The sequence below is a fragment of the Drosophila busckii genome, chromosome X (assembly GCF_011750605.1).
Source record: "Drosophila busckii strain San Diego stock center, stock number 13000-0081.31 chromosome X, ASM1175060v1, whole genome shotgun sequence".
NCBI classification, from domain to species: Eukaryota; Metazoa; Arthropoda; class Insecta; order Diptera; family Drosophilidae; genus Drosophila; species Drosophila busckii.
The window spans coordinates 483032-625667 of NC_046608.1; the positions used below are offsets into that span (position 1 = coordinate 483032).

The following is a 142636-nucleotide window of genomic DNA, read 5'->3' on the forward strand; positions in this document are numbered from 1 at the left end:
CTCTCTCTCTCTCTCTCTCTCTTCTCTATTCCCAGCTACACATACTTGGCTCTGTTTATGGCTTGTAATATACATAAGCAAGCAAAAGATTGCGAAAATTAAATCTTATTGTTTATTAAAGTGGCGCGAAATTGTTTTCTTTTTCTCGTTGGAGGGTGCCATTCCATATGTCGTCTGACTGTCACTTCCCAGCGGAACACACACACACATGCACACATAAAATATGTGTGTAATATTTAGCTTAATATGTAACTGGCCATTTGTGTGCAATAATACCATGTTATGGCAATATATGTAAATGAAATGTGCCAAAGCTGGAGCCAGACAGAGAGCGAGAGCGAGCGAGAGATTTGCATATTAAAAATTTAGCACATGCACTTTGCCACTTGTGTATGTTGGGCGGAGGAAGCGAATGCGGGTGAGGTGGGGGTGGGGACCATAAGCGCGTGTAGTCAATGCTAATGTGGCCATTACCATCCCGTGTGAAATTCATGATCTCATGCAAATCCACAAAACAATCGCGCCCGCACATCCGCAGTAATAAAATTCGCAACTTTTGGTGACAAGCCGATGCCAGGTTGCCACAGCATTGCCATTGAGAGTGTGCTGTGTGATGGTGGGTGGAAGGTGGGGTGGGGGTGTTAGTCAAAATGCCAGCTCTTCTAACAGTCGCAAGGTGTCATAAAAATCCTATTATGCACATTACAATATCAAAGGCGCCTGCTGCTCCACGCTCAATGCTCGATGCTCTACGCTTCTGGCAAATCCCCATGAGGATGTGTTTGCCGTTACATGCGAAATGTGACGAGCACGCTCCAGCCACAAGGGGAAAACAGTAAACGGCAAACGCCTAACGCCAAACGGTAAATGGCAATGGATATGACACTGACAAAAAGTAGCACGGATGGGGCATGCAACAAAGCCAACAGCAGCTCACGGGCAACAGCAAGAAAAAAGAAAATTTGAAACGCCAAAGGTGCTCGCAATACCAACGAGGGTGATTTAAAGAATTAGCCAAAGTTCACAGTATTATTTTACATTGTTGAACGTGAGAAAACATTTCTAGTAACATTTTATTAAGTTTACTAACTCTTGTCAATAATTGAATTTTAAATCTTCGCGAGAAAGATTTCAGAGGGAAACTACTACTACTACTAATTCTGTTTTAGGCTGCTCCATAAACTTTCTCTGAGTGCAATGGTTTTAAAACAACCCTCGCTAACTGAATGCGCTTACAGTGGTGTCGGACTGACGAATATGCCATAATAAAATGAAGCAGCCCAAAGATTTTTAATAAATTTGCAAGCAAATCAACCACTGCCAACTGGCAAGGTGTCCTTGCCAGGCCGACTGGCATCCTGGCGAGGCCAACTGAAGCAGAAGCCAAAACAGAAGCTAAAAACTCAAACTCAGAAGCCAATAACAACAACAAGAACAAGAACAACAGCAACACCCAAAGCGACATAAATTATGACAAAATATGAACCATTAAAGTAGATGCCTGGAAGGTGGCAGCAAAGACTTCCGCTTGACGTGCAGCGTCTTCTCTGCCAGTGGGTGGTAAATGTAGCAACAAAAAAAGTGGCAAATCATAAAAGGCAAGCAACGGAGCAGCATGAGGCGCATAATAAGCAAATTATAGAACGTTTAGAAAGGACAAAAGTGGCGGCACACAGAGTTCAGAGGCCAGGACCACTGCCACTGCCACTGCCACTGCCACTGCCACTGCCACTGCCTTCGTTTCGTCATTATGGCCAGAAGGTAATTTCTGTTTCTGGTTCGAGCTCGGGCAATGCAAATTTACATTTATTTAAGCAACAGACAGGGCTACCTCCAGACACCCGTTTGGGATGGTACTGGCTGCTGCTGGTGGTGGGGTGGCATTCAATAAATTGTTTCTATTACTTTCATATACAGCGCATTGAAGCGATAAACACACAGCATTTTATAACCCAACGCAATTCACAAATTAATTTTTGGTATGCCAAAAAAGTAAGAACAAGCAGAAGAAGAACCCTGAAATGTGAAATAAAATAAAAAGATCAAAGTTGTGTCAAATGGCAAAATCTCTGGAGAATGCCAAGTAAATTGTCTTTTAAGCTCAACAAACAAAATTCAAATTTCTTTTTTTAATGATTCGACAGGACTAAGATTCAGCATACACAGCCATATCTACCACAAAAAGAAGACATGAATAATGTATCGAATTGCTGCCATAAATAGCAGTTTAATGTCGTTAAGTCCGTGGCTGCCAGCAGTGACCACTAACTGAACTATGATATATAGATTAACGCACATGCATAGATGATATATTTATGATAATTTCGGCCATAACAAAAACAATAACACATACATACGTGCAAATGGCATGTAAATGTGATTTTCTGAGAAGCTCCAAGAACAAGAAAAAAGGATGCTGATTAACTGACTGACTGACCAAATCAAATTTCTCAGAGCAGTCAGCTTTTTTATGTGCTTTACAATGGGCTTAAATCATAGAATAGGCTATACCCTTTTAACATTCATTGGTTTTCAGTCATAGGGTATGCCAAAGTTTCCTTTTTAATATTACTTTCTCTATATAGTACACAAATATATTTAATTTATTTTAAGTGCGCATAAATTCATAAAGTCATTTTAATGGCAGCTACCTTTGCCAAAACCAGTTGCAATAAATTTAAAAAAAATGCCCCAAAAATTGTATAAAATTTTATATTTTGCTTAGGCAGCCCCTCAGTCCTTCAGTTACCAATAACGCCAAGCAACGTATGTGCAATGCATATTAAACACGTTGCTGTTCTTGGCTAGATTTATACTTAGCTGTGGAAAGTGGCAACTGGCAAGTGACCAGCAAGGATGTGTGGTGTGAGTGGTGGGTCAGTCGCTAGTCAAGTGACCAGAACGGCCCACAAGCGTTTACCCTAGGGTGTCGTAATTTATGCGAGATATGAATGTAAAACAATTTTTACGTTTCGAAACTGTCGATTGTGAGTTATTTTTAATTTGTGAGTCTCTCGATATTTGCTGCAAATTGTTGACCAAAAATTGAAAAGAAAATCAAACATGATATCGAGACAGTTAGAATCGAAGAACTTCACAAGACCAAGGCGCAGTAGAATAGAAAAAACTGTGCAGACCAAAACAAAGTACGTAGGTATAAACAACTTCATTGAAATGTTAAATAAATTATGTATGTATGCACTTATAGTTTGAACCCAATTGGTTAAAAACAGACAAGTTTATGTTGCTTTCTGAGCAGCCCGCAAATTAATAGTAAGCAGTAAATAGAATTGACATTTGTGACATTTTAAAGCGCTTGGACTATGGAAACTTTTACAATTTATTAAGAACAGCTCGCAGCGGCGTCTTGCCAGAATAATTAATTTTTATTTAAAAATAACGTTGAAATTTAGGTTGGACCAACTGTTGGAAACTATCTATTCTTTACTACTGAATATTTTTTTTTGCTTTAAGCAAGGTTCTGGCTATAGATACTATAACTATACCTAGAGGCACCAAATTTGCTGGGTAATAGTACCATTTTTTGTTCTTGAAAACGATAAATAAAGTTAGGATTTTTTATTAACTTCAAGGTCAGTTATACACACATGTATATTGTTTTTTATAGGATCTTGAAATTATATCTATTACTGTGTTTATGGAGTAGTACCCTAGTTTCTGGAAGTCGGAGTCTTTGTTCCTACAAAATGAAAAGCAAGATTTTGTCTTCAATTTATTATTCTGTTCTTTACGGAATTGATTGCATTTGGTCTTAAATATATTGATGGTGTCCTGTATTTAGTAGGCGTGAACAATATTATGATATTCGTCCGTAAAACGCAATTAAAGTTTTACCTTACACTTGAAATACACAACATATTGAGAAAATTTTAAAAACCGATGGTGCCTAGTAAGAAGTACAGCAGCAGCTGAAACTAGGGCACTATATACTATAAAGAATTCGACACCAAAACGTGGCCAAAACATAAACCGTTATTAAAGCCAACAAAATACAGAAATTATCAAATTTAAAACAATTTTAACAGTGAAAACGTCTTGTTTTTGTAGAGTTAAGTTGATCAAATTTATCGTGTTGTCCTCGTAGAAAGCAAACATTTCTTTTTGTTTCTTAGCGGCTTTTACTGGCAAATCGAATGCATTTCAACAAACAACGGTAACACTCAAAAATAGAAAAAGCGTAAGTCCGATTTAAAACTATTCAAAGCAACTTATAAACATAGGCTAGATGGAAAGACATATGTTCATAAAAGCATTTTAAGAGTTGGAAAATATCTGTAAAATTTCGTTTTCAAATGTCTGAATAATGTGAACATTAGTCTTACAGGTGGTGCCTCACAGTTCGTTGCTATATGTCCAGATTGATCTGATGATCGTCTTATATTTGAGCAACTTTTATGACGTCGGCAGCATCGAACTTCTACCGATCAGCCAGTATAATGCTTTGGCGAAGTCTTCTGCCAGGCGGGCGTTTCTTCAACAGATGCTGGAACGTTGTTAAGGCTAACCAGATGGCAGTTGCCGCAGTGGATGGAGAAGGTGGTGCTGGTGGACTTATTCCACTTCTTGTGCCACGAGCTAATCAGGTACAGTAGTTCTTGCATCACCTGGGGTGTCTGCTACGATGGACGGACAGACGGGCATGGCTTTATCGACTCTTGCTGTTCAAGAATATATATACTTTGTGGGGTCTGCCACGCCTCCTTTTCTCCAAAAATGTCAAAGTGTATAAAAATATGAAGTTTGTTTAATAACTCTTCATCGACTTCTAATATAGAGGCTAATAATGGAACATTTAAACAAGTGGACAAATTTAAGTTGGGCGCCACCAACTTTTAAATACACTTTGACTAGGGCAACGCAGCAAAACACATGCATGCACTCACAAACACATACATACAAAACAGCGTCACAACGTCACAGCTCGTTTTCGCTGTGCGTCAGCTGCGACGCCTTGTATGGGGCGTCAGCACGTGCACCCCGCTGTCTATATTGAATTGAAATGTAAATAATTCTAAGTTATTTATCCGATCGGTTCTGAATTTTTTTAACAATCGGTCAAAACATGACTAGCAATTATGTTTTTATTTCAGATTTTTTTCCTGCCTTGTATAATCGTTTTTTCGATTTGCCGGGGGAGGGGGGAGGAAATAAAAAAAATAAATAAAAGCGTAGTGTCCTGGATATAGGAGCACCTACATACCAATTTGGTTGCTCTAGCTCTTATAGTTGCTGAGAACACGCACTCATACAGACGGGCGGACACAGACATTGCTATATCGACTCAGCTCGTCGAGCTGAATTCAAGAATATATATCATTATGGGGGTCCTGCCCGGCGCTTCCTTCTACCTGTTACTATTTGCATAACTTAATGATACCCTTTTTACCCCTTTTACAAAAATGTCAAAGTGTATAAAAAAAGCCCTTCGCGTAGTATTGCCATCGCACTATGGTCCCAAAGTCGATTTTTTTTGGCATAAAGTCGAAATTTCCATGTAAGAATTTTGACTTTTTGCTGATGCAATCTTAAAGTAAATACATGGCACACAAACAATATAATTTTGAAAAAATTTATAATATTCTGTTAGGTTTTTTGTAAGCTCTTAAAAGTCAGCAATCAATTAGACGCTTAAAACAAACAAAAAAAAATTTTTTTTAACATGATTTTAAGTTTTGGCACAATTGAATATTTTCGCGTCAATTAAAAATAATTTAACAATGTAAAATGAAGATAAAGGTATGTATTATCTATTTTGAATAGTATTTTAATGGGAAGTTCTAGTTTTTTAGTTGTGTATGCGTGTATTGCTTATGTGGATTTGTGTAAAAATTTAAATTTGTTCTCAACTTTTCGTAGAGTGTAACTAACAAGCTGAAAGCTTACTGAGAAAATGTAATAACGTACTTTTGTTCTTATACGTTTCGTCATTGACCGTGCAGTAATGGCTGTCCCGTTTTCCCCCCTTTTTCGAGAAAAAACTCACAATGTTGCAGGTGAATTTTAACCGAAAATTGTTGAAAATTAGTACTATGTGAGCGGTGACTTGGCCTTTTCCAACAAAAAAAATTATAAAAATTGAAATTTGAAAAAAAAAAAATACAAAATTCTAAAATATTTTAAAAAAAAGTTCATGCAAAATTGCAAGTCTCTAGCTTTATTAGTAGACTTTATGCCAAATAAAATCGACTTTGTGACCATAGTGCATCGTTAGAGTTTCCAGAACCATTCTGGCTTGGTTTGTTTATATGTAGCCCCATTTCATACCTTTTTGCGTATCAGCATCATTTCTTTGTCAGACTCCGTACTGATTCGCTATTTATGAAGACCAACGTGATATGAAATATTCAACACGAACTCCAGAAACCTAATCCATGCGTGCAGAGGACTTATTCCATACTGAATAGAATTTGGTTTCGGCTTGCATTGTGTTTATCGTCTTTTAAAATGTCCCTTGACTTAGCACCGCAAATTGGACCACCTTGTTCAACACTTTTCCATCGATCAGAGTCATGTGTAAGTCAAACATCAACTTTCCGCTGGTTTCCGCTAATAAATATATGGTTCTAAATGTCGTATTTAAACATGCTTTTGAATCCAAAATGTGTTTTGGACTTTCTTTAGTGAACTATATTTTAAGCGGACTGCAATATTTTATCGATTATGGGTACCGGTTCCTCCAAAAAATTTGTCCAAGTTGATCACCATTTGGAGTGGAATAATTGTAGTAACAAACAAAGATTGGTCCAGGCTACTTGGTTCCGATTTATTAAATATTTGCTTATATACGTTCTGGCCGGTTGAACCGTCAAAACCATAGTTTACTGTTAGCTTCAATTTTTGTATATCAGTAAATTGTTCCAGTACTGGCTTTTAGTAGAACATTATCCGAGAAGCAGTATGGTCAAGTAAATTCTGTAGCGGCACTTTCGCAACAGTTTCTGAGACCATTATATTTAAAGGTCGGTACTATTTCTTGATATTGGTTCTCTCAATGAAAGCTGTTCCTTTAATTTAAAATTTTTAGAGAATTTAATGTTGTGCAATATCTCTGTCATTTATAAGAATGTGAGTTGAGTTTTCCATCGAAAGTTCGGAAGCCAGTTTTCTTCCTTTGTCATAAGATAGAGATGGCCTTCCACCTTTATTGCCACTATTATCATTTTTTTAATAAAATGATATATCTGATTGGATCAGAAACTGATGATGTGTTAAAAACATTAAAAGCATAACGAAACTAAAGCACATACATTCTGTCACATACATTTTTGAAAAATCTATGGTTAAGGATTTGTCAAAAAATGTTCAGGGCTAATTTGGTACAATTGTTACTTATGGTAAGTTTGAGCTCAATAGAAAAAATTTTAATGTTTTTAATAGGTTTTTGCCTAAAAACAGCTTTTTCCGCCCAAAGTACATTGCTGCTATAAGCTCGGCGGTCTCTCTCTTTCGGAATCTTCGAGAGGTTCAGTCAGGAGCCTGGCTGTTTACGTTGTGTAATAGCGAGAACATTGACTAATTGGTTTGAAGACTCCCTCCAGTTGCAAATGCGTTAGCTCTCTCCGCCTCTGTTCTGCACCATGAGTTGTCTGCATTCTACATGGGCGAAATCTTCTTTAGTGGCCGCTTTTTGTGCTTTGTGAAATTCCACAGGTTGTGATGAGGGTCACCCGGCGCAGCTGTCTTACAAAGCTGGCAAGGGCCTCCTTACTCAGGCTTTCCAAAGTCTCCATGAGCTCCTTTATGACATTATCGAGATCAGTCTTGTTGGAGGCTCCGTTTCTCGGTCTTAAGCTAACCTGCAGATTCCAAAAGCGGACGTCCCTGGCCGCCTCGATGTCTTCGGGAGAGTCCAGTGATGGGTTGGGGGACTCGTGGAGGTGTTCGGCCATTGATAGTATCTTATGTCGGATGTTTTGTAGATCAGTTTTTTCGGACGGATCGCATAGCGCTGGGGTCCGAGGAGAGATCCTCGACCTCTCTGTCTTAAATCCTTGCAGGATCTAATCCGAAGATGGCTATGTCCAAGAAGGATGGAATTTTTGTAGGATCGTGGGCTAGTGGGTCGGTCCGCTAGTCTCGTGGCAACTGAGAGTGCGGGACAGAACCTGCCTGCACAGCATTTGGCCTTTTGATTGCAAGCCCTGCAGAGTAGTTGGCAGAAGTCCTCGCCTATAAAGAACGTGTATAGCCGGTAGCGTCTCGAACTTGTTGCTGTTGCGGATAAGTATGAACGTTACATCATTTGCCTCATCACTTTGTCCATGATTCTCTCGAACATTGATTTCATCCTGGATAAGGGGGGTGTGAGTCCCACCGGTTGCCTGTTTGATTATGCTCTTGGCTTTTTTATATGCAGGACAACCTTTGTATGCTCTTCATGTAGAGTATTCTTCTTGCGTAGTAAAATTTTCAAAGCTAAGAATGCAATGTTACTAATTGTATATTGATATAAAAAAAAACTTTGATATTCATTTTTTTTTATACTTGTGCACTGCAGATGCTTAACTCTAAATACATTTTCAATTAAATTGTAGCTTTGAACATATGCTAATGTTTATTTGACATTTGAGCGCTATCTATCGTCTGCATCAACATCTAGACAAACCGAAAAAAAAACAATTACAAAAACAAAGTGGAGAGTGAGTGAAACGAATTGGCGTGGTTAGTTGGCTTAAGGAATGTTAAAACATTTGGCAGTCACGTGACCTAAAAATCATAATAAATCCGTTAAAGCCCAACAACAACAGCAACAAATTTCAATAAAACAAAAAAAAAAAGAAGAACGCAAAACGGAAACAACGATATAAATGTTGTAGCTCAAGCCACAACCCACCACTCGTCCACCACCCACACCACTTGCTGGAACGTCAACTCAACGCAGCACGCACTAAGGTCCATGACGGCGCCTGGCCTGGCACATTATTAACTTGTCATACAAAGATAAAAATTTATCAGCATAGATGCGTGTGCGCCGTGTTATTTCACAGCAGGCAAGCCACCACCCCCACCACCACACCAATGTCTTCCTCCAGAATGTTGGTTCCTTAACCACGCAAAGCCCACAAACGAAAGCAACAGCAAAAATAAAGGTATGTATATACCCAGCTCAACTCGTTTATTTTTTATAACGATCGCACGTCCTTTGGCAGCCGCTGAAAAATGATGAAAAATTACTATAAAACGTTTTGTGGCATTTTAATGTCCAAAGCCATATTGTTGTTTGTTTCCTTTAAAGAAAAAAAGGAGATTGAAGTAACAAAAGTAAACAACGTGATATTAAAATTGTTAAACAACTCAATTAGTACATGGTTAACCCAAAGAATATTTATCAATGTTATTATGTTTTGTAATGTGGAATAAATAATAACGTAATTAATTTTGCTATCATAAAAATATAGTAAAAACCCTTTTGTTCTTAGCATCTATTTAATTTTATAGATTTTTTTCTAATCTAATCACAGCGCTGCTCATGTCGTCTCAATAAATCACAACACTACCCTGCTAAAGAATTGAAATAATTATGCGTTTTATGCTTTATGGCAATTAACGAGCTTCGACTATAGTTTAGTGTACTGGTTGAAAGCTGGTGAAAATACAATTTCATCTGCTTTTGTTCACTTCCTTGCCAATTCATTTGTATGGACGACAGCAACTCGAGAACTACTCAGCATGTGCCTGTGGGGCCAATAAGGATGTGAGTAAAAATCAGGCATTATTCATTAGTTGCTGCGTTTCGATGGAATGCCAATAATTTCATAAACAAACAAACAAGCTGTAGCCATGGATAAAGAGAATTTGCAAGCGTTTACACTGTGAGAAAGAAAAGACCTCAAAGCATTTTACTCAACTTTGTATAAAAATGTTTTGTTGTTTTGTTTAATGCAGCTGTGCAAATGTATATATAACAGGGATATGAGGCGTGACGGATTCCACAAAAGTTTATATATTCCTGATCAACAAGACAAACTAAGTTGATTGAGCCATGTCGATGTGAATGAGCAACATGAATGTAGGAGGACAGGATGCAGGTTAACAAAAGTAAGTAAGCTGAACAGTAATTTTGAAGAGCCCTTGAATTCCATTTAAAATAATTTTATCATATATAGTAGCTAAGCCCTACATTAAGAAACACTGAAATGTAAACTTCATCAAATTTAAATCTCTCCTGTACATATTCAAACATATGTTTTATTTTTATTGCTGTGTACCCGTGAATGTATAGGTCTGCTGGTCTGTGTTTGTGTGTGCGTATGTGAGTGCGTATGTGTGTGGCATTTGAGAAGCAAAAACGCCAGCTACATTTTGATTGAACCCATTGGCATGGCTAGTTTGCCGAAATTTCTAGTTCTCGGTTGGCAGTTTGTCTATATTTTGCTGGGCTTAATTGACACCCACAGTTTTATCTGTGGGAAAACTAATTTCATGGGCGTATTGTTGGGCGTGATACACACACACACACACAGACAGATACTTGGCCTGTAACTGTGTGTGCTGTTAAAAGTGCGCGTTTGATTGTAAGCGCCTGTATTGTTGCCTGTGCCAGCTGATAAGCATTTCATGTCACATCCTTAAGGGTTTCGGCTTCACTACACAGACAACACAATTCACAACCCCACTCCAACTCTCTCTCTCACTCTCTCTCTCTCTCTCTCTCTCTCTCACTCTGTTACACATACGTATGCTAAAGCAGCTCCTGCCACTGTCATCGTTACTGTCACCGTCAGCCAGCGCTTAAGATTGCTTTCAACGTTCTTAATTGCTTTTTTTCCTGGCCTGCTCTCTTGCTCTTTGATGTGCCTGTGTGCGTAGGCGCGTCAAGCTTTTGTCATGTGCGTGTGTGCGCGAGTATGTGAGAGTGTGTGTGTGATTGTGTGTAGCCTGGACATTGAACGTGTTTCATGGTGCGTTGCTGTTGTTGTTCTTGTTGTTGTTGCCCTCGCTTTCGCTACGATTTTTGCGCAGGAAGCGTTATTTCAATTTCCGCCTTTCCGTTTTCCTTTTCGCCAAACATCCCAGACACGCCATTATTGTTTGACGTGTCAGTGTTAATGAGTCATTGTCCATTAAGTTTGCTCATTTCAAACGGGCAATTAAATTCGACTTTATTGCACTTCAACCCAACAGCAGCTAAATTCGAAAACAAAAACGAAAATGAAACCGAGAAAGCGAAACGAAACGAAACAACACGTTACGACAAACAGACACAACATTGAAGCTGGCGGAGATGGACACTAAAGCCGACATTGAAACCGCATCGAATCTTTTGGGTCACTCGCCAGCGTATTGAACACCTCTCCCGCTATTTTCAGCTGTGTGGTTCTGTCGAGAGGGGGTGGTTCAGCTTGACATGGCTGGGTTGGAGTTGGGGTTGGGGTTAGGGTTGGCCATAAATCAGCAAACGATGTACAACCAAATTATCAGCCAGCTTAAACTACTATAAGATTGCTGCAGTTGCGACAAATGACTAAATGATCAATATTTCCAGTAATAATTCAACAGATATGTCATATATGTACCTATACATATGATAGAAAGCTTATATTTTACCAAAATTTTGACATCCTCTCTCAGACTTGACCAAAATCCAACTATTTATTTTTTTTTTAAGTTTTGTAAGCAACACAAGCTTATGGTGTATTGTACATTTTTACAAAACATTATCCTTACATAATTTCAGTAAACAAATATTAAAAGAATATAAAATTGCTAAGAATCAAATTGGACTAAAATTGGCCTTTGTGTAATTTTAAATTATTTTGAGTAATTTGAACTCCTAAACAAATCTGAACTGCTTTAAGTTTGTAATAACAAACTAAGCCTCATACTTTGGTGTACATACTCATGTATGCGTGTATATGTCACATGTCACATGTGTCTGTGTGTGTGTGTGTGTGTGTGTGTGTGTGTGTGTGTGTGTGTGTGCATATACATACTGTATATCGCATGATCCAGCCATAAATCAGTTGCAACATTCAAGTAAAATATGAAAAATGGCAGCATAAATAATTAAGAAACTCTCGTAGAGAGCAAATGATAAATTTTTTCGCAAACAAAGACGAAAAAGAGATAAGTTCGTTTAATATTTATGACAAAAACAAGCGCAGCTACAGATAGAGAAAATGAGAGAAAGAGAGAGAGGGGCACAAGAAGTGAGCTTCATACATATTCAGAATGCCCTTGGCACTTGACACCAATGTGAACTGAGGTAGGGGAGGAGCAGTAACTTGGCTTGTAGTGTTCTAATCAGCGCTAAAGGGGACCACGCATGTGTGTGTTGGCCTATTGTCAGTGATTTACGAGCTACCCAATCATATGGGACAAGCAGGACACAAGGACAACACATACACACACGCACTCACTCACAAATACCATCATAATTCGTCATTGCATTTGATTTTATTTCAGCGTTATTTATTTGAATTATTTATTTATCCTATTATGCGGCCAACATATAGACACACACGCCCTGTGCCTGTCTCGTCCACCCGAGCTTCTCATACATATTCCGTAATATGTTTGTCCATATGTCCATTTGCGTGTCCGTGTCCCATGCCAATGTCCATGTCCTGCCTTGTGATATGCCCATTGCCAATCAATAATTCTGTGGGCAGCACCAAGATTTATAGGCTTTGCATTTGCCCACACACTTACACCACACTCCCCTTGCCCTTACACTACACACGCACAACCAGCATTAGCAGAGGGCGGGGCAGCACAAGCTGAACGCACTGAACCACTGAGGCAACTTTTGGCAAGTGAAGCAACTGCAACTGCTTTGGGACTGTCAACTTTATAATTATGAGTGCTTCCAGCAATAGGCGGCGAAACACACGCACAGGACACAGGACATACACAAATTACAATTCAGTAAATAAAATTCATAAACATACAAAATGTCAAAGCAGCACTCAGCTTATTATGTTGTAAATAAAATTATCTCAGATAAATGTTTGCCAAATTGCTTGAATATATATTATTAAATTAAATATTTAAAATTAAAGTGTATATATTGGAAACATGCAAAAATAGAATTTTGGCAATAGTTATTATTAGTTAAATAGGATAAATACTATCAAAATGCTAAAACTGTTGAGTTCTAGTTACCCAACAAATAAATGAATTATCAAATTAAAATAGCTCACAGTTGCAAATGCCATGCTAAGCTCTGTGCAATCAATGCAAATTTTAAATTCAAATATTTCATTGGTATGCCCATGTGGGTGTAGTGCGCTTTAACACAAGCAAATTGAATTTGGATAATTTGTTGAGATGTGCACATATGTATGGCACAATGGGTTTGTAACCACAATTACAACTGCACTCCCATATAGAATGTAGCATATCAATGTTCGACACAAAGCAAATACATATGTATGTATGCATATGCATGTGTATACGATCGTATAGATACAATATGTGCATAGGTATGTCCACAATATTTGGTAATTGCCTTGCTTTATGGATTGCCCTGACTACATATGTGAAGATTATGTATATAAAACACAACTTACAGACAATTGGCATAAGCTATTATTACATTTTTTCTGACTTTATTGCTTAAGTAGCTTAATAGCTATTAGGCTTTAATTACTTTTAATAATCAATTGAATAATTTTTGGAAAATAAGTGATATAATAATGATTAAAAGATTTAAAGCCCAGGTGATCAGATAATCCCGCATTAATTTCTTATTATTTATTAATTGTAATTCACTCATTAGCTCACCTTTAAAATAAAAAATATTCATATGAGTAATGATTACAATAACGAATCCATATTTAGCCGGCCGTTTATATTATTATAATTAATAAAAATAATTAATTATGTCTAATTTCTTCTAAAACGCACAAATGATAAAAATATTTGTTTGTAATCTGTGGATAAGCCCATCATTAAGATTAATACAGTATTTTTGCTTGCTGTTAGAAACTCTTAGTTTCAACCAATAATGTCTATGTGGTAACGGAAGCGGCTGCTGATGTGGCCTCTAAGTAGTGTGTGTGTGTGTGCCCAAACACAGTTTGCCACACGCAGACACATAAAAAAGAAAAGTAAGCAAATAAACAAGTAACAAAGTGCAACCAAAAAAAACTTCAATTATTGGCAAAGAAATAAATCTTTTAATACACATCGGAGAGTCGTTATGGGGGCATTGTTTTCTCATTTGCTACAACACCTACAAGCACACTTACTCACACACACGCACACATAGTTCATAGCTATAATGTCGTGCTTGACGGCCATCGGTATTTGTGGGTCGTTCACCACCCTCAAGGACAATTTGCTTGCTGCGAGCTGCTGCTACTGCATAAAATGAACTGTAAATGTGCCGCTGCCTTTTCTACACGTATTCCAATGATTCTAATTATGTAGGTCCAGCCTACTCGATACAGCCTTCAACCAAAAAGTTTCTTAAGTATCGCGTGCATCATTGTTATTGTTTTTCTTATTATTGTTTTTTTTTCTCTGCTTTCGTCGCCAGCAAATTGCTTTGTTGTATGTCCTGGCATCATATAGACTGTGCCCATGTCCTGCGAGCATATCAGCTTGTGTGGGCGGGCACGCTCATTAGGCTGCCTCCCCCACATAGCTACACCTCGTATTGCGCTAAGAATTCATGGGCCCATGCAAAATGTCCCAAAAGGACAAGCGCACAGGGTCAGCAGTTGTCGCATTATTTCAGCTACTACAACTTTATGTTTATGTGTTCCTCTGCCTGTGTGTGTGTGTGTGTGCATTTGCCCTGCGAAATTGCGTGTGTCAAGTTGTGAGTAATAATGCGGAAATGCCAAAGCGCAAAAGGACAAACAAAATCGGCTCGTAAATAGCAATAACAATTTTTTCAACAAGTAGACATTTAAATGCTCTAACATTTTATTTACCTACTTTATTTATACAATTTTTTATTTAAGGCATTTAATAAATATTAATTCGCCTCTTAGTATCAAATGCGCTCAAAAGCATGCAATATTTTTCTTAAGTATGCCAATAAGGCTAACTTTAAACCAAACCATGATAACACTAATACTAGTAGACATATTAATTTGTTGTCACAAGCTGCATGACACTTGCGCTTATATCACTATCGCCAATGTCGCAATGACAAATGTCCTGCCGAACAAAGGCACATTAATTAGCAGTACGTGTCCATGCATTTCCCAAGTATAGTATATAGCTGTTTTTTCTTACTGCTTATTGCTTATTGCTCTTGTTGTTATGCATGTCTGTCTGTGTTTGTTGCTTAATAGCTCTTGTGATGCCGCAGATGAATGTGCACATGGATCACGTACACAAGCACATAATTACATATGCTAACATACATATACATATACATATACACATACATATGCGGGTGCTCCTTGTTCTAGTGCCTTTTGTTGTGCTATTTCAGGTCTTGTGCTTGTACTTTTCGCTTTTGCAGCGGCAGCGGTAAACTTAAATTGCAGAAATCGCAAAGTTCACTAACACATGGACAAGCGAAAGTAATGGCATGGTGTAATTAACGAGACTCTTGGGCCCTGAGACTTGATGAACAACTGCAACAACAGTTAAATGGCTACACTGCCATATTTTTTCGGAACTGTCTGCTACCTAAATTTGTCGCCTTGACGCTTTTACGTGCTAAAGAGAGAGTGAATAAGGTAACATACATATACATTGGGGTCTGCTTAATAAGAAATTGTGTGCCAGAGATACTTTTGATAATTATTGACTACTAATGTACGATGTTGGAAATTAAATATAAAATATTCATTAAGCATTTTTTAAACATGCCTAACAGAGTTGAGATAGATTTCAATAATCTAAAAGTACAGCTTAAAATAATATAGAACGCCTAATGTCTAGAAAAGAAAATTTACGATTTGTGTTACAAATTAAATTTCTTTCGGCATAAAATCGGAATATTTGTTATGTTTACCGTATGTATTTTTGAAAATTGTAATGCCAAATGGAATGTGTTTCAATATACTAAATAATATAATGTTTAATATTAAAGGTTAAATTATATTGGTAAAAAAAAAAAACAAAAAAAATGTATGCAACTAGAAAATAATTTTTTGTTAGTTGCTTAGTTAAAGCTAAGTTATGAAAAAAAGGTGAAAACATTCGAGTTAAAAACTAAGAAGAGCACGCGTTGTATAAATTGAGTATACGTAAGGGTTGCAAGTTCAGTAAGAGGGTTCAATCGGTGATGCTGCAAATGAGTTAAAAGGCAGGCTTGTAGCTGGTGGAGTTATCAGCATTGACTCTGGGCGCACTCTTGATTTTCTTTTTGCTTAGTTTGTAGGGCGCCTGGGCAGTGAGAGCAGCAGCAGCGGCATTGCGATCCTTGCGTGTCAGACTGAGATCGTAGGGCGTACGCACAATTTCCGGCAGGTGGGCGTAGTAGACAACGCGCTCATTGCGTGTAGCCAGGGGATGCGCGGGCAGCTTGGTGGGCGCATATTTGTTGCTGTATGAGTCAAGCATGGGCTCGTCCTGATAGCCACGACGCGATTTGATATAATCTCTTACAGGCGGAGTGTCCAGCTGGCGGTCGGGATACATGAGGTAGGGATCGGGATATTGCGGCACGCGTGGACTGTAACTATCGTAGGGATCAAAGCGCTGGCGATGCACGTACATGTCCTCAAAGTATTGCGGATAGGCGCGATGGTATTGCTCATCAAAGCTACATACAGTGGGTGGGTTAGTAAAGACTTCCCTTGAGAGCTTGACTTAACTTACCGATCATACCGTCTGATATAGGGATCATACGATCGGGAGGGATACATGGCCAAGGGCTTGTTGGCATACGGTCCATACCAGCTGGACGACTTGGCTGGCAGCTCATCAGGTCGACGATAGCGATGAGGACTGGACTCGCGATTGGGAACACGCATAGGCGAGGAAGCGCTCAGCTCATTATCGCCAGCATTGGCTTCCTGCAGTCGTCTGGCATTCATATAGTAATCATAGTCGGCATAACCAGCTGCATGTGGCTGTTTGTGCTGTCCCAGCGCTGGCTCCAGCGCATCCGCAGAGTCCACATCAATGATGTCATCCACCTGCTTCAGATTCAGATCAAAGCTGCCATCCGCCTGCACAGTACTCGCCAGGATTAGCAACGAGGCGGTAAGTAACAAGGATTTGCCGTTAATCATTATGCTGCCAACTCCAACCGCTTGCAGTGTGCAACCAAAGCAGACTAATCCAATGATCTACACTGCACTGGCTATCGATAGCTAGAGTCACAATGATGCGGCGACATGGTAAGTTAAACTTCAATAGCGAATTGTTCCATTCTGCGAAGCCACTGAAACGCAAGACTGCACAATTCTAGTCAAGCAGCAAACCATGGATCTATCAATTATCAGATGCGAAGGGGTATATCAACTATAGAGCGACTTACAGTCAGTGCAGCCAACTATTCAAATGAATACTCGCTGTTTTCACTAGGAAAATACCGGAGTTTTCATATATAGTCGCTTGGAAGTAGCTATTAACCAAATTGAAAAATAAGAAACAGCTAGAATTGGCTTTAAAAAGAGCCAAATGTGTAACATTCAGCGGCTTAAATTTAGGTGTGGCATTTTGATGACATTCAACAACGCTTGCGACGGATGCATTTGTTTGTCACACAATAGCAACTTTTACATGCCACGCTTCGTTGCACGCTGTGCACAATACACTTACTATAATGCTCCATTAAATAAAATGCATTTGTAATTTGCATAGATTATTATCATAGTTGGAAATTTTATACATTATGTTAGCGTTGAAATTTTTTGGGATTTTGTGTGTGTTTTTAATTCACTTTTATGAAGACTTACAGACTAATAGTTATATAAATTAGTTTCAATAACAAATTAAACGTATTATTTAAATCATTTGTAATGCTGGACACTTTACAACTAAATACTCGTTGCCTTTTTTAGTTTGTTTGCTCCTCTCCGCTTCTATTCTTTTCATTAAAAAATTATTATATTTTGTAGCTGTGACAGCGTCGAGCCAAAATGTACGCTCTCGGGCAGACTTTTAATTAGCAGCAGCCATCGCTGGCAATGCGCACACTTCCTTTGGCGATCCTCGCGCGTTACATCAACGCCCAGCCCATTGGCAGCCCAAGAGTCCAGATTCTCCTGTATGGTTGGCAAGAAGCTTGATAAAATGATACGCAATGTATCACAGGCTCTGGTAAAGTGACTAAAAAAAAAAACAGAAATTAGACGTATATTTAACATTTAATATAGAGCTACGTACAACTTGTGTTGGCTTTGCAAAAGTTCATAGATCTCTGGTAAGACAAATGTGCAAAAATCCAAATTCCATGAGGAGCTGTAAGTTTTTTTTTTTAAGTAAATAAGCATTAAAGTTCTTAGAGCTCACGTTAAGGCTTCTTACGGTTTTTCTATTATTGCACCCAGCAAATCTACAAAAGTTGTTTGCCCGCTAGCCTTGGCCAATCTCAGCGCACCCAGCACATCATTTGATCTATGAATATAATTATATAATTAGCCCAAATATCTTTTTTTTTATTTTAATTTTTTTGTTGTAATGATAATCTTACCGCGTTGAGTGCCTTACAAGATCGAGACTGGCTTGACGATTGCTCAATTCCTGTAGAACCGCTTCATGTGATCTTGAGAGCATATCAAACTCACTGTGATCATCTATAAAATTTCGATTCATATTCTTGCCTGATGCTGGTATCAAATCCGGACGATAGTTCATAGCCTAAAGCACAATATAATAGTAAGCAATTAATAACTTACTTTGACTATAAATAAATATTAAGTTTACATGTGTTTGCTGTTTTTCCTGAGCTTTGGCCTGCTGCGTTGAACGCATGTCTAAAGTGGTGCGCGATCTCATGGGCGGTTTGGTTATAATCTCCACATTTATATTCTTTTGCTGTGTATTCTCTTTGTAGAATTGACTTTGCGTAGCCATGGGTCGCTTGTTTTTGTTTACCACATTTGAGGAGGATGATTTCTTGAGTACCATGTTGTCATCAAGCTTGTGCAATTCCATTGAACTAACCGAGGACGCTTGACCAAGCTTGTTGCTGCCAAATATTGCCGTCGATGTCTGTTTGGTATTGCTAATCGCTGTACTTCGCTTGTGCACATTTGTGGTTGTCTTTTTGATGGACTTTGAGGTGGCGTTAATGGTGGGTGCTGGTGTTGCCTTGTAGTTGGACACGAAATAGTTTAAATTCTGATTTACGGGAAAATCTTCAGCCATTTCATCGTTATCATAATTGGTTAGAATCGGCGGATTGCTCTCATTTGGATTATATTCGACATCAGGTACAGCGCCTAAGATATCATCCTTTTCAATTGAGTATATGTTGCTATAATCATCTGGCACATGCAGTGAACTTGGTCCATTAATGTGTAACAAACGGCTGGAGCCCACATCCATGCCATAGCTATAATTAGCATCTATACTATATGTTATATTATGCTTGAGTGCAGGATCAATGGCAGCATTGTATACGTTCGGCTCAAATGCGACACTAATTGGTCGCTGCAGCTGATTTAGGGAGGACAGGGGTAAAGTTTCAATTTGCTCTGATTCATTGACAACTTCAAGGCTTAAGCTGGGCGATGATAGCTCGTCAAAGTGTTGACTCTTATTTTCCTCGTGCTCCTCATCCACCTTGGCTGGCTTGGAGCCGCCAAGTGATAAGCGAAACTTTTGATTGCCACGCGAAAAACTTTTCCGATTTGTTGAGTTGTGTTTGAAGCTTGCCTGAGTATTGGGCGGATTGTAGACCGGCGATGTGCAATCGAGGCTTATTGCATTTATAGACACAGTATCAATCTCATGGCAGCCACAAATCTTAAAAAATATAATTAAATTAGCATTTTTGACATATACATATATATAATCTTACTAGCTTATTTTTAACAACTTTCATATCAACTAGTGAGGCCCAAGTACTCTTGATATGATTTAGTTCTCGATCTGGCTCCCAGCCAATAACAGATATACCCGCAGCGCTGCCTACAAACAGACAATCTCCTTCCTCACTGCAAATAGAGACCAATTAATTATAGACGATATGCTTCATGGCTTAAAGCTTACCTAAATGTAATGCATCTAATTGCCTGCCCGTAAAAGTGTGTTGTCTGCGACACTAGCTGCTGATGTTCCAGATCATAGATAGAGACGGTACCATCCACACGACCAGCCGCGAGTAAAAACTCAAATGGATGAAATTGTATGCAAGTGATGGCTGTCACAGGTGGTTCGTCAATAAATTCCATAATTTGTTTGCTTTTCCGTATATCCCATATCAATATAGAGCCCTCCAGGCCAGCGGAGGCAATCCAGAGTCCATCTGGTGAGAATTTCACTGAGTTCACATGAGATATATGACCCTTGCAAACTTTAATGCATTTATTTTCATTCTGCACATCCCATAGTCTGCAAGTAATATTAAAAAAAATAATAATGCGTTTAAATCTATTTAAACATAGTAATACGTTTGGGCTTGTAATTGGCCTGCCTCCACATTCTATAGTTAACGCTTTAATTAACATGCCTCCACTGTTGTAGCTAACAGTCTGGTAGCATTAAATCATCGATATATCACTATTTCTTGTTATGGTTGTTGCCAACTGCAGGACAGTAGTTATTGTTTTCATTGGCTTTTTATTCGGTTATCAATTGCTGCGGGTTCTGTGCGCACTTTGTACCGGTGATACAAAAGTAATCTTTTCGTTAAAGAGTAAATTCAACTGGTAAATTTATTCGTCTAATAAGTGTAACAGGTGTAAGTTGTTTGCAATATAAGCAGAGAGCAATTTTTAAAATATTTCTAACATACTTAGTTGTAGTTGCTTAAGTGCATGAATGTACATACATACATATGTATTTATGAAAATGTTTTTATTTTAAGTAAAGTTGAGTTGCATTACCCATTGGACTGGGTACAAACGTACACACGCGCATACATGCAAACACATGCATACATTTATATGTAAATAAAGTTTATAATTAACTGAAGAGTGCAGATAAGATTTGAGATTATGGCAAAGTTAATCAACCTCTATAAGGAATTTGCTTTATGCCCAGTTAAGTAACACATTGCACACTATTTTTTTGTAGCACGTCGAACCGGTACAACAAGTAAAGAAGAAAAATGTCTGCTGCTAAACTGCGTTTCGATGGACGAGTGGCAGTTGTTACAGGTGCTGGAGCTGGCTTAGGACGTGAATACGCGCTGCTGCTGGCCTCGCGTGGTGCAAAGGTGGTGGTCAATGATCTGGGTGGCAGTCATGTGGGCGAGGGGGCATCTACACGCGCAGCGGATGTTGTGGTCGAGGAAATACGCAAAATGGGCGGCGAGGCGGTGGCCGACTATAATTCAGTTATCGATGGTGCAAAGGTCATTGCGACCGCGATACAGGCATTTGGACGCGTTGATATACTAATTAACAATGCTGGCATTTTGAGAGATCGCAGCATTATTAAGACCAGCGAACAGGATTGGAATTTGGTTCATGATGTGCATCTTAAGGGCAGCTTCAAGTGCACGCAAGCCGCCTTTGAGCATATGAAGAAACAGAACTTTGGTCGTATCATTATGACCTCATCCAACTCAGGCATCTATGGAAACTTTGGACAAGCCAACTATTCGGCAGCCAAAATGGGTTTAGTGGGATTGGCCAACACGGTGGCCATCGAGGGCGCCAAGAACAACATTTACTGTAATGTCATCATTCCCACAGCGGCCAGCCGCATGACCGAGGGTATTCTGCCCGACATGCTCTTCAATGAGCTCAAGCCCAGCCTCATAGCACCTGTTGTGGTTTACCTCTGTCACGAATCTTGCGAAGATAACGGTAAGCATGCCCCCAATAATCGTAACTATGTTTTACTATGTTACCTTGTTTACAGGCAGTTATATTGAAAGCGCCGCTGGCTGGGCCACCAAGGTGCACACAGTGCGCGGCAAAGGCGCTGTGCTGCGTCCAGCACTTGAGGAGCCAGTTACTCTTGAATACGTGCAGAATGTGTGGAGCAAGGTGACGGACATGTCAGAGGCAACACATTTAAATGCCATTGCCGAGGCATCGGGCTCGCTGCTGGAGGTGCTGGAGAACCTTAAGTCTAACGACAAAGATGCCGTTGAAGACAGTTTTAGTTTTGGTAATCGTGAGCTCATACTCTATGCCTTAGGCATTGGTGCTACTACCACCAACAGCAAGGACATGCGCTTCTTGTATGAGAACGATGCTGATTTCTCTGCGCTGCCCACATTCTTTGTGCTGCCTGGACTAATGATGACCATGTCCAGCAGTCTGGTGGCCAATGCTTTGCCACAAGGCGGCGTAGATCTCTCCAACATTCTGCATGGCGAGCAGTATTTGGAAATTATGGATGATCTGCCCACCAGTGGCAAACTGCTGACACGCGGCAAGGTGTTTGATGTCATGGACAAAGGCTCTGGTGCTGTGGTAGTCACCAGCTGTGACTCTTATGATGAGAACGGTCGCTTGCTGGTGAAGAACCAGAGCTCAATTTTCGCAGTGGGCGCTGGCCGCTTTGGTGGCAAGAAGAATCCGATTGCCGGCGTTGTGCCACTCGCCGTGGCGCCCAGCCGTACTCCCGATAGCTCCGTGCAGTACAGAACTAGCGAAGATCAGGCCGCACTTTACCGTCTATCTGGCGATTTGAACCCATTGCACATTGATCCCAGCTTTGCACTCATGGCAGGCTTCAAGACCCCGATCCTGCATGGACTCTGCTCCCTGGGCTACTCAATGCGTGCCGTGCTAAGCCAATATGCAGATAACAATACAGCGCTTTTCAAAGCCATTAAGGTGCGCTTTTCCGGTCCCGTGCTACCGGGCCAGACACTCAAGATTGACATGTGGCGTGAGGGCAAGCGAGTGCACTTCCGTACACTGATTGTCGAGACTGGCAAGGAGGTTATATCGGGTGCCTATGTCGACTTGAAGGAAGTCAAGGCAAAGTTGTAATTCTTAAGCAACCCATTGACAATTCCATAATAGGAAGCATAAATGCAATTGGGTATATCTGGTGGTAGTTATAATTGGCTTTTCTGTTTTAATGTACATATATATTTACTATTTTATAAACTGCTTTGTTTATATATTTTCTTTGTTAAATGTGAGCTAAATCAAAAACTAACAAGCAATAAAACACCCGACTTCAAGCTAATAACGTCTGTTACTTATCACATTAAATACATAAACATATCTGATTAAGTAGACGCCTAGTGACACATACATACAGCTAGTATTGTCTTTGATAAAAACGCCTGTGTATGACGAGTGTGAGCGAGAGAGCGCATTCTTTTCGAGTATTGGCATCTCAGCCTAAACTGTGTTTGTGACTCAATACGAAAAAGGTTGCATTACCATCTTATATGATGACTTGGTATTTTATATCAATTCACAGACAATATCTAGGGCGCTTACTACATAGTATTTTTTCCAATTAGGTTATTCTTTCTTTGTGAGCAAAGAAAATTGATGGCATGGATCTTTCGAAATTTTAGTTTCCCATTAATTTCATATTTCACTTTCACACTTGTTCTTAATTCCGTCTTAAATTCACTTACCTGACTGTTGTATCATTACTCCCAGACACCACGTACTCTCCTGATGGATTAAAGTCTAATGTACGCACACTTTTCATGTGCCCATTTAATGTTGAATATACTTTCTGAGCATTCAAATCCCATCTTCGTATGATGCCAATATCATCGGCTGAATAGACGAAATTATCCTTATAAGCAAAGCGCACACATTCAATGGAACGATTGTGTCCAGTTAATGACTGTAAATACAAATATATCAACATATATCCATAGGTTTTAACGGTAAAGGTACTCACCATAAAGCATTCATCTTGGCCAATTGCCCAGAGGTTGACATTCCGATCTTCACCACCAGTGACCAAAACGCGTCCCGTCTCACCCAGATCGAGGCTAGTGACCTTGCCATCGTGCGCTTTTATATCGTCTATGGATAGAAGTTAGAGACTTTGAGTTAGACAAATTTGTTTGCGTTTGTGTGAATATAACACTTGAGATATTCTAATCTTGAGTCTACCACTTCAAAATATCTTCAAACAAAACATTTGAGTACCAATTTGATGTTTTGATCTTAGCGCATATCTAGAGTTCTTCCGTTTGTTATTGTTGTCATGATCTCATCTGTTTGCCAAGATAAGCGTTTAATACAGTTAGTTTTTCAAAGGTGCCTTACAAGGGCTGCAATTAGCCGCCCACATGCATTGACTTGCATGCTTATAGGCAATAAGCATACGCATATGTATAGCACAAAAACACACACACGCATACTTGGACGGGTATTCATACAGTTGAGAACTACTTTCATAGAAGGTAAAAATTCTATTTTACTTACAAATCTTTGCAACTAAGCTTCTCGGCATGGCCATATCCAAACAAATTGTAATTATTGTTGTATGTTTATGCTGATACTAATTGTATTTGCATAAATTAGTGATTATGTGAATAATTTATTTCAATTTGTCGCAGGTGTGATAAATTTGAGTGAGTCTAATGTTGGATCAGCTGTCCGCTGTCTTTTTATTATGACAAACTTTGCTGGTGCTTGGCAGATGCAGTTAACTAGAAACTTATTCAAATAAACACTATAACACTAGTTCACATGTTTAACAAAGTATTGATATTGTTAAATTAGCCACAGAATAACGCGAAATCGAACAATTATTGTAGACAAAACAAATGCATATTATATATAGTGACGACCAGGGCTGGCATTGCACTACGTGGTTGCCACCCAGGGATAAGAGGTACGTAATGTACAACAGTCAAGACTTATCGATATATCCCACCTATAGCTTGTAGGCAGGTGGCATCACTGTCAACAAAAAAGCATCATCATTGCCTAGCACAATTGCCGACTTACTGCATTAAGAATTGTGATACCAAACGGTTAAGCTTCAGGAAATATTTTCATCAATTAAATAAACCACCATGTCTTCACGTTACGATCGAGCTGTTACCATATTTTCGCCAGATGGTCATCTACTGCAAGTGGAATATGCTCAAGAAGCGGTGCGCAAAGGCTCCACAGCGGTAAGAAAGAAGAAGCTCGATTGATTGTCATTGTGTGAATTTTGAGTTTTATGTTTATTTTGAACGCAAAGGTTGGTGTAAGAGGCGGGGGCTGTGTTGTTCTGGGCGTCGAGAAAAAGTCTGTAGCCAAGCTTCAAGAGGATCGCACAGTACGCAAAATCTGTGTGCTGGATCATCACGTTGCCATGGCCTTTGCTGGCCTGACTGCAGATGCTCGCATTTTGATAAATCGTGCTCAGGTTGAATGCCAGAGCCATCGCCTTAACGTTGAAGATCCAGTGACCCTGGAGTACATTACCAGGTAAGTTTCATTTCCAATTGAAGTTTAGATTTTGCTTTTATCAAATCTTGTTTTAGATATATCGCACAACTCAAACAGAAGTATACGCAAAGCAATGGTCGTCGTCCATTTGGTATTTCGTGCTTGATTGGTGGCTTTGATGCTGATGGCTCACCTCATTTATTCCAAACGGAACCCTCCGGTATTTTCTACGAGTACAAAGCGAATGCAACCGGCCGCTCAGCCAAAACAGTGCGCGAGTTCTTTGAGAAAACCTATCGTGAGGATGAGGTTAGCACTGAACGCGGTGCTGTGAAGCTGGCAATTCGTGCGCTCCTCGAAGTTGCACAATCAGGTCAAAATAATTTGGAAGTGGCTGTTTTGGAGAACGGCAAGCCTTTGAGAATGCTGGATCGAAATGTCATATTGGAGTACGTTAACATTATTGAAAAGGAGAAGGAAGAAGAAATCGAAAAGAAGAAACAAAAGAAGTAACATGTAGTTCTGGGTAACCGAGATAAATATTATTAATTTCATATTTTTATAAAATCTGGAATGTTATCAAATGGAATAAATAAATGTATAGAATACATGGTCAACTTCACACAACGAATTTGATATGCAAATATAAAAAATTAAAAGACCTCACCATAGCATTATTTTAAATTCCCAAGATGTCAATAACTTTTTCTAATTTAAACAAAAGTATTGCCTAAGCAAAGACATAAACCAGCCCCAATTTCTATCGCTATCGAGCATCGAGCAATCGAAATTGTGGATTTTTGCATATAGGACCGTATTTCTTTGGTAAAACATAGGACGTTTTTAGCTACCGGCACGACGGCCACTTTAATTCAGACGCGAATAAAATGTCCCTGTTCTTTTTTTGACATTTGCGGTACAACGTAAATATAAGTTAGTAGTTTAAATCGTATTTGCTAATCAAATATTAGTGCACTTGTGTGATAATACAGCCTGAGAGCCGCCGCAGCGAGTGCAAGGTATGAACTTGTAAAACACAAAAACCGCAAATTAATTAAATGTTGCCAAAAAAAATTTCACAAGCCGAAATGCCGGATACAAAGAATATGAGTCTGGGTCTGCAAGACAAAATTACGCATTTGCTTGAATGTCTAGTTTGTACATATGTGCGTATGTAAATATGTGAAGTATATATGTATATAAACTAGTTGCAGCATTAAGTCGCTGTGCTTCTTTTTTTTTCGGGTGCGTGAGAGCCAACTTTCAAAATCGCAAGAATTATTCACACATACACACATGTACATGTATGCATATGCATGCAGTTGCCTGTTGTCTGCCTGCGTGTGTGTAAGCTGGTGAAATAACTAGTTTTTATTCGCGAAGCTTAAACGAGAATCCTCCACCTTTCGCCAGACGAGTGTACGCTCCCGTTGCCTCATTTGAATTGCTCTCAATTTCGACACAGAAGAGTATGTGAGTGTGCTTAGCTTAAACGCTGTTGCCAAGTCGCACTCTCTGACTGTGGCGCTGGCTGCCTGTGCCTGGGTCAATCCACCATTGCCTAGACGGGCATATGCATATATGTATGTGTACATACGACTGTGTGAATGTAAGTGCAGCATACGAAGCTCAAACGCGAAGCTTGGCCAACGAGTGATGCGACTCTATGGTTGTTTCTGATTCGGCGCATACCTGCCACACGTACACACACACATGCACATACACCAGTTGATGGCAGTGTCGGGGTAATAGTAGTTGCAGTTTTCACAGTCGGCTTTTTGTGTGTCTACACGCAGCTAGAAAAATTTGCAAGTTCAGTTGGTTGACTGGTTCCTAATTTTTTCAGTGTGTTGTGTGTTTAACGCCGAAAAAAACGCTTTTAATTCGAGCCTCAAATGGTGACCATGGAGAATAGCGAGGAGATCCTACAGATTTTGGAGCGTTTCACGCGTCTGAAGCAAAAGGAGATACCCAAAGAGCTGGAGGACTATTTGCTCTTTGTGGCTAAGACCGGCGACACCATCTTCAAATGGTCCAGCGTCAAGTATTTGTTTCGCGAAAAGTTGCTCAGTGTTATTAAGCACTTCAACGAGGACTCCCAGCGTCTCGAAGGTAAGCGACTGCACATTGCCTATTGTTGCTCATGCCGATAAAATTGGTTTTATTCCCTAGAAATCCCCAACTATCCCAATGTTGATCCATTTAACTATGAAACCATGAAGTCTGCTCTACTCGAGCGTCTCGATATGTTCAACGCGGCACCCTTTACTGTGCAGCGTCTCTGCGAGTTGCTCATCGATCCGCGCAAGCAATACTCACGCATTGACAAGTTTATGCGCGCTCTCGAGAAGAATATTCTGGGTAAGCAGAAGGCAACACTTGTTAGGTTAACATAACTAAATTCTTTTTTTAACAGTAGTAAGTACCATTGACCCGGGACGCAAGCGCACGGAGAGCGAGAATGGCGACTCTTTGGACTCGGTGGGTAATGGTGATCTTTCGCTGGAGGTGAACATTGACATTGAAATGGAGAATGAGAACATGTTCAATGGTGATGAGCGCAACGGCAATGGCACTAGCCATGGTAACGGTAACCCCAACTCGCCGGAGAGCAGCGGCGGCACACTTAAAGCGAGCTGCCCACGCTCCGAAGATGCAGGCTTGCTGCCCAAGGCCAAAAAGGTTAAGTTAGACTACAGTCCTGATGAAGAAGATTCCATCGAGTTTAAGTCCAGCAAGGAGCGAAGGATGGCTGCAGAGGCTGAAGCAAATGAAGCGGCGGAGAACCAAAAGATTGATGAAACTGATGCTGAAGCAGAACCAGCCGAGACTGCTGACGCCGAATTGGCCGAGAGAGAGCCACAAAAGGACAAGCAGGATAAAAGCGACGAGCTTAAAGCAGATGCTCCAGCGGCTGATGCTACTGCTGCTGCAACTGAAACTAAAGAGGATGATGCTTCTGCCACTGTTGCCAAGCCTGCTGATCAGAAGGATAAGGCAGCTGAGGAGGAAACTAAGGCTGAAAAGAATGTTGCTGCTGACAGTGCAGATAAAGAGAAGTCCACTGAAGTAGGGGATGCAAAGCAGAAGAAAAACGTGGAAAAGCAAGATGTTGAAAAAGCTGAGAAGAAGGAAGCCAAGCCATCGACAGAGAAACCAGCAGAGAAAGAGAAGGCAGTAGAGACTGAAGATAAAAAAGAGCTGGCAGCTGCTGAGCCAGCAAAGCAGCCAGTAGTTGAGAAACCAGAGGAGACTGACAAGCCTGATCCAAAGCCCGAGGCTGAAAAACCGGCAGATGAAACTCCCGCCGCTGAAGCCGAGAAGCCAGTGGAGAAAAAAAAAGAGTCTGAAGATCTGCAAGCCAAAGAGGAAAGCAGTGAAAACAAAACTGAAAAGACTGAAACCAAACCGGCTGAGGAGCCTGTTGCTGCAGCAGAGCCCGCTTCTGAAGCTGCCGCCGCCGATGTTGCCAAGGAATTAAAAGAGGCAAAAACTAAAGCTGAAGAGGCAGACGAACCAGCCAAGGTAGCTGAGGCTGCTGACAAAGAAGCATCACTTGCAGTTGACACGGATGAGCCGAAAGCTGAAGCAGCAGTTGTAGATAAACCCACTGATAAACCCAGCGTTGCTGTAAGTGGTACTCCTGTTCTCTCGCTTAATGATCAGCCCATGGAGGATACACCCGATGAGGAGGAGAAGGAGGAGGAGAATGAAAAGAAGAAACCGGAGGAGGTTGCTACCACAGCCGTTGAGGAGGTGGTTATGGCTGACAATGCCTCTGTCACTGCTGCTGCCGGCGAAATGGCCACCGATGAGGTGCCTAAAGATGAGCCCGCCGCCATGGAGGTGGACGACACCAGCCAGGAGGTAATGGACCAGTGAACACCCACCAGACCCCTATCCAAGCAAACGCTACTCAACTCAATTTGAAACTCCATGCAATTCCAGCATGCTGAGCAGCAGCAACTAACACACACATATAATAAATATACTTTATAGGATACTTATGTCTAGACTATAGCCGACATACATTTTGTAATCCGAAAACGGTGGCAACTCGTGAGCCCATTTCCAGCGCAATTAGTTTTAAGTCCCCCCCTCATAGCAGATCCCAACAAAGGTCATGTTTACGATTATGTTTTAAGCTGAAGATTTTAAGTCTCCATTATATTATTTAAATACAGAGCAGCAGCACAAGTTTAGTGAACTAAGCCCAAGCTCCAAGCTCATGAATGTGACTTGTGACTCGTCCTCTCGTCTCATTCGAATTTCCATTTATGTATTGTTTTTATTATAGTCTTGAACCCGCACATAAACTACATACATATTATTTAAAGTTTTATTTTCCATAATATTTAAAGTAACATAAACTATCTATGCGAATAAAAACGAAATTGAAATTAACGCACTTGTCCATCATATCAACGCATATATTTGAAAAAAAAAAACAAAAAAAAATATTAACAATAACAACAGCGCGCAGTATTGGGCATAAACTTGTTTAAGTGTAGATTAAAGCCAATGGTTGCCAGAGTGCGGCGCTGCCGCGACAACAACACTACCACAGCCAGAAAGAGGAGCAGTACGAGAAAGCAACAGCAGCGGAAGAACTTGGGGTAAAGCCTGGTGTTAGCCGAGCAGCACCTTGCGCATCATGAAGCCGCTGCTGGCACTGCTGCTGGCGTTGTTGCTGGTGGGGCGCGCTGCGTGCTCAGGCTCGATGCACTTGGAGGAGCAGAGATATTGCAGTAGTGGCACGCGATACTTTCCGCAAAAGTCCACAAACTTGATATGCTCCACGCGATTATCGAAGAAGACGCCCCTGCAATTGGGATTCACGCAGCAGTTGGCGCTGTTCAGATAATCGCAGAGCGTGCGCGGTAGATCATTAGGTCCTGGACGCAGCCCGCTCGACTTGACAATGCGACCCGCAAGCTCAAGCAGTGTAGGTGGCTTCAAGGCCATATCCTGGACAAAGCGCACCACCAAAGGATTGTCACGCAAGCTCAACTAGGGTAAGGAAGCAACGTGTAATTAAATAAGCGAAACATGAATTGAAATTTAATTTGATTTTGATTATTTTCTAGCTCACCTCGGTCAGATTCCTTAGCGCCACTATGTCCTTGGGCAGATGTCTCAGTCGGTTCTTGTGCAGCAGCAGCGACTTGAGGTTCTTCAGGCGGGCTATGCTTGTCGGCAAATTCTCAATGAGGTTGTCACAGAGCACCAGCGCCTGCAGCTGGCTCAGCGAGCCCACCGACTCCGGCACCTCGGCAATTAGGTTGCCGCCCAGAGAGAGCACCTGCAGCCTGCATGGAAGCGGAGACAGTTGCAATTAATGATGCAAATATCAAGTGTGTATGTATTCCCTGGGTCATTGCCAGCAGTCACCAGTGCCAGACACATATATAGGTGGTCTATACGCATGTATTTGTATGTACATATGTATATGTATATACCTATACATATGTATCTATGTACTATAGGTTTAATCACTTGTCGCTGGTCACAAAGTTCGTTACTGCTGATAGCTGATACTTGTTAATATTTGTTTTATGGGTGCTTTTGTTTATAAATACACGCATACACAGACAGACACACACATACTACTAATAGTTTTATATATCTTTATGACGCGCTAAACAAAAATAAAGAGAAAATCGCTGGAGCGTCAAAAGCGTGTGTGCGCCTTATCAGTTCATCGATTTGACTACCCCTCTCCCCGGCAGTGGCCAAAACGCTTGACAACAATAGGCGCAGGAATATTATAAAAAAAAATAACGGATTAACTTTACGCAAGTGAAAAACCCAAAGCAAAACTAACATGAAACTTATCAAATCCAACCCAAACTATTTATGAGACTCTTATGAAATTGATTGTGCTGCTCACTACTCACGCTTGCATCTTCCAGATTTCCTTGGATATGGTCGAGATCTTGTTGCCACCAAGATATAGATACTTGAGCTGACGCAGCTCCGTGACCTGCTCTGGAAAGTGCACCAACTGGTTACCACTCAAGTTGAGCTCCTTCAGTGTGGAGCTTCCACCCACATGATTCGCGCTCTGTGTGCTCAGCAGCGATTTTGGCAACGAGGCGCTGGTCAATTGGTTATTCTTCACAATGAGCGTCACCAGTGGCAGCTGGCAAATGGCTTCGGGAAGCTGGGTAATGGCATTGGAGCTCAAATCGAGTACCTTAAGATTGTTGAACTGCAGCAGCATGCGCGGCAATCCCACTAGGCGATTGTGATTAAGCAGCAACGTTTCGATGTCACCGCTGGACTTGAGCAGCGCCTTGTGGGGCGAGCTGAGATGATCCTCGAGCATGCCCAGCTCCAGATTGTTGCGTCCAAAGTCGATGGTCTTTTGCTCACGTGAGTCCGTGTCCGAGCTGTCGGACGTGTACAGCTCCATCGCTGCTGCTCTTGTTATTGTCTGTCTATCAATGCGCTCTAGATACGTTCGGTATATATGTTCGCTTGCGTTTATTATAGCTTATATTCAATAATGTACCTATATTTTGTTATTTAACCGTTTTACACGCTTTTTATGGCTGTCGCCGTCACTAGTGCTGTCTCGCTCGCACAATTCCTTTAGCAGTCTCTTTATTAGTCTTTGCTCCGTTCAAGTGTGCGCGCGATCGCATCGCGTTATTGTTTACCAGCCCGAGCTATTGCAGCGCAAATCAAATCAACGAAATCAAACAATAAAAACAACAGCAATAATCAACAATAACCAGAGGCACTGCTACTTGGAGCGGACTGTCAATAAGGCGCGTTTATGTCGGCACCAGCGCCAAGCATCGACTGACTCGCTAGCCAGCCAGTGCTATGGCAATTGACGACGTGCCGTTTAATCCGGAATCTTTGCGCACGAGGCGCCACAGATCGTATACGTATTATATACGAGTACGTTTTACTTCTACATATGTGTGCGTTGTCTGAGCACGGGCTTAAGCACGGACTACGGTTTGGGGACACACGCGTCTAAAGTAAAACAAAATCGAGTTACGTGGGCTGCTACTAAAGTTTACAGATTTTCACTTAGCTCTCCACATTAATAAGCTAATGCTATAAGTCAGTATACATAAATTATAAATATAAATATGAGCATGCGTATGTTTAATTAAAATACATAAAGTAAATCTCTATATGTATTTAATTACATAGAATCAGAGCACCAACAGTTCCAGACCAAAATTTTTTTTTATAAAAATTAGGTTCATATATGGTATGCATGTATATTTACCCGCCTTTATTTTCTATAAATTTTTTTGTTGTGTATTTTATTTCATGAATCGGCGCTACGGCATGTCACTTATTGATAAGTGACCAAATATTGTTTATAATTTTGTTATGTATTTTTTGAACGCTGAATATAAGTAATTATATTTTTGGTTGCGCTCTTTGCGCATATTTTTCAAATTTAATATTTTGGTAGGTCAGTTTTAAGTGCATCCATTCCAACTTCCAACTTTATTAAATTTCTTTCTTAAGCCTTATCAATGCGAATAAGTTAACAAGCAGCCCACTTGAGCAAGCCAATTATTAATTGCTAAATATAGTACACATGTATGCGAATTTATTGAACCCTTGTTGTTGTAATTATTATATACTTTACTCTGCCTAATCTAATAAGCCAAAGCTTGTCACTCTTGCTCTCTCTATGCATACATTTATATACATCTATCTCACTCTAATATAAGTATTGTCGTTTGGGACTGTAAACGAACGATTGGGCACATCTGGGTGCAAAAAATTATAAATAATAAATTTGCTTATTATCGCGTCATTGATACACTTTTGTTGTTCTTGCTGTCTCCGACGTTGCTGATAAACGGGAAACAGCAAAATAGTAAATAAACATACATATGCGTACTTGACCAACAAATGATGCAAATATTTTTTATTTTACGCAAACTCTTTGCACTTGCAAATGTGGCCACAACTTCACACTTGTTGCAAGTTTCCAAAGACGCCAGCTGCAGTGGCAAACAGCCTACATACTTACTATATATTTTACTAAATATGAACTCTTATTCATATTTTGCTCTTATCACAGCTCAAATCAAAGCATCGAAAACGCGCTTGAAATGATGATGATGCTAGTTTCTTATTGACGTTACTGTTGGCTTGTGAAATTCATAGATCTACGGAATTATTTTGCCGTGCAGGAGGGCAAAGACGACTTGGCATGGCATAGAACGCTTTCTGAAAAGAATTTGGTAAAATAAGTATTTTCTCTCGATTGGAGAAAGCAGGCAGCACTGCGCTCGATTGGAGGAACAAACAGATAAGATTACAGCTGCGCTCATTTCAGGTCACCATAGCTTAGATTATCAGGGGCGCATGCGTCCTCAGCGCTTCCAGTTTGGGGCGTGGCCAGCGAATCCCGTAGCTCGAGTTGGAACTTTGATCTCGAACATAGAGAATTATTTTCGTCTTGTACTTTGCTTGGCCTTTTTTTAAATTTAAATGTATCTAATTTCACAGCATGTCATGTTTTGGCCTCCACTCCGGGAGTCAATTGACATATACCCTGCAGTCACAAAAATCTGCTCACAAATGCAAATTGTTCGGTTTCTCAGAAACCTCAAGGACAAGTTCGATATTATATATTCATAAATATCTTCCATATTCATGATCCTTACCAAATTAAAATTGAATTTTTACATTAAAAATTAATGTTTTTTGTTTCATCTTTTTAGATGCAATTTTATTAATTTTTATTATTGTTATACATATTAAACATTAGTTTATTTTAAATGCTTAAGAGCTCACTTTTATGCTGCAGACAAAGTTGCATTTTGGATCTTACAGTTTGTTTTGAGCCCATTTATCAAAAATTGATTTGACTCACTGGTATACAAATGTGAACAAATACTTGAACAAAATTAGAATATATACTAACAAAAGACAATAATGCGAACGGTGGAATATAACATACAAGCTAACAATTTTTGTTTGGAAAATTAAAGAACTTTTTCTTTGATGAGGGAGTCAGCAGGGTGAGTTCAGAGCTTCTGTAAAAAGCATATGAAAAATATTTTTAAGTATTTCGAACTTTAGAACAATTATTGTCGAACGTACCTTAACTGGAATGTATTCTTAAAAGCAGGACTTCCCAACGTTGTTTCTTGCTTCAGCTCTGCATGTAAATCCGGCTTATTGTCTTCAGAGCTTCTGCAAATGATAACAGAGTATGAAATATTAAAAACCACACCTATATTTTATGCATCAAACCTGGACATCAATGGATTTTCGGCATTACACAACGGAGTCGGTTGCTCCTGTATTGTCACCGTGGTGTTTAGCATGAGACTGGACGCGGCATTCTCCTCGTTGTTCGACTGCTGCTTGAATGGATTGCTGCAGCAACCGTCACATTTGCAACTGCTGCTGCAGGAGAGGCCCTTGATAAAACAGCCACAACGCCTCGTATTACATTTAAAGCGGCACCTGCACCTGGCGGCTTGACTTGAATCATCCATGTTGGTGGTGGCGTTTTCGTCTAGTGAGCTCTGTGAGCAGTTCGTTGGATCGACTTGCGTGTTGCTGGCAGCGGTGGTATACGATAAGCTCTTAGAGGTCTAAACAAAAAAAAAAAAAACGAAATATATACGTATATGTGCATTTAGTTTGAAATAAAGTTTAGCTTACATCGCGTTTGCGAGTCTTTGGCACCCATTCAGGATCATCTTCACTGTCAATGGATTCGATTGTATCGTTTAGCTCAACAATGTCCTCCTCATCTTTATTTTTATTTTGCCTTGGTTTTTTTCTTTTGGCTTCGACGGCATCTAGCTGAGACTGCAGTGCGTCTTTGGCAGCGATTAGCTCTTCGATGAACATTTTCTGTTGCGGATCCGCCAGCTGTTTGTCTGAGCTGCGCAACAGCAACGCAACCTTTTCCTCGTAGTTGCGCTGTTGACGCAACATTTGCTCCTCATGCTCACAATTGGCGAGTAGCAGACGTTTCGTTAGCTCATCATGTCGCTGCTGCATCTCAAGCAGCTGATTGCGCTGCTCCTCCAGCAGTATCTTTTGCTCTAGCAGACCAGCCGCCTGATCGCGCCGTTGCTGAACCAGACTCCTTAACAGATGCTTATTTATCGAACGTGACTCAGCTATGTTCTGTACATTCTCACTCAGCTCAAGCATGCGGCTGTTAAGGTCATGGGAACATACTTTCTGCTGCAAGTCTGTTATCTGGGCATTGCGCATCTCCAGTTCCTCATCCAAATTGGCCAACTGCTGTTCGTGCTCTGCGGCATTCTCAGCGCTTGCTTGTTGCAGCTTTAGTTCGTTGTAGTGCGCATTGATAATGGCACGATCATCCATGAGCTGCTCCAAGCTGTGCTCAGCATCCACCAGCGAAAGTATAACCTCTAATTCACGATCCACCAGCGCCTCTATTTTATAACCAGCTGCTGGGTTCTTGGCATGCTTTTGGCGTTGTGCTTGCGCGGCACGCTGACGCTCCAAAGCGTCCTTTAAACTGTAAAGCAATTGTTTTCGTATCTTAAATGTGTACAAAGTGAAGCACAGTCTGTCATAGTCGGCTCTACTCACCGTTTGTTTGTAGCCATGGCCTCTTCGCATTTGCGCTTTAGCACCTGCCGCTGCTTGGCATGCAACGTTTGCTGACGCACCATTTCGCTGGCCATCTTGCGATCCTTACTCTTGAGCTGCGTTAGTTGTTTTTCGCTCATGTTCTTCCATTGGCGGAAGCGTTCGGATTCGCCGCGCATGGCGCGTATTAACTTCACCTTGGACTCCTTCATGGCGCGTATTTCACTGCTTAGGTTATTAATCTTCTCGCGCTCCTTCTCGCGCATCTTCAGCATATTGGCCTGTTGGACAATCTTACGCCGCATTTCCGCAATTTCCTGCTCGAGCAACTGTAGGCGCTTTCGTCGCTCCTCAGCTAACTTCGCAGAGGTGTCTTTCTGCTTGCTGCAACGCAGCTGATCGAGTAATTCGCGTCGCTCCGTTTCGAGCTGCTCAATCTTTTGCTCGCACTGCTTGAACTTCTCATCGTTGTCAGTCTCTTCTAGCTTGCTCAGATTGCGCGTGACGCGCTCATGCAGCTCCTGCTTTAAATCCAGTTGCCGTAATATGTAGCGCAGTTCGCCAGTTAAATTTAGTTGCTTCATTGTATGCTCATCGGTGCGTGTTTGCAGCTGCTCGTGTGGTTCCTCCCTAGACTCTTCGTTGTTATTGCTGTTGTTGGCACTGTCGCTAAGGCATTCCAAACGATGCGCCTGCAGAGCCGTTTCGCTTTCCAGCAACTCACCATCCACAGTGCTAATCAATTGGGAAATTTCACGCAGTTGCTTCTGAAGAGGCTCCAGCTTCTCTTCTCCCTCCTGCTGTTGTTCCCCTTCAGCTTGAGGCAGCGTTTCATTTAACTTTGCTTTTAATTGCTGCACATGCGCCTTGAGCTTGTCATGCGATATCTCATTTATATGCGCACGCATCTCATTGTCTGCTAAGCTGACCAGCGCCTGATGCAGTTCCAGCTGCAGTCGATGGTTTTTCTTTTCAATACTAGCATATGATTGTTGTAGTTGCTGCAGCTGCTCCTTCAGCTTCTGATTTTCCAAGCTACAGTTTGTTTCGCTTTCGCAGTTAGCACTGCCGCCAACCACACTAGCTGCACCAATAATACTACCAATAGCACCACCACGACTGGCCAGCAGCTCTAGGCGTAATTGCTGTATTGTGTCCTTCAGCTTGGCCACTTCAGCTGCATGGGGATCCAAATTAACTACAGCCTTGTTTTTAATTTGCAAAGCGCGGTCTGCATAGCGTAGCGTACTTAACGTTTCCGGCACGTTGTAGTCCGCTGGACTAACACAGACTATCATTACAGTTACGGAATTTCCGCCCAGTGAGTCCTGCAGCAGCCGCGTTAGCTTCGATTGCCGATAAGGCACATAGCCTGTTCCCTGATTAGCTGTAAGTATAAGATACGAATAAATACGATACGAATAAAAACTATAAAGTACCAATAGTTGCTTACAGCCCAGCACAGTGATAACATTGCCCAGCGCCAGCAGACCCTTGTTTATATTAACGCCCTCCTTGAAACGATCGCCGCAGGCTAGTGTCTTGGAACAGCGCTCGGACCCAGCCAAGTCCACAAAATTAAACTTGGAAGTTGTCACAGTTTTACTAAAATCAAAACAAAAATTAGTACAAAATATTGAGCAATTGAATTGCTTTAGCACTTACTCCTCATTTCCTTTCGTTGTAGCCACAATGGTGAGCGTAAAGATAGCATGTGAGCGAGAGGACGTCTCATTCATGGCTGTGGCGGCCACTGCGCGTCCAGAGGAGCCACGCATGAGCTGATCAGTTACCTCCTTGGCAGCATGTACATTCAGCTCTGTGAGTCCGAGTAAAAACACGCCATTCTTATCCTCGCGCATATCTACAGTGCTATCCTCGCGTTTCTTTCTTGAAAACAAGTCGAAAAACTGCTCCTGATATAGCTCCACAAAGGAACATGTCACCTTGTATTCAACGTTCTGTGACATTGCCATCATTTGCTGAAAGATTTCATTAACAGCGCGTGGTATAAGCCCCGCATGCTCATCCATGATGCCATCAAAGCCCGTACCCATAGTGTAAGTTTTACCCGAGCCGGTTTGACCATAGGCCAAGATGGTTACATTAAAGCCATTCAGCAGACGTAGCAACTTGGGCTGTACACAGCTATCGTATATTCCCTGCTGTGTGTCGTCGCTGTCAAACACATGATTGTACGTAAAGTAGTCTGTGCGATTTACAGCTACTTGTGGCATACCTGGTGCTGCGCGCTGCACCGCAACGCGACAGCCGCGCTGCACCTCAGATTTAACCAGCGGGCGCACGCGCAATGCAACAGTCACAGCTTCAGTCATAGTAACTCTACAAGCAATTGATCATTTAATGACAATTCATTGCCATTGCAGCTGTCGCTTACCTTTAAACTATATTTTTTTTTTCTATAATAATTAATTTCGCAGCTTAATTAAATGACATGAAAACTATTTAAAAAATGGTGGGATAACTGTAAGAGCAACGCGTCGTACTATCGTAGCCCTGGAATTATCGCTACAGCTGTTATTTCGATATGCCAAAATATGTTCACATTACATTTCCTTAACATAATGTTACTGTAAAATGTTGTATATCTCGTAAAGCGGAATATAATACAATTTTTGTAAACTAAATTTAAACTTAATTTAAATATCGTGGAAATTTATACATAAAAGATTAAAATATTTAACCGCCAAAAACATTAGGTTGCATGACAGCCCTGTTAGGTTGTCAGCTGTTTCAGCGTATCCATTTACCATTGTATTGTAAGAGCCATAGATGGCGCTGTTGGATTTGTTCATCCCGGCTGAGACAATCAGATACAATTTCTCATGTTCTGATTAATGTATGTCGACCAATACAATGACAAATTAAAGACTCCCATTAATCAACTCGAGGGTGGACCAACTCTACAAATTGATTCAGAAGACTGCAGAGGCAATCTAGACCTGGTGCCGGTTCTCATATAAAAATTACGGAGTGGCTAAAGGCTCATGCTAGAGGTTTCTCTGCACATCCAACATATGTAGATGTCAGAAGACGTGAAGAAAGAGCAAATTCAAAAGTTATTGCACATAGGAGCAAATGTGGCGCAACTCTAGAGCCAGCGCAAGGAAGTTATCGCAAACTGGCCTTTCAAATATTTACTCTGGCAACTCTTAGTGTGTAGTAGACACGAGGTATTATCAGAACACACTTCACTACTATGTAGTCGATTTTGCACACCAGACCACCGAGTAAGCCGAGTCGCTCTTGTCCACGCAACTCGAACTGCTCCCATAGCTAGGTTTCCTATGTTGACAAAAGATATGCTGGAACAGGCGATCTTAGTGCGATTCTTCACCAAAGACACAGCTACACAGGAAGCACCTTAATCTGACGACAAACTTCTCTTTGCGGAAACTAATCAAGCTTAGCTTAAAATTTGGCCCTTTCGGACCCAAGGAAGAAGTGGTTGCGGACAACCTTGAGCAACGCTTCAAACCCTACGACTTTGCCATTTTTAACTCGGCGAAAAAAAAAATTACAGTCTGCATTTTGATACGCCACGAAAGCAGTGCAGACTATAAAAGATCAAAGATTTTTAACGAGTGCTGGCAGCCGGAGGTTTTTGAAAATTCTACCTTTGCACTATGGGGAAAATGACCAGTTTACGAGGCCAAAATTAATAACACAAAAACGGAGCAAGCTATTTCAATTTTGTTTTTTGCATTAGGCTTATGTGACCGTAAGGTATTAGATTTAAACAAATTGTGTGCGTGGCACCGCCTCGTTAGGAAAAACAACAACAATTTTTCTTTTAATTTTAAAAACAATATGTCAAATTAATATAACACATGCTAAAATAATTTTTAAGGATATTTTTTTGACGACAGTGGGCATGTCACGCCTTTAAAATACTTAAAAATTGGATTTACAATGCTTTCACATTGTGCTCAAGCGGTAGCTAAATTTTTTTAGTTCATCCATTAAATTTCTAATTGTGTCTCAGGTATGGTAAGCTGTGAAAAAATTAAAAAAAAAGCCATCCCTTTTGTTTTTCCGCTTCATGCCATTTTCCACACAAATCTTCATTTTCAAATTTGAGGTTATGTTCTAAAAACTTAAATATTTCGGAAAGTGGTTAAAAGTGGCTTTCTTAACTATAACCTAATCTAAAAAACCGAATATATTTCATTGATGGACTGCTGTGGACTCTTTTTGAATCTCTATTGAAAAGTGAGACATATTGAAATGTATTTATTTGTAAGACTACCTACACATTTCACATTATCATGAACACAGCAAGAGTGATTTCAACATTTCAATTTAACACACACATAATAAAAGCCCCATTTCTTCGAATGCATTTCAAAAATTTCACTTTTATCGTTTATGTGTTTATGTTTGATGAACTTGTAAATTGCACACAAAATTTCGCAAGTTCAAACTCACGTGCTTTGCATCAGCTGTGTTTGACAGCTGATATGTATTTAGTGGCGCCATCTATTGAGATTTCCGGTAAGCAACATGAACAATTAGTCTTTCGTGAATGAATTCCAATTAAAACAATTTTTAGTTTCCGACTTTTGAAAAATGTGCTTTGGTATCATGCTTCTATTTTTTTAATATGTATTATTTCGCAGGACACAAAGCAGACGGCGCTGTTAATTTTGTATTTCACAGGACAGAGGAGACAGAATGTAATTCGTGTTAGACCTGTTTTGATACATTCTGATAAGAATTAAGTTGCAACAGAACAATTTCAAAAAGTTGTACAATTTTCAGATTTTGGAGCACTTTATATGTAGCTAGTGGGCGCCATTCTATAATGTGCTTGTTAAATTTCAGCCAATTATAAAATTATTGAAAACACTCAGATTTAAATATGTTTAATGTAATTTATGTTTATTAAATAATTGCCTTGTGGTTTGCTATATATTACAAAGTATACAAAAAAAAAAAAAAACAATATCTTGATAGCAGTTAGTTATAGTTTTACATAAGTCTTAAAGCTAAATGTTAATAATATTTTAATTATTACGTTATTATGTGTTCGTTCCATATGTATGTGTGCATATCCCATCCATTAAAAAAACATTGCTATAAATGCCTTCGTGCATGCATACATGTGTTATTCTGTATGTGTGTGTGTCCAGGTAAAAACTCTGAGTTGATTGCATACAAGATTCCTTTCAAAATTGGTTCTGCTTTGCTTTTTTATTGATGGTTACGTATGTGTGTGTGTGTATGCCTGTGAGTGTGATAGTGTGTGTATGGGAGCTTCCTTTAGAAAAATGGCCCTATGCTAAGTTTCGGCCTTTAGGGCCACATATTTATATATGTATGTATATAGTATATATGTTATATAGTTTTACTAGCAGTTGTTTTTTTTATTTTAATTTTTGTATTGTATATACTTATTAGAGAAAAAAAAAAACACAGAAAAAAAATTACAAAGGCTTTTTAGACGTTGTTATTGTGATTTTTGTGATTCATAGAGATAATGTTGTTGACAAACACAAGTTAAATTTAAATAACTATAGTAATCATAATCATAATAAAAAAAAAAACATTAATAATAAAAAACAAACGCGCTTAACTCAATACTGTTCTTGTTTAGTACACATTAGATGTATTAGCGTTAAATAGCTTTACTTACAGGCTACTAAGTATATTTTAATGTAATAATAATAAATTATTAATCAAATATGCTTGTTAGTGAGCAAGATTAGGGGCAGGGCAGGAGGGGGCAGATAATAATTCTTTGCTTGTTTCGTGTTTAGCTTTAGCGCCGCTGAGTGGCTCAGTGGCTCAGTGGCTGCCAGGCTGAGCAGCTGTCGGCCAGGCGATCTTGGCATCGATGCGCTTATATGCGAGCATGCAGTGCTTGCCCTTGGCCGCCAAACGTGCATCCTGTGGACACTCGGAGTCCGTGAGCAGCGTCTCCTCGCCATCGACCAGCTTGAAGAGTGCGTAGTCCTGTGGATTCGTAATGCGCGCCTTGTGCGCGATGATGCGGCACACCTCACGTGTCGTTGTGTGCGGTCGCACCGGCAACGTGCGCGTCTGCAGTGATCCGTTGCACTCGTCCGGGATGATAACACGCAGCACACTGGAGCAGGCGGGCAAACAGCTGGCGCGCCACTAAAAGAGGAGGAAGTTGGGAACGTTAGTTAGCTATTGCCATTTAGTTTGGTCTGTAGCAGCCAGATAACCGACAGTTGATAAAGCATTATAGCATTATAATCGATATGCCAAATATCGTTAGTCTAGAGCTGGGTTACTTACATCGAGAGAACCGGTGCCGCTCTCACTCTCGGAAGCCATAAATGTCTTGAGCACCTGCACGGCACTGCAAAGGGCTGTGAGGTAATAGCCGGGCTCGCCATTGAGCAGCGTCGGCTGCAGAAGTCCCCACATGAACTCAGCCTCGATTTCGGCGCCCACAAAGCCACACTTGGCCACTACATAGACCAGCACGGGCAAGAAGTCGTCAGCGCCCAGCTGCTGGCCACGCGGACAGCCAGTAGCATCGAACACCGTGGAGATAACGCAAAGGAACAGCTCCAGCTTGTCCAGCGGTAGCTCCGCCTCCTGCAGACGCCACAGCAGGTTCGCAATCAGGCGCAACGCCGACTGCGACGGCGGCGTAACTGTGGCACGTATGCCAAAGTCGGAGGCATCGCGCTCGCAGGCATAGCTTACGTTCTGGGCCAGGAGCTGAATGTCCTCGCTGCGTTTATAGTAGTCCACAAATATGCCGTAGAGATGCTCTCGGAGTGGCAGCACCACCAGCTGATGCATCACCGTCTCGAGCATTGTGTCCAGGTTGAGGAACTCGTCGGCCTTCAAGCGCGCGCGCGCCGTCTCCAGCTCTGCATGGAACTTGCCCTCGCCATGCTTCACCAGATAGTTCTTCATGCCGCTCATGAACTGGCGCATGTTGCGCATTATGACCTGTGGCGCCGCTTCGCGCGACTCCTTGGTGCAGCTGATGAAGTTCTCAATGTTGCGTGCGAACGTGGAGCTCGGATCTTGGGCCAGTTGCAGTGTGTAGGCCCTCAGCGAATCTCCGGGCCCGGCGCTCTGCACGTTCAGCTTGTTGCGTGGATGACCTGAACGAAAGAGAGCGAGAAAGAGTGAGAGTGAGAGAGAGAGAGTGAGAAGGAGAGCTTCAATTCTGAGTAAGAGCGAGTCAGCTAGAGAGATTGGTTATGTCATATGGTTATATCAAATATCTGAATCAGCTGTATTCCTAACATTTCATTTATGTACATATGTAAGATGGATCCCTCCCCTTTCTATTTGTAGTGGAGTGGCGGCTTACCAAAGAGCAGCCGCTGCAGCAGCTGGAGCAGGCAGATGAGCGGAGCACAGCAGCCGTGCTGCCGGCAATCCAACTCGTCGGCGCACTCGCAGTTGCGTCTGTAGCGGAGGTAGAGACGCTTGGAATGGGCCTGGAGCGCTATGCTGAGCGCCTGGCACTCGACAATGTGCGCCATGTTGAGCAGGATGTTGCCCTGCTCGTCGAGGTGGAAGAATTGCTTGATGTCGTAGTGATCGCAGGTGTTGTGCTCGCCAGGATGGCAGAGATCGTTGGATGGGGCGAGCAGTGAGCCGGCAGGACTGCGCGGATTGGGGCATTTGCCAATGGCGCCCATGATGGAGCCTGCCAGGGCTTCAGTCTTCAGTTGCTGCCGATCGATGCGACAGTCCTTGAGCACCTGTTGCGGACAGGTGGGCGTCGTGGTGGAGCTCAGCGTGGCGGTGGAGCCCAGACTGGACAGACTGCTGGTGGCGTATTTGGATTTCTTGCAGAGCACGCTGGTGGCATTGGCCTGGCTCGACGCTGGCAGCGCTATGCCCGTCTGTATGTTGTCCGCGAAGAGCAGCTCCAGCAACTTGCGCTTGCGACGCACCATTGACTTGGCTGGCGCCAGCTGCAGTTCGAGCTGCAGCTTGTGGCTGTCTGCTGTGCATTGCTGGAGCAACTCCTCCTCGAAGTCGGCGCTGAAAAAGTTCTCTTGCTGCGGATGCTCCACGATCTCCCACTCGGACATGAAGCTGAGGAAGAGCGCCTCCTCCTTGTAGTGGCGCACATGGGCGGGATCGTGAAAGAACTCCTCTGGCTCCAGCCGCTCAATGCGCTGCTCATCGAGACTGCTCAGCGACTTGGACATGTCCGCTGCCCCAGCTTGAGCTGGAGCTGGAGCTGGAGCTTGTGATTGGGTGGGTGGCTGCGGGTGGCTCGCGTGGCGTGCGCGCGACGATCTTTTGAACCAACTCATGGTGAATGCGAAAACGATTTTTGCCAGCTAAAACAAATTGGCGAAAGCGCAAGTTTCTCATCGGCACACACGAGCTGATAAAAACTAAACACTTGGGCGATAATCAAATTCGCTCAATCTTATCGCACCTCCTCTCTCTCTCTCAATCTCTCTTTGTGTGTATGTGTGTGTGTGTGCTCGCGAGCGTGCGAGTTTATTTGTTTGTGTGTCGTTGTTGCTCTAAACGCGGCCAATGCAAAACTAATGCTGAACTTCATACGCATTAGTTTATAAGACTGCAACGACAACAAAATTAATGCTAACTGCGACTGCGACAGCGCCTGCGACTGCGACTGCGAAGACGGAGGCGGCCTTAACAAAAGATAGCGCAGCCGCCGCTCAGCTGTTCGCCCTAAATTGTCAAGCGTTGTGCTCTCATTACTCAATTTGCCTTTCAACGCCGGCGTCGCAGTCGCAGTTACTGCCGCTGCGCAGGTAAGCAGCGCAGCTTAGCGCGAATTGAGCGCCGCTTTTTGGGAATTTCCGGCCAGGCTTAGGCCCAGGATTAGCCGAAGCGCCGCACACATAAAACCACACAACGTAACTTGTTGTGCAAATGCAATATATATATATATATATATAGTTGGCTACCTGACTATATAGACTCTATGTATGTATATATACACACGTATCTGGTGGGCCAGGTATACATACTATATGTGTATACGCTTTCAGCTGCGTTTGCTTTGCCATTTGTTTACTTTCATGGGCTGCCTGTGCGAATTGAATTCACGTTGATAAAATTGCATGAATAATCAACAAGTTCCCCTTACACACATACACACACACACACATGCATAGAAACAAATGTGTACATGATATAGAAATGTGACTAACGAATCGTGTTTTATATTTATGCTGTGATATAGTTCGAGAGCAAGTGCTTTAGTTTTATCTCAAACTTGAGTGATTTCCAGAGCAACCAACTTTGCTAAGTTTCGTTATAAGTGATTCATTTGCATAGCTCTGTGAGTTCTCTAGAGAAAACCACTTCGAGTATGAGCAATGCTTGAGCAAAAGTTCCCAAAGAGAGAATATCTTATATCGGCAACTTATAGAACACATGTCTATTAACTATTAGGGACATATTTATATAATATTCGAAAATATGGATGGCACCCTGCGGTATGTGCAGGGTATCCGAGAGTCACGCTTACTCAATATAAGCTGCTGCTATTATTGCAACTGTGTCAACAGGAAATCAAGTCCACGAATCAAGCCAAACAGACTCAAGTCGAGCCCCAAGCCGCAGCTATCAATCAAGCAAGGTTACCTGAGCTACCAATCAATGCAGCACAAGTGTCGGGTAAGAGAAATCATATGGGATGATATCTGCTACCTGTTGTGGCTTTGCCAGAGACTGAGAGCGTTAGCGCGAGAGTGAGCTGGGACAAGGCTGTTGAGATTAACTGAGGCCTGATTGATTCACAGCGCTCAGAGCGTAACAGATTGTGGGAGTGAGAGAGTGGGCTGTCTGGCTGGGTGGCTGGCTGGCTGGGTGGATTATCAGCTCAAAGACTGGCTGTCTAATGTTTGCTTAGATGACGCCATCGTAGCGAGGAACTGAGACAACAATGGCAGGAGCGTTACTATAAATTATAAATCTATTGCAACGCCAGCCAACGATTGCATCAGCTCAATTGGCTCAAAATCGAGTTGAGTTGTTGCTGCTGCGCCATTAGGAAAAACCTTTCAATAAAGCTGAAGGTTCAGGTACACGCATAAGTCCACATATATATGTATGTACATATATATTTTATATATTGTACGTAAATAGGTTAAGGTTTTTACAGCTCTTATCGGCTTTTATTTAATGCAGGAAACACACTTTAGTGCGTTCAAGGTGCCTTTGTGATCTTGCACTGGGCCCGATTAGAAGTTCAGCGAACCTCTCTGCATTTAAGCCGTTTTCATCTTAATTGGCCACGGTTTAGTTATCGCACTCGAAACTTGCCTGACAACAAGTTAAACTTTTGAATTAAACAAACAAATTGCATTTAGACAACAATAATAAGCAAATAAATAGCTCGTGTACTCTCTCTCTCTCTCTCTCTCTCGGTTTCTTGCGCTGCGCAGCTCTCAACTCAATGCTGTGCTGAGGCGACAGCGAGAAGCTAAAAATAAATCGCACGCGATTTGCAATGCGCCAAAAATAAAAACGACTTCTTTTCTACTCTCCATGCAAAAATACAGTGAATGCTCGTTAACACGGAAGCTATGGGAAAGGAAATTCTCTTAGAATTTTCTCTCTTCGATACATTTGTATCGACGCATTTCCGTGAAATTATCGTGTCTCACTTTAATCGAAATTAGTCCAAAGACATAACGATTCGCATTTTTGAGTTTGCTCAGTGCGAACCAGAAATAAATCAGATCTTGATTGCAATCAATAAAATTTCTGCCTTTCTTACTGCGCATTCCATTGCATTACGCACTCACTGTACCTCGATGTATTTCATCATCTTCAGTCTGACCCCAAAACTGAAAACTATAGACTGACTGTTTGCAGACCAAACAGTTGCAATCAAAGCACATCGCATATTGAACTAAGGCACACTATAAATATTATACAGACAGATGTGTCTACACACACACACACACACACACACACACACACACACACGCACACACACACACACACATACACACATACATACATATGTATACTTGTATTGTAAGCAAGTAAGAGTCAGTCTGTGTCAAATTACGCATCCCATTCAGCAGGCGACACGTTGCAGCAAATAAAAAAAAGAAGAAATAGAAAGAAAAAAAAAAGGAAAACACGCGCTGATAACAAATGCAGTCGACATCGCTTTAGTTGTTGTTGTCGTCTTCGTCGGTTTACATTCCAAAGTGCATGAAGCAGCTTTAAAACATACAGTGAAGCCTTCATATTTTTGACAGTTGAATTCCGTTTGAAATTATGACAAACGTGTCCACGCAGCAGAGAAAGTAAATTCTCTTTTAGATAAGTTCTACTTTACTCGCTGCCCCAGAATGGTGCTTAAAGGACGTCGCTGCTATCGAGTTTCTACTGTACTTGAGCACTAAGCAAACGACGGCCGCGAATGCGTCGCCAAACTTATCAAAGTTTGCTTGACTGCGACGCATTTAGTTGAAGCTGCACTGGTCACTTGCCCAGCGAGAGCAAGAGCAAGCGCGGAGAGAGAGAGAGCGCAAAGGCGAGAGAGAGAACATCAGCGTCGCGTTGCGCGCCAGATAAGTTTCGGCAAAGGCTTTTGTAGTCTGCAGACAAGCTGCCTTCAAAGGCTGCCTAGCCTACAAGCGAATCAAAGAGTTATTCTCTGATAATTCCATAATATTCCCGGCTTGACTGAACCGCTTCGAACCGCTTCGGCTGCGGCTGCGGCTGCGTAAGCTCTGAAGCGTTCACAATTGCAAATTGCAAGTGTCTTCGGTATTCGATCGATCAAACGGCCAATTTATAAATTTATATATAATTATATACATACATATGTATATAGTACATACATAAGTGAGTACATAGTAGTTGTGTTATTGATGACGCTGCTGCTGCGTTGGCCATGGAGCGTAGAATGATGCAACAATAACAACTGATTGCAAATTGAGCATATGATGAGCCTGAGGCTCATCCCAAGCAGCTCTATGACAAAGTCGAACTTTTGCAGCTACAGCTAATTGCTTACACGAATCCAACTTGTCATTCCCCATAGCAAATATGATCAGATGCAACGCTTCACTTGAGATTTTCGCAAACGTTTGTGGTTAAAAGAAGATCTAAGCAAATTGTATAGGCTCAGAACTGGTCACATTGCCTTAACCCACGAGCACATGCTAAAAGGAAAATCTACGTCAAGGTGCCCCAAATGCGGGGGAGAATACAGGAGACCTTCCCGCAACTCGAGGATCCGACTATTTGGGCCACCTCTCTGCTCATCTCACCTTTCCTTCAAATTCAAATAATAACATATTAAGTAGCATATAAGTTAATTGTCGAGTCGATGGCCTTGGCAGCTAGCACCCATCACTGTTAGTTTATTGTATTTTGTATAATAACTAAGCTCGTAAATAAATAAATAATGTATAGGCGTTTGAGTTCGAAATATAATGAACAACAGTTACTTTTACTTTGGCACAAGTCATGGTCTCAAAGTATTTATATTCTATCTTCTTGATCTACCTATCGCTTATTTACCACTTAGAAGAGAGACAAGTTAATTATATTCGTATATTAAGGATAGATTATCCTATCTTGAATACACAGCTCACGAGAAGAATTTCCGATTGGCCGCTTTCCTGTGAGAAAGGGAACACTCAAAACTTTAAATGGGAATTCCATTTTTTGTGCTATGTCACTCGAATTCGAAAAGGAAAACCTCTCTCTGAATTGTTCATATCGAATTGAGCAGACTGATTCTAAATTTCCCCAAACAGTTGCCCCTGCTAAGGCTCTTGTTGGGTTGTTGGGTTGTTGCTATCTATCGAGATGGTTTATCCGGTCTCTACTTACATAATATCTCGCGATCCCGCATGCTAGGGTTGCGCAATATGGTTGCCACCTTAGCCTTGGTGTGGTTGTTGTTGGTCTGGCTGTGGTTGGCATGCTTGTTGGCCTTGAGCGTGTCCTGGTTGCAGCTGCTGTTGCTGCCATCTTTGGTGCTGCTGAACTCCTCGATAATGGTGTCGTCCTCCGACAACGCCGAACGGCACTTGGACAAGTGAATGGTGTCCGAGTTCATGGTGGTGTCTGCAAGGGATTTCAATTCGGATTGGATCAATTCGGATGCATAGTGCGTAGCAGACTTTGAGCTGCGCTTACCATCCTGCATGGGCATGAGCGAGTCCCACTGCGAGGAGTCCCAGGGCTCGGAGAACACGGTGCCGTCGTCGGACTGAGCAGAGTCAATGCCGCCGTAGTAGGTTTGGCAAAAGGTGGCTGCGCAGTTGCTGCGCTCCACATTGTCGTAGGCGGACAGACGGCAGCCGTTTTGACTTTGGAATGACTTCTGGCTGCCATCGTGGTTGCCGTTGCGCTCCTGCGGCGCTGCCGGCAGCGGCACCAGTGCTGTCTGCAGCGGCGTGGAGCAGCGAACAAGCTCCGGCAGATTGAGATCAGGCAGGCGCTTGGCTATGATCTGGTGCACGGTGAGCGGTCGCTTTTTGCCGCTCAGGTTGTTGTCCTTGTCACGTCCCAGCGAGTTCTCCTTCTCCTGCCAGTCCATTGCAGCGCCGACGCCGGCGCCGGCGCCCGCGCCAGCAGCAACATTCGTCTCCTGCTTGGCCATAAACTCCCAGCTGCTGTCCAGCTGCCAATGATCAATGCGATTCCGTTCACGCTTCTGTGGCGGCGGCGGTTTGGGCTTCTGCTTCAGCTCGTCCAGACTGCCCGCCAGCTTCTCCAGCTCAGCGGGCAGCAGCAGCGTCGCCACCGCAGAAGTGAGGCCCGCCTTGAGCGGCTCTGAGTGCCGCTGGTTGGCCGGCAACAGTTGGCTGCGCTGCTGGCGCCGCAATATGGCCGCTGCCGCATTGGTCAGGCCAGCCTGACGCAGTGCATCCGCCGGCTCGGCATAGAAGGGACTGCCTTGCTTGCTGCGTGAGCCAGGTGTCTGTGCCGCAGTGGGTGTGGTATCGCCCCCATCATCAGCCAAATTGCTTTGTGGCTCGGTGAGCGACTGCGTCATGGCCACAGCCTCACCAGCGGGCCTTAGGTTCGGCAAGAGCAAGCCCGCTCGGGAGCGAGGCTGTGCATCGCCCGAGAACTGCATCAGCTGCTGGCTGCTCTCTAGCGGCTGACTCAGCTCCTCGCAAGGCGACAGCAGTTGTTTTGTGGGCGTGCTTGCTGTGGGTCACAAGGAAGAGAGAGAGAGAGAAAGAGAGAGAGACAGAGAGAGAGAGGGGTAAGTAAACAAAACATTGAAAATGCTTAGAGCTTTTATAAAATGATGAATATATGTATTTAAAAAATATATCCTAATCTAATTTAACAGTTTATTGAATGTCCTTGCACAAAATTTCATTTTTATCTTTTTAGTCAAAGAAAATAGTTGTCTTGCTTCGAAACCGCATCCTCCTTAAATAATAATTCAAATAAATAAAAAACAACAATTTTAAATGTAATTTGAACATTAAGTTGGGTGATTATTTCATCAGATACTTTTTCCCCAATAACTTCATTATACCAAAACCTTCATATATTTTTAATTCAGCGTCTGCCAGAGTTATTTTTGATTAAAATTCTAAAGTAAGCTCCATTTGCTTCGGATAAAGTCGGACCTACGTACTAAGTTTAGTGTCTCTTGCATTTATATTTCATGAAAGCTTGGCGCTCATACAGACAAACATGGCTACCATGACAAAAATGCGACTCACAAATCTCTCTAAACTAACTTAGTGGTTGGTACATTTTGGGGTACCGGGTCTAAAACGGAAAGAAGTAAATATCATCTCTTTTGTTAAGTTAGGCTTACGTGTTTCCGCCAACAAATCTGGTCGACGATCCAGGCCTGGCTTGAAGCTGGTCAACAGGCTGGCACGATCGCTGGGATCATGGGTCCACACATCCTCGTAGTCGCTTATCTTGTCGCTCAAGGCGCTGGCGCAATACTGCGCCGGCGGACTCTCCAAAATATCCGATTCCTGGTAGTGCTTGGACTCTTTGCGTATGCGAGACTTACGCGACTTGCTGCTGCCGCCGACGCCGCCGCCGGCACCGTTTGGGGTAATGGGCGACAAGATCTTGCGCTGACTGTGACTGGAGTCGCGACTGGACTGCGATTGGGACTGCGACTGCGACTGTGCTGGCCAGGAGCCTTGGGAGGAGCTCTGTGAGGAGAGCGTGTCCTTGCACTCGCCCTCGGGCGACAAGCGCTTGGCGAAGGTCTGAAATGTGCTGGTGCTGGCTTGAGAATTGAGCAGGGCGTTGAAGGGATTGTTGGAGGCGGGCGTGGTGACCTCCACAAATTGTGCAGGGTTGGGTGTGGCAGCTGCACCGGGAGCGGCGTTGCTTGCTGGATTGTTGCTGTCCATGGAGAAGGTGACCGTGGTGGTCACGGTGAAGTTGCTGCTCAGCTGATCAGGCGAGTGTGGCTTGGACCAGCGCATGGGCGGCGCTGGGGGCTTGAGATTCAATGTGTTTGGCGGCTTCGGACGTTGCGGACGCACTTGCTCCAATTCGCTTGTGCACGCTATGGTGGTGTTGTTGTTCTGCTTAAATGTGCTCAGATTATTGCTGGTTACTGGTAGCTGCTGCTGCTGCTGCAGCGGCGTGTCCAAGGCGCTGGCGCCTCCAGGTAGAAATCCTTGCGCATCCACGGGTGACATGGTGAGTATGACGGAGTCCACTGAATTGGGACTCAGGAGCTGCATGTGTTGGCCACCACTGGTGGTGAAGGAGCTCATGCTCGAGTTGGTATCCGAGGGCGTTCCCGCCTGGCTAAAGAAGCCCATCAGCTGCCCACTGCCCGTGGGACTGAAGAGTGTTTGCTGGGCCACTGGACCAGGGCCGGTGCCTGGGCCGTTGCCCGCAGTACCCGCCGGTGGTTTCGGCACCAGCGCCTCGCTAAAGAACGTAGCGGTGCCCAGGCCGCTGGTATCGGTCAACGACAGCGGCGACTTGGCATCCAGCAGCTGCTGCAGCTCCGCCGACTTTACTGCAGCCTGTTGAGCAGCCACGGGAGGACCCAGCACGGCCGGACTGCTGGCGTAGCTCCAGAACTCCTGCCCCAGCAGCGCCAGCGAGGACAGCTTCTTGCGATTGTTCGCCTCACGCAGCACGCGCGGCAGCATCAGCTGCACGGGCAGCTCGTCGCAGCATTGGGCGTAGTGAGCTATCAAGGCTGGGATGGAGCCGAACTTGAAGCGTGAGCTCTCCAGACTGAGAATGTTGTTGTCCTGCGATTGAATCAGGTAGTGCTCTATGTAGGGACCTGTGTCCTGTGGCAGCCGCACGGACACCGCCATCGTGTTCGGCTGACTCGAGCCACGCACTATGAATGTCTGCAAAGAGTCGAAACAAAAGCAAAAGCCAGAGCCAGAGCCAAAGCGAAAACGAATTATTATCTCTGCATATTTTTGAATGAGGCTCGCGTCCTATTTGCCGCGCTTAATGTTGCGTTAAAAATGTGTGCGCGCATATAAATCTTGTACGCGCCGCAAAACAATGATAATATGATAAATTGGTATGGCATGAACCACCCCCCACCCCCAACCCCCCAACTCTCTCTGTCTCTTGCTCTCCGCCTTTTGCTGCGTCTGCTGTCTTGCGAAAACTTTGCAGACGCTGCGACAAAGGCAGCCAAGTTGCAAGTGCCAAGCGACAAGCGGTAAGTGGCAAGTGGCAAGTGGCAAATGGCGTTGCCCAGACCTGGTCAAGTGGCAACACTGGCCCAGGCAGTGTGGGGCCATGTTAATCGACTGCAAAAAGTTTTCATAATGAGCGTTTTACTTAAAGTCACGCACCCACCACCACGAACCTACTCGCCACACGACCTCAACACATTGCGCAACGACTAACATCACGGACAGCTATGTCCACCTCACTAAACGGCGATTTGCGCCCTCAAGCAACTTCTCCAAATAGCTCTCTGCACATGGCGGAAACAGTCCATTTATTATGGCGCTTCTAGCACACAGAGAGCAGCGGTCGAACATATTTAGTGGTCCCTACGCAGTCTCACTTTCGATCATCCTCACGCTTCTCTCTCGCATGTCTCTGAAGCCACCAATGCAGCCCCCGAGCGCAGAAGAGTACTTACTCACAACCAAGGATCTCTACCCGAAGATCCCTTAGGTTGCTCGTTTCTAGAGATTTATCAACATAACGATGTCGTTCATCCACACTATTCTACTGTTCTCGACCGGAGCTAACACTAGCGCGAGCGACCGAACGTCCACAGCATGAAGCAAATAAAAGCCACCTCACTGAAAGTGCTCTATTCTCTTAGAGCACTTAATCCTTGTATGTGAGATATCTAAAATCTTTGATATTATCACAAAATATTTCGCATATTCAGATTACTGAATTAGATGCCCGAATAAAGTACAACTAGCCTCTATTATTAACGATTTCAGCGATTCACGAAGAGTCTGAGACGCCTGCGCACACATAGCTCTAAGCCAGTACTGAGCCGACTGAAGAATGATATGAGGAATCTATCGTTCACACAGAAATTAGGTTAACCATAACATTTCCATAGAGCATTACAAATATTGTGTCGTAAGACTATAACACACTGTAAAGATCGTTTGACACCTCGAATAATTTTATATTATCGGAGAAATTTTTGAGCATGACTAGTAATATGGAAGTCATTTATGAAATTTTAAACACCATGTAAGATGTTAAGACTGTGCTCTAATTTTTTTAAATATTACAAGAGAAGAATCGATGCCTTAGGGAAGTTGCTATTAGTTTTACATATATTAAACAAAATGGCAAACCCTGACACGAGAAGTCGACTTCACACATTTAAAATAACACTGTTATCTTTAACTCTAGACCAGCCTTTCATTAAATAAACACAAATGTTGTGGTGTGCCCTCGTGTAATGGAATAGAGAGAGAGGGTCTCATGCCTTAAGCACTTAAACTGGAATGGATAAGTGGGGCGGGGGATAGGAGTGGGCTGATGGAGCACAAGGGGCATTATAGGAATATGGACGCCCCGCAGCGTTGTTTATGATTTCTGTGCACAATTTTCAATAAGCAGTTGAAAGCGCAAGGCAGCAAAAGCAGCAAAAGATAAAAAAAAAAGAAATACAAAACGCACTTGATATAAAGAAACCAAGGGTAGCAGCAATAGCATGTATATAGACAGCATAGAAAACAGGGGCATGGGGCATGTTTATTTGATTTGGCTGCGCTGCAATGAGATTTTTTTAAAGCATACTTTTCAGCATCTGATGGCGCCCGTTAAAGCGAGCCGAGTGGCAGCTTAAACTGATTCAATAATGTGGTCAGCCAGCAAGCAGACATGAGCACACATAAGCGACTAAAAACGAGACAGAGACAGAGCCATAGAGCGAGAGAGAGAGAGAGAGAGAGAGAGAGAGAGAGTTTGCTGACCGTCACGGAAATGCAATTTACGTTAAGGACAAAAAGCGTAGCGTAAAAATGTCTTAACAAGCAAAGTCATTGCACAAAGAGCTGAAGCCAATGAATAGCGTAAGCGCTATCTCGCTCGCTCTTTGTCTCTCTGTATGAGTGTGTGAGTGTGTGAGTTTGTTGCCTGCATTTTATGGTGTGTCTTGACAAATTTTAGCCAATGCTGTCGGCTAGTACAATAAAAAGGCGTAACGGCATTTAAAGCTGCAGACAGCAGACAGTTGCAAATAAATACATCAATATATATGTATTTATATGTATGTATATGAATGCGTTTGTGTGTGTGTGTTGGCATGCAAATTGCATTGCCATTGTGTGCAGCTCAAACAATAGTTGCAATCAATTGCATTGCACTGCTTGCTGGCCACGCCCCATTTACTCTCTCACACACACACAGACTTTGGCATACACATACGCGTATAAATAATATATTTGTGTGTATTCGTACTTTGGTGAAGCCTGCTTTTAGGCGTCTGCTTGGAAGCTCTAGAAATGCATTAGAACTCAGCCTTTTACTTTTAATGCATTTCCACTTGCAGTGCATTGACACCGTCTGCCAAACAGAATTTGTGGCAAGCACATACATATGTGTGCAACAACTAAAACTACAAGCTGTCTGCCCAGTGCTTAAAGCAAGAGTGACATTTTATTAGCTTAGCAATACTTTTGGTGGCTGGGGCGTGACTCTGCTTTTGACAGCGGCCGCTTCAAGTGCTTGAATTAATGCCCCAGCGACTGGGCCCGGTGTAGCGAAAGTGATTTATATAAATTTTGCAGTTTGTTTTGCATTTAATTGCATGTAAATGTCCTTGCAACTGTCCTGGGCTGTTTAGCACTGTTTCGTTGTCGCATTTGCGCCATTTCCCCATTTCCGGCAACTGGCGCATAGCAGAGGGAAGGGTGGATGGTGGAGTTGGGGGTAACAACATTTCCGGTTTCCATTTCTCGACTATTTGACGTAAGTTGCCTTGGGGCCTGTCGCGTCACCCTTTTCTGTTGGCCCAATGCCCGCTATGCGCAACGTGTCGCAGCTGCTACTGCCCCTGCCCTGCCCAATCCCTAACGCTGCTGTCTGCCACATGCCGCTGCTGCGGCTCGAAAGTGCAGCCAACACTGCCTCTGACATTTTCGGGCTCGTTTTGTAATCAAGTTTTAGCCCGCAAATAGACTCGTTGCGCCTGCTCAAGCGCCAAGTCTAGTCTATAATCAACAAATCATGCTACAACTATAAACACTCACACACACACTCACATATGTGTGTGTTTGTGTATGCCGCTTAACAGTTGCATTTACGCCACTTTCCAGTCCGTCTGTCTGTCTGTCTGTCCATCAATCATGACGCCATCAGCATCAGCTTGACACCCAATCTTGGCTCGTAGTATGGCTGCCAGGCAAATGGAGCATCCGTCTAATGGTCGTTGCCATTGCTTATCAGTGCAGACTGCAATTTAGTTGTTCAACTGCAGTTGTAACTTGCCAATCAATTCAAAGTCTACTACAGATTTAGAATTACTTAGATTTTTCATCGCCTTATCAACCTCGTATATATCTCTTCCTTAATTGTAAAATTCTATTATTGAGTGTGAACACAATGAATTTGACATATACAGGGTACGATGAGAAATTCAATAAGCACCGAAGCAGATTGGCTGAGGAGTTAACCGGAAGACGGGCCGTATTCTAAGGAAATATGAAATACGAAGTGAATAACTCCTAAGTTATGCACCCGAACTAAAATTTTCGGCATCGGTCGAAAACATGACCAGGCGTTTTTGTGATTTATTTTAGACTTTTAAATATTTTGTTATTACCTAAAATCGTTTTTTTTGTTTTGCGGAGGAGGGGGAATGAAATAAAAATAGATAAAATAAAAGCGATATGTCCTGGGTAAAGGAACACCTACGTACCCAGTTTGGTTGCTTGTTTTTTTTTTGCTCTTTTTTCTTTATCCTTTTTTTTTTTCATATATTTAATTTCTTTTTTTTTTTTTTTTTTTTTTTTTACTATTTTAATTTTTTCTTTTTTTTTTTTCCCCCCCCCCTTTATTTTTATTTTCATTTTCTTTTTTTATTTTTTTTTTTTTTTATTTTTATCATTGGTCTGAGAAACAACGCGCCATAAGCGAGCGGACAAACGCATGCTATATCGAACTCAATTTGTACTGCTGACAAGAGTAATTTATGACATTGTGGGGTCTGCTATGCCTCCTCTCGCCCTGTTACATACGTTTGCACAACTTCATAATACCCTTTTCCATTTTTTACAAAAATGTTAAAGTGTCTAACAATTGGACGCTTTAATATTGGGCGCAACCAACTTTTATATAAACTTTGACTAGGGTATTGCATGTGAAAAATTTTAATTCAAAGAAGTCCTTATTCTTATATCCGATCTGTTTCAAATTATGTGTGATTTATTTAGAGATTTTTCCAGATTTTTTGTGCACAGCTTCATAATATGAAATTTTTCCATTCCTTTGATACATTTTTGGAATTTCATAAATATGTACTTCATAATATATTTTCCAAAGAGTTTTGTAAGGTTTCACAAAACGGTTGCCTACATTGGAGCGTTCAGCAGTTGCACAGCGAATCTGTTGCCTAGTTCTAAGGGCAAGTCAAGTGTGAGTTTAAAGCTGAACGTCGCGTAGCTCTAGCGTTTTTGTCATAATGAGCATTGCCCCTATAGATGTCCAAACAATTGCCAGTTGGCTGGGAACCAACACCAGACGGAGCACAGCGAGGCAACGAGCAACGAGCCCCAGGGAGTTGAGCAGCGCCGCCTAATGAGTGTCGGCGGTTTGTGTGGTCAGAGGCAACGACATTAAGTGTTATATGAGAGGAGGCGGCGGCGGAGTGGGGAGCTGCATAAAATAATGAAATTATGCCAAAGAGCGTGCTCCAGCTGCGCAGCGTGAGCTGAGAAAAGGAACCGCTATTATCTAGCCATTGGTCAGGCATTTAAAAAGCAGCTAAAAATAGAGACAAGAGACCTACATTGAGTGGGGGTGGGGGTGGTGGTGAGCGATTGTTTTGGGTGCGCTATGCACATAATAAAAAATCTCATATTTTATTCAAATTGGTAATGCGAGACTGAAATGTGATGAAGGCTGAGCCCTTGCTTACTTTCCCCGGTTTTTACATTCATTCAACATTTGCATTTCATTGGCATTCATTTGACTCTCGGTCGGTTCCTTGTTTCTTTTCTGTTGTTCTGGTCTCTTCTTTTTTGTGGGTTTTTGTTTTAGTTGTGCGACGCTTTCTTTGCATAGCAAATTGAATTTGAATCCATAGTCTAACAATAGCCACCACACCGCGGAGCCCTAACCCCTCCCCTCCCCACCCCACCCCATCAATTCACTCTCATTTGCCTCTTGCTGTACACTAAACTCACCCCCCTCTCCCTCACTGTCTCTCGGCCGTTTTGGTTGTAGCCTCATTGCAGTGGCCACTAAGCGGCTTTGCTTTTGCAGTTCAAGAGTCAGCCATGTCGACCACCCACACACACACACACGCACTATAGCCGCCTTAAGCTGATTTCCCTTGATTTCCGTTTCATTTTGTTGCTGGGGCTTTGCTTTTCAATTTGCCCTTTTCATCATTGGCTCATCACACACACACACACACACACACACAAACACACAAACACACACATGCTGCCTTCCACCCACTGACAAGTGCATTAAACTCATTTGCCAAACGGCTTTCAATTATAATTTTTGTTAATAATTCATTAGCACAATGTGTCGCCATTGCGGCCATTTGTTTGTTGTCGTTTCTCACTCTTGTTGTTGTTGCTTTTATTGTAATTGTGTAACGAGTATGGCCAAAATGCATGCAGACAGCCTGCCCAACTCACGGCCACTGCACATTACACATACGCCATGTGTGACAAGCAGCCGTCTGTAAGGCTTAAATCAGCCTGAAAATTTGCAATTGAAATGTACTGCGGGAAAATTTCAGTTATTTCTTAGGAGAATACACGGAATTATGTAAGATTTGTTTGGGCAGCAAGTACAGTGGGCATTCGTATGGAAGTACAGAGGTTAATTAAAGTTACCACAATTCCAAAATTCATATAAAAATATAAGTTAAGATTCTAATTGCTAAGCAAGCTTTGCAAAATTATTTGAATTTAATTTTTAAAAATTATTGAACATTATCAAAGCAATGAATTAAATGAATAGAACTCGGATTCATTCCTAGACTCATAAATAGTCAAACAGACTTGTTTCAAAATCTAAGTATTTGTATTTTGATAATTCATTTTATTAAATTTCAATGCTGTGAAATGTATTTGATTGCCGAATTTTTAAAAACATCCGAAAATAAATAATTAGTAATCACAATATATTGTAACTAGATTATTTTGACGTGAAAAGCAAGCAACAAATTAAATTACGATATTTTCGCTTCAGTCATGTAAAAAATGCTCGAGAAATTTCGAGCAAACTGCTTCAAGTTCTTTTTCGTTTCGTTTCTTTGAATTAGTTATCCCAATCGCAATTGAACACTTAGGACTTTATTCATAAATATTTTCTTCGTAAATTACAATTTGCAACTTGATAAAGTCATCTAGCTGGCATAACATCTTTGGCCTTATCCTTTGCCTGTTAATCCAGTTGTCTGTGGCTGCCTTGGCGTATCAATTGAACGGAGCCACTCACTTAGTTTCTGGCAGCTGTGTCATCTAACATGGCTTGCAACCCTATTAGCCACACACAGCATATAAATGCGAAGCGTCTATCTGCACCCACACTGCAGCTGTCTGCGACGTTATCGCTCATCAGCTGCTGGCTGGCGGATGGCGGCGTCGGCTACTGTTTCAACGCCCAGCTACTGATGCCCTTGCTGCTGCTCCTGCTGCTCCTGCACTGCTGGTGATAAATAAAAACTGTCTGCGCCTATGTGGTAGCATTTTTTTCTATTTGCTGTTTTCCTTTCTTTTTTTTTTTGTTGGTGTTGTTTTGGCTTTGACTTTGTGCCATGTAAGCTGACAAGCCTAACCAACTGCAACCCCTTGACATTGAAACAAATGCCAATAAAGAAAAAACACACACACTTCGAAAGAGAGAGAGAGAGAGAGAGAGAGAGAGGGAGAGAATTCTATTTGATTGCTTTGTGCGCTTGTCGATTGGCCATTTATGGTTTTTGGGCAATAGACTAGTAGGAGGCGTGGCAGCAGACTTAACAAGTTCATTTTGGTGGCTGCATAAATCAAATGCACTTAAATAGTTGAATATTGCGCATACGTCATGTGGTGCAGCAGCAGCTTAAAAAATGCATAGACACAGACTGAGAGACTGAGAGACAGTGAGACAGTGAGAGAGCGCCAGATAGAGGGGGAGGGGGAGCGGGAGGGCTACTGCCAACTGTGACCCCTCATCATTCATGCACACTCACCGCTTGCTGCTAATTACATTCTGTGGTTGGCATATCAAATTGTAGCTCAGGAAAAAAAAAAAAAGAGAGAAACACACAAATGAAATAAAAAGGCGGCACGCAGATGTAACCACGATCATGCCCACCAAAGCATTTATGATTGATGGAGATAGAGAGTGCGAGAGAGTGTGGGAGAGATGGATGCACAAGTAATTAAAATACCAGGCAGGCAAATGGACCGACCAAAGCAAGTTTCACCCACAACACACATGTGTTGCCCCAATCAGAGGCAAACAGAGCAAACAGGCTGGGGCTAAACCAAACGCAGTTCAAACATATTGATTGATTTTTAATTACAAACATTTACCAAGCAGCTTCCACAGAGGGTCAGTGCAACATGTGCGTGTGGCACTTATAGCTGCTTCAATTTCAATTTCCATTATGCAAATGCCTTTTTATTAAACGCATAAACAAATGCAAGGCAACAACTGCTGCTAAATGACTGTCCTGTCCAGTTCGGTTCGGCTCGGTTCGATTCAGTCCCCAGCTGTGGCACGCACGCTTGTAATTGCCCAGCAGCGATGCCAGCGTCGACGCATGCAATTAGCGTCTGCATAGACAAAAGCTACAGCAGCAGCTACAGCAACAGCAAGGAGGGCTTTAAAATAAAGAAGAACACAAGTGCACACAAGTTGGCGAAAAGTAAAAAGTTCTTTTCAAAGTTTGCAATCAATGCGGCATTGTTGCCAAGCGTTCGACAATTGTTCAAATTCGCAAGGCAGAAAAACGCTTTTCAATAACATTTAACTCCCAGCTGGGAGTGGGTGTGGGTGTGGGTGCAGGGTGGCGGACACTTGGCGCGTGCTGCTTGGAGAAACTTGCTGCACAATTGCATAATTGAAAGTCCTTTTGAAATTCTGAATTCTATTCAAAAACATTCCAAAATTCTACACAGTACCACTCAGCTATTATTTAACTTTAATTTTGAAAATTGTATTTATTTTCTATTTCAAGTAATTAATTCTTAATTGTTTAGAGAATAAATTTTTCAGTTTTTGTTGGTTTCAGCTGAGAGCTTAAAACATTTTTCACTCTTGTCAAAAATTTAAAATACAAAAACTTTTTATGCAAATCCAATTAAATTCCAAATACTTTTCTCCCAGTACATTTGCTAGCAAATCAATGGGCCTGAGCCCAAAGCATTTGCATGCGTTGTGGGCTGCTCTTTCACTACTTTCCGTTGAAAGCATTCCGCAAATCGATTCCCCCACTAGCCCAGGCACGTGATAATTGCTAAATGTCCCAGACGACTGCGCCTCGTCTCGTCTCGTCTCGTCTCGTGGTCGCTCATGGTTGTCAATGCGTTTGCTAACTTATTGAATCGCTGTGTGGACAATTTGTAGACTCAGCTCAGACTCAACAACTCCCGTAATTTCAATTGTCTATGCAAAGCGCCTTTTGAATCACAAAATGACCAGCTAGCCCACCACCCCCTATCCATCATCCACCATACACCATACACCATACAGCATACAGCATACACCATCCACACCCCCAGGACAGGCACAAGCTGCTTGGCTGGGATATTCAATTGCAATGAGCATGGCTGGCCTTTTGTCATATGCTTGGACACTCGGTGGTGTCCATGAACATGGGAGTCTGTCTGTCAGATAAATTTCAATGAATTTGCTAGCCAAGCAGAGTCGCAGTCCGGAGTCCGGAGTCGGAGCGGATTCCTGTGTCGCGAGTCCTGGCAACATTTCTTTGTTTATCTTTATACATTTACAATTAAAAGGGCTACGCATTGTTGTCGCTGCCGCTTCCGCTGTCGCAATATTAATGTAACCCACTATCTATCTATCTGTGTGTGTGTGTGTGTGTGTGTGTGGCAGCCATCCCTTTGTTGATTGCCCCGCATGCCAGATTTACGTTAATTGATTGCAATTTGTTTATGTAAATGCGTCTGCATACACATATTCAACATTTTTGCGCATGTAATGCAGATTTTTGTTTTATTTTTTTGGTTTGCAAATTGTGCGCAAATTTTGTGGTCGAATGTGTTTCTGTTTGTGTTTGCCCGCATTGTTGCTTTGTTGTTTGTTTGTTTGGTTGGTTGGTTGGTTGGTTGGTTGGTTGGTTGTTCTGGCTGTCATTATGTGTTGGTTTATGCACTTTTGCATACGCTGTCAGTTGTCTCATTAGGCATCATCAATAAATTCATAATTATCGCTAGGTTACGGCACTCACCCCCTCTTCCTTGCCCTGCAGCAAGTGCACGGCACCGGATCGCTGGATGCCGGGTAGAAACCACATGGGATGCGTTAAGAGCAATCGTTCCATCAATCCCAAATCACAGGGCGGCGAATTGTCGCTGGAGTCGCGTGAGCTCTCCTCGCTGCTTGTCTCGCCTTCGGCTAGAATGCCGCCCTCCGAGCTCGAAACCAGAGATGTGCGTGACTGTAACGAAGAACAAGCGAATCGAAGCATAATTAAGACAAGTTTATAACCAATGTCTGCGCTGCGGGCAACAGTCTGCGCTTAATGAGCGCAAATAAGTTCTGATATTTTGGTTTAAATTTAACAATAAGCATCCCGAGCTGCATTGTGGTGCATGCAAAGGGAGATGAGCAGGGGTTGCCATTCAAATCCAGGGCTCCAGTACAACTAAAGTTAAGCTAGACGACTCAAACTGCTAGTATACCTACTTAGGTCACACTAGAATTTAGAAAATGCAAGTAAGATAATGTAGCTAGGGCTGCCATACAAAACCAGGGCTATAGATAGGTTTCAAATCTATTATTAGGAAAGTTAGTCGACTGAAACTCCTGGTTTATATGTTCAAGTCGCTTAAGATTATAATAATATCAAAGAGAATCGCTTAGCTACCTTTCTACATAGGGCTGGGATACAAAACCAGGGCTAACAGTTCGCTCGCTCTAATGCCCGAAGACTGAAACTGTCTCTATATACGCCAAGGTCGCTGTAGAGTGTAATACACTTACTCATAACTTGATAGCCAATCTACCGTGCTTCATGGCAGGACCATACAAACCCAGGGGTTCCATTTCCTTAAAAAAGTCATGCGGACTATATTCACAACTTGCTAATTTATTTAGCTGCACATATAATTAGGGTTGCCATACAAAGCAAGGGCTGTCAAGCCTTTAAGCTTTGGAGATACACCAGAGTCTTATTTTGGACTCTAGTCTGGTTTAAAGACCGCTAACGGCGCTACTTCACCATTAGCTGTCAGTGCAAGCTCCATTAGTCAGCGAAAAATCAGAGGCAGTAGTTGACTACTTTGCGAACTAGTTCAACGCAATTTCAGCGACTGACGTATGAGGGCGCTGGGGCTGCTTGACACATTGCCCAGGGCCCTGTTTGCTCCACTCCAAGCCCACACGCAGTTGTATCTTGAGTGCAATTCCATGTCATGACATCAAAATTTTTGGGTGCTACTTTAAAAGCGGCCCGCAGGCTGTGCACGCAGCAAACAGAAAATAAAAAAAAGAAAAGAAAACAAGAGTAGGGGAAAGAAAATGTTTTGTAGGCGTTTTTAATTGGGCTGGCTTTTGAAGTGTGTGCGCGTGTGTGTGTCTGTTTTTCAAGCATACTTTGAGGCGCGATGGCAAAAATGCAACTAAGGGTTGTGTGCAGCCAAAGTAAACAACACACACACACACACAAAGAAAGAGAAAGAGAGAGTGAGAGTGAGAGAGAGAGCATGAGGGATGCACACAGCTTTGTTTATTGTTTGGGGCTCAGCCGTAATGATGCCAAAAATGTGCTGTTGATGTTTGCCAACTGCAAAGTGATGCGAAATTGATGCCAAGGCAACAGCGCAGCTTTGTCGAAATGCAAGGCAAGGGAAATGTAACATAAATCTTTACTTATATTAATTTTTGCTTAATGAGTTGGCAGGCAGTCAAAGATCTTCGGCTAGACCAAGCACGAGCAGCGAAAAGTGAAGTTTGCTCTCGTTACCGCTGACAGCGTCATGGATGCCTCTTTTCCTTTTCTACCCTTCAACGTGGTTTTTAAGCACTTCTAGCTTCTAGCTGAAAAAGGTCGGCGCGGCACTAATTGAGTTATTTCTGGCCGACTGCTAAATTAGCTTGAATTGGGACGCACCTTTTTCTATTCTACGTATATATAAGTGCATTAAATAAACATGATTTACACGCAGCAAGTGTTTTAATTTTGTGTATCATTTATTAGGCGCGTTGTCAACTTGCATTTGCTTTGCTCTTTCCATTAATCATACGCCGCGTTGACAAAAGTCGGAAATGAAATGAAGACCCGTTGGAAAGTTGAAAGTTGAAAAACTCAAGACAACGAGAACGACAACGACAACGACAACGCAATGAAATGGAAATGAAAATGTAAATGAAAAAATAAAAATGCTAGCCTGTTTATTTGCCAAGCATTTAAATGCAAGACAGACAGACCGACAGCAAAATGGAGAAAGGCAAAGTAAAAAAAAAAGGGAAAATTGCGCAAATCCCTTGAAGAAATGTTTGAAATATTTCAAAGGCAACAGCCGCACAGCAGGAGCAGCCATGACAACGAAAATGTTTGCAAAATTATGCTTAAATCAAAAATCAGAGCAGCGTCGACCAAGCGTCAGAGTCAGAGGCAGAGGCAGAGACCGAAGCTGGAGCAGGGTTGCGGTTGCGGTAGTTCTTTTTCGCATCGAGGACAACCCTTGTATGTGTGTGTGTGTGTTTTTGTTTGAGGTAAATGCTGCGCATATTTTATACCCTGCATTAGGTCTTAAGTATTGCTTATTACGCTGTCCTTTTTTGTTGCTCGAGACCCAAAACTATTTGCAAGCTAAAATGAAGCTGTTTGGCCAGGCAATAAAAGAAAATAAAGCGCAAGCTCGTCAGCAATAATGCGTTACTTATTAAGTTAGCCCAGGCGCTCATTTGTTTAGCAATTTCATACAGCAGCCAGCAGCCAGCAGCCAACAGCCAACAGCCACGATGCTACCCCCAGGGTGGGCAGGCAAGCAGCTCTAAGTAGCCTGGCTGCATTTTTAAGTGCCACTGAGGGTTGATTTCCCATTTTTTCTTTTTATTTGTTGTTATCCAACTCTGGTCTCATATGTGTTTGATTTTGGCTTAAGGCTGCCGCTGCGTAATGTTGGGCAAACAACAGTCGCGACTTTAAATTTGTGGGGCTTGCAACATAGCCAGCCAAGCGTTGCGCCCAGACAAACAGCAGCCAAGTGCCTGGCAACAGTTTTCAGGGTCAGCCATACTCTAACAGGAAGCCCCGTCTACAGGCTGCAGACAACGAAAGTAACTTGACTTCCGTTCCTTGCTGCTGCTGCTGCTGCTGCTGCTGCTGCTGCTTCTGCTGGTGAAAACTGCTCCAACTGCGCAAGTTTTGACTTGGCAACTAGCGCACCTTTTGTTAAATATTGTTACTCAGTCTGTTTCTGTTGTTCTGCGTGCCTGTGTCTGTGTCTGCGTCTGTGTCTGGAGATTTCTAAATAGCTTGTAATATTGACAAGAACTCCTTATTTATTTTATTCGAACGCAATATAAAAATTCCCAGCTATTGAGAAAATAACATCGATGGATCAGCTCGCACTCTATTTCTTTATTTATATTTATTTTTGCTAATAAATTTCGCAACAAATTGCAGCAGCAGCAGCAGCAGTGGCAATTGTATTGCGACCGCACAAAAGTATGCAATGGAATATTTGTAATGCGACAAAATGTTGCATGCAACAGCGCAGCAGCAAGTGCTGGCTTGCCCTTGGCCAACAGACAAATTGATGGCACTGCCACTTGACATTTTTCTGTGGCTCTAAGATAAAAGAGCTGAAATATATTTGGTAATTGCTGCAACTGATTAAATGTAATCCTCTTTTGATAAATACTTTGCTAATTAAACTGCGAGATTTATGCTCTCAGGCATGACAGCGCACAAAATAAATTGTGAGCAAGCGCTCGTTGGCTTTAATTGCATTTGTGGTTGAAATAAATAGGAAACAAATAAATACTAGACTTTTCAAACTATTAAAACAAATTTGATTATTTAGTATTAGACACATTTTAGGCAAACATGCTATAAACTAAATTAATACATCATTTTTTTCTTTATTTCGATGTTCTCAAATAAGTTTCTCCCGTCCCACAGTGCGTATACTCGCTCTGGCAGACACAGCAACTATTAGTTTCAACAAAAGGTAAGCAAGATAAGCTGCTAAGCAAGGCACGTGCACGTGTCTGTCTCTCTCTCTCTGTGTGTGTGTGTGTGTGTGTGTGTGTGTGTGTGTAGTTGCCAAATTGCACTCGAGACTGAATTATTGCCCGACGCAGCGCAGCGGCAGCAAATAAACAACAACAATAACAACAGCAAGCGAACAACAGAAAAAAAAGAACGCGCGACAGAGACGCGCAAAGAGAAATAAAAGATAAAATGCAGCCACGTAAAATGTTGTTGAATGTTGTCAAAAAACCATATAAAAACCACAGAGAATTACATTTAATGGCAGCAGCAGCAGCCGCCGCACTGAGACCAACCGCATTGCCCACAACTGCGACAGCAACAGCCAAGGGAACTTTCAGCTAGTGCCATGTCTGTCTCTCTGTATGTGTGTGTGTGTGTGTGAGTATGTGTGAGGCTTAGCAGCCTTCGACAGGCTTGTCAGCAATGCGTTTGTTTTGTCGGCTAATTGAAGCGCCATGTTTGAAATGAAATGTTGTCGATTTGCTGCAAAGGGCGCACACAGTTCGCAGTTCGCACTATGAATGCATAATTAATGGCGTTTTAGTGAAGTGCGACAGCAGCAGGAGCAGCAGCAGCAGCAGCTGTGAATTTTGGCAACAATGCAATGCAACGCATAAGCAGTCATCAAATCTAATAAGCACACACAGCACACATCAAATAGATGGCCACCAAATGTGTTGCTCTGACATAGACAAATGTTGTTGTTGCGCCTAAAGTGCGTCTATGAGCAGGACAGGGGGTGGGGACGTAGGCTACAAGCTGCTGAATGAGTGGCTGTCAAAAAGTGTTGCCCCACAAAAAAAACGAAGTAAAAGCGTTAAAGGGCAGAGAGAGAGAGAGAGAGAGAGAGAGAGAGAGAGAGAGAGAGAGAGAGAGCTAACTAAATTTCAAATGAAATTAGCTAAATTATGTCGAAGAGCCTCGACTATAATTAAATTTGAGCTTCTTCTATATGCAAAGCTTGAATGCATTGCATGAAACAAAAACAATAAATTTGTTATTGATTTTATTCATTGAAACTATTATGAGGAGACCTCTATTGGAGTTTGCATTTCATATACCAGATAGTTAGGCATAGATAACTGGTCAGAGTCTCTGATTTGTTCGGTTTACTGCTTAAGGCTAATTTTGTAGAGAAGCCTTGGATTAAGTCGAGAATTCATTTAAATCTAGTTAACGTTCAGTCGAGCTTTAGGTTTATCTCTACCTCCGATATAAGCTTCTGCTCTGTAAGCTGAGTAAATTTGAAAGCTTTGCTGCTTAATTGTCGGCAGGACAACAAAAAAACCAAGACAAAAGTCACATCAATGTGCTTGACAAACTTAGCCAAAAAAAAAAAAAAAAGGTGACCAACGCTTGGGGGCGTTAGCGTGGGCGTGTCTATAAGCCGCTGACAAAAGCACCACTAATACCGCTGCAATTAGTACATGTGTGCACCTGGACACACACACACACGCACACACACACATGGACTAAGCGTACATGTAACGCCTGCAGCCAACAGATTAGACTCGCTCGTTGTTTATGGGGCGCCTGCAACAACTGAGGGTTGTAGCATAATGAAAGTAATAAAGTTGAACATGCCGAGAGAAAGAGAGTGAGACAAAGAGATAGTGAGTGGAAGAGAGTGTGAGAGATATACACACACACAGCCTGCCGATCGCTGGCTGGCGATAAAAACTTTTGAGGGCCAGACACTGAATGGCAACGGCTCATGTGTTGCATGTTTGTTTGAAGCCGTCTGTGGTTATGGCAACAGAGCAGAGCAGAGCAGAGAAGAGCAGAGCAGACATTTTTATCGTTGCTGCTGTTGTTTTTATTGAATATTCATAAATGGCCAAAAAACAGGAAATTGCTGGCTGCCACAGCTGCTGCTTGCAACTGTGTCTAAGCCGGACGACAGGCAGTTGAAATCAATATTTTATGCTACATTTACGATTCGAGACGAGACGAGACGAGACGAGACGAGAAGAAGATGTCTCCCAGTTGTCAGCATGTCCTTTCGCTTTGGTTTGCTTTGCACAGCGTTTGGGTCTCGCTCTTGGCCAAATGCAACAGGAAATGCAACACAAATTAAAATGTGTACATGTGTCTGCTGCCAAAGCTCGTTGGGTTTGGTCCAGACGGCCACTCGTTTGCGGTCACAGCTACAACAATCCAAGTGGCGCAACTGACAATGCCACAGTGCAGTGAGGAGTGGAGTGGAGTGGAGTGGTACAGCCACAGTCGAACCAACAGCCACAGGCGCCCAATAAGCAATATGGGAAAACTTAATAGCGTGTAAGTTCTCATTTGGTTTTTGACTTTGAACTTGGCAAACACAGAGCCGCAGCCACAGCACAGAGCACGAGGCTTAATTACTAGCAATAGCTAGGCAAAAGGTAAAATGTAAATATTTAATGTTCATGTGCAGAGTATACTACACTGAGCAAAAAGAAATTACTATTGCGTCTCAAAAGAGAAAAATAACATTAAAATAAATATAAATAATAATATCAGTACAATTATTGTAAATGTAGTAAATAAAAAAAAAAACCCGAGCTACTTACAATTTTATCTAACTCTTTATAATAATTACCTTAACCCATAGATAACACTTAGCATACCAAAGAGTTTATATTATTATAGATAAGCAGCATTATAGAATCAATGAAATGTAATTGCGGTGGCTAGACTTTATTATCGATAAACAAATACTGCCATGATCAGCTGTAGCTTTGTTTTAGTGCTGAACTGCCAGCTAATTTGTCAAAGCAAATACTTCAATACTGTGAAAATTAAAAAAATGTGTTGCCTACTTTTAGGATGCCATCAAGTTTTCGCATTACAGCTGCTGTTATTCCCACTCCCACTCCCACTCCGACTTGGCACCCCCTCTGTTATTTTGCAAGCAATCTAACACATTATTAAGCAATTACGACTGCGCTGCAGGCGCTTAATGCATCAATGAGTTCTTGGATTGTGTTGTTGTTGTTGTTGTTGACTGGCATATGAAATTAACAGGCAAATAGACTTGTCAAACTCTTTATGGTTACATTATTATTATATTACATTTATATTAGACATGTAGGCGTCGCTTGCTGTAATTTCCTGCACACAGAACGCAATCCGCAGTGTGAGAGGCGTTGAGTTTAATGATTGAGCTGCTTGGGCTAAAAGGCTTTGCCAGTTATTAATGAACGCGCCAACAAAAGACATGAAGCCAGCTCGGCACGCACGAATGCATGTAAATAATGAGGCGCTCCTAAGGACACGAGTGTCTGTGTCTGTGTGTGTGTGTGTGTGAGTGTAATTTTTATTTGTGCCATAACGAAATCATTTGATGCACAGTTTATGACTGTCATTACGGCATTGGCTCGACTCGGCTCGGGCAACACGTAGCAAATTATGAATGAATGAATAAATGCATGAATGAATGCGAAGAAGGAGAACACAGCAGGTCCTGCCGTGCCGTGCTGATGGCTTGCCTAATCGCCACTTACGAGACTACAGTACGTATCCTTGAGTACTCTGCGCATCTTAGGGACATAGGTATGCGACAAAGCGACAAAGCCTGAGGCCTCATCCCTATGCAGCAGCAGTTGCTGCCACACACACACACAATTCCCTCGTTGTAGCCACAAGCCGCAATATAAGCACTAAACTTGTATAAAATATATTTGTCGAATGGCAGCAAAGTGTGATAGGAAAAGGATTACTGAAGCCCTGCGACAGTTTGCAATCGAATTACAAGTTGTTATTAAATTTAATAAGAATTTCCGACAAGCACTTTTGAAATATGTTGACAAATAAATCAAATATCAATTGGGCAGAAAATTTAAATCATGTTAAGGGCCAGCAAAAAAAAGTTCACTATAAAGTAAGCAAAATAATCAGTTTATTTTATTATTTAATATATATGTAAGTGTCGAATTTCTGATTTCTGCTCTAGAGTAAGTTAACTAATAGCAATTATATAAAAGGGAAGAGCTGTAGTTTCAAACCCAATTTGAAAATCAAGGACTTTACCGCTGCTTCTCAATCAATTCATCCATTTTCATAAAATTACTTTTTAAAGACGCGCAAGCCTTTAATTGAGTCATTGGATCTTTTCCCAGGCCGAGCTAGGAGTAATCAAAAGGGTCCCCAAGTATCCTACCACTCATTCGATGGTTAACATATTGACGATTCATCAATTAAAGCTTTTAACATAGATGAAAAAATTATAGAATATTCTGTAAGAATAACATACTTTCTTTTTTTGTGTGAACTACGTTAAATTGAATATCAATAAAATTGAATATCAATTTGAAATATTATAATAAATATTAGTTGGCTATATTTCGTGTATATTAAACATTAAAAAAAGGCAATGAATTGAATAATTATCGAAATTAGATTAGAAATACTATAGCGAAATTATTAAGTAGTCTGAGTCTGAGTCTATTCGCGTAATATGGAAATATTTAATTATTTAATATATAAATACGTTTAGTAAACTGAAAAGTAATTTGAGCTATGGCTTACGGCAAAAAGCAATTTATAATAATTCTGACATTTTATCAGCTAAAATTTATTTGTATTGATTTCATCGTTACACAACATATTTCTATTTCTAATAAGCGTCATATTTCCAGCGTCTGGCTGACAATAAGAAGCGACTTCTTCATTTGGCCACTCACCTGACTGAGCTCATCCCCGGAGCGTCGCGTCGATTTGGGCAAGAGCGCTTGCATGTCATCCTCAAAGGCGCCGTTATGTGACAATTCGGTTGCATCATCAGCATCCGGCTCGTAGCTGCTGCTGCAACGACTGTCTGGATTCTTTGTTGCATCCACATGACTGGTGGGTGTCATGTTGCAATTATTGCTCGTATTGAGATTTAATTGGCCGTTCAACTTGTTACCGTTGCCGTGGCCGTTGCCATTGTTGTTGTTCGATGTTTGTTGCTGAGATTTTAGTGGCGCAAGGCTGCTGTTGTTGTTGTTGTTGTTGTTGCTGTGATTATGATGCTGATGATTGTTGTTGCTGCTCTTTACAGCGGGCACATCGCACTTGTCAATTGTGGGCGTTCCAGACGCAGCCGCAGCAGCTGCAACAGCTGACGCCGCTGCTGGCAACTGTTGTTGTTGTTGTTGTTGTTGCTGTTCGCTTGCTCTGCAATGGCAACAAATTGAAGTGACATTGAGTAAGTGTCGCATATAGAAAGTTGCTTAAAATCTATTTGGCAGCCCCCTCCCCCTCCCTATTGTCAGCCATTTGTCAACGCCTGACGTTTGTCTTGGGCTCAACTGTCAAAAGGTTAATTTGCTACACATTCTGTCTGCTCTTTTTTTTCCAGCTGTAGCGCCCCAAAGTCTGCCAGGACACACACACACACACACACACACACACACACATAGAAGAAGATGAGAAAAAATTGGGCAATTTAACGCCATTTTAACAATATTTCTAGCAGCAAGCAGGGTGATGCATGAGCGGACATAAAAAAAGAGAAGGAAGCATGTTATTAATGAATTTGCCAGCAACTTTACGCGCCTTCAAGGACGCCTGGCCTGGCATGACGCAGCTCAGCTGCAGGCCACGTTGACTTTGGGCCAACACTGACTACTGACTGCTGACTGCTGACTGTGCTGGCTCAAGACAAAAAGCCGTTATTCTTGCGCCCGCCATATGACAAGCTGTCAAACATTCTGACATAATCATGTCAAATTAACACAAACAAGCCACGACGCGCACGCAAAGGATGTGGAGAGCACATAAAAAGAAACACTTAAAGGAATTAGGCGCAAGGCCACGTCGGAAGGAAGTTGGGAACACAGAGCGAACAGATTGCTCGAGGTGAAGTGAAAGCCAAAGTCAGAAGCAAACTAATATTAGCATAAAAGTCAATGTGAACTTAGGCAAAATATATGAAAAGTTATACACAATAAGTTTAAAAGGAAATCAAAGTAATTGGCACAAAGTGTAATCGTATTGACTATTTTATACTAAACAATTAATTGCAAATAAAAATTAAAATAATAAAGGCAAGAAAATAATATTATATGTGTATAAGCAAATACTTTGCAAAATTGATGAATCTAAATTAAAGCCAATACAAATTTCTAATGCATGACTTTGTATTTTTCACAGTATCCAACATAGTTTGAACCCATTCTTTGTTCTCTGTGTAGCTCTAAGTCGCAACGATTTTTGTTTTCGCTCTGCATGGCAATCTATCAACAAATCGCATAAATTTTATGAGGCACAACAATTGTTTGTGTTTGTTGTGGCGCCAACGCATTTTGGCCAATTAAGATAAAGCGCGCCCGCCCTGCGTCAATAACAACAGCGAAGTCCTAGGTCAAGTTATCCAACAAGAACGCCCGAAATATGAAAAATGTATGCGTAGATAGGCCTAGACGCTCAGACGCTGCTCAGTTTCTCTCGCTCTCGGTCTCGCTCTTAAATTTAAATAAAATACAATCAGAGTTGTTGCTAAAAAGAGTTTGCTATGAATATTTCAAATAAATATGGACAGTAAGAAATCATTTCAAGCGATAGAACAGATGCTATTAACAATTACAAGTACCGTATAGGGAAATAATTTTAATAGAATTTTGTAAAATTTAATATGAATTTGTCATGTTTTGTGTAGCTTAATAGTCAGCATAGCGTTGTTCTACTGTAGCTTCAGTGTTTGCCTGTAGCATAGTTGGCTAGTCAAAAGGCATGCGGGCTTTTGGGGCAACGTTTGTTAGTACGCGTCGCATGCAGTTGCAAGGGTTTCTATTCTGAGCCTCTGAGGGTTTCTCTCTGGCCTTCGATCTACACACACCACACACATACACACACACACACACACACACACACACACACACACACGCATGAGAGTGTGTGTGTGGTCTATGCAAATTAGTTGTGACAGCTTTTCAAAAAGTTCAGCATAGTTGTTGCAAGCATAGCAAGCTGCCTCTGTATATTGACAGCTTTCGTTTGGAGCGCTGTCACGGGAGACAGAGACAGGGAGTGTGAGAGAGAGAGGGGGGGGGGAGCTTTTACTACGAGCGAGTGCGAGAGTTCAAAATGTTCAAAGTTCATAAACAACACACACCCACTTGCAACACAGCTTGCACTTTTAAGCAAGCAAAAGAGCTGAGTGGGTGGGTTCGGATTCGGGTTAGGGTTCTGGTGGGTTCTGGTGCGTGTTCGAGTTCGGGTTTCGGGGTAGGCTAAGTCTATGCCCCAGGGGCATGGCAGTCAGCTCGTAGTTGTCGTTTTTTGATATGGTAATGTGGCAATGGCAATGCGTGTGTGGAATGTGCCTTTATTAGATTTTCAGTTCAGCTCAGTTCAGTTCAGCACAGCAGCCACTGTTAGGTGGGAGTCGGGTGTGGTGGGGTTGGGTTGGTGGTCTGGGGGTGTTTCGACATTGTCGAGTGTGCTATAAAGTAGTAATACTAATTAAGTTGTGTATTATGCATGTGCAGCAAGACGTAGCAAGCCAAGCAGCCAGGCAAGCGACGAGCGACAAGCCAAATGAATTTGCTGCAGGGCATCATCAACAGTTGAAAGCGAAACACACCACATGGGTGTGTGTGTGTGTGTGTGTGTGTGAGTCCTTGTGGTTTTAGCTGCTCAAGTTGAGTGAGCATTTGACATCATTTGGCTAAAAGAAGCGGCTGTCGCCTGCTATTAGAACAATGCAATTCGTTGGCACCTCCGAAGAGAGTGAGTGCGGCGTCTGTGGCTGGCAAGAGAGCAAGAGCCGAGATTTCGCTGAGATATTTCAAATTCGCACTGCACAGGGCTCCCAAATAAAGGTCAAGTGAGCTTGGGGTGCGAATAAGTTGTCTGCAGATCGTTTGATAGCGATTATATAGATTACAGCTGGCGTATCTTGTGCACGTGACAATGACTTGCTCATGCTTGTTGCAGTTGATTAAAATTGCTGTCAAGTCGAAAGCAACGTAATCAAGTGAGGAATTCAGCACCAATAGAGTGAGCTCTAAGATCCTGGACTTACCCTTTTGAACTAATTTAAGCAATGTAATTCACAAGCATTTCAACATATAGAGCAGTTTATATAAAACAAAAATATATGAAATCGAAAAGAAACTTTAGAAAAATAAAAGTTACTTGTAATCCTTCTAGGTTACTATACTTTAAACTCATCAAGAATCATTTTAACATTTTGACTTTGACTATATATTTTTGACTATATAGCCATGTCCGTCTGTCTGTATGTATGAGTGTCTGTTTCTCAGTAACTATAAAAGCTTGTATGTAGGTTCTCCTCTACCCAAGCTAAATAACTTTTATTTTATTTTGTTTTATTTCCTTCCCACTCCCCCGAAAATCGTAAAAATCGCATTTACACATTTCCGAAATCATGGTTTTTCTAAATTTTGAAGTTTTTATGAAAAAGGGTATCATGAAATTCTGAAAATGTATGTAGCAGGCAAGAGGAGGCTTGGTAGATCCCATAAAGTAACGATATTCTTAATCAGCAAGACAAATGAGTCAATTGGGTCCTGTCGGTCTGTATTTGCGAATTGAAAAGAACGAATCAAGCCCACAAGGTTCGAATTTCTCTAACAAAACATAAACATAAACAAACCACTAAAATAATATAAAGGTTCATTCATTAAATAGAACTGCGATTCCCTAATCAAAGTGTATCACAAAGTTGGCTACGGCCAATTGTTTTGATTTAGAATTGTTGTCAATATAAATATTTCAAGAATTAATTAAATAAAATAAATGAATAAAAATGTAATCTAGCTACTTAGTTAGAAGACCTAAAAAAATCGAAAGAAATGTTAATATTTTCGACCCTAAGACTATTTAGAGCAGCTTCATCTTCTGAAGCAAATGGAGTTTGCAATTTAGAACCTTTTTACCTCTTTGGGCTCTGGAGAGCTCTTGAACTCACCTTGCTTTGCCGTGGGACTTGAACTGCGCTACCTCGGCGTAGCGCCGACCCAGGGGAACCTCCTGCGGACTGAGCAGCGTATCGCAATGTGACAGCTGTTGCTCCAACTGCTCCACGGGCAGAGACATGCCCTTGAGCAGCTGCGCCGCTGTGGGCAGCTCATTGATGCATTTCAATTGATCCCCACTGCAATTGGCAAAGTTTTGCAGTTGCTCGCGTAGCGAATAGTCCACAGAGCTGCAGCATGAAGTGCTCTCCGATGAGGAGGAGGTCAAGTCCGTAGCGGCTGCGTTGCCGTTTTGCAGATCCTGATAGGCCGCGTGGGCATCCTCAGAGCTGCTGCTCGAGCTGGAGCTGGCGCTGGAGCTCGACTGGTTGCTCTGACTGGTATTGGTGGACAGGCAGCTGTCCATGCTTGCTATGGAGTTGCGATTGTCAAGGCCATGCCCGGTGGTGGCCTCATCCACATCCAGCTCCACCTGTTGTGGCACAATGATGAGCGAGGTGCGCTTACGTAATGTTTCATCCCTGGCATTCATATTCTGTTTGAGTGTCTTGTCCGACTTGGCACTAGTATAGACTATCACCTCCACCTTCGAGTTATCCTCTGCCAAGGGCAGCGCTGTGGTCGTGGCTGTTGCCGTCGTTGTTGTTGTTGTTGTTCTTGTTTCGAGCGACATGCTGCAAATGTTTGTTAACGATACCGATATGAGGCTAGAGCCAAATCGCTTAGGCAAAGCAATGCAATGTGTATAAATATATTTTGTTGATGCTACCAAACCAAACTGTACACTTGCAACACGGAGAGGGAGAAAGATGAAGAGACAGAGAGGGAGAGAGAGAGAGAGAGGGAGACAAGCACATGTGTCAATCAGTTTTATTGAATTCGACATTTGATGCCAGCGTGCTGGTGTCGTTTGTCACAACGCCACGCCCACACGCCCTCAGTCTCTATCTCTGTCTCTCGCCGTCTCTCTTGGCATTAAGGTATCGCATAACCGCCAGAGCACTCAATGCATGAATTTTAATTTAACGAGCATGTTGAGGCTTTCAAAATGTTATTACTAATAAAAGCGGCAAGCCGACACAATGTGAGGCATGGCAGACAGATATACAAGTGCCAGCCCCCCCCCCCCACTTCCACCCCCTAGCCAGCGCTCTCATCCCTCCCCTTGGCGTATTAAGTGACGCTGCATAACGCTTTTATAGATTCGAGCCAACGGCAACACCTGCCAACTGTTGGACTCCTCCCCGCCCTTAAAAAAAGCCGCACATTACTTGTCGGTACCTATTGCTGCCACCTCCCCACTCGGCCTCACTCTCTAGCTATTTAATTGAATGCAACTGGGAGTCACAGCTATGCCAAGAACTCTAAACAATTTTATTGTCTCCAAGCAAATAGAATTGATTCACATATCAAATGAATTCGTACATCAGTTTTAAAATATATATATATAAACAAATTTATAAGAATCTAAATTGTTTTCAACTATAAAATACAATTTATAGTTGTATATTTTAATTTTGCAACACTCTGATAATTATTTTCAACTATTTTATTTAATGGATAATCAGTTTTTTATATATTATACCAATGAAAATGTTGAACGCCTGATTTTTATTTTATTTTTACACAAGCTCTTTATAGAATCTTGGGCATAGCTGAAAGACTTTGTAACGGGACTTTCAGGAAGAGCATTTGCGTAACGTTTTGCTTTTTACTTTAATATTTTTATCGTTGGACTTTATGAACTTTTAACAATAATTTTGTTGCCACAACGCGTCTGTTTGATGCGTTTGTGTGCGTGTGCGTGTGCGTGTGTGGGGTATACATTTCGTTTTGTTGAAAAAAAAAGAAGCATATATTTACGAATTTTTTGTAACATTTTTTTTATACTTTTTTGCCGCCTAAGTGGTGCTTTTTATAGCCATGGACATCATTTGAATTACCCAAAAGGAAGTTGACTTGAACGCATCGGGAATGTGTCAGCATTAATGGCCGCACATAAACATATATATATATATGTATATACATATATATAGATACATATGAACAATATACACACGCGCCAATTTTCTGATGATAAGCAATTATAAACATTTGCTACTTGGACTTGTTGTTGTTGTTTTTGCTTTGACATCAAACGAAAATTGTAAAGAAACCCCAAGCAAGTATAAAAATAATAATAAAAAACTGAGAGGCAGCACCAGCAGCATATACACACATATAATTTTTTGTAGTACAACAAGCAGAGCAAGAAAATAAAATAAATAAAACGCTGCTGCGTCGATCCCATCTCTAGAAAGAGACCAAAGTGGTTGTCGATGTGCTTCATTGAATTTTTAATTTATTTATAAGACATGCATATGTACAAATGTTTATATATATATATGTATGTCTGTGCATAAAGATTTCGTCACTGTTTTTGTTTTTGTTTGCTTAAATGTTTTGCATTTCTCGTAGAAAACATTTTTGCGGCATTTACTTCCGTTTGTCATTAAATTGGCGACCGAGCAATAAATAATGAAGCTTAATCAGTTTCAACTTGAAAATATTGCGAAATTTATGGACATAAAGTATTAATAGTATTGCAAAAGAAGAATTTAATTTACTACATTTATTTTTGAATATACAACAAATATATTATCTATATATAAATATAATTTTTTTATATTTCTTGAGATAATATAATTTTTAAATTAGATTATGCATTCAATTTATTTTCAAATAAAACTTGCTTTCTAAAGCATAAATCTCCATATTTTATCTGTATCTATTATATTTTATAAAAATGGAATTTTAATCTAAAATAAATTAAATTAAAAAATATATCAGAGGGACATTTTTACTAAAGTTCAAATTTACAAGCAAGAGCGAATTAAAGTTGGGCGCAGCCGACTTTTTGATACACTCTGACTTGGATTCTTTGTCTTGCTGATCAAGAGTATAAAAGAAAAAGTAAATATAAAGCGTATCTTATTAAAGAAGTCGCCCTTGTGTGTGTTTTATCAACGACAGCAACAATTGCATTTTGTTGTTGTTTGGTGATTTATTTGTTGGCAATATCTTTGTTGTAATTCAAACTGCAGCGGCAGCAACAATTACAACAATTGCCATATACAATTACAGAGAGACACACACACACACACACACAGATGCAGATGCAGATACAATTGCAATTGCAATTGCAATTTGCAATCTAATTGTGGATTTGTAGGTGTGCTCAGCTGTGTATTTCAAACGAAACAATTTCGTTGCCGTCCCTTGTTTCGTAGCGTATTCACGACATGATTCATTTTCAGCATTTTCTCATTACGTTTGACAGAATTCCGCATAAAAATGTGTGAATATATTTTCGAGTCAGTGAAGCGACGCCAAGCGACATAGAGAGCGCTTGCACTTCTTTACTTTATTTTTTACCCACACACACGCACACACACACACACACACACGTGCATAAGCTCGTTATTTATGGGTGCTCAATGATTTTTACTTGCCGGCACGCCTGCTTATTATGCAAAGTGTGAAACGCAATTGTCAACAAATTGTCAACCAAAGTTGGAATAGTTGAAGCACAGTCTGACTCTCGCTCTATCTCTTTCGCTCTCGCTCCTTGGCTGCACTCTATTTGCACTACTCGATTGACTGATAGCGCTCGACTTCAAGGCCAACCACCAATCAACAAACAACAACAACAACAACGCATGAGTTTTGGCCATCCCCAATTGACAATTAACGGACCATCAAACATATTAAAACATATTTGGCTTGTTGTTTAGTTTTTATTACCATCCCAATTGCTTTTTGATATGCATACGCATAAATAATTTCAATTGCTACATCAATTTTATTCACAAGCAGACACACGAGTGCTTCAGACTTGCACACAAAATGATTTTGAATTGGATTTACTTCTATATATGCGTCTATGAATGATTAATGAATGCATTCGAAATGCACTGCGTTGAGAGCTGCCACTCTCTCTCTCTCTCTCTTTGCTTTGGGAGCTGACATAAGTGGAATGCAACAAGGTTCGCTTGCCCTTAAACAACAAGTGATAACGATAGAGTCTATAGCCAAGAAAAAATTTTAAGTCTAGCATAAAATAAAGACAAATTTAATATAATTAAAATTTATAATTTGCGGTCGAATAAATAGTATAAATATATAAATAAACTGCTGGTCTTGGTCTTAGGTTAGACGCACTATTTTTTACGTTCAATAACTTTTACATTAATGACAATTGAAAAAACGTTGATATGCAAAAACTTTGGGCATTTAATTACACTTCAATTTTAATATACGAATGAATTTAAAAACTTAACAAATTTGTGTTTTTCAAACATTTTCTTAAAGCTGCTCCAAATAAGGCACTTTTTTCTTGGTCAGTAGAATAGACGCACTTAAGCTTATTAATTTTTTTTTAACAAAAGTAACTAATTTTCAATTGAAAATTTTTGATAATGTATTTAATGAGTGTTTAGTGCTCCCTCCTTTATTAGTTATAACTGCATAAATTCGATCCTTCATAGAATTATATAGTATGAACTAATTAATATTTAATAGTAAATTTAAAATATTAAAAATTTAACTGCTCTGCAATTTTGTAAACTCTTTATGAGTAAAATAAATAAATAAATCTTTGATAATAGTTCATTTTTATTTATATATTTTATTGCACACAAATAATGATCTTGAGCTTTATAATTTGATCAATCAAATTATCACATTATCATTGATGATTACAGTGCCTTAAAGAAATATATTTTGTAGATTTTCAAATATTATATTTCAAGAACTGCTTTGAGCTCAACAACTGAAATATGCATATTTATAAAATACAAAAAAAATATGCGAAGGGTTGGCGCCTGCACTTGTATGTGTGTGTGTGTGCTTTGGGGTGGGGGAGGTTATGATATATGATTTGTATAGTACCGTTAAAATGCGTTCAGCGCGTTTTGTGTTTAGTAATTTTTCAATACTCATAGCTCTGCATGTGTGTGTGTGCTTATGTGTGTGTTTGTATGTGTGTGATTTGGGGGGGCAAGCTACATTGGTGGTTGTTACTACAAATTATTGGCGGTACGCTTGGCACGTGCGCCACATTTACTCGCCTCTGGCCCCCCTCTCACTTCCAGCCACACATAGAGTGGGGGGCGGTCGGCTTTAGTGTAATTGATTTTGTATTGTTGCTGTTGTTGTTGGTGTTGCTGCTGTGCAATGAATGCGTTTGCTGCGTGCCGCGCTTAACGTTTGAGTTTTAGCTCCTTTGGCTTTGGCTATAATTTGCCAGTTCTCGCTGCTGAGGCTGAGGCTGACTCAAGGTGGCACTAAGCTAAGGGTAGCAACAACAAATCGCTGTGGCAACACTGGGCTGCTGCTGCTGTTGTTGACAACATTAGCAAATTGATTTTAACAAAGTGCCCAAAAAAAAAAAAAAAACCAAAATAAAACTTGAAGACATTTCAATGTACAATGAAGGCGAAAACTATGTAAATATATATTTCTATATACAGCTAAGCATACATATATGTATATGTAGTATGTGAGCAGTATATAACTCAAGGCTCTCCTGCTGCCGCCCACGCCGCTTGTTGCCCGCCCACGATTCAAATGCCAGACGGCGCGGCGTTCAACGCGAATGAAAACAAACTATTGCTAAGTTATCTTAACAAATGTGAGCATGCATGTGTGTGTGTGTGTGTGTGTGTGTAAATAAATGTAAATCCATGTTTTATGTTTCCTAATTTTAATGGCTTTTTGTTGATATTTTCAGTTTAATTGCATTTAAATTGAATTTTCTGGCTAATGCATATCTAATCTAATTATGTGTCTATAAATTGGCGCTTCAGCTACAAATGTATCCAAAGGTGTTTAGCTCTTTAAGTTGTATTGAACTTTTAACTTTGGGCTGACTAATTGCTTTGCCTCACGCAGCTCCGAAAGAAAGGAAGCAATACCTTTGTTGTTGTTGTTGTTGTTCTTGCAGACAATTGTAGCTGAAAGGCCATTTTGCTTTTGGGTGAAAGGCGCTGTCTAGAAATTGTAGCAACAACTACTAAACAGAGGCGTTGAGATATTTATGACGCGAGTCAGCCAAAGCAATGTATATATATATATATATGTATATATATATATTCATATATACATATGTATATATTTGATGCTGCGCCTCTTTGTTGCAGCAGCTTACGGTTCAGTTGCATAGTTTTGTAGCCAGATAAAAAATGAAACAACAAAAAACTGCAATAAGCAAACAAATTCAACACACACACATACAGCTGTATATGTATATGAGCATATGAAAGTGCAGGCAGCAGCAACAAAACCTGCTGAACAACTTTTTTGGTTCGCTGCGCTGCTTTATGCATGTGGAATGCATGTGGATGCCAAGTCCGGCTCAAGAGAACAATGCATTGAACTATATTTTCAAAAATGAAACAAAAAGAGAGAAAAAGATAGAGATCGCATTCAATTAATAGATGAACAACAGTTGACGTCATCAATCAATGACAACAAGCCGAAGCCAACTAACACTAATTAGAACCTAATTAGAGCAATAACAACAACAAAAGGGTTAAAGCGTATGTCGATGAGAGTGAGAAAGAGAGAGAGAGAGAGAGAGCTGCAGTTGCATTTCAACTACTTTTTGAGCTAAGAGTTTATGAGTTCATCCAAACATTTTGAAAACCCATATGATTTGCATATGAGGCACATTTAAATGACAATTTCCATACGAATATGCCCATAAACATTTATTTACATTTTTATGCGCAGCTTTTTATTCGAACATTTGCCTACGTAAAGTAATTTGTTTAAGCCTGGGCTGTCATTAGCATATGACTTATATATAGGTTAGGCTGATTAAAAGAGAGAGAGAGAGAGAGGGAGAGAGAGAGACTTGAATAGATACGCCAGAGGGTAAGATAAGTTAATATACTCAGTTTTTGAATTCTAAATGTGTAACATTTTATAGATATTTAATATATCATTAATATTTTATACAGCACTTTTATCTTATTATCTTATGATTCAATTTCAAATGAAAAATACATAATTATTTATTTTGTGCTCTTATATTCATTTACTTAAGAACAAAGTTGACTTAAGTCGTTTCTCTCTTTCTTATTCTGTCAAGTCGATATGCAAATTAAAATTTCATTTATTGGTCGCTAGGTCAAGTCGCAGTACCGTTAGAGACTAGCGATATGTATGCATAAATACAAGGCACTTAATCATACGCTATCTTCAAATGAAGAGGTATTAAATGCCTTCACAAAAAGACTACAAGTATTTATATATGTATCTATAAGATAAAGCAACGTATTCATAAATATAAACAAAAGTTCTTGCATGGAATTCTCTATGTATTTGTGTAGTTGGACGTGTGATGCTCTATTAAAAATATTCACATCTTCACAGTTTATAAAAATATTTTTATTACAATATTTTTTAAGTGTTTTACATCGTTTTTGTTTCTTTATGTTTGACTGTGTATTTTTACGCCTTGGACTTGTTGAATCATCGGACAGCAGAGCATAAAATACGCTTTAAGAAATATGATGCACACATACACACACACACACACACACACACACATTTTTGACATAGACTCAGATATAATCCACACACAGGCAGCGAGGGAATGTTGCAATAATTATCAAAAGACTCAAAGACCCAACGACAAAACGATCGAGCAGCATAAACATTTACTGAACGCCCCTCGCCCTACCTCCCACCCTCCCTCTCTCTATCACTCTCTCTCGCTCTCGCACAACTGTAAAAGTTCAACACAAATAGCTAATGTCGTCGCCGACTCATTTGCAATGCCAATGCTGCGTGTGGAATGTACCAAAGAGAGGGAGAGAGAGACAGTGAGAGAGAAGAGAGAGAGAGTGGGCGACTGGGAGAGCAAGTCGAGTGTGGCTGCTCTAAAGTTTGGTCGCGCTCTGTCTTTGTTATTTAGTTTACTTTGTATTCAAACATCAATAAAACAAAATAAAAAAAAAACTGTTGAGAATTCCGTTGTTGTGGCATGTTGCAAGGTCTTATAACTGTGCCACAAAGAGCGCAGTGATCAAAGCCTATTTGTTAAGTGATGATTAGCTGAAATAATGAGCATACAACTTAAAGATTGAAGTTCTCTCAAATGAGACCCATACTAAAAAATATATTTATAATAAAAATAAATTAAGAAATATAGATAATAAAATATCCAATAAATTATGTTAGACTAAAGAAGATTTCCCCGTTTCGTGTCAAGTGGTCGTATTGCATTTAGTGCTAATAGCATCCACACGATCCACACGCCCCCGAAACTAGCCAATTGCCCAATTTAACCGTTACGCTGCCACTAAGACTCGCTTATAAGTTATAACATATCTACTGTTCTGCTGAGGACAAAGCTGTTCGTATCTGATTACAGTTTGAATGCTTCCAATGAACCAGAAAATGTGAATTTCGTTGCTTTTGTTGCAACGTTCGTGCCTGTGGCGGCAACAAATGCTTAGCCAGCTGGACGGACGGATGGACGGACGGACGAGCCATGAACAGGTGCTGCTGGCAACTGTTGGTGTCTCCTTGTGCCTCGCTCCATAAGCTTGTTGCTGTCCAGTCCAGCAGCCACTTTGGCTTTTGTCGGTGCCCAGCACAACAAAAACAAAAACCAAAAACAAAAAGTGCAAGAGGCAGCAAAGATTTGAGCGCGATAGTGTGGCAAGAGGCAGGCGGAAAACGTGACTGGCAACAAGTATGAGTAAGCGCAGGAGTGCGGATGCTGCATGTGGCAAGCTGGATGTGGCAAGCTGAAGTATGGCAGCAGCTAAAGCAAAAACTACGACAATTACAGTTATTTTATGAGTTTGCAGAGCAGAACCAGCGGCCACTTCATTTCATTCTGCAAAGAGAGCGGAAATTTAATGAGCACCGCTCTAACCCACTACACTACACAACTCCCGCACACGCTGCCGCATGCCGCATGCCACATGCCACATGCAGCCAAAGCGCTGCATTTCATCTAAAATTTCTCTCGAGGCTTCAGTCTTTTCCGTTTTTGTTTCTTAGCTTTTGTTGCGATTGCATTTAGCTGATTATGAGACGCAGCTCTCTATGCCAAAGCAGACTGCAAATTTTCATATGCGCCAAAACTGGATCAACAACCACCAACTAACTAGCAACTAGCAACTCCAACTAACAACAAATTTCTCATTTTGCGCTGCGCTGCGCCACTAATTTGCACTCTTTGTGGTCATTTAAGGCAACCAACGGTGCATAATTTCCAAGTTGCAGTGTGGCTAGAGCAGAAGTAATCGCTGCCTATTAAAATCTGGAAACTAGTCGGTTATCACTAGATAGCCCCATTAGTAGGCCAAAGCGACTATTTTGACATATTACATATTGCAATTGAGTTAGGAGCTAACTCGGAAACAGTTTCAGTTGCAAGAGAGTTGCAATCCACAATATTTATACACTTTGATATTCGAAAGGGGAATCATGAAGTTGTGCCAATGTATGTAACAGGCAGAAGGAGGCGTGGCAGAGCTCTCCAAAGTGTATAAAGTGTACTTCAGAAGCAGGACACGCTGAATCGACTGAGCCCTGTCTGTATGAGCATTAATAAGACGCAATAAGAGCCAGAGCAACCAATTTTGGTATTTTGGTACTTCTTATCCCAAAGCAGCTGATTGCAACTTCTCCCAACTCCTGTATAAACCATAAAAAAAAAAAATTGTGTTCTTGTTGAGTTTAATTAATTTGATTGTAATATTTTTGTAATCTTCATACGAAGATTACATAGGTAAGAACAATTTAAATATCTCAATTTATTTTCTAAAGTCAAAATTAGATATTATATGGAAGAAAGACCTTTCCATTTTTTACAATTACTAGAAATATGATATTTCAATCAATTACCAATGGATATAAATTGTAAAGAACTGGAGAGCTAAGATATAAGGAATTGAATACGAGACAATTTGACAAGCTCCGTCAATCTGCCGACACTTGATATATGCATTATAATTGTTGTTTTTCTTTTTTTGTTTCAACTTTATGCCAAAACAATTAAAATCGCAACGATGTTGAAGGTTTATGGCCAACGCTAAAAGCAGCGATTAACAAGTTTGGGCTAAAACTGCTGCCACTTGTAGTAAAGTTCAGTTTTATGTTGCAGTCGCGGCGGTTTTTATTGGAATTTCAACTGGGCGCGACTTTCACAACACAGAGCGAGAAAGACAGACAGACAGACAGAGAGAGAGAGAGAGAGAGAGACTAACCAACTGTTGCCCAGGTTACTTGGCTGCCAACACATATACTACACACATTGGAGACGAGGCGCCTCCCACTCCGACTCTAGCAAATCAATCGCCGTAATGACCCAAATGGGACTCGGGTTCGCGGCATAATTCATGGGTATATAATACACTCTGGACGAGTGACTGGGGGCTCCGAAACACTTGTGGGCTGAAGTGTGGCAACAATGTGGTTGTAACAATTGTTGTTGGCGCATATGGCGGCATGTCAATGTTTTTAGCATTTTCTTTTGCTTTGTTTTTTTTATGGAGAAAGGTTAACATATAACGCGCTATGCTATGCGCCTATCAACAGCCCAACCCAACCCATATGCCACCCTGCTTATGCTTATATATGTATTTTTTTTGTTTTGCTGGTATTTCCCTGCTGTTATTTTCTTTTCTTTCTTTTTACCGCCACCCGTGCCGTTTCCCGTTGCCGTTCGTTTAATTTTATTGCCTAATTTTCAACTTTGATTGCCGGGCCGACAGTCAGTCCCAGTCCCAGTCCCTTTCGTCCATCACTTTCACGCTCGTTGACATTAGAGATTTTGGATTTTGGATCTCGTCTTTGGTTTTGCTTCTCTCACATTTTCCCCCCACGTTCAACTTTCAATTTTCCCAGACTCCAGACCCGCGCGACATAATCAATTTTTATATTTCATTTAGCATTTTTATTTTATGCGCTGCCAGTTGTGGCTGCGTTTAATGCCTCATCAAATGTGCCACGCCCTCAAGCACATACCCACCACCCACCATCTCCGCCTCTACTCCTCTCCTTGTGTGTAATTGGTATTTAGAAATGTTCACAACAATTAACATTTGAAAACTGATATGAGATCTTAGGGGGGGCCCAGTTCATCTAAAAGTTTCTAGACGCTTCGACAAATGTTTTGTGCAACTTATAATTTGAATATAGAACATTTGAATTGTGTTATTTAAATGTTTAGCAGGAGATTATAGTTTTAATTTGTTTAAAAAGGCATCAAATTCTATTAGGCCTATTAAAAACTTCATTGACAAAATCTCGTTTAAGGGTTTTACCGTCTTAATTTGTTTTTAATTTAATTGCCTATTGTCTTTTTACTGACATTTTGAATTCATAGATAAAGCCTATTATGGTGTGTTATTTTTAATATTATTATTACGCTAGTATTCCAAAAAATAAATAAATAAATATTTTCTTCAACTAATTTTCTGTTTCGTGCTCTTATTGAAATATATTTCAACGAATTAGCGTTAAACCAATCTAGTTTATTATTTCGCTTCAAAATTCGAATAAATATAAAATAAGGACCACAATCTATCCACCAGCCCATTGGACAATTTATAATTTCTCTCCGCATAGCAGCAGACACTCCTTTAACTAGTTTCTCCTAAGCTTGATGTCTGGGTCTGCATTCTTACTATGAGCCTGAAATATTTGTTATGGACTGACTTCTCCGTGAGCCTTAATTCCATTTGAACTGCGGGCAATGCAGAGCTAACAACAACGACGACAAGTTATACGCGCTATATATAGACACCTGTTGGCGTGGGTGCACCCAGTTCGCTGTCAGGGCCAAGACTGTGGCTTTTACAACAACAATTAGTTGGAACTGCTGCAGGTGCATTGTTATTGTTATGATTTCTTGTTTGTTACACCAACACTCGAGACCTGAAGAGACCAAGCAGCAGCAGCAGCAGCTACAACAACAACAACAACAACAAAGTCGCCACGCTAGTGATAAATCTTTGCTAGTTCGACATTTCGTTGTTGACTGGCGCCCCCACAAAAATGCGATCTACTTTTTGGGTAGAGAAGGGGCATTGTGGGCTGTGAAATATCTGTTCGGTATCTGGCAGATAGACACGTCTATAAAGCAATCTGCACGCTCGGTTCGACTATCTATTAGCATGAGGGAAGGGAGACCAAAGTGAGGTGGATGGGGGCATAAAAAGTTTCTTCAGCTTTTTTCAACTTCCACTTGGTTTCGTAGCTTGATTAAATGTTGCCAACGACAACGACAACGGCGAACTTGAAGCTCAATCAGCTGCTGTCTGGAAGCTCAAATATGGATAAAAAACGAAAAAGAGCGCGATTCCCCCTCCCGCTCCGCTCACTCGCCTCTTGGCAACGCCAAGTGCCCAGCAGCCGACGCCTCAAGAATTTTAAGCCACAACCAGAACAACAAAAGTAAATAATAATAATGAAAGCAACGGCAGAGCAGCAAACTTTGCGTAGCCAAACTCGTTCCCTCCCACCGCTCCCGTCCTCATGCCGTGTAAATAGTCTACAAGTTAAATGTGTCTAAATCTATGACAATTGGGTGTGCGGCATGCTGTTGTTGCAGCAACACACGCTGCCAATAAATAACTTATGCTCCTATTTTTTCGCTCTATTTGTTGAAACAATTGCGTGAGAGCGCCTCATGACAAATGCGACCACAATTGACAATGTGTTGAGCCACAAAGCAAAGTTTTGTAATCGACCATTGTGAGACTCTGTAGGGGCAATGCATACAGCGGTCTTATAGTTTGATTGAACCAAGTTCTCCATAGGGAGAGATTGTATATCTTATCGACTAATAACTCATTCGATTGCAGAGTCTGAGGCTGTTGGCTGCGCCCAACTCTCGTTGGCTTGTTACCAAATGAACTACTTGCGGGTAAGACAGGTGGCGCAACGGGTTAATGGGGGGAACACGCCACTGATAAGACAGCGCACTCGAGAACGAAATCACTAAATAAATACAAAAGTAACGTATAAATGAAAATGAAAGTCACAAATGTTGCCTGCTAGCGATAAAAAAAGTAAACGTGTAGCAAGAGGCAAAGCGGCGTCTATTACTTTTTTTTAGAGGGAGGGGAAGGGGGGGGGGGCAGCCATTCAGGTTGCATTTACTTGTAATTTGTTTTTGTTGTTTGTATTTTGCGCTTGCCCTGCGGCAAATGATTTCATTTGACTTTGAGCGAGCAAGAGAGTGGAAGAGTGGGAGAGCGAGAGACAAACAAATTACAAACAAAATTGTCATCGATTGGCGCTCCTTGCCCCAAAACAAAACTTTTGAAACTGCTTGCAACGCTTATCGCACAAACAACAACGTTCAACATTCAACGTTCACCACTCACCACTCGATTGCAGGTGACACCGGCAAGAGGGCCAGAGCTCTTGGGTCACTGGCCAGCTCACAACTTAATGTCGCCATTGCGCTGACTTATCGACAGTGACCAGTGCACGGGCTGATAAGACTACGCCCGCATTGCTGGCGACTGCTGGTGGGGTCAAGCACACACACACACACACACACAAAACCGTATACAAATGGATAAATAGTGGTGAGAGTATTGCCACTAAATAGCATTAGACAGTGTTGTTAACGCTTCGCGCTAATTTTGCTGTTGGGGCTCAATACTTTGTGTGTATTGGAATAGAATGGAATGGAATAAATTACCATCAACCCGAACACCTTGGGTGTTCAATTGGATCGCGCACTCATATGGAGATCCCATATCAACGCGACTAAAACCAAGTATATTCAGAACCTTCAAAAGCTGGACTGGGTCCTAGTTTCGAGCAGGCTTTAGTCACTTCTAATCAGAACCATTATCGACCCAATATCCTTCCGTCGGATCCGTCGGATTTCCCTAGCCTAGATTGTGTTAAGTGGATTTATTTGATATTGAAAATGTTGTCTCATATTTATAAAATATATCCGTTTCATTTATGTCTCAATATTATGTCTGATTTTACTAGGAAATTCATTTTTGAAATTTTTTTTATATTATTTTCGTCATTTTCGTATAAGACATTTTATATTTATTTGAAGTCTTATTTTTAATAAAAATAACTTTAATTTGACATTTGATTGAAAAAGTTTAAGATGAGCAAAGTTTGAATTTCGCACTTAAAACGATATTTGAAAAATCGACCAGTAGGACTGGCGAAACTATAAGATCTAGAATGTTTCGACAGCAGATTTGAGTTCCTCGTAGGTCGATTTACTCTAGAAAAGTAACTGAGCACCTAGAACTTAAGATTTTATGCCGCTTAAAATAGGCAATTTAAATTCAAGCCAGGCAATCTTTTTATATGTTTTAATCTTTATCAAAAGCTACAAAATTATGATGAAGAGTGTCTATGTTCTATAATAAAGAGAAATGCGCCATTCTGTCTAAAAAATAATTGAAGATTTTTAGCTTTAAACAAATAGAAGTATTTATATTCAAACATCCACAATTTTAATGAATTTATCAACAAAACTTCATTACAACTTTAAATATAAGTGATATTTTTAATCATTTAAGCCATAACAAAATTTTATTTATGCATTTCATAATCATTGTAATCTTATCCTATGCAGGTAATCAACTCAATTCAAAACGCATTAGAAAGTTTTTCATATTTTTAAGGTCTTTTAAGCTTTACGCAATGTAACCGCTTTCGACGTTTAAGCCATTGCTCAAGCCCAATATAACATTATATAATAATAAGCAGTTAAATTAAGCTTTCAACAGTTTCAAGTCTCTTTTCACACCGTAAATTAAACGAAAAAAATTCTTTATGCTACTGCAATTGTTATATTTTCTTTTTTTTTTTTTTTTGTTTAGCTTGCTTGGTTGGTAGCATCAAATTATTTATACATTGTAAGCTTTTTTTGTAATTTTTTTACTTACGTGAGCGTAGTGGAAAATGCTTTTCTTTAACAGCGTCTATGCAAATTTAGAGCTTGCTTCACACACAGACATAGAGTCCGGCGTGCCTTTTGTTGCTGATGTTGAATTATTTTATTTTATTTTATTTTTCTTATTTTTGGTATTTTTTCGTGTTCTTTAACGTTTTTGTTTTGCAGTTCGTTGACGTTTTTGGCTTTTGAATTATTTAAAATGCAACTTTGTGCATAAATTTCAAGTGCTGAAGTTGCATTTTCATAGCGCTGTATTTTTAATTAAAACAAATAATGTTTAAAGATATCAAACTTTTGCAGTTTAATTCATTTGTTGCTGTATTTGTTGTTACTGCTGCGGCTGGGCATTTGCATAATGCACTCAAGCGCGCACTCAGTCATTCATTCATTCATTCGTTCAGTCAGTCAGTCAAACATTCACTCAAGCTGTTGTCATGGCAGCTTGACAGCCGAACTCCCTCCCCACAATGAATGAATGTATGTAAATAAAATGAAATTTCCTCAAGCGAAACAAGCACGTAAATTAAACCGACAATGCACAACCAATTGAAAAATTAAAGTTTAAAAAATGAACAACATTGCTGGTCAGCTTAAGAATTAAATACTTTAGCAGCTTGAGCGAGAATTTCAAAATAATAATCAACTAACTTAACAAATTAAAAGCTTGTTAGATATTATTACATTCAAAAAAGTTCTTAGCTTCCACAGATAAAATCTTATCTATCTCGGTCTCAAGTTTCCTTTATTTAATTGCATATTTTCTCATATTCAAAAGAGTGAAAAGCGACGCTAAGGCGATCAAATTGCAAAAAAAAATCTGGCAACATTTTGTTTTTAATTTAAGCTTTTTTTTCTGGTGTAATATATTTTATGTAAAGCGTAAGCCGCCAACTGCATGCAACATTAAAATAAATGTGTATGTATCTTTGCTTTGAGCACTGGTCTCAGTGGCTCTCTTCAGTTTACAGTTAATAAACGTTAACCGCAAGTGGCCCAATGAACGCTTTGGGCCCTTAACATTGCAAGTGGCGCAGCAGTGTCTCGCTTGTGAAAATACTTGCCACACATGTGTTGTCACATTTGTTGTAAAATTGATTTGCTAATGACTTTAGCTGGCATTAATATGCTTGCAACGAAAGTGTTGCACATAAATGTTTTTGGGGGCAATATAATTAAAAGACATGTGGCGAGCGCAGGAACCACTGCAAACAATTTAAAATTTATTTTTAGTTGTGCCCCAATGGGAATTGTTATAGCCTTTGAGTCTGTGGAATATTGTCATCTCGAATTTAAGTGTTAATATGCATAACGAGAGAGAGAGAGAGAGGGAAATAATTTAATGTTGATCTCGTTAATCAAGGGCTAGACGCTATAAAAGAATTTCTGAAGAACTAAATATCATTAAAGATCTTTGAACTCGATTAACCAAGTTCATATATCGTCAAGTACACACACACACACAAAGACATGCATGCATGTGGTAATACTGGGAAACAGTATCTTAGGCTCTACTGAGTCAGAGACAAGAGAACTCGATTTCTGGGAGATATAAGTAGTAATTGTAACTACTGCAAAATGTGCAAAGCTTAAACTAGTTGGCAACGCCGACGCGTGACTCACAAATTTGGCATTGCCTAAATGCCGCCGCCCCCTTCCCAAGCACGCCACTGATCTGCAGACTCTCGAAACGCACATAAGCATTTTATTTCGAATTTAATGCGATTTTAAATTGAAAGTTTTCGTGGCTGCAGCAATCGTTTATGCATTTTTTATTGCAACAAAACTGAAATTAAAATAAAAAAAAAAACAATTCAGCACACACGACACAAACAAAACAAATTCGGCCAAGCAGCGCCGCAGCTGCACTGCCAGCGGCAAAAATCCAAACAGTGTAAGCGAAAATGCGGCTAAAAACAATAACAAAAACAACACGCAAACACAGTTTGCTTTGCGTTTGCTGTTCCCTTTTGAAATCTTTGGTTTTTCTTTGATTTCTGCAGTTAATTGTTTAATAAATATTATATAAGTAACAATTATATCTGTCCTCAGCAGCAGAGACAACAACAACAGCAGCAGCAAAAGCGCTGTTAGTGTTAAACAAAAACATGCTTATTGTTTAAATACAATTTACTATGCGCCGCGCAATTTGTTACAAATCGTAATTCGATTCTCATTAGTTTTTGTTTTAATTTTCAACAATTTGTTGTTTTGTTTTTCTTTTTTTGCGCTGTTTGCTCCACACACAAACGTCTATTTTGATCGGCACACATCGCACACACAACAGTTATAACTACACAAAAACAAAAATTTCTACCGCACGCTTCAGCGCTTACAAAAAATTTTCGTCGGTCGCCTTTGGAACACAAAATACAACTGAGAGCGCAACTCGCTGTAAGTTGGCAGCGAAGCAGCAGCGCAGCGACCAAAGCTCGTTTAGCTCTGCCCTCGTCGTTGTCGTGCTCGTGCTTATTTCGTTAGCTTCGGCTCTTGCCGCCCGCGCGCTCAATGTGTTTCGTTCGGGGCAAACACATTTCTTACCTTGGGGCTCAAGCTGATATTTATTGACAGCATATGAATTTGTGAAGAGTGCATTGTAATAAAAATCAGTTTTAAGTCCATCAAAAAACACTCTGACTGTATTATTTAATTTTAATTACAATTTGAATTTGGTCAGGGCTTAGTTAGTTTGTTGCTTTGACTGAGCTCACGCACCACTGTGCGTTAGAGCGCGCGCCCTCGTTGCTGCTTTTGCTGGATGATGCTGCGTGAGCGAACTTGAGTAGTTGTATTTTAGTTGCGGGTGCGGGTGCGGGGGTGCGCTGCCCTGCTCACTGTAAAGTTACAGTTTATGTGTTGGTGTTGTCTATTGCATTTGCATTCACTGTTACTGCTGCTGTTGCTGTTATTATTGTTGTTCGCATGCGTTGCTCTAATGGTTAGAGAGATCGTTGGGCGGCGATTGCGAATGCGAATGCGAGTGCGTGCCATATGCGTATGAAAAGCGCAAACTCGCAAATTGTCTATTGGCGCATTGCGGGTCGCGGCCGTTTGCTTTTGTGATCAAAATCAACTAGCAATAAAAGCAACAACAAAACGGCCAAACAAACAAAGCGTCCGCATTGTTTTTGGCCAACCGCATTGCAGAGACGCGATTGCTCATAAAACGCGTGCGTACTCTAAACACATGCGAGCAAAAAAATTATAAATAAAAATAGAGGAAAAATACTATTAAAAGACCAACTGCACAGGCGAGCGAACTAAAGCTACAACGACCCGTTGCCCCCGTAATTCTACATACTAATATTTACACATACATACATACATATGTATGTACACACGTATGCGTATAAACATCTGTATCTTCATTTGCCGTTTTATACTGTCGCACAAAAGTGAGTGTAACAGAACTATTTGTATTCTATTATTTTCAACTGTCAATATTATGTGTGTGAAAATACGCATTAGTTCTTATACTTGTTGGAAAGTGTAGAACGCGCCCAATTCTGCTAGCATCGCTGCCGTTGGCCAAAAAGCTCAGCGAAGCGTGCGACGCAGGCAGCAGCAGCGTAATAAAAGCAAAAGCGACAAGAGAGCGAGAGAGCGCCTACGAACGAGCACAAAGAAGATCGTTGGCAGCCGGATGGCCAAGGAAGTGGAAGAAGAGTGTGTGTGTGTGTGTGTGTGTGATGTCTTTATATGTGTGTGTTTGACATTGTCATGGCAACTTGAACGTGGGAGAGCCCTTCGTGTCAAGCTATGCTACTTGTAAAGCAAAGTTCTCTGCTTGTTGCTCTTCCCTTTGTTCTTGCTTTTGCTCTTGCGCTTGTCATTGTTGTTACGGCCTCGACTGGCTGATCAAAGCGTACAGCTACCAGCTGTTGCTTTGTTTAGACTCTTCAGATATGCGGGGGAGCGGGGGAATAGCAAGTGAGAGAGTATTATCAGCTATTTAGCTGACAAATTGCCGCTAAAAGGCCAGACAGCAAAACAAAGCGCAGATGAGATTGCAAGGAGCTGGGCTGAGCAAATAAATCAAAATTAATGTCATGCAATTATTAATTAAAATAATTAATGGGCCTGTGACAATGCTTAGCAAGCTTTGAGCTCCAAGCTTAGCATTATGATTTCTTGTCTCTGCGCTTTTAATTACATATGCATATGGAAAGCCAAGCCAGACACACAACACACACACACACACACACACACACACACACACACACAGATATACATAAATACAGCTGAGAGTGGGCGACAACATGTGTTGGCAATTGCAGTTATGTGGCGCAGAGACAGAGAGAGAGAGAGAGAGAGGGTCGCATAGATTACATGAAATTGAAAAACTATTGACAAGCCCACCACCAACAAGAGCAACAGCAACAACTACAACAACAACAACATCATGTTGCCTGCCACCACCACCAGCAACATATCCTGGCGGTATTTTCACATGCGATAAATATTTATATGGAAATGTAATGACTGCTTGCTCCAACCTCCCCTCCTCCTCCTCCCATTCTCTCTTTCTCTCTCTTAATCGCGTGCGCTCTTTGTGCTGTCTCGGACGTCGCGCAATTAATGTCACCACATCCTTTGGGCCTTATTAATGTCCTTGGGCCATTAATGCCAACCCCCCTCCCACCCCCACCCCCACCCCCAACCACAACTCTGGCCATTCCGGTAAAAACAATTAATTTACCCATAATGCAATTTATATCGGTTTCGGCAACGGCTTCGGTTTCAGTTTTTGGTTTGCCTCATTGGTTCACACACAATCCTGTAGACAGCATCCTTTGCCTTGGCCACATAATGTGCGCATATTTCTGGTTTTAAGGCCAAGTGATTAATTATTTAAACGCCCACAATTCACATAAACAATAAGCCAACAGTTTGCCCACGACAATAATTTACAAACGCTTTAAATTCTCGCAATATTTTTGGCGATTCATAACGTTTTTCAAAGAAATCAAATGGTGACAGCAATTATTTTAAACTACAGCGCTTTCAATGTAAACTGTAAATTGATAGGTCCCCTCCCACAAAAAAATATGATTGCATTTTGTGGTTGAAATTCAAGTGAGTTTCAGCTGGCTGCTTCTTTTCCTTATAATTGCTAAGTTGGGCCCACAGTGAATCCTCAAATGGGCCAAAAATAAAAGTTGCATATTGAAAACTTTGACTTTTATTGTATAAATATGTTTTCATAATTAGTCTAGCTAACTGTATTCATATTTTTGATTTATTCGAAAGAGAGAGCATAATATTAATTTGGTATTGCAGCTTAAGCAACTTGAGAGTAGAGCTGTGAGATTAAAGATTAATATTATAAAGAAAGGTATTAACTATAGTTGTACATCAAAAATTATATGATCTTCAAGCTGTGTTTTGTGTGAATCGGTATTGTCCCTAGTACGATATTATGGACGCTCTGCGTTTGTCGTTTCTGTGTTTCGTTAGTGTTTTATATATGAAGGGCCAGCTTAGAACAAAATCAATCTTATTTATGTGAGATTATTTAAATCTTTAGTTTAAGTGCCGATAGGTGCCCAGGCTCTTGCTATATGCAAAAAGGTAACATAACCTCAACCACAACTAGCTAATTTTTATACAATTAATTTATAAATTAAAATTGTATGCCAAGTTTCAAGCTTCTATCCCAGCTGGAAGTATTTTTGCTTGCTCTCCCCATACAACTGGACACAGTGTGTGGCCACTCCCCCCCCCCGACTTTCTCCCACCAACAACCAATTGCTAACATATTGTAAACAAGCTGTCAAGCGAGTAAAAACAAAAAATGTTCGACACACAAAGTTCTATGTTCCACTAGGAAGCATAAAGACTTACACTGGGGCAAAACAAGGGTGGGTCTGCTCTGAACTTTTATAAAGTTCATTTTTATTTGCGCCAAAAAGTATGCAATGCAATATGTATTTCATATACTGTAAGCTAGGCTTGCAAGCAATGCAACTTTCAAACAAATTTGCTTTAAATCTTAAACGTTTTTGAGCTTAGATTCAGGCAAGGAGAAAATATTTATAGAGGAATTCGTTTATGACAAATATATTTCATTAAAGACAGAAATTAAATCACATTATTATCATTAAATTTAACTTTCCAAGTTGAGCTATAGTTTGTATACTAGTGAGCCACATTTAAAAATACCCCCCCCCCAATGTATCTTAGAGACATTATAACTTTTTACTTACGCATAGATAACTTGATGAAAAAGTAAGTCAACTCACCTGCAAATAAAAAGTAAAAGCAATGACATTAATAAAGAATTCATTTGCAACAAATTTGCTGCTTCAACGTAATAAGCAAAAAAAACAAACAAAAAATATGTATAAAATAATTAAAAACTTTACGGCAAAGCGGCGAATATTTTCGAAATTGTTCCGAGGCTCCCAGAGGCCATTGACGGGGTCAAGAAATTGGCATTCTTAAGGGAAAATATTTTTACGATGGAAACAGCAGCAGCAGAGGCAGAAGCAGTAGCAATGATGCCCCAGGGCAGGCTCCCGCCATGGTAACGGTAAAACTTGTAGCTATAGCAGAGGACACCAACTGAACTAAACTGGACCGGACAGGACAACTGTAGCCGGTAATTAAATAATGCCCATGCCACAAAAAAAAAAAAAAAAAAAAGTTATTTTTTGACACACTTGCGGCGCCATTTGAAGTCGAAGCAGCAGCAACAAACAGCAGCAAAAAAAAAAGAAGCTTAGTGAGCAGCAGTTGGCGCTTGGAACAGCGGACTGTTTGCTGTCTGGACCAAAAAAAATAAGAAAGAGACAGCGAGAGACACAAGCCGAACTATTGCTCCCCTAGGATAAATTAATAAATTTTCAAGCGAAAGTTGCCACAGGGCCACATCGCAAATGGGCGCAGGGGCAGTGGGGCGGGTGAGGCGGGGTGGCAATGATTTCAAACGTCAGCGGCGCAACAAATAAACAAATAATCATAGTGGAGTAAAGGCAAAAGGAAAAGCAAAAGCCAAAAGTGCAAAAAAGAAAACCAAAAGTAAATATTAATGCGTTTCAGATGCCAAATTTGCACGGCGACAATTAAATACACTTTGAAATTTTAATTTATGAATGCAATTATTGGTAAAACACAGAAAGGGAATATTAAATACTGAAATATAATGAAAGCATAAATGCAAAAGCAAGGAAGGGGACGTAGATATTTTACAACTAAGAAAAGGATTGTGTTAACATTATTTAAATGAAAATTTTAGCTCAATATGTTTTCTTATCAAATCTTAGAACTGATTTTTTGAGGTAAGCTTCTCCTAAACGATCATAAACTTTATCAATATTTTTGAACTTAGCAGAGCTAAGAATTTTACTCAATGGTCATGAGCATAACTGTAATTACACCCTTGATATCAAATGCGCAACCGACTCAAAAAGGATATAAAAATAAGTGCTCTTTGTATAGTTAGTATCATGAATATAACTTTCCCGATTTAAGTAAATAGAGTAGAGAACTATGCTTTGCATTCTTTCAATTGCATTACAAAGCGCTATAACCGAATTTAGGGTATACACATCCAAAGTTTGGTACATATATGTGCCTAAAGTCAAGCGGATTCAACTTTAGCCGCCTTGATAATGATTATGATCTCATTATGTTGCTCATAATGATGTCAATAGCCAACAAGCTGAGATACAAATATATATATATATCTATATATATATATCTATATATATATATCTATATATATATATATACATATTGTAGCTATTTATGCTTCAGTTGGTTGCAAGCGCCTCAATAGATTTAGCAAAAGAGCCAGCTTAGAAATGATCAAACATGACAAATGGCATATGGCAAATTACATTCCAAACTTTCTCCCATCAACTGTGCCCAAATGGATAGCAACAACAACAACAATTGTTGCACATACTGCAGCCGAGAAAATGCAGGAGGGTTTGGTCATTGCAAATGCATTACGCGAAAACTTAGCGTCCAACCTTGAAATACACTTTTTTAATTTTATTCATTTCATGAGTTGCACTTATAATTAAAGCAAAATATATAAATAGATTATAATGCTTAATCACAAATGCCTTTGCTTTAAATTTTCATCAATGGAAAACTTAAGGCAAAGTACTATTTTATTATTTAGCAGCTATACTTAAATAAAAAAAGTATTCTAGACTGTAGCTGGGTACTTGAAATCAGAAATATCGATAACTGGTTTGTTGATTTGTCTTTGAGATATTTTATGTTAACTTTCTTAAAAGTCTCTGGGATCTTATTTACTTTAGGGCAATTGTCACTTTAGCATTTCAGCATCTAATTAATGTGAAAATTGACAAAGAAATTCAAATATCTCATTAGGCACATAATGCTTGCCACAAACTTTTCCATAGATCATAAAGAAAAGCAATCTACTTAACAATTGCATGTGGCACATTAGAAGAACTGGAATTGAAAAACTGGCAACATTTAACAGCCCTTGCCACATGATATACTAAATGCTTGCCACAAAACTTCTGGTCACACACACATACACAAGTGTAGAAGACGCTTTTGTGCGTTTAACCCTTCTAGTCGAGTTAACCCCACAAGTTTGCTTGGCGGAAAAGCAGAAAAGCGAAAGCAATAAAAATTATGCAGGAAATGCCAATTTTTGGTATTTTTCACACTAACAAAAGTTGCATGAGAAGCGCACAAGAGTTTATTTAGTTTTCACAGTTTTTATTTCTGTTTAACCCCTCCACCCACTGACAGGCCGCGCCCCTTGCCCCCATGCGCCATTTAATCAAGAAAAACACTTTTTATTGTGCAAAATTATGATATTGTTGTTGCCACTCACATAACGTTTGCTGCTGCTGCTGCTTTTGCTGCTGGTTGCCATTATTATGATTATTATTACGACTCTTGTTGTTGCTGTTGTTGTTGTCTGTTAATGTCAAAAGTGTTATTGTTATGCAGACAATTATAGCACGCGATGAAAATGTTTAGCTTTGGGATTGGGTCTTCATAATGAGCGCACAGCAGCGAAATGAGAAAATATGTTTTTTAGCCAAGCGCCAGAGAGAGAGAGAGAGAGAGAGAGAGAGACGAACTAAAGGATAATGCCTTCAATGTTGTGGCTGTGGGCTCCAACAGCTGCCACCTTGCTGCTGCTGCTGCTGCTGATCGCTCATAGCGCTCGTGTTTATTTATTTAGACGCATCTCTCTCCATCTCTCTGTGTGTATGTGTGTGTCTCACTCCCAGTGGCTGCCACCCACAACTTGCCACAGTTGTAAACAAGCCACACTGCGTGGCAGAGACAATCTCATCAGCTTTCGGAGCTAAACTGCAGATGACAAATGTCAAGTGCTTGCCGCTTGGCATCGGCAACTGACTCAGCAGCTGTTGAGGATCAGTGCTGGCAAAAAAACAACAAAATGTATAAAATGTGTGATCGTCGTTAAGCTCCAAGCTGCAAGCTGCGGCGGCCACAGAATGCCATTTATCATAATTTCTTTTTTGCTTCATTATTTTTCTCGTGCTTGTGGCTCAACTTCCTGCTGTGTAGGAAAGTTCTATGCGGATCTTTTGACTATGATACACATTTCCACATTTGTTTATATTTAACAGAAAGACACACATGCAGCGCCGCTTAAGATCTTAAAGTATTTCCTCTACAGATCCCAAAATCGCTTAGTTAAGCTAACTTGTGGTACATTTAAATTATAATACAAGTCGATTCTCGTCACGATCGTTATTATGAGCTTTGTACTACAGATCTACAAAACTTTTATAATATATAGTACTTTACTTATTCTTTATTCCATCTATAGAGTGTTTCATTACCTCAATTGAGAATCTTTATTTTAATCAATTTTCAAAAATATCAGTATAATTTACTGTTTTAGCAGGTGCAAAATTATGCTTACTGTAATTATCTTAATATAGCCGATCTTGAGTAAGATTACAAATTAGCTTTTAATATTATTCATAGCTTATTATTCATAGTATTATATTTAAAATTTATATTATGCGTGCGTCAGTGAAATTCCCATAAAATGAAGAGTCAATATCAAAGGTTTCTTACGATTTCATCAAAGGCAATTTTTCAATATCTAACAATCTAACTTATCTTGGAATGTAATTCGTTGATTTTTGATTAGATTTTATTGTATTCTTAAGCTAATTTTTTATATATTATTATTTAATATAAAGCTGATGCTCGAATGCTAAGAGAAATCTCAAAAAGCGATTTAAAATTGAGAACTTTTAAATAATTTCCAGAGGATCGTTCAATCAGTGTTAAAAACGAAGCCCACAATTTCAAATTGTGACACTGAGCGATCGCAAGAGGATTTTCTTGTAATTTTTTGGCGACAACAAAATTAGCAATAGACAGGCAACTTTTGCAGTTGCAGTACACACTTGCCACAAAAAGTTGCATGCGGCAGCAGCATTGCTGGCTGACCCATATTTATTTTTGGCATTTTCCTCTGCCTTCTCCTCTTTGCGGTTTTTAGTTGTGTTGCAATAAGTTGTAGTTTTATTTTTATGCACTGCACTCACCGAAATGGAAAGAACTTTTCCAGAAAATGTCCCAAGCTGGTTGTTGTCATTGCTGACCCTCGTTGTTGTTGTTGTTGTTGTTGTAATTGGAGTTCACTGTACTACAGCAGGCAATGGCTAGTGGCGCCCAAGACGATCACTTAACTTCACTTTGCTTATTGACATTGATGCTTTTGTATGAGTGTGCGTGTGTGTGTGTGCTGCAGGAAATGCGCACAATGCAATTGAAAATACGCTTTAATTAAACGAATCAGACGCTATATGTGTGTATATATATATATATATATATATATATGCCAGATATTCGTTGCATGCAACAGACGCCCACACATACTCAGACACACATGTATAAATATTTGAAGCGCAGACTTTGTATTTAATGCAGAAATTCACACACGAAACAAAAAATAAACAAACAAACAAATAATTGAAAATAAAGTTTTCGACGACGAGAACGTTTTGCGTGTTAGAGACGCGCGAGCTGCTTTTAGGTATCAATTACAAGTACAGTGAAAACACTTTATAGGGCACAACATTTCTGCTCTTGTAAACCTTAGAGGTTGCTGATAAGCTTATAAGCATGTGCTTTGCTTATAATATCATTCAATAGCGATCCGACAAATGTATAAACATACTCATGTGACTAATAATGCATAATCTGCGAGCATTCGTATATGGGTATTTTTCTAAAGCTGCACACATTTCAGCAACGGAAATTGAAGCTAGAAGTCAGGGACCAGAAGCTGCTAGAGCAGTGCAGAATTTCTTATAGCATAAATCAATTTGTCAAGCTCATAAGTCCATATATGTACATATCCATATCAAACAAGCTGAGTTTTAATCAAATTTTGGCTTTCATTCTCTTTTTTAAGTTTTCGCTCTTCCAAGAATTCACCTCAATACACAAGTTTCAATCTCGTTTATCTTCGTTTCTTTTTTGCATTCTCAAATATTCAACTGTTCTTAGCATACCAAAAGCAGCGGCAGCAGCAGCAGCAGCAGCAGCAACATAAAGCACAAAGCAAAGAGCAAGAAGCAGCAGCGTGTGTGGAGTAGAGACAATAACAGTAATGACAACAATTACATAAATTGCAAATTTCATTTAGTTGAATTTCATTGCTTTTGTTCTTCTTCTTATTATTATTATTTTGCTTGTTGTTGTTGTTGTTGTCTTAAGCAGCTTGCTCACCATAGCGTTACCGTTAGGCTACAGGTTACAGCAGTAGAGCGCAAAGCCGAAAAAAAAAATACGCAAGTAACAAAAAGAGAAGAAGCAACAGTTGAAAGATGTTTGGAGTGGAGTGCAAGGTAAAGTCGAAGTTCGAGACTGCGCACAAACAAAAAATTCGTTGTATTTTGAATGAATCATAAGCAGAAACTTTTGGCATTGGACGCACAATGGGTGTGGGCAGCTTTAGTAATGCATAAATTAAGCTTGCATTTCTTATACATACATAGGTATGTGTAACAACTAGGCGCACACACTTTGATTACTTGAACGTTTAACTAAAACAGATGTGTGAGCGAGAGCGCATGAACGCACTTGCATGCAGCGGAGACACAAACGAGAAAACAAAGACGCGGCAGCGCAGTTGACGACGAAGACACAACTACGACGACGACGACGAAGAGCGACGCGTTCGCATTGAAAGTTGGCTGTTGACTGACTCTTGGCGCAGCAGCAAGCAGAGCAGAGCAGAGAGTGAGAGCGAACGAGCGAGCGAGCGTGTGAGAGAGCAAGATCAGAAAAGTCAGCTGCAGAGCCCCACACACAGCTGTTGAACTGCCTGCCCGATGGGGGAAGAGAGCGAGAGCGGCCATGTAGGAGAGCACTTGACGCATGCGTGCGAGTGGAATTGAAATGGGAATTGGAATTTGTTTTGGAATTTCAAATTGACAGGCGGCAACAACAACAACAAGAGCTCTGGCTCAACTATGTTATGCTGAGTCACAGCTGCGATGGCAAGTTTTCGTTCAGTGAACTGCAATCAAAATCAATGAACGCTCAACATGCAAAATAATTACGCTGGCTGTTGTTTGTGGCTGTTAATGGAAATTCAATCTTGCTTGCCAGTTGCAATTGCAGATAGCCATCGCTTTTATCAAGGCATTTGGCCAGCTTGACCGGCTTTGCCTTGCCAGCAATTTTCACTCTAAGCTTTTCACCGCGCCGGCTTCAACGCGGCTTCGTTTAGCCAAGTCTGGTTTTTCCGCAACTTGATTTGCCTCTTGCTGCTGCTGCTGCTGCCGCTGCTGCCCCTGCTGCCACATGCGGAAATGTGTGAAAGAGAAAGCGCATAATCCAATAAGAGCCAGCAACCAAAACAACTACAACAACAACAACAACAACAACAGCAGCAGCGGCAGCAGTTGGCAGTCAGCAGGCGTTAAGGTTTTTTTTGCGTTGTTGCTTTCGCATTGTTATTTGTTGCCTTGATAAAATAGTTGGCAACAAGTGCAACCCACCCTGAGGCCATGTAATTGTGTTTGTAACGCTGTAGGTAAGTTGAAACCCGTTGCGGTTAACTAAACTGCAGGAGCAAGAGAAGCGAAGGAGAGAGAGAGAGAGACAAACGCCAAAAGCTTCAATGACAAGGAAGATTCCAGTGATTTTGTATTAAAAAAAAAAACTTTAAAAACAATTAATTAATTTGGACATTTTATTCAAGGAAATAAGTTGAACGATTTTTCAGCAATTTTCGAAAATTTCCAGCTTGTAAAAAATATTAAGATGTTTAAATAAAATATAGGCAATTTCTGATGCCAAATTTTGAGAGGCAATATAATCTAGATTGAAGAAAAAATAAGGTAGATTCTAAATTTGCGTCAGAACTCATGTGAAGACTTAAAAACAATGGCAAAGTGTATAAAAAAAATGAAAATAAAAGTTCGGAGAGTTTTGAAATCTAAATTCATTAGTTAGTTAGTTCATGAAAATAAGCTAGAAGCGATAAGCGAATTCCAATTCTATAAGCTATTTCACTTTCCCAAAAGCTAGATATAATATATATTTTATATTATATGGAAACACTGGTATTTAAACAAAGTTTGAAGAAAATCTTTGTCTAAATTCGTAAAATTGATTTGGTCCTTTGATTCTTTGGAATTTTTAAGGTCAAAATTTGAATTTTGAACATCAAGACATATTTTAATAAAATTAGATTTCAAAGCATTAACAGTAAAAGTGCGGACCAGGAAATTGACACTTTTCTTTGCAAGCAAGTCGATGTACCCTAATGTGCACTTGGGGCCTGGGAATTGTAAATTTCCTTGCGTTGCAAAGCATAATTTAAATATTTAACTGAAAAATGTGCAACTTGGCAAGTTAAGCAATGGCATTTTTTAAAAAAAAAAAAGTTCGTACGTTGTGGCGCAACCGAGCCACGCCCAGCTAAACGCCCAGCAGAGTTGCGAAAGTTGCAACCAAAAGACAATTGCCAACAGCATTAGCCAGACATAATGAACAATACAAATTAATAGTTTATATAGTATATACATGTGTGTATGTATGTATGTATGTATGTATGTGTGCATGCGCGTGTAGTTAAAAGCGCCAACTAGCCATAAAAGTGATAGACATATTAACCCAGTACTCCACATTTCTCCACAGAGTCGGGATGTTGCCAGTCTTGCCGGCGAACAAAGTAGCAATTTTCAGCTTTGTTGCGTGTTGTGGGAGGCAAGTTGTGCCGGGGTGGGCAGCGAGGTAGTGTGGGAGAAGAGAGCGCGGGATGGGATGCTATTGGCATAAGTGAAGCATGCATGCCAGACACGCGAATGCGATAAAAACCAACGTCGACTAGCGACAACCAGCGCAAAATTTTAGTAGCCCAACCCACTGGATACAGGGAGACCCCTCCACGTTGTTGTAGTAGCTGCTGCTTATTTACGACTCAGCGTCTCGAGCCCTTCCGTCAGTTTCCAATACGGAAAAAGGCCAAATAAATAAAAATAAACTACAAACAAAAAAAAAAAGGCAAGCAAGACAACTTTTTCTTATTTTTTTCTTCTGTGGCTTTGCATTACAAATTGAAAAACTGGTTTATGACTTGGCTAACTTCTGCTACGTGCATGGAAAAACTAAACTCAAGTCGAAATAAATAAAAGCAAAACTGTTGCATGCTCTTAGGCCGGAAATTATCAGCTACAACAGATTCTTTTTTATACACTTTGACATTTTTGTAAAAAATGGAAAAAGGGTATTATGAAGTTGCCCATCCAATGTATGTAACAGGGAGAAGGAGCCGTGGCAGACCCCATAATATATATTCTTCATCAGCTCGACGAGCTGAGTCGATTAGCCATGTCCGTCTGTCCGTCGGATGTATGAGCACACTTTTCTTAGCAACTTATAAGAGCTTAGAGCAACCAGAGATTTGGTATATAGTTGTCTCCTATATCCAAACCGAACGCTTTTATTTTATTTTTTTTTAATTTCCTCCCCTGGCAAATCGAAAAAATCTGAAATAAATTATAAAATTGCCTAGTCATGTTTTTAACCGATTGTGCAAGTTTCAAAATCGGTCGGTCAAATAACAATTATTTACATTTCCATTTTCAATATAGACAGCGGGTGTTGCACGTGCTGACGCGCCATACAAGCGACGCTCGCTGTCGACGCAGCGGCGGCGTCGCTGCTGACGCTACAGCGAAAACGAGCTGTGACGCGTTAGCTGTTTTGTGTGTATGTGTTTGTGAGTGCATGCGTGTGTTTGCTGCCATACCTAGCTCCAAAGTGTATTTAAATGTTTGGTGGCGCCCAACTTTAACCTGTCCACTTGTTTTTCTAAGCAGCAGCGGGTTGTGTATGGAATTACTGAAGATGCACCCACTCACACATTGCCCGCTGATCTAAGCTAAGCGGCTTAGAGTTTACTGAATGCTTGTGGTTGGGGGTTGTGCAGTTTATGACGGGGTTGTTTGGCAAAGCGGTTTGGGCCTTGCACAATGGATAAGGCGATTGGCTGACTTCCCACTGACGCCAGCGATAAGTGTATTATATATTCTTGGGTTTTCGCAAGGGAATTTTATTTTAAAAAGCACAGCTTATCGATACTATCGATACTACTTAAAATATAATATAGAAAGGTAAACAAAAAATCTAAGCAGCAGCATAAGATCTTTGAACTTGCTTCTGAATCAATATGCGTTTTTTTTTTTTAATTCACGAGGAGTTTATTCATATTAATTACAAAAGCAAAACAATCATTGATAGTATCGATATCACCACTTTTCTTTGGCATATAAACAAATGCCGATAGTATCGATATCACCACTTTTCTTTGGCATATAAACAAATGCCAAAGAAAATTGGTGATATCGATACTATCGATGATTCATATACAATCAAAATGGGTTTCTTTGAATTCACGAGGAGTTTTTTCATATTAATTAAGAAAAACTTGATTATATGCCAAAAGAAAATTGTTAATATCGATAATTCATATACATTTAGGTTTAGTGTATAAACTCTTCGAATTTGCTGCGATTATTATTGCTTTGATCAAAACAAATTTGTAATTGTATTAAAATATTATTATTACAATTATTAAATACATTTCTTTATAAAGTTACCCATCGAAATATTCTAGAAAAGTTGTATCGATTAATCCTAAAAATGTAGGCTTAATGCTATTTTTATTATTAATAAATTTATACTCAGAGTACCCACACTCACTGCGCTCACTGCTAACCATCTAAATATTCTAGCCGGGATTACTCAGCTCAATGAGAATGTCTTGGCGGCACGCGTGTCTGAATTTCGTAACTTCCACCTGTCTGTGTATATACTCGAGTGCCTGCGTCTATGTGTGGGTGTGATAAATGGCTTTTATCTTTTTAAAGCACTTCAGTGCACGGCTTTTGCCATTTTTGAGGCTGTGAAAAAAAACACCAAATAAAATAATGAAGAAAAAGCGCAAAACCGTCGACGCGTCTGTTGCCAAAAAATTAACCAATGTAAGTGCCACGCCCACTCCAGGCAGCATGCATTGAGCGCTCCTTTGCTAAAATTGGCCTTTTTTTTGAACTGTTGTTTTGTTTGCTTTTGTTTTTGTTGTTATGCGAGTGGCGGCAGCATCTGGCAATTGGCGGCGTCTGCATGTCCCTGCCAACTCCTGCTGCTGCTGCTGCTGATCCCTGCCTTGGTTGTCGCCATCAGCATCGTCGTCCTTTGTTGGGGCGGCGGCGTCATTTTCTGCGCGTTATGAGCAAGTTAATTATGGTGTCTGATATTTTTCTTACACTTTTCTCATTTTGGATTTTAGTCGCGCCATTTGGCGTTGCGCTACACAATAATGTGGCATATTAGCTGTGATCAGCAGGCGGTGATATAATGCTTTATTTTACGGAATCAAATTTGTATAAATAGTATTCAGATTTTTATGATTTTCGGTGCTCAAACGAATCATCAAAGTTCACTTGCAGTCATCGCAACTGACTACAAAAGCAACTGCAGCCTAATGTGGAACGTTCGTCGCAAATTTCTCGCATGAGTCATTTTCGAAAACTGCGCACAAACTTTTGATGCTGCTTATGAAATGCGCCACAAGTCGAGGCGTGCAGCATTTCGCTCGCTGTTGTGCCACCGTTTGCCTTTATTTTATCATTAATATTTAAGCGTCGTCGATTCAATCGATTGATGTTGGAGACGACGATAGCATTTTGGCAAAGACGTTTGCCCACAGGCGAAAATGCGCAAAAACTTATACAAAACTCTATGGGCGGTGATGTGTGTGTGTGTGTGTGTGTGTGAGAATGTAGCAAGTGCGCGCTTGATGGACAGCGAGACAGCGGAGAGCAGACAGCATAAAGTCAAATTGAAGTTGAATTTCTTCTGTCGCGTTTAATGAGCGAAATGTAATTACTTAATTAGTAGCGCTGCATGTGTGTGTGTGTGTGTGTGTGTGTGTGTGTGTGTGGGGGGAAGAGTGAGCCATTAAAGCAGCTTAGCGTTGATGCGCAGCTCGCATTTAAACTTGATTAGTTTTATGACCCAAATGGCCCAGGGTTGAAGCCCCAAGCCCCACAAGCCTAATCACTGTGCGACGCGTGCGGCGCCTGCCAAGCGCAAATCAAAATCCAATCAATGGACACTTGCCATATTGATTGCCACGCCCCCTAACCCAAACACACAAACTCAAAGAGTCGGCAGATGCTTCCACTTAAGGCGCGTTGCCTACTTTAAAGCGCAGTCACTTGAATTTTAGTCAAGACACATATCTTCACAAAATATCTTTGCATACTTTCAAGCGCTTTTTTTGAAAACTTATTCTTTTCATTTAAATTTCCTTAAAAATGCTTTGTGCTTATTATTTTAAGACTTTGAGAAATTATAATTATTATATATATACAATTATTTTTGTGCTAAAAATATTATTATAGAACTCATCATTTATTTTACAAATATTTATGTGCAGCTGTTGCACACTATATCTTTTCTTAAGACAAGTTTTATGCAAAAAACTAGAGGTAATTTTGAATGAGCAAATAATAAATAAACAAACAAAAAATAACGCGAATTTCGCAACACCTGCTCTAACGGTGCAACAACAAATCAAGAGTGCGACTAACAAAAGATTTACAGAGAGTGTGGGGCTAGAGAGGGTGACAAGCACTAGAAGGGGAATGGGGGGCTGCTGCTGGCAGTTATGTCTAGTAAATAAATAAAAGCAATAAACAGACAGACAGACAGACAGACAAGACAACAGCCGGCACCGTAAGTAGGTGAAGCAAACTCGCTAAAGCTGACTGTAGATTATATAGTCTCTCACACACACTCACAAACACATGCATAGGTACATAAGTACATTTGTGCTTAGGTATATGACCAGCTTGATGTCATAAATTTTGAGCAAGAGCTGTGAAATTTTATAGCTGCTTGAGTGCGACTTGCGAACGCTACTGAAAATGCCGAGTAAACTATTTTAAAGTGCTTAATAATATAATGATGGTCAAATATTAAACAAAAAACAAAACAAAGCAATTTAATAATCAAGCAAATGCATGCGTAGGCAGCAACTGTAGATAGAAGTAAATGGCGGCATTTGAAAATATTAAAAGACTAATTTGAGTTGAAATATTTTCCAATACAAATTTGAATCCACAAGCGACTAAACTCTGTGTTTTCATTATTTTAAAATACAAGCTTGCTAAATATACATTTTGTGCTCGGCTGCCTGCCATGCATATAATTATGCGCCAAACATTGTCACACTGTAGCTGGAATACTTATGCCTTACAAGCCTCATAAACATTTGCCCGCCCGCCTGCCAGCCTGCTGGGATTATGAATTTACGGCAAAATGGCGGCCATGCCAACTGTCATATGTACGTGTCTCTCTGTCGCTCCGTCTGTCCGTCAGTCTGTCTATGTGTGTGTGTGTGTGTGTTTTTTGGCTGAGTGGATTACACGCACCGAGCACGAGGGCTAAAAGATGCTGCCGCAACTGAAGATCTATGTGCTTTTTATGTTGTCTGCTTACCAACTGTTAAAAGTTTGTTGGGGCTGGGGATATGCTGGAAGGGGAGTGGGGGTACAGGTGGCGCGTAACGCTTTGAGAAACAACAGTCGAAATTCCCATGGTGCAAACTTTATTCTATTACGACTTGGCGAACAAAAACAACGCGAACAATTGAAAGTTGCCTACAGTCTCAGTCTTCGTCTAAGGCTGCGGTTGCTGTCTGACTGAACTTGAAGCCTCAACAGCTGAGACATCACAAAGAGAGAGAGAGAGAGAGAGAGCGAGACTTGGGAACACAAGCTCCAAGGTAGCAGACACTTAGCCAGCTTTGTATTTATGGCAATTGGGATTTGCATGAGCTTAAGAGTTGCGCGTGGATTAGTTGAGGTACATGAAAGGCAACGGGGCGGTGTGTGGTGCCATTAAAATGATTTAAATTAGTTGGGAGACATTGGTAAGCAAGCGTATGTGCATATTAGGGATTTAGATCAAATGCCGCAAACAGACTTTAAACCATTTAAGCTAATTAACTGAAAGCCAAAACAGCTACACTGTAAAAACGAAACTTTTAAAGACACAGTCTTTGTTAAATGATACTGCTTTGAAATTTAGTATCAACTTAATTTTACTGTTTCATATAAGGAAAAATATTAGTAAACAGTAAACAAGCAACATTCTATTGTAGCAACATTTTTTAGACTCTAAATTATTATATGGGCTGACCTAGGCAAATCATAGTATCTCTAGTGGAGACGAGCGTTATTAAATAATTGATACCATTTTTAATATTTTGAGCGAGTAATTAAGTTTTCAGTAAACTCATTGCTCAATTAATGGTGGCATGGTAAAACCAACTTTAGCTCTAAATAGATCAATTGACAGAATGCTCTTACGTCTGGCATAATGTAGTAGAATAGTCTTAATGAAGTAAGAGAGAAATTGAAGATGAAGAAGGAAGGAATATATACCGGAATATTCCGTAAGCACGGAGAAAAGAGAGTGTCAGATTCATAAAAACTAAAATTCTTATTTTTAAATAAAGATTCCAGTGGGTTAGATGATAAATGGATAGAAATAAAGGTAAAAGGTTTTAGGGCAAGTGAGCGATAGCTTTCCACCGGACTCTATCTGCGATGTCCGTCTGTTTCGATATAGCCCATGACGATTTTTGATCGGTTAATTCTCGTCTATTCGTCTCCAGGTTACTTTTGGTGTTGTTGCTTTTCGTTTGGCCCGAGGGATTCCGTCAATTGGTAACCTTACCATACTATCGGACTTCTTCCTAAGAGCAATCCATGTATTGAATTGAGTTACTCACAATGGCAAAAATGCGACTCACTAAAATTGAATCGATGCTCTGCGATCTGCACTCAATAATCTTTGGATAAACGCCAATCCATTCAACAGTCAACATTAACACTTCTACTTCACCAGCAAACTGACGCACTTAACATTCATCATGCTCTGCGGCATTTGAAGCGCATCAAGCTGTTGCCAGTTATAAAGCTGCCACCCCCAGCGTGCCACACCCTATAAACAAAGGAAAAGCATGTATGCTTGGTTGGGCCGACAAGCAAACGTTTTTCACTTTTGTTGTCAAACATAATCCAAGTTGTATCTATTTACATATTTATCTGCATTTTGCGGCAGCTTCACCTACGTGCCCCCGAACTTGAAGCTGACTCTTTAACTGCTGCCTTATGGCTTAGATTTATAGTCACGGCTTTTATTTATGTCACTTTGCTACGCTGTTGCCGCACCATTTTTCTTGTGGTTTACTGTCTGCCGCAAACGCGGCGTATACGTTATATTCAAAGTATAAACTCCTTATGCTGGTTGCATAAAATCAATTTCTTTGCGCTCTTTCTTTGCTTTTTATTGTTCTTGTAGGTAAAAGTGTTGCAAACTGAGCTCACACCCAAGCAGCATGCCACAGCTGTGGCACCCTGTAGAGGGTTGCTTGACTGTCGTCAGCCCCAGGGGGGGTGCCAGAGGGATGCGGGATGCGGGATGGGTGGCCACACTTGGCACCCAACCGTGCGCTGTCTTGCATATTTAAGTGTGGCGTCTGCCCCACCCCGAAACTTTGTTGCCCACGTCCGGTTATGCTTGAAAATTTCCGTTTAGTTGTTTGCGCCACGTTTACCTGCCACCAACTATCTTGAGCTCCTTGACTCTTCATTAGCCAAGTTTGTTTGTTAGTTAACCAACATATTTTTTATATGCTGCGCTCATTTGCTGCATTCATTTCCGTTCGCCTTCGACACGCTTCCGTACACGTTTTATGAACCTCTGAGCGTTTTTAATGAAGTGCCAAGCCAACCCCCTTGCTCAACTCCCATCTCCCATCTCACAACTCCCAACCCTCAGCCACTTTGCAATTAGCAAAATGTGTAAATATTTTGCTGTGTGTTAATTTCCGTTTAATTATTTTATTAGCTACAATTTGCTTCTCAAGTGCCTGTTAAGCTTCTCAATGAGCGGCCAAGGCGCTGAGCTAAGCAGTTTACTAAAGTTTCAAAAGCAATTCAAATTGCTCTTGAGTTCAAAAGTTTACTTTGCTGTAAACAAGATCAATATATTGCAATAAATAAACGTTGAAATTGTATGACCTCAGGGATCGCTTTAAAGCGAATGCAAATCAGTTTGAAGGCCTTGAAGGTTGGCTCAACTTTTCCCCAGTGGCAACTGATAATGTTGCATGCCACAATTAACATGTTAATAGATGCGCGACACCTTGTAGTACAGTGTACATTGTTCGACACTATGCATTAAGAAATTGTAAATAAATAAATGTAGCATTTTTTTACATTTTTGCAAAATAAATAAATTTTATCTAATATTAATCAACTGAAAACAAGAGTTCTTCAGTTGTAAAATCTCCAGAGATTTAGTCTGTAACCTCTCAGTCCACATCATAAGAGATATTTTATTGCTTGGTATATTAAGTACGACTGCAAAGGGTAGCTGCCACTCATTAAAAACGTCTTAAAATTCACATCTGACCACAAAAGGTAAATCTTTATACCCTAAAACCATTTATTGATTTTGGGTTGGCTTGAGGTTCAGTGGTACCCCAAGTATCTCCATGACTCTATATACAAAAATAAGGCCATTAGATAATTTTGTCATGCAAACCAAAAAGTAAAAGTAAAATTCAGCTACAGCATATAAAATTCCATTATCTAACTTGTTCTATTGAGATAAAAAACCAAACCCAAAAGAAGAGACGTGGAACATTGATTTTTCATCAATAAATAACATATTCCATAAAACGTAATTTATTAATTTAATGTTCGCCTTTGAGAGTTCTGTGCTTTTCATTGATATATTCAATTAGTAGCAGCCTCGACAATGTTAAATATTAACCATTCAACAGTTAGGTTTAAACGCTGTTTGTTGGTAGCACCATTTGAACTGCTTCAATACCTAGATTCTCAACAATTGGCAACCCGTGCCAATATAATCTAGCTGCTTGCGTTTTTAAACCTGGCTCCGATTGCATTCCACAAGAGTTAATGTGCTGCTGTTGCCCTCTCATTATTCCCTCATGCTTTGATTATACTACTTGCTAGCCTTTTGTTCAATTTCACAGTGAATCAAATTGGGCGACTTGCTGGGGCTCACCTCACGCATTGGGCGCACGCCTTTGGATGGATGAGCGCACAAACGATTTGAGTTCATCGATACATCACTGGCGCCCCAAGTGCCCACGCGGTTCGTCAAGTAAATCGCCACAGTTATTGCTGCGGTGCGTGCCATTAATGTGGTAAACATAGTATCCAAATAAAACTACAATTAACAATAACCAACAACTTATAAACAATTTATGACTGCAACTTGTTTATATGCGAAATAAACCTTGAAAACTAAACACACAACTAAATTTGAAATAACGAAAACTGTTTGCTAAGACAAGTTTCCAAAATGACTGAAATTCGTAAAATTAAGTATCGTCGAGACAAATGTACAAAAACTTCGGAGTATACGAAGAATATAAACTCAAAATCACTTATAACAAGGGACTTAACAGAAAGATCTGCACCAGAATTTTTAAACTTAGACCTTATGCTAACTATCATATATATTTTTAAGCAACAACAATTAAACTCACAAGCAATAATTATTAAGCACTTGGAATTTTTCGTGGAACTAAAACTTTTCATTACCACACAAAAAATTTTTAAATTTTCAAAATGCAACAGGAAATGACGGGTTCTCTTCAAATTTCGTACTAATTTTAAGTTCTCCGAGCTCAATTCGAGCAATGTTTAAATTTTATTTCGCGAAAGGTAAATATGCTGCGGAATCTCACAGACTATTTCTGTCTTAGGAGACAACAAACTATTCAAATCGCTAAACAGTTCAGGGGATTTCGAAGTGGTAATTTTATCACCGAAAGACCCCAGCCCGCCGGAGGACTAGTGACTGTTGATATGGATAAAGTCACAAATATAGTGGATCGAGATCGCCATGAGACTATTAGAAGCATCGCAGAGGAGCTCCAACTTAGCTTGGAAACCGTCTAGATGACAAAAGAGATCGATGTATGGGTGCCTCATGAGTTATCTCAAAAGAGCCTTTTGGACCGTGTCTGATTCTGCGAATCTCTTCTGCACCGTAATATGCTCGACTCATTTCTGGATTGGTTGGCCACTGGCAATGAAAAAAGGATCGCAAATGACAATACCAAACGTGAAAGACTCTGGTTAAAACAGGGTGAGATGTCTCAAACGGTGGCAGAGCCAGAATTGACGACTAGGAAGCTTTTTATTTATTTATTTTTAGAATGGAGACAAGATGCAGTCCCAAACGCATGCTTTGCATGGTCAAGCAGGAGACCCCTGATCAGCGCCCACCGAACCAGGATGCCGCTGTCGAAGAGCGCTACACGCCGAATGTGTAGCAAGAAAAATAAAAGAACTGTTCCGGACAATAATGAGCACAGACCCGGCGAAGTTATGTCCGTCAATTCGCCACATGCAGCTGTGGTGGAACCATCCAGTGAATCGGTATGCAGCACATGCACTTTGGCTGAAGAAGCAACTGAGAAGGGCACAATCAAGCGGCCCGCAACTGCTTTGAGCCAGGTCAATAGAAGAGCGCAGCCAGGAAGGGTTCCAAATTTTATGGAGTATGCCAAAAGATGAACAAGCTGTTGGAGTTCTCAACTCGTAGGACTCGTACTGCTTCTTCCGAACGAACTCCGGTAAAATTCGGGCCTACCAAACGTTTAAGCCAATGACCAATTTTGCGATTTATTTCATTATCTTATTTTTGCAATTAAATGCAAACTTCAATGGTAAAATAATAAATGCTGTCGACATTTGGAACAGTTCTGTAATTAATATTGAAATTTACGATATTCGTTGATACGTTATGCGATTCCATCAACTTCTATTCTATGGTAGATCCATATTACATCTAAAAGTAAAGTTTTGAAAAAAGGTTTTATATTGTATGGCCAATATATCAAAATTTGCATTTATATCCAAATTTAGCATGAGCGAGTCTGGCGTTAGAAAAATTTAAATAAATCTTAAGAAAATAAAACTATGGTAAGGCTTAGAACCTACCACTATCAAAAGATGGTGTGAAAATTTATGTTATCTGTGCCTGTCTATAGATAAAACCTAAAAAAGAAAAAAATCAGTCGGCAACGTGGCCAACAAGTGAGTAAAAATCTAATCCATTACTCAAACCCGCAAAACCCAAAAGTAATGGTCGCACCCCACCCCCCGACCCAGCACCCGCAGAAGCGAACGTTAGTTGGGGCTTGCCGCTTGCCGAAAGCGGCGTAAATCTTTTGTAACATTTTTAGTATCCCTTTTGTTGTTATTTGCTTGGCTGCCTTGGATTGGAAGATGAGCTACCAAAAAAAAAACAAACAGAAGCCAACAACAAAGAACCAAAGCGTATGTCCTATTGAATGACTATAGACTGTAGCTACGTGTGGCACACATATGTGGCGCGTTGGCTGGCCCGTGCCAGAAACGGAAATAAAACTGCAATTGGGCAGACCAGTTGAATGTCATTCAGACAGCAAAAGCGTAACGAATCGCCAGTCAGCCCAAGACGTGCAAATGTTTGCAGCAACTTTGCCCTCCCAAAAAACACGCGTACAGCAAAAGAGTTCGAGTTCAAGTGCCAGGGCGGGGCAGGGGCGGAAGTCTCTAGCCTTTCCTTACTTTTCTTTTTTTCATTTTAGTTTTTTTTTAATTTGGATCTTTTGACCCAAATTCATTTGTCACACCATTGAGGCGACCAAGCGGCAAAACCAATGTCACATCAATGTGTGTGGGGGGAGGGGGGCGGTGTTCAATAGTGGTTAGAGTAGGTGAGTCTGCGTGTGTGTGTGTGAGGAGTTTACATAAATAACTAATAGCTTGGGCTTTGCAGAGCTCAATTCATTGGTGACTCATAAACTGCTGAACAGATGCGGCAACAGGAATTTTTGGTCAGCCTCATAAAGGGCATCGTTGGTGGGTGGGGGTGGGTGAAAGCTTTAACTAAGTCGCTAACTAAACAATTTAAAGTTGAAGCTTACATAGCAGTTGCCCACAAAAAAAAGGTGGAAAATATACTTTTTTCAGCTTTTCTTAATACTTGGGAATCCTTAAAGCTCGAAATTTGGCAACAGGCAATATATGATTGTCCTTATTAGTTATTATCTCCCAATCCCAAACCATTCTACGATTTTTAATTTCCATTCAATTGTTACTAAAATTCAAATAATTTGCCTTGATTGGATCAGAAGTAATTTTCAATTTTCACTTTTCATAGTAAGTAAATTAAAGTAAATTATCCAATGTCGAATTTTTGGACAAGCTGCTCGTCGAACAGAAATTACATTAACGAGCTTGCCACTAATAATTTTAAGCATTGGATCAATCACAGCCCAGATAGAATCATTTCATAACTCTGTCATTCATTTTTGAAATTTGCATACTATTCCACTTTTTTGAAATTAATCAGAGCTTCTGCTTATACTTTTGCAAGAGAGAGCTAAGCACAATTTCCGTGAAGAAATAGAAAGTTACAAAAGGAACGTTGCACCAGTTGTTCGTCAAAATAAATGTGCCGACCACTGTATACATAATTTATTAACATTCATGTGTGGAGTATATAAGTTAATAACTTTTAATACTCTCTTTTTTGACACTTACAAGTGTTGAAAGAAGTTTGGCAACAGTGTTCGGTATTAAAAAAATAAAAATGTAAATGGAGAAAGCTCAGGGCATATGCATGTGGCCCCATGGACATGGCTTCTAATGAGCTTTAAGGCTGTCTGTGTTATAAAAACAGTGTCCAAAATCCTCTGGCTAGCATAAAAGCCACAAATATTTGGGTAGCTCTGGGCTGGCATTCAAGCTTAATAGCCGGAAATTAAATCAAGATTTGCGTGCTGCAAAAAGTGTGCAAAAAGCAGAGCAAAGCAAATAGAACCAAATTGAAGAGAGCGAGAGCGAGTGCTAGTGCGAGAGAGGGAGAGGGAGAGTGAATGGCCAATGCCATTTGCATATTTGTCATAGAAAACAAAGGAGCAAAAAAGCAACTTTAGCCGTTTGGCAGACTGACGTTTTGACCATGAAAATGAAAATATGTTTGAGTTAGTTTTGCGTTTTTTGTTTTTGGGTAGCATTTTGCTGGCGAGACTAAGAAATATGTTTGCGGATTTGTAAAAAGCGCAAAGTGTAATTAGTGTGAGGCTTAACGGGGCTAAACAAACAGGCTGGCTGAAAATTAACAGCGTGGGCCAAAGCCAGACAGCCGTCTAAGCCGCCAGTTTTAGCCGGGTTTTCAGCAGGCGCTGACAATCGGCAATTGTATAAGCCCAACTATTGCCAAATTGCATATGAGTGTGCTAGAGAGAGAGAGAGAGAGAGAGAGACAGAGAGCTTGGCACACATTTTTTCTGTTGCCTTTGACACATGAGCATTTTATGCAGGGCCAACTCTTTTTTGTATAGCTACGGGGCGTATGCGTAATGTCTTAAATGCATCCCAGTGTCTTGTTTATATGTCAGCAACAGGCAAGAGGCTCATCAATGCCCACTGCGTGACTGCAACACATTAAAGTCTGACCTTGAGCTGCGAGGAGTCAATGCCGTACTTCATTTTATTTTATATTTGTGTAAATCGAAGTCTGATAGGGCGACCATAGCATCGAATAGTTACAGCGCAGACGAGCGTTTGAGGAGCGCTGTCAAGTGGCGAGTGGCGAATGGCGAGGGGGCGTGGCATGCGCACTGTAGTGGGAATGTAAGGAAGTGCTAGTGCTTGGGGGCATGGCAATGAGCAGGAGCGGAAGAGGGCGCAGGAAGCCGCGTCGGTCACAGACTGACACTGAGACTGAGAGTGAGAGCGAGAGCGAGAGTACAAAAGTCTTTTGATTTATGTGCAGCAATTAATTTTTTGCGCATTTTTATAGACAACAGCAAAATGTTGGAATTGGGTATGCAGATTAAGCAGACTCTGATTTTAAATTATTTATTCAAATTCAATATAAATTGTTTTCTAATAGTATTAAAAAGAGATTAAGAATTTAAATTAATGTTAATTTCACAAATGAAGTTCAATAAGAATTTTATAGAAATATAATAATTTTATTATTTTATTTCTACTGCATATTTATATGAATTTGAAACACGAATTTGTTATACTAGTAAAAACATTTCTCATTTTGTTGCGCTTTAAATTTATTTTTTATTATTTATATGTTTGCTGTCCAGGGTATTAAAAGGTCTTGTTGGCTTTATACATGTCTGTTGACTATTTGTTGCTCTTGTTATTACGCTGGTGCGAGTGTTGCCAGGGGGAAGTTGGCGGCAGCAGCAGCAGCAGCAGCAGCGACAACGATATGGACATGGACATGGACATGGACATGGAACTATGCAAGCGGCGACATACCGTGAGCGCAGGCTGGCAAACACACAGACAGACACAGTTGGCAGACAGACAGTGTGTCTGCCACTCTCTCGCTCTCGCTCTCGCTCTCGCTCTCGCTCTCGCTGTTGCTCTCGCTCTCACTCTCGCCTCTGCTCCAGCATATTGCTCGGCTAGCAGCACTCGACAAGGTGCGTTCACGCGTGGCAATGCAGCAGCAGTCGTTGTAAATGCCACACACACATATATATATATTTATACATATATATTTGTCATTTGGCAGTTCGAGGCCTGCTCGGCATTTTTGTGCACGGCTAACGGCAACTGCGGCAGAAGTTTTTGCGGCCAAAACGGGCAACGCTTTGGAATTTTAGTTACGCTTTGTTGCCTGCCTCCGTCTATGTGCGTGTGTGTGTGCGTGTGTGTGTGTGCTAAGTGTTTGTTATGATTTATATTGGTTTTATTAAATGTTTCAACAACCTTTTGGCAAAAATTATTTACTGCTGGCAAAGCAAAGCACGCAACACTGCACGCCTGACAACCTGCCCGAGGGGGCAGTGTGGGGCAGTGGAGTGGGGCTGGGGGTGGCGGCCAGACGCGCACTGCGGTTGACAACAGCGCAAAAGTTACAAGCGGCAAATGCGTGTGTGTTGTTCTTAATGAGTTTTGGCAGCAGCACTCAAAATGCAGCAAACTGCGCTGTCCGGCAGCAGGTGCAAAAAGAAAACAAAGTGCCAAGTGGCAAGTGGCAAGCAGTGGGGCGAGCAGCTGTGGCAATGCTAAACCTAATGGCTGAGCACACTTAAGCCCGCCAGCGCCAAAGGACAACGTCCGCAACTAAATGGCAAGCAAAACGCCATTCAAAATGCTCTAACTTTTCAAGTTTACGTTTTACAAGTGCTTCAGACATTGAGTTAAGACTAAACTTGTGCCCAGACCCAGATATGTGCCCGAAGTTGTGGCACGTAAATGGCTGTTTGAGTTACAATTACAGGTACAGTCACTACAGCTTCTTCCAAGTGTGATTTGAAATTTACGATAAGCGAACATAGCAACAATTTATGATATTTCGCAAGCCGTTTACTCAATTCAGCTGCAATAAATGCGAAGCTGAGACATTTGATATTTATTTATTTTTTATAAATATGTGCTATTTTAAAAGTTACGATAAGCGTACATATTGCTTTACGATATTCAGTTTGAAATATATATGAGAAAGAGCGTTGCTCAGCTAACTAGATATAAGCTATACGATACTCATATACGATAACTATTTATTATTTACGATATTCGGTTTGACGATTTCTCATTCGATTGAAATAAGTGCGAAGCAGAGCGCTGCTGAGCTATCTAGACGTAAGCTTGCATACGATATTTATTAATTATTTTGGAACTTACGATAAGCGTACATATTGCTTTACGATATTCAGTTTGAAATATTTATGAAAAAGAGCGTTGCTCAGTTAACTAGATATAAGCTATACGATACTCATATACGATAACTATTATTAGATACGAACTCGGTTGAACGATTTTTTAATTCGCTGGAAATAAGTACGAAACAGAGCGTTCTGAGCTAACTAAGACTAAGCTTCAATATTTAAGAGGCATATCGAATTTAATTAATTATGTTTGGAGCTTACGATAAGCGTCATATTGTTTACGATATACAGTTTGAAATAATTATAAAAAGAGCGTGCTCAGCTTAACTAGATATAACTACTACGATACTCCATATACGATAACTATTTATTATTTACGATATTCGGTTTGACGATTTCTCATTCGATTGAAATAAGTGCGAAGCAGAGCGCTGCTGAGCTATCTAGACGTAAGCTTGCATACGATATTTATTAATTATTTTGGAACTTACGATAAGCGTACATATTGCTTTACGATATTCAGTTTGAAATATTTATGAAAAAGAGCGTTGCTCAGTTAACTAGATATAAGCTATACGATACTCATATACGATAACTATTTATTAATTACGATACTCGGTTTGACGATTTTTAATTTACATACCTTTATATCTTTTTCTCTCTCTTGTTCTTTCAAATTGCCTCATAGGTCATACACGATGTGACATCAAATATGAGTTTGTTGCTTTTTGTCACTTTTCAGTAAATTTATTGCAACGCCTCGCAAGTTGCAACTCATAGTGTGGCAACCATAGTTTTTAGTGGCACTTGAGCCCGACTCTGCTGACTGCGACGTTCGACTTGGAGGAGGACATCGAGAGCGTTCGAGGAGATGCACGTTTTTGACGGCTTTATTGTCAGCCACACCCCAACCCGCCACCAGGTGGAACACTATGTACTTAGAAGCTTCTCGACCCCCACAGCAAAAAAAAAAAAAAAAAAAGAGAAAGAAAAAAGCAGCAAGCAAGAAATGCGTTGAAAATGAGCACAAAGTGCTTGAAAGTCGCCAAGTCGTCTCGCAAGCTAAGCTCACACCAGCTGGGCTGCCATTCGCGTATCTCTCTATCGCATTGTCTCCGTCCCTGTCTCGCTCGCTCTCTCTCACTCTCTCTCTCTCTCTCTCTCTCTCTCTGTTCCGCTTTTGGCAGGCAGCGTTCGGCACTTGAATGACTTTTCATAACTTTATAAAAGTTTAGCACAATGCAGCCGGCAGCAAGTTGACGCTGACAACTAAATAGAGAGATAGAGACCAAGAGAGAGAGGGGGTATTACAATGAAGATGTTGCCTGACAATGGGCAAATGAGTGCAGGCTGAGCGGGGGGCGCGGGCGGTGGGCGGGGTGGACGTTAAAAGTTTTACGCAGCAGGATCACCTTTTGCTTGGCACGTTTCCGCTTCCGTTTAGCGCCATTTGCCTCACAAGTCTGCACTTGAGCATAATGAATATTTTGCTAAATTGAAATGTTGTTTGTGTCTGTGAGTCACTGTTGGTGTGTGTGTGTGTGTGTCTGTGTCTGTGTGCGTGTGTTAAGCGCCTTTTGAGTCACTTTCACTTTACGACTGCATAAATATGAAAAATGTAAAATTTAATATGCAATTTATGTGAGGCAACATTTTCTTTACTTAGGTTCTCTGCTATTCTTCCCACCTAAGTTCCAAAGTCTCTCAATCCCAGCTGTGCTATCTGCAGTCCTTTCAATTTGCATATTCAACGCTTCGCTTTTTAATGTTTACACACAAGACACAAGAGCTTCGAGGTCTGAGTCTGAGGCTGGGAGTGGGTTTGGGGCTGGGGCTGGGGCTGGGGCTTGGGCATTTTATGTCTTCTGGTCAGCTCTTTGGCAACTTTGTGTGCTATTGTCAGGGGAAATTTAGCGCTCAGCATGTTGAATGAGCGTGTGCTCGTGAGCTAATGAGGGTCCACAAAAAAAAAAGAAACTAGCCAACGTCTTTCGTTTCGTCTTGACCATTGCATAATCTTTGCGAAACTTGAGCTTTCCACAAAACTAATCTTGGCATTGAAATGAATGAAATGAGTGACTTGCCTGCCTGTCAGTTAACTGGGATTACAATGCACAGAGAGTTGAGTTGAGAGTCGAATGTTAACCTCGAGCTGCTATTGAATTGACTTACTAACTGACTGACTGACTGTGTGGATGACTGACTGACAGTTGTATGCTAAATATGATTGATATATTGTTTGGAGCGCAAGCGTATGTTAAACTATAAACAGCTTGGCGTCTATTGATTGGCACTTGGGCATTTTTTGTAAATGAATTAAAGCTATGGAAATGTGTTATAATGTTTACTATTTACAGTCAAGCGCTGTGTGTGTGTGTGCGTGTGTGTGTGATGTGTGTGTGTGTGTGTGTGTGTGTGTGTGTGAGACCTATGATTCTTAAAGTGACACAAGCTTAATTGTACTTTATTGAAGCTCGTATTTCAATGCTAAGCGCAAATGGAAGCTTTAAATCATTTTTAGATTATTATTTAATAATAATTTATTTAATACATTTCAATTTTTCGAATATAAATTAATAACGCAATAAATGTAATGAGATCTTCTAAGAATATAGAATATAAAACTGTGCCAGCGAAATGGGCAGCAAAAAGAGAAAAAAACTAATTTGAGCACTTTGAAAAAATGAAAAAAGTAGAAATATTCCGCATAGTGCATTGTACAGCTAAAAATGGGAATTCTCCATCGGTTTCGAATAAAACTTAGCAAATTATTTTGTGAAAATGATCATAGTGAATAATTAGTTCAAAAGATGAAATTGTAAAAATCTTTAATATTTTACGATTACAAAAAAATAAATAACTTTCAACATTCAAAAGTAGTCGTAAGCTCTATTTGCTTGTGACTTTGAGTGCAGCCAGAGTTTTGTCCTTTGGGACAAACAAACCTTAAGTAAGTAAATGCCTAGAAACAATGTACGATAATCAAAAAAAAAAAGGAGTAAAAAGCAACTGGGCAAACTAAAGCTGGGCACAACCAACTTTTATATACACTTTGACAATAATCGAATTACTTGACTATGATTAATAATCATTTCATATCGGGTATGACTGTTTTGCTTAAGGTGTCAAGTGTGTGTGTGTGTGTGTCAAAGTGTATCGAAAAGTTGGCTGCGCTCAACATAAATGCGTTCTTGAAGGTGAGGTTTGAATTCCTAGTTAAGTCTTGGGAATAATTTCGCGGGTGTAGCGTTTGCTTGAATAAATTTGTTATTAAGTTGAGTACCTCGGTTGTTATTTTAATTGAATAGTTCATTAAACTCTAAGTTTACAATCTTCACCATCAAGCTATTAAAATAGCTGCATTTACTTAAAGCAACGCATATTCATTTCCTCTTCTTCATCTTCTTCTTCTTCTTCTTCTTGCAACAAAGTTGTCAGCAAAGTTTTTGAAAGCACTTCTCGAGGCATGTTTAATTCCTATGCCACATTACATTTGTGATATTTGAGCGCGCACATCCTTGGAGCGTGTGACAAAAGCCGCAACAGCAAATGGCAAGACACACACACACACACACACAGACAAAGGCACACACACATACAAATACTTAGCTACTTAGATATTTATGTATTTTGATTAATGAGCGCATGCAAAAGCTAATTAATTTGATTAGGCGACAACAGAAACAAAAACAGCGCAAATTAGTTTGTGCTAACGAACCAACAACAATGACAACACTGGCGGCAACTACAACAATGTAAATAAATTAATTATGTTAATCTGTTTACATGTCAACGAGCTCAAATAAAGCTACACGAGCTGTCAGTCCCCCAGTCTGCCAATCTGTCTGCTGCTGGGGAATTTGAAAATTTTGTTCAGCAGTGTGCAGCAGTTAATAAGGCAAACACCTGTCGTTCTTTTTTGTACTTTGCTGCTTGCAGCTTTCAGTTGTTGCAATTGTTGCTCATACGCAGCGTTGAGCGTCGTCAAGTGGGCAATAACTTGAAAAGCGCAAATTGCTTCAAGTTTTCATGTTTTTCGTTGTTGACAATAATGATGCTCGGCACTGATGACGTTGCTCTCTGCTAAGACGTCATCAATTTGCCACGCCAATATCAGCAACAACTCAGACAAAACTTTGCCAGTTACCCAGCTTACTGTTTACACCCCCAACCCCCCTTCTGACTCGCCCCGACCGCCGTCGATGGCTTGAAGGCCACAAAACACTTTGCAGCAAAAAGTTTTTTGCGTCTGCTGCGGTTGCTACAGTTTCATATAAATACATACACATATGTGCATGTGTGTGTGTGCGTGTGTATTACACAGTGGTGCGAAAGCGGCTAATCAAAGATATAACACAACTTAAAAATAATAATCATCAGCCTAAGAATATAATGAATCTGTTTATATTTACTTTTAGATTATCAGTAACTAATTTTACCTCAGATCTGTTTGAGGCTTCTCCCAATTCTTAGAGCAAATGTTTTGTCTATTTAAGACGCTCAAAATATATAATAATGATATACATTTTTTACACACTTTGACATTTTTATTGCAAAGTGTATTATGAAGTTGTGCAAATTTATGCAACGGGAAGAAGGAGGCGTGGCAGATCCCATAAAGTATACAAGACAAACGGAGTCGATATTGCCATGTCCGTCTGTACGTCCGTCCGTCTGTATGAGTGTCTGTTCCTCCAACCAAATTTTGTGCGTAGCTGCTTCTATATCCGACACAAATCGCTTTAATTTCTTAGTTATTTTCTCCCCCCTCTGTATATTTGGTGCGATGCACTAATCAAAGTGTATATAAAAGTTTGTTGCACCCAACTTTAGTGCCTCAACTTGTTGCTTTTCTGAACATCTGAATTTTAAAAACATGTTAAATTTTTTTTACTTTCTTATAATTTTCGTTTACCTTCCCTTCTTGACTGTCCATAGTCAACATTAAATAAGTAAAATTGTTTAAAAACTTTAGTTACATTTTTAGCAAGACCTCGCCCCACTGTGCAGCATTATTGCCACTGATGAGCCATCGTGCACTTTAAGCAAATTAGTTACGCAGCTCATGTTCGCTGGTCCTGTTTGCGCTTCCTGCTCCCAGTTGCCACACACATACATAATACACTGCCCCGCCTCCCCATCCCACTCCTCCTCTATCGCTGGTCCCCCCACCCCCTTTGCAGTTCTGTGCTGTGCGTTGGGCAAACAAATTTAATAAATAGCTACAAACAGAAAAGTCACAACCCTTTGCAAGCAGCAGCAACACTCAAGCCAAAGCCCAATTTGTTTGCTGTTTGGTTTTGGTTCAGGCTCGGTTGGGCGCCTGTCAACAGCAGCAACTAAAACAGCAACAGCAACAGCAGCAGTAGCAACAACAACATCGAAAAGAAATGACAAAAGCTGTAACTGAGAATGAGACTGCGACTGAGACTTAAGAAGCTATCGCTGAATTTGTTGTCACATTCCCAAGCCCATGTCCATATTCATATTTACTTAAGTTTATGGCCTTGTTGTATTTGTTCTTGTCAGCGATATCGTTGTTGTTGCTGCTGCTGTTGTTGTTGGCTGTTTTCGCCAACCACATAAAATATAACACTTCATTTTAACATATTTCTGGGTCCCGCCCCTCATTTGTTAGCTGCTATTGTATTGTTTCGGGCCAAAATGTCTTGAGCCAAATTCTTGTGACGCCTACAAAGATTACAACACAGCAGCAGAGGCCGCAGCGAAGGCCGCAGCAGAGGACGCAGCAGAGGCCGCAGCAGAGGCCGCAGCAGCGGCAGTGGCAGCAACTAGCCGCGACTGCGAGTCTCAAGAGGTCTTGACTGCTTGTGCTGAAGTGTTGGATAATATTTTTTTTTGCTTATGCCTGGCAGACCGCTCTCCCCCGCTGTCTCACTCTCTCTCTCTGTCTCTGTCTTTCTAGCTATGCTTTATAGTTTTGCAGTGACCTCTGCTGCTGCTGCTGACTGGCCTCATAATTTATATGCTAAACATATTGCGCTTATATGGATTATAGAGAAATATATATTAAGGGGCTCAAGAGCTGGCAGAGATTTGGCTTGAGTTTTGGGGCTGTCGAAACCAATTGAAGCGCTTAACTTGGTTATGTATTTGGAGTTAACTGAATGGGAAAGCAGAGACAGCACAAATTCAAGCAAAGTTCAGAAATTAAAGGTACAAACAAGTAAAAACGTAGGCTATTAAAAAAAAAGACGACTTAAATTTAAAATGTTTAAATTTGTGTTTAGAGCTTAAACAAATTTATGCTAAAAATTAAAAAGAAATGTTGTTAAAACTGATTCAAATAATTACTAAATAAAATATTGTTTTTTTAATAAACGTAAAAATAAGAAGTTGGTAAATAGGTTACTGTCCCGCATGTTAATTTCACCAATGCATTGGTGAACCGGTTAACAGTAAAGTTATGAGTGAGTTTATAATTGTTTTCCAATTCAAAATTCAATTTGTAAAAATAAAAATTCGCCAGTCAAATAATAATTGCCCTTTAACTTAATCAAAGAGTAAGCAAATTATTTTTGTGGTAAAAAACAAATTTCCGCTGTAAATAAACTTTTAATTAAGTTTATTAACTTCGCAAGGCTTATTAAAAAATGTTTTATGTACTCATCTAAATCGCAATTTCATTATAATATTTCTTTCAGTTCTTTTTTTTTCACTTTTTGTTGTTGTTATTGTTGTAGCTGTTTAGGCAGCCGTGTTAGCATTAAGGCATTTGCTATTTCGCTCGAAACGCTCAACGAGCCATGAAGCATTTTCTACAGACAAACTGTGACTGATGGCATATAGATATATATATATATATATATATATATATATATATATATATTATATATATATATGTTGGCATGAAATCATTTGCGGCCACACTACAGATGCAGCACCAACGCGTGTGGGGCCTTTGGGCCCTGCAAAAAGCCCAAGGACGTAGCTGAAGCTTTCAGCTCAAGCACTTCCTTATAAACTAGCTACTGACTTACCTAAAATGCATATGATGTTGTTGTTGTTGTTGTTGTTGTTGTTGTTGTTGTTGTTGTTGTTGTTGTTGTTGTCGTGTTGCCCTGTTGTTGTTGCTGTTCTTCGAATTATTGCTGCTGCTGTTGCTAACGTTGTTGTTATTGTTGTTGTTGCGGCACCAGAGCGGCAACTTCTGCAACTTTTTAACGTCCGGCGAGAGGCCGATGATGCGCGTGGCCGCCGCACTCGCGCTCAGCGGTGATGTCATATTGGCCAATTCGCTGGCATCCGTGTCGGCATCATCCTCAAATTGCTGCTGCTGCTGCTCGTTGCGCTGTCGACGCGAGGGACGCCGCTGCGCTGGCGCTGGCGGTATTGGCTTTAAGCCTAAGCGGCGACGTTGAAAGTAATTTGCTTGCTGCTGCTGCTGTTGTGGTTGTTGCTGTTGTTGGGTTGCCATTGCTGCTGCTGTGGTTGTTTTGACAGTTTTGGCAGCTCTTAATTTGATATCGCTTAGGTACTGAGCATGTGGCAGGTGGTTGTTGTTAATGTTTATGTTTTGCCAGTGATTTGATTGCATTGATCTAACATGTTGCTGTTGCTGCTGCTGCTGCTGATTAATGATTGCTGTTGCTCTTGCTGTGCCCGTTACAGCTGTCGCTGTAGTTGCTGCTGTCGCTGTTGCTGTTGCTGTTGTCGTTGTGCTATGATTGGGTCCCGCACGCAGATCGTTCAACATCACATCCAGATCACTGGCCAGCGAGCTGAGCAGCTGTTGAAATGAAATCAAAACAGAAAATGTGAGCTAATTATATTTCAGTAGAGACTTTACTTATTTTAGCTCAATTAATAAAATTAAAAGAAACTTTCAAGCTTTCTTTAGTTGACACTTCATAAAGAAGTTTAATAAATCATAAATCATAAATTTGCAAAATCATCAATTTTCTGCACGATTTTTGTCTGGCACAGCCGACATAACGAGACCATAGAGTGAAAAGCAAGTTGCGCGCCTAACAAATTAATAAAATGAAAAATTTTATTTAATAATATTATAATATTGTTGCCTTAACAGCATAAATAAATATGTTTTGCCTCCACAAAGACAATTTGATATCCCTGAGACTATTTCCAGAGCAAGGAAGTCAAGTATCAAAGATCTAAGACAAGTTCCATTTGTAAATACTTTTAAATTATTATTTTATAAATATATAGCATATAGATGTATATATATATATTTTTATTTATTTATTGACACTTTAAATTTTTATATTTACTATTTTCATTTCTCCGCTAGGAGAACAAATAACTAAAGCTTATGAATTGTTTGCTAATTTTTGTAACTCTATATGTTGAAATTTTGTAGTTGCTGAGCCTAGACTCATGGCTATGGAGATTCAGCTCATCAGTCATTTGAATAGCTTGACCAATTATAATGCCATATTTTTCATATTGCTTATCTTAAGCTTAACGTTTGGCATATTCTTGGAGAATTTTAAAACTGTTGCAGCTCAACTTTGTAAAGAAAAAACAAGTGGACAAATTAAAGTTGCGCCACCAACTTTTAAATACACTTTGACTAGGGCATCGCAGCAAACACATGCATGCACTCACAAACACATACACAGAAAACAGGCTAGCGCGTCACAGCTTCGTTTTCGCGTGTAGCGACAAACCGGCCGGCTTTATTTTTAGAATTTTGTTGATTTATTTTTCAGATTTTAAAGATTTTTGTAATGCCCTATATCGTTTTTTTTTTTTCGATTTGCGAGGGAGGGGGGAGGAAATAAAAAAAATAAAAAATTAAAAAGGTAGGGTCCTGGATATAGGATACCTACATACCAAATTTGCGTTGCTCTAGCTCTATAGTTGGCTGAGGAAACACGCACTCAACAGACGGACCATGGCTATATCGACTCAGTCTGTCTTGCAAGATTATATATACTTTATGGGGTCTGCCACGCCTCCTTCTCCCTGTTACATACAATTTTTACAAAAATGTCAAAGTGTATAATAAAGATTCAGACTTCCAAATAATAGTTAGATGAATTGATTTTTATGCATCTGACCTCTGACAAATCGCGTTGCTTTCAATGCTTAAAACAGTATATGAAAGCAATTTGGTTCCAACCGATTTCTTAGTACCAACAGTTGAGTAATGTTCTGGAAAAAAGAAAACATTACGTTGCAAGAAAAGAAAAGTCAACTGCAGTCGACCAAAAGAAATGTTGCACATTGTACTAGAACATTGCGACAAAGTAAAGTAAAAAAAAACGAATCGATTGGTAATCAAGCAAAATCTTCAGCTTGTTTCTGGGCTAATGAACGGATGTCCCAAGCAGCCGTAGACTTGACATAGACAATCATCAAGTACTGACGCGCATCGACCATGAGAAACTGAGAATCGCTGGCCAGTTAACTTGCACTACGGTTTTTACATTTTTTTTCTCGCCAATTCATGCCTATGTGAGGAATTTCCGTTACACAAACAAAAGCGTTGCAATGTGATTTGTAAACTGGTCTTGACTTCCGCCCAGTGGCATCGACTGCTTGTCCCAAGGCCTTAGCCAGTGTCTGGGCAATGCACCACCCAAAAAAAGACAAAAAAAAAAAAACTTGAAATCAAATAGTATATGAGGCAGCCTAAGTAGCTGCGCATATGCAACGTGCAACACTTAAAGCCAAAAAGATATATACAAATATATATCTACAGCGGCGACATAGCAAACTGGCTCCCACGCTCTGTGCTAATTTGAGCTCCACTTCTTCTCAGTTCTTGTCTGCCTTTGCCTTTATTCACTTCGGTTCAGTTTATTCAGCGCTCCTACTTCTCTGCTCTGCTCGTTTATTTATGCTGCTGATATTTATAAATATTTCTACAGTTTTTGGCCTTTTTTTGTTTTAGCTAAAGGCTCTCGCACAACTTGGCAAAGCTATATGCAAATTATGTCTGTGCCAAGCTGAAGTGGATATGCATATATCTATGTATACGCATGCATGTGTGTGTGTGTAAATATATAAAACAATTAGAGTGCTTATAGCAGTGAATCTTGCAAATTGTTTCATATAATTTTCAAGTATTTAAAAGAAATTCCTATAAAATGTAAATCAATGCAGACTTATTTTAATTTAAATTTATGTTGAAAAATATTATTATAAATAATTTTAGGAACCACGCAAATGGAATTTAAGGCTGTTAGATTATTAAAAATGTATTATAAATCATTAAAGCCAGCTTTCAAGCATAGTTAACTATTTATTTATATTTTTTATAGCAAAGTATTTGCACGAAATGAAATCTACAAATTAATAATTTAAGCATATTTAATTTTTTTTTTTTAATAGCAAATATTTTTTTAAGTTTTTTTGTAAAGTTACATAAGGAATTACACTTGGTTTTTAATGCAGAAATTATAAATGGCCTGCGAATGCGCATACGCCCCATTGTACACTTAAAGTGCAGTGTGTCGTGTGTCGCGTTAAACGTTAAATGTAAATGCAAAGGCAACAACAGCAGCAGCAGCAACAGAACACATGGATTAGCGTGTAATGTGCAACACACACACACACACACACACACACATGTGTGTGTAGACACAGACATACAGGTTGACACACAATATAGGCAGACAGACCAGCCAATTGAGCAATTGCCACAGCAAACAAATTCAAATTGAAAATGTGGGCAAAGGCAGCGTTAAACTCAAATAAAAAAATTAAAAAAATGGAAAAAATACAACCCGAAGAGTCGCTGAGTTTTTGCTTCAAAACTTCAATTGGCTGCGGCTGCAATTTCAATTTAGCATACACCACATCGAAAAAACAAAACAAAACAAAACAAAAACAAAGAACAAAGCATAAAAAATCATAATTATATTTATTGCAAATTAAATGCAAGCAAAGCTTGGGAACTCAACTGTGCCCCCCAACTTCATGGACAGTGTACACTTACCGCAATGGCATCCATAACAGCATTAACCATGTTTGCTGCTGCTTCTTGTTCTTTCTCTTGTTGTTGTAGTTGTTGTTGTTGTTGTTGTTGTTGTTGTAGTTGCTGTCGCTGCTTATGATTTATTTGACAGTCATGCCAACATTTTGCAAACAAAATTTCAATACGTTTGCTACCTCTGCAGATTTTTGTCCGCTTCTTTATTTGTCTGCCTGCGTTCGCTTATGCGGGTTTTCAATTTCAATTTCAATTTGAGTTTTAGTTTCAGTTTCAGTTTCGTTTTCGGCGGCGGCCGCGGCCGCAGCAGCTTCTCTCTTTTTTATCAGCTGCGCGTCCTTAGGCGACCCGCGCGCGCGCTTTGCCACTTCGGCCACAAGATGTTGAGACTGTTGACATTTAATTAACGTGCTCGATTTGCTCATGAGGCAGGTGGGCAGTCCGAATCAACACACACCGACAGACAGACAGACAGAGAGACCAACAGACAGACACATGTGGAGGCACTGGAACGTGCTGCGGTCAGCTGCGGGCAAAAGATTAATATTCAGTTAGTCTTTGTGTTTTGAGTTTTAACTATGCAAAGATAAAGATACAAGCACATACTTAGTAAAGAATTTACAAATTTCTAGAGCTTTAGTAGATATTGAAAGTTAACGGGGCTTGAATGATTGACTAACTGTACTCTTATCTACTTGACTCAAGCGTAAATTATTTACAAAACTTTTCGATATGAATTATTTTCGAAATTTGCTAATGGAAGTCTATATAAAAATGTTATTGCATTTGTAGCAAAGAAAGGCGTATTGACAATTAGAACTCAATTTCGTAGTTCGAATCTTAGAATTGAATTCGAATTTCCCTTTCTAGTTTGCAAGTCTATTTAAATAAAATTAAGTAAATTTTTCACATATTTGGATAAATTAAGTGTATTTTAAGATTAAAATGATCATCGAAACGAAAATATGCTCATTAGAATTCAATTTCGAAGTTCGAATCTTTGAATTGAATTCGAATTTCCCTTTCTAGTTTGCAAGTCTATTTAAATAAAATTAAGTAAATTTTTCACATATTTTTATAATTTAAGTGTATTTTAAAATTAAAATGATCATCGAAACGAAAATATGCTCATTAGAATTCAATTTCGAAGTGCGAATCTTAGAATTGAATTCGAATTTCTCTTTCTAGTTTGCAAGTCTATTCAAATATTAAGTAATTTTCACAATATTTTTATAATTTAAGTGTATTTTAAGATTAAAATGATCGTCGAAACGAAAATATGCTCATTAGAACTCAATTTCGAAGTTCGGATCTTAGAATTGAATTCGAATTTCCCTTTCTAGTTTGCAAGTCTATTTAAATAAACTAAGTAAATTTTCCGCATATTTGACAATTTAAATGTTTTATAAAATAAGAAATAAGTTTTCAATTTTATTGCGAGCATTTTATGAGCAAAGTTGCTTAACCCTCGACAGAGTTACAATTCACTTTCAACGTTTGAATAAGCAAACTCTACAAGCAACAAAACACAAAAAACTCGGCTAAAATTCATAAGCTAATCAACTACACGTAGTCAAAATTATTACCAAAAAAGAGACCGAAACACAAAAAAGAAAACACACATAAACAATTTCAACTACTTACAGCTGAGTGCGAATGAAAAGCAATTGAGACCATTACAGACAGTCATAAAGCAAATACAAGAAAAAAAAAAGTGAATGTATCTTGCAGATACTCGTGATTTTAATTAAAAAACAACGTCCAGGCCACATGGCTGACATAGCCAATCGCCAAAGCAAACAGTAAACAGTTTTATATTTTGACAGAGAAACAGAGAGAGAGAGAGAGCGAGAGAGAACGATGCATGTATTTACCTAAAGCTGTCCTAAGCAGCGTATAAAACTTAAAAACTTGTTCGCTTGCGCTTTTCACAATTTTCCGCATTTGATGCTCATTAATTACATTTCCACTTTGCATTTACATAATCATTTATAGTTATTTCCAACTGGTGTGGTATGTGCATTTAATTATTTATTTGGACTAGCTGCAACTGTTGGAAATAAAGTTGACGGAAGTTGAATTACAAATTAAAGTGCGAACGATTTACAAGATTAACGCACAGTCAACTTTAAAATGCAATCCAAAACGACCATTAAAACGGCAAATAAACGTTAGCAAATAAAAAAACACGCGTGAACAAAAACAACAACAAAAAAAGCAAAGCAAAACAAAACAAAACAAAGTAAAATTGTCACAGCTGCCGCGCAGACGCAATCGCAGCTCATTACTCAAGCTTAAATGCATACGAAATGAACTTTATTTATTTTGAGCGTTCATTGTATAAATTGTTTTTATATGATTTACACCGTAGAGTGCTTTGAATTTATCACCAGGCCCCATCGCGCGATCTCATATTTAAGTTTTATTTTTTTTTTTTTCAAACAAATGCCATTTGTGCTTAGCCGCTATCAGATTGATGTTTAGCCATAAGTATGTATGCTAGTTAGCCTAAGCTTATTGTTAGTGTTACTGTTGGCCAACCTGGCTTGACCTCTGACCAAACGACCAAGCGTGTCTCTCCGACTCCATGAAATGTTGGCCACATTACAGCTTCGAATTCGGAACATTATGGCCACAAGCGGCATGCGAAATCTCAGGTGAAACGATCTAATGGGCTATATAGTATACATATGTGAGTGAAATTTACAGAAGGGCATAACTCGCTTTTGGCTCTGGAAATAATGAGAATGGAATATTTCAAATTGCATACAAATTGGTGATTGAAGCATAAACTGAAAATAAACGAAAATAAACATTTGAAAGGTGAAATATAGATTGGGAAAATTTTTAAAATATTAAAAATAGTTGTTGTGTAATCTTTAATTAAGAAAAGCTGTTACACGATCATTTTCAATTTTAAAATTTAAAATAAAAATATTTGAACATTGAATAAAATGGAAAATGTGTTGGCATTTAATAGAAACAAAAGTAACTTAATACAACAATGTGCTGATGTAACTCACAAGAAAATATATACAGGGTGTCCCCCACGATCAATTGTCCAAACGAATACACGAAAAACCTGAGAACCCCCCAATTTCTACGTTATTCACATTTTAAAATATTGGAATTTCAATAAATGTCTAATGCATTTATAAATTTTAAATAAGTACAATGAATATTAAAATAAATTAGCATTCCTAAAAACGATATTTTGAAAACCAATTTGCAATTATTCGAAATTCATTCAGAACTGCATTGTTTTCAATCTCAACGGAGAACAATGTCATTATGAAGCACCCTGTATTCAACTATTTAAATAAAGATAAAAACATTTCTGGTAACCACATTCACGAAATTATGTTCAAATATATTGACGCAATAAGCAGCAACTGAATCCAATGAGCTTGGTAATTACTGTAAAGTGAAACGATGGAATGGAACACAACAAATTTGGCAAGCTTAAATGGGTTAACTACGCACCCACGCAGCATTTAAATGCCACCTAACTGCTCTAATATTATGTGCTATAAATAGCTCAGCTGGCTAATATGCGACGGTGACTAACTAATTAGCCTAAGAGCATACACTAAGTATACAGTGCATATCGTATGTATGCTCTCAACTTGACTGTGGGCATTTAATTTGGCTTGTTTTATTTTTTGTTATGGTTTTCAGCTGTTTGTGTTTCTGTTTGGACGGTCCGAGCGAGCTCAGTGGCTAAATGTGTGACAATCGGGCTGGGCTGACCAGTTTGAGTTTTAATTTAAATGAAAACGCCTGAGCCTGAATGCTGCTTATTAATTTCGTATTTAGGCAATGATTTTCTCAATATCATGCATGTGTCTGTTAAGGTAAGCAGACAATAAAAAGCAGCGTGAAATTGAAATTAATTAAACGTTATTAAGCCATAAATTGAAAACACATACAGACGCACACACACACACACACACACACACATAGAGATACGATATACTTGTATGAAAAAATAATAAAAGCAAAATATCAATATCACGACAGCTGCTCACAGCTGACAGCTAAAAATATTTGTAGGCACGGCTTGAGTTATATGCTAAAGATACAAATATACATATGTATATATATATATATATATATATATATATATATATGTATGGCTTATAAATTGCGAAATTTACATGCACAGGCAATCGTTGATTATTCGGTTGTTTTTCTCTCTACTCTTCTCTTCTCCTCTCTTATCTTCTACTTTTCGAACACTGCGCTGTGATAAATGCTTGGTGAGCTACTGTGATAAGCTCAGAGCTCGTCGCTCAGTCCACGCTGACGCCGACGCCGACGCAGGCGCAAGCGCTGGCAGCAGCGCTGCAACTTGAGGCTGAATTGAGGCTGAAGGTGAATTTCGCTCTCCTCAAGGCATTTCTCGATCTATCAATTGTGCCATAAATCAATTGAAATGTTTATGCGTGCAACTTTTGATAAGCCTCCACTTGCCGTAATTGAAATGCATATGAAACTGAGCTCCTCTGACTCTGATGTAAATGGTGTCAATTTGTGTAATGAAAATATTTTTGCACAATTGTTATTAATTTGGGCTCATCAATTGTGCGCCAATTTGTTATACCAGCTGCTAAGCGTATCTCGTAGATACTTTGAACCACTTGCGCGAGGTCAGTTTGCATTTACTTTTTGACACACATATCTTTTAGTGTTTGGCAACTGGTATTTGTATTTCCATATGCTAATTTAATATATGTAGATATGTATGTCGAAAAAACTAATCAAGCGCATTTAAAACACCGTCATAGATATCAAATCATAAAATACACGCATATCTTAACGCTGCATGTCAAGCAGCATAATTATTTTCCCTTTGCTTTTCTGCTTGCCTTAAGTGGGCTCTGCGCACTTTTCATTTCACGCTTTTTCACTTTCCTTGTAATTCCATTAGGCCACACAGAACTTTTACTTTCTACAGCAGAACTAGACAAAGGCAGAAGACAAAGCTACCAAGCCAGCCAAGCTACAGGCTACGACAAACAAACGAACAAACAAATACAGACGAGCATGCTCATAGGCGGAGAGAGCACGAGAGGGGGGAGTGAGAGAGAGAGAGAGAGAAAGAGGGGAAAGAGCGTGCATGCATGTGTAATAAAATTGCAAGTTGTTTGCGAGGTGTGCTTGAAGAGTTCCCAAAGTGTTGTATGAGACTAAAATTTATTGTTGTATTTTAATAAATATTTTTGTATGCAATCTATTATCTAAATCTAATTTTTACTCTTTTTTTTTTAAATATTGTTAGGAAATATATTTTAGCTTGCCAAGAAAAATAAATAAAAAAAAATGTGAATTGTATATATAATTGGCATTAATAATAATAATTAATAAAAATAATTATAAAAAAGTAGGCAATAATCTCTTTTGGAAGGTCCATCGGATGTCTCTTCTTCTCTAAATTGAAACTCTTGAGGCACAGCTCGCTTTTGATGGCAATAGTCCAGTTTGCCTGGACGCCAAAGTTGTCAACCAACACACACACACACACACACACACACACACACACAGCCCAAGGCTAGTTTGATGGACAAGAACGGGAGCGGGAGCGGGAGCGGGCGAGGGCGCGGCCATGGGAGCAGGCGTGGCAAGGGCAGCCAAGTCGCACATATCAGCGAAGACAAACAAAACGCACGACAAAACACAGGCACACGCTCACAAAGAAACGAAATGTAAAGAGAACAGCAACAGCAACGACAAGAAGTTCGAAAAATTGTTTGCAATGCTGCGCCGCATGGCAACCCAATGGAAAATGTTGCGCGGGGGCAACTTGCTGAAGAAAAATTGTTGTGAGCAGCAAACTAGATGAGGGCCGCTCTTGGGCGAAAAGGCGACGCGTTAAGGAGTTGATGTTGAAGTTGTCGCTGAGGACGGAGATGGAGAAGGCGGAGGCGGAGATGGAGATGGAGACGGAGACGCCTTGTTTATGAATACGCGGGCATTGTGTGCGGCAGCTAAAGATGCAGATACAGATACAAATGCAGTTGTAGATACAAATACTGGTGCACAATGTTTGTGAACTATACAAGGAAATATTGACAAATAGATTAAAACTTATTAAGAGGCAGCAGCAGCAGTAAGCAACAAATAAAATTGTCGCGTGGAGGCGACTGCGTGGTCTCCACATGCCAAGAGCAATGCACGTGCAACAGACAGACAGACAGACAGAGAGACAGGCGAACATGCTTGCCACATTTTGTGGCAGGTTGAGGTAGGTCCGGTTACATGCCGACATTTAAGTATATTGCCAATATTTTAACAGCAAATATCTATATTTAGACGCTGACGTTGGATCAGCGCTAAACAGAGCGAACAGCAGCTCTTCATCATTCAATACGGAGCGACCTCGAGCGTCGTCGTCGTCGTCGTCGCTAAGCGCGGCTTTCTATTGAAACAGTTGGCCACAGGCATAAACAACATTCAGTGACTGTCAATAAATATATGGTATATAGTATACTATCAGCTATTTTTGCTCTTTATTTCTTCTGTTTTTTGTTTTTTTTGTTTTTGGGCTGCTGCCCACACGCGCTTGACTAACAAAACGACTTGCAACAACAACAGTTGCGTATCGGCATGCCACACATAGTGTAAGCCATGGCTTACATATTTGGTCAACTAATTTGCCACTTTATGTGATTCACTGTTTAAATCTACGAGTCGGCCTTTAAGTGGGTGTCGATTGGCAATTCAAGTTTCACAGCTTAGAAATTAAAGTTACACTTTATTTATTTTATTTATATGCACGCGCGTTCTTTTCTCAGTTTTCCTGAAATTGCGACAACTGTAAACAACTGTAAACATTAATGCATGATTCAAAGCGTATACACACATATGCACATATGTATATATATTACTTACATACACAAGCATCCATTTTAAATAACCAGCGAGCGCTTAAATTACAATGAAAGCGGCAAGTTAAATTACAACTGTTTATAATAAACATAGTCAATGTTTAACATACATATGCAGCTCAAATTTGATAAAGTGATATGTTGATCAATTTTTCAAATATTTATAAAGCTTACGTAAACAACGTGCTTGAATTAAATTTCGTAAAAAATCATAAATGATGCACCAATTTTTAATAACAACCACTCAACCAGATATAGAAAATTTCTTTGAAAAATTATGACTAAGTTGAATAAATTAGAACAATGTTTTTAAATATATATAATTTCATATATTATATATTATTTCCTAGTATTCTTATTATTAGTGTTTTTATAATTTATTTCCATATCTTTCAAACAAGTCAACAGAGAAAATATCCAATACTTATCCAAAGGATTAATGCATGCGTATGTTTGCATGTACATACATATGTATATGTAAACAAAGTTTATTTATTAAACCAACACTCGGACATATTGTGCGAGAACTTTAACTGATTGACCAATGTTAGCTATGATGAGGATGCGGACGAATTTCGCTGATAAGAGACTATCTAAAGCTAATAGCATTGTATGACGACGAATTGCATGAGAAATATGCTCACAATAGGTAATGGCACACACACACATACACACGTGCACAAATACATGTATGTGTATGCGTTATCTTGTCGCATTGTGAGCCAGTGAGGTAATGGGGCTTGAAGTTCGCTCAACAAGTTTTTTGGTTAAAGTCAGAAGAAGAAAAGAGAAAAAGTAGAGCGATAAGCAGACGTCGTTGACTTAGTAGCTGCTTATCTACAAGTTGAAAACAATACAACAACAAGAACACAAATAGCTAGGTAATAGAAGAAACCAACAAGCAAACGATAAGCCATATGCAAAATAAAATAATAATAATAATAATAATAATAGCAGCTCACAAAAATTACTTATCGAATGTTATTTATCTGAGTAGCTGAGCTCTTGACAAATAAACTCATACTCAAAGAATGTGAGCGCCATCAAGCAGCAGCAGCAGAAAGGTAAGAGAGATGAGCGACAGCAGGCAGAGGAACGAGTGGGTGGGCAAGTGTGTGAGAGTGAGTGTGCGTGAGCGAGTGCGAAATGCCGCAACGATTAGCAACGCGCTGTCAAAATGCAATGAAAGCGAAAAACAAAAAAAAAAACAGAAAATAAAACGAGAAAAAACACTGCCAAAGGCCAACGAAGGAACTGGCAAAGGTGCAATGCACGCAATAAAATGCAGGAGAGAAAAACAGGAGAGCGCGTTTACAAGAGCGTATATCGCTTATGTGTGTGTGTGTGTGTGTGTGTGTGTGTAGAGAGCGTGCCGCTTAGCTGTAAGTTGAAGTTTAAGTTGTGGGCGAAAACGTTGTTAATTTAGCCGGTAAAGGAACTCAAGCTGAAAATGATCTTGAACTTGTCGTGCCACAGCGATGCCGCATTGTGATGCGGAAAGCGGTAAGGGCAGTAAGGAGTGGGAGAATAAAGAGTACCAAGCAATGACAATTGGTTTAAGTAGCTACAGTTTGATTTGCATTTACAATAATAATTTACCCTAAGGCGTTGATTGCCGTTTTTGCTGCTGTTGTTGTTGTTGTTGTTCTTGTTGTTGTTGTTGTTTCACGCTGTTGCTCCAATTTAAAACTGCACGCACTCTGCTACACACTTTACTTCACGTACTCGCACTTCACTCTGGTTGCTTTACTTCTGACTTTTGCTCAGCTGACTATGGTGTTGTTGTTGTTGGGTCTTAACATAAATAATCAGGCATATTTGCAAAAATTGCATCCGTATTTTAACCGGCACGCACAAGCAAGCACTTCACGCACTTACAACAATTATTAGCTTGTTGCAAAAAAAAAACCAAACAAAACAATTTGACAATTTGCGTACTTAGGTAATATCCAAGCCCGATAAAAACAAAACAAAACAGAATTCTCCCTCTAGTATTACCCGGCCAACTTCAACTAGCGGGCGAGACAGAGAGAGAGAGAGAGAGAGAGAGAGAGAGCGGAAGACACGCTTTAACTATTTGTTGTTGCACATTTATTGTTGAATATACGCGCCTCGCTCGCAGCACAACCGAAGCGCACGAGTTTCAGCAACAAATTGACACGCAGCCAAGATCGGTAGCTATTTATGTAGCTTTATTAATTAAGGTATACGTACTGCACAACGACGTGAGTAAGCTTAAAGTCATCAGTTTTGTATATTACTTAGCAATAGCATGTTCTATTATTAATTGCAACTAACTAATAAATAAGTGTCTATTGAATTTGAATAATAACTGTCATACATTTTTGGCTGCAACTCCATGTTAAGCTAAAGGCAAGTATCATCCAGCATAATGTCAGTGCTTCGCATCAGCAGTTGAGATCACTGCGTGTGCGAGTGAGAGGCAAAATAAAAGCAAACATGAATACAGAGCGAAACGATCGCTTGCTCATACAGCGCTGTAAACTTAACAGTTCCAAGGCTTTTAAGGCTTAGTTAACATAGCGCGCGAAATCTTTATTTAGAAAAATGGGTACGAATTTAAACCTATTAAGATTTGCCTAATTTTTTTAGTTATCAATACAGCAGTTGTTAAATGGCGGTGAATCTCAAATGCAATTTGCGTATTTTCGCTTTCTTTCGACAAATTAACGGTTTATTAACTCATCTGGCCATTACTCGCCTAGATTTGTTTATTTAGCGTACTTTCTATTCCCGTTTGCAATCAGCTGCACAGATGCGCATACCACCATTGATTGCCACGCGCGTCTAATGAATGAATGCAACGTCATTGGCAGCCTAGACAGGGGTCGATTATGCAAGTGCTAAGTGCACCAGCCAAAGAAAGTTCGTTAGGCCTAATAAACAATTCACGTCGTAAACCAGATCGATGTTGTTGGGAGTTAGACACAAATGTTTTCAATCAACCGGACTGTAAACAAACCTTTCAGCTCAATAATCATATTTACTAAATGATAATAAGATTATTTTGTAGAACAGAATATTTAAAATTTAATAGCCCCAAGCAATATAGTACTTAACTGCAACGTCCCTGTCTCTCAACAACATTACTATTGCCATTGAAGTCGGTCGTCATTATATCGTGTCGTCGATCTCATTCGCAAATTATCTTTGTTTGCAAAATTGTAATTGTTTTTGTGCTCTGCTTTTGTTCTGTGTTTTTATTTTATGCACAATTCAGTAACAAAAACAGCAAACAACAATTACAATAAAAGCAATAACAACAAATGCTTTGCCAAGTGGTTTTTTGTAAACGTTAATGGTTTTTTCTCTTTCTCTCTCTCTCTCTCTCTCTCTCTCTCTCTCTCTCTCTCTCTCTCTCTCTCTCTTTCACTGTTTACTTCTAGCAAAACGGTACTCAAGTGGGGCGTGTTCTTTGTTTTGTCCCAGTAGCGAAACAAAAAAAAAAACATAATACTATAATAAAAAAGCATTGAACTGTGTATGTACATATGTATGTTGGGTCTGAAAGCCGGTTGTCTACAGCTCTATGGAGAACAAACTGTTTCTAACTACGCTGCCTCCATTGAAAGTTAATTATTTTATTCTAAATAATTCTTTAAACTATAAAATAAAACATGTGTGAATTAATCAGAGCAGCAAATTATCATAACATAGTTTAAGCTTAATTAATGCATTCCTTTTATTATTAATTTAACAAACAAAAAACTGTACAATTAGCCGTTAACCTGCACAAACAATAAACAATAAAATTAGTATGTGTCTGTGTCTCTGTTTATGATAAAAGAAAATGTATATGACAATACCTATACATTCGTAGATAAATGTCATGTGTGAATTGTGCAAACAATCATAAAGCTAACTAACCTGCACGAAGGTCATGTGAATCAGTTAAGCAAACGCAGGCTGGTCAACACAAAGGTTCGTTGCATTGATATGTGCTAGTGTGAGTATGGATATGGATACGGTTAAGATAAAGCAACGCTTAAACGGAAAGTGAAACTTTAGCAAAAAGTTTTCAAAGTACTTGCTGGGAACTTGGCTTAAACTGAGCAGCTGTGCTGGGGATACATACATACATACATATATAATTACAACTTTGAAGCTAAAGGCAATAATGCCTCCACAAATCATAAGAGTAAAAGCTAGGGGCACCAAAACCCCCGCCTTGTTGAACACCTGAATACAGCAGACTAATGGAATTTTAACGTTGAGTGTCAGCAAGCTTCACCCCACCACACCACACCCCACCCCGCCTAAGCTGCTGTCCAGCATGCCGTGTAATGGGCATTTGGGCGCCACCCCACAGCTTTGTTGAATTAATGCGACTGTGGATTTTAGCTATGGCGCATGCTGCTAATGTGGCGCTTATTAGCGGGCGTGCAACAGCAACATCAACATCAACATCAAGAAGAAGAAGAACAGCAGCAACAACAACCATCAAACCTTAACGTGCCTAATCCACTGGAAACATCATTTTGAGCACCTGTTTAATTGCGTTAATCACCGGGCAGCAAACATTATTGGCATGATGTGGCTGTGGCTGTGCATTGAGCCTGTGAGCCGCCAACTGTGCAGTCCACGCAGGACTCTTCCAAGTTCCGACTCACATTAGAATGTTAATTTGATGGCAATGTCTTGGGTAAAACGCAGCTGAGCGTAAGCATTTCCTTGAAGTCGTTAACCTATGATGATGATGGCTCACCTTAAGCTTTTTACTATATAAAACAGTCATAACGGTACTGGGATACGCGCTCTATTAACAATTTGTATTATAAAATTATAAAATGGTAAAAAATTTGAATATATATAGTACAATATGAATTATATTGTATGTATAGTATTGTATTCAAGATCCGGTGGCGAGTTTTTGGGATTGCGTATACATAGAAAAGTATAAATTTAAGAATTGTTCGTTATATATATGTCAGAAGGCACGTAGTAGTTATCAAAGCAAGCTCTATATCTAACATCAAGCCCACTTAACTTGAACCCCAAATGGAGACCAATTACATTTTCAAGTTATTAATACTCGGTGATGCCGGCGTGGGCAAAAGTTGTCTGCTGTTGCGTTTTACAAACAATCGCTATACGGGTCGCTACTGCAGCACCGTGGGCGTGGACTCTAGGACGCGTACGCTAGAGATTGCTGGATTTAAGATAAAGCTGCATATCTGGGATACAGCTGGCGAGGAGCGTTTTCGCTCCATGGTAAGCACCTACTATCGACATGTGCAGGGCATTGTGCTGGTCTTCGATACAACACAGCGCAATAGCTTCAACCACATTGACTACTGGCTGAAAGAGATTGAGAAATACGCATTGCCCAATATATGCGTAATGCTGGTGGGCAATAAATGTGATGCGCTGGAGAAGCGCCAGGTAAGGCAAGAGCTGGCAACTGACTATGCCGACCGTTTGGGTCTGCCCTATATGGAAGCTTCGGCTGTTAGTGGCGTAAATGTGGAGCGTATGTTTGGCAAACTGGCTGTAAATATATTTGATATACACGTACTGCCCACACTACAGCAAGCCAAAGGACCTCAATCACATGGCATTTCGCTAAGCTCATTGCCAAAAACAATAAAACCACGGAACAACAAGCATAGAAACTACAATTGCTGTTAAGATATGCCCTCTAATTTGCAGTTGATCCCCTGAAAAATACCCACCACCGTTATAAGACAATCATCGCCCTCATGTCTACTTAAGCATACCAGCGTT

At 40.2% G+C, this 142636-nt stretch overlaps 9 protein-coding genes across 13 annotated transcripts; 4 read left to right on the forward strand and 5 right to left on the reverse strand.

Moving 5' to 3' along the window:
• Positions 1–16094: 16094 nt before the first annotated feature.
• Positions 16095–17186, reverse strand: LOC108606013. The gene is made up of 2 exons (XM_017995838.1): positions 16750–17186; positions 16095–16693 (listed from the first exon to the last, which is right to left on the reverse strand). The coding sequence occupies exons 1-2, from the start codon at positions 17163–17165 to the stop codon at positions 16228–16230; spliced, it is 882 nt and encodes a 293-aa protein (XP_017851327.1). The 5' UTR covers positions 17166–17186; the 3' UTR covers positions 16095–16227.
• Positions 17187–17783: 597 nt separating this feature from the next.
• Positions 17784–24775, reverse strand: LOC108606672 (katanin p80 WD40 repeat-containing subunit B1). The gene is made up of 10 exons (XM_017997005.2): positions 24411–24775; positions 23878–24005; positions 23603–23820; positions 20095–20436; positions 19904–20039; positions 18805–19848; positions 18572–18738; positions 18406–18495; positions 18265–18339; positions 17784–18207 (listed from the first exon to the last, which is right to left on the reverse strand). The coding sequence occupies exons 1-10, from the start codon at positions 24442–24444 to the stop codon at positions 17973–17975; spliced, it is 2469 nt and encodes an 822-aa protein (XP_017852494.1). The 5' UTR covers positions 24445–24775; the 3' UTR covers positions 17784–17972.
• Positions 20655–23194, forward strand: LOC108606673 (peroxisomal multifunctional enzyme type 2). Of its 2 annotated transcripts, none has more exons than XM_017997007.1 (3): positions 20655–20753; positions 21121–21857; positions 21913–23194. In XM_017997007.1, the coding sequence occupies exons 2-3, from the start codon at positions 21155–21157 to the stop codon at positions 22995–22997; spliced, it is 1788 nt and encodes a 595-aa protein (XP_017852496.1). In that variant the 5' UTR covers positions 20655–20753; positions 21121–21154; the 3' UTR covers positions 22998–23194. The 2 variants fall into 2 exon arrangements, with proteins under 2 accessions (XP_017852496.1, XP_017852495.1); XM_017997006.1 differs by having other exon boundaries at positions 20664–20785.
• Positions 24776–24906: 131 nt separating the features above from the next.
• LOC108606674 (proteasome subunit alpha type-7-1) lies at positions 24907–25992 on the forward strand. Its single transcript, XM_017997008.2, has 3 exons — positions 24907–25108; positions 25180–25409; positions 25466–25992. The coding sequence occupies exons 1-3, from the start codon at positions 25007–25009 to the stop codon at positions 25881–25883; spliced, it is 750 nt and encodes a 249-aa protein (XP_017852497.1). The 5' UTR covers positions 24907–25006; the 3' UTR covers positions 25884–25992.
• Positions 25993–26260: 268 nt separating this feature from the next.
• Positions 26261–29818, forward strand: LOC108606856 (serine/threonine-protein phosphatase 4 regulatory subunit 2). Of its 3 annotated transcripts, none has more exons than XM_017997353.1 (4): positions 26261–26389; positions 27217–27482; positions 27543–27731; positions 27787–29818. In XM_017997353.1, the coding sequence occupies exons 2-4, from the start codon at positions 27266–27268 to the stop codon at positions 29250–29252; spliced, it is 1872 nt and encodes a 623-aa protein (XP_017852842.1). In that variant the 5' UTR covers positions 26261–26389; positions 27217–27265; the 3' UTR covers positions 29253–29818. The 3 variants fall into 3 exon arrangements, with proteins under 3 accessions (XP_017852842.1, XP_017852844.1, XP_017852843.1); XM_017997355.1 differs by having other exon boundaries at positions 27790–29818; XM_017997354.2 differs by lacking the exon at positions 26261–26389 and having other exon boundaries at positions 27144–27482.
• LOC108606857 (leucine-rich repeat-containing protein 58) lies at positions 29696–32251 on the reverse strand. The gene is made up of 3 exons (XM_017997357.2): positions 31268–32251; positions 30463–30679; positions 29696–30380 (listed from the first exon to the last, which is right to left on the reverse strand). Exons 1-3 carry the CDS (start codon positions 31783–31785, stop codon positions 30000–30002), a joined length of 1116 nt encoding a protein of 371 aa, XP_017852846.1. The 5' UTR covers positions 31786–32251; the 3' UTR covers positions 29696–29999.
• A 1898-nt stretch (positions 32252–34149) lies between these two features.
• Positions 34150–38278, reverse strand: LOC108605403 (chromosome-associated kinesin KIF4). The gene is made up of 7 exons (XM_017995073.1): positions 37608–38278; positions 37396–37547; positions 35943–37329; positions 35031–35868; positions 34614–34960; positions 34461–34553; positions 34150–34393 (listed from the first exon to the last, which is right to left on the reverse strand). The coding sequence occupies exons 1-7, from the start codon at positions 38276–38278 to the stop codon at positions 34321–34323; spliced, it is 3561 nt and encodes a 1186-aa protein (XP_017850562.1). The 3' UTR covers positions 34150–34320.
• Positions 38279–41475: 3197 nt separating this feature from the next.
• Positions 41476–89939, reverse strand: LOC108606463 (protein sprint). 2 transcript variants are annotated; one of them, XM_017996585.2, is made up of 9 exons: positions 89816–89939; positions 74870–75550; positions 70635–71109; positions 61978–62187; positions 50716–52243; positions 49068–50087; positions 48759–48995; positions 42228–43054; positions 41476–42083 (listed from the first exon to the last, which is right to left on the reverse strand). In XM_017996585.2, the coding sequence occupies exons 2-9, from the start codon at positions 75547–75549 to the stop codon at positions 41751–41753; spliced, it is 5310 nt and encodes a 1769-aa protein (XP_017852074.2). In that variant the 5' UTR covers position 75550; positions 89816–89939; the 3' UTR covers positions 41476–41750. The 2 variants fall into 2 exon arrangements, with proteins under 2 accessions (XP_017852074.2, XP_017852075.1); XM_017996586.2 differs by lacking the exons at positions 48759–48995; positions 49068–50087; positions 50716–52243; ... (2 more) ...; positions 74870–75550; positions 89816–89939 and adding an exon at positions 43267–44536 and having other exon boundaries at positions 41526–42083.
• Positions 89940–141910: 51971 nt separating this feature from the next.
• Positions 141911–142540, forward strand: LOC108606072 (ras-related protein ORAB-1). Its single transcript, XM_017995918.2, has one exon. It carries the CDS (start codon positions 141911–141913, stop codon positions 142538–142540), a length of 630 nt encoding a protein of 209 aa, XP_017851407.1.
• The last annotated feature ends 96 nt before the right edge of the window (positions 142541–142636 follow it).

What these genes read in the sequence shown, in the direction of transcription:
- LOC108606013 (XM_017995838.1), bottom strand. Translation starts at nt 17,165, where the DNA reads ATGATTAACGGCAAATCCTTGTTACTTACCGCCTCGTTGCTAATCCTG. An exon ending in TATATCAGACGGTATGATCG is followed by an intron (nt 16,694 to 16,749) that starts GTAAGTTAAGTC and finishes CACTGTATGTAG; the next exon opens with CTTTGATGAGCAATACCATC.
- LOC108606673 (XM_017997007.1), top strand. Translation starts at nt 21,155, where the DNA reads ATGTCTGCTGCTAAACTGCGTTTCGATGGACGAGTGGCAGTTGTTACA. An exon ending in CGAATCTTGCGAAGATAACG is followed by an intron (nt 21,858 to 21,912) that starts GTAAGCATGCCC and finishes CCTTGTTTACAG; the next exon opens with GCAGTTATATTGAAAGCGCC.
- LOC108606672 (XM_017997005.2), bottom strand. Translation starts at nt 24,444, where the DNA reads ATGGCCATGCCGAGAAGCTTAGTTGCAAAGATTT. An exon ending in AGTAATGATACAACAGTCAG is followed by an intron (nt 20,437 to 23,602) that starts GTAAGTGAATTT and finishes TATTACTTGCAG; the next exon opens with ACTATGGGATGTGCAGAATG. An exon ending in AAGTTGTTAAAAATAAGCTA is followed by an intron (nt 19,849 to 19,903) that starts GTAAGATTATAT and finishes ATATTTTTTAAG; the next exon opens with ATTTGTGGCTGCCATGAGAT.
- LOC108606674 (XM_017997008.2), top strand. Translation starts at nt 25,007, where the DNA reads ATGTCTTCACGTTACGATCGAGCTGTTACCATATTTTCGCCAGATGGT. An exon ending in TGCGCAAAGGCTCCACAGCG is followed by an intron (nt 25,109 to 25,179) that starts GTAAGAAAGAAG and finishes TTGAACGCAAAG; the next exon opens with GTTGGTGTAAGAGGCGGGGG. An exon ending in ACCCTGGAGTACATTACCAG is followed by an intron (nt 25,410 to 25,465) that starts GTAAGTTTCATT and finishes ATCTTGTTTTAG; the next exon opens with ATATATCGCACAACTCAAAC.
- LOC108606856 (XM_017997353.1), top strand. Translation starts at nt 27,266, where the DNA reads ATGGTGACCATGGAGAATAGCGAGGAGATCCTACAGATTTTGGAGCGT. An exon ending in GGACTCCCAGCGTCTCGAAG is followed by an intron (nt 27,483 to 27,542) that starts GTAAGCGACTGC and finishes TTTATTCCCTAG; the next exon opens with AAATCCCCAACTATCCCAAT. An exon ending in TCTCGAGAAGAATATTCTGG is followed by an intron (nt 27,732 to 27,786) that starts GTAAGCAGAAGG and finishes TTTTTTTAACAG; the next exon opens with TAGTAAGTACCATTGACCCG.
- LOC108606857 (XM_017997357.2), bottom strand. Translation starts at nt 31,785, where the DNA reads ATGGAGCTGTACACGTCCGACAGCTCGGACACGGACTCACGTGAGCAA. An exon ending in GAAATCTGGAAGATGCAAGC is followed by an intron (nt 30,680 to 31,267) that starts GTGAGTAGTGAG and finishes GCTTCCATGCAG; the next exon opens with GCTGCAGGTGCTCTCTCTGG. An exon ending in CGCTAAGGAATCTGACCGAG is followed by an intron (nt 30,381 to 30,462) that starts GTGAGCTAGAAA and finishes TCCTTACCCTAG; the next exon opens with TTGAGCTTGCGTGACAATCC.
- LOC108605403 (XM_017995073.1), bottom strand. Translation starts at nt 38,278, where the DNA reads ATGACTGAAGCTGTGACTGTTGCATTGCGCGTGCGCCCGCTGGTTAAA. An exon ending in ACAACGAAAGGAAATGAGGA is followed by an intron (nt 37,548 to 37,607) that starts GTAAGTGCTAAA and finishes TTTTGATTTTAG; the next exon opens with TAAAACTGTGACAACTTCCA. An exon ending in GAAAATCCATTGATGTCCAG is followed by an intron (nt 34,554 to 34,613) that starts GTTTGATGCATA and finishes TATCATTTGCAG; the next exon opens with AAGCTCTGAAGACAATAAGC.
- LOC108606463 (XM_017996585.2), bottom strand. Translation starts at nt 75,549, where the DNA reads ATGTCGCTCGAAACAAGAACAACAACAACAACAACGACGGCAACAGCC. An exon ending in AAGTCCCACGGCAAAGCAAG is followed by an intron (nt 71,110 to 74,869) that starts GTGAGTTCAAGA and finishes TTGCCATTGCAG; the next exon opens with AGCAAGCGAACAGCAACAAC. An exon ending in GCGGGATCGCGAGATATTAT is followed by an intron (nt 43,055 to 48,758) that starts GTAAGTAGAGAC and finishes TCTTTCGTTCAG; the next exon opens with GTCATCCACGCAACAAGCTG.
- LOC108606072 (XM_017995918.2), top strand. Translation starts at nt 141,911, where the DNA reads ATGGAGACCAATTACATTTTCAAGTTATTAATACTCGGTGATGCCGGC.